This window comes from Oryx dammah, unplaced genomic scaffold (assembly GCF_014754425.2).
Source record: "Oryx dammah isolate SB20612 unplaced genomic scaffold, SCBI_Odam_1.1 HiC_scaffold_2, whole genome shotgun sequence".
Classification (NCBI taxonomy): domain Eukaryota; kingdom Metazoa; phylum Chordata; class Mammalia; order Artiodactyla; family Bovidae; genus Oryx; species Oryx dammah.
In genome coordinates this window covers 125,921,179-126,065,357 of record NW_024070186.1, presented here as the reverse complement: position 1 = coordinate 126,065,357, position 144,179 = coordinate 125,921,179, and positions in this window count along the sequence as shown.

The following is a 144,179-nucleotide window of genomic DNA, read 5'->3' as shown; positions in this document are numbered from 1 at the left end:
ACTATGTAGTTGTTAGTTGTAGTATATATATATGCCCTTTATTATATCAAGAAACTTCCATTCTAAAAGAAGTAATCAAAATAAGGTAATAATTAGTAACTCTAAATGTTGAACTGTTTTTTAAATTCTGGCATTTAGTTTCCTTGTATGCTTATGATAGGTATGCAAATATATATGATTTCTGTGTCAAGTAATTGGACAATAAAATTTTATGCAATTTTACCCAATGTTTTAATAAAATGGAGAAAGATAATGCAAAGGAAATGTTTATATGGAATTGTTAAAAGTCAAATTAAAATATATTAAGAATGGCTCAGTGGTAAAGAATCTGCCTGCTAATGTAGGAGACCCAGGTTTAATCTTTGGATCAGAGAAATTCCCTAGAGAAGGAAAGGGCAACCCACTCCAGTATTCTTGCCTGGGAAATCCCATGGGCAGAGGGGCTTGGCAGGCTATATAGTCCATGGGGTCACAGAAGAGTCAGACACAACTTAGCAACTAGACAACAACAAGATGGTATAATAAAGGAAGCAGATAATGACCACCCCTTTGAGATTTCTAAAAGAAATATAATAATGCAGTCTCAGTGCTTCAAACTACCAATTAAGGCTTCATGATACTCCAATGTCTTGAATCCTCTCCCTCCTTAAATTTTATAACTGATGAAATTCTACCTTCAATTCAAATGTCACCTCTCAGATCTAAATAACGAATTCACACTTCCATGTAGCCTTCATGCATTTTGCTCTAAATTGTAGTTTTGTTAGAGGTAGTCCTGGGAGTCTGTAGAGCAAAGTGGCTATAAGTATGCTTTTTGCAGCCTTACCATCTGAATTAAAATCCTACTCCCACAGTGTCTAAAAAAATTGTATAATCTTAGCCATGTTATTGGAACTCTCTGGGCTTCATTTTTTTATGAGACGAGATTTGAAAAACAAAAGCATCAATGCCACAGAGGGGTATGAGGATTCAATTAGTTAATGTTTTTGAACCTTTCAACCAATATCACTCACTTAAGTATTCTTACTATTAGTGTCATTGTTCATTACTATTTTTGCCTCCCACATTGGATTGCTGAGGTCCTTAAGCATAATAATTGTCTTTTAATTTTTCAGAAGCTTAGAATAATATTCACAGTTTGAACAGGTCAGTTATATATTTGTAATGTGGGACATGTATTCAGACTCAAATGTAACAAGGATGTAAATATTTTAATATAGTCAACATATTTATTTTTTTATGTTATGGCCATTGTTAGTGGTGCTTTCAGATGTTTCCTTAGAAAATGATCATTTTGAAATATATGCATTATTTATGAATGATCAGATGAGCTTCACTATGTTTAGGGAATAATTTGGAATTATTTAGTTATTACAATAATCTCTGACTTTATGTAAATATAATTATAGAAAAATTTAAGCTAGAAAGACTTTCAGTTTTACAAAGGTTTGCATATACCTTTCTAAAATATCAAATAATATTCCTAATGCTTACAGGCTTTGTAGATATATTTAATGGGTCTACTATCTCACACAGAAACTTGATATTCCTGCTGTGCATTCACACCTTTGAATGTGATTTAATGCTTCAGCAGGTTTTTAATGTTTTTAAATGATTTTCAAAATTTGGCAAGACCCACTTGTCCATCTGTAGAGTGATTCCTATGTGCACATGTGCACTGTTCATGTGTGGGCCATAATGGGCACACAAATATTCAACCTAATTAGAATACTCAGGATCTTTGAAATTAGAAAGAGACCCTAGGAAATCATCAGCTAAAGTCATATGAGATTGAGAAAATCTGGTGTTAGTTCGAACTGTTTCTGTTTTTGCTGCTACATATATCACCCTAAGTAAGTTAACCTGCAACTGCTGATACCATCATCACATTAGGGTGATTGGAAAGCTTTGTGCTGATATCTAGTCTCCACCCTCAGAAATTCTAATTTCATTGTTCTAAGAAAGAACTCAAGCAGGAGTAGTGATTGATTCTAAATTGTACTCTAGGTTAAGACTGTTGGTATTGATGAATGATACTAATTCAGCTTCCAAGCCCAGTTCCTACCTCTCTAGAACACCTTATTTGTAAAATGTCTTATAAAGATACCAAACCCTAATCCCTAGACACTGATAGCATGAGGAGATACTGCTTTCATGATTATGTTACATTGCACAGTTGACCTTTTAAAAAAGCAGAGTATCTGGTAGGCTTGAGCTAATCACTAGGGCTCTTAAAAGCAGAGAACTACCTACACCTGTTGGCAGAAGGAAAGGTTAAATACAGTCAAGGTACAAGAATGATTCACTAAGCTGTTGTTTGGCTTTAAAGATGGAGGAGGTTCTATGAAAAAGAACTGGGACAGATAGCATTTAGAAGCTAACCGCACATCATGTTAAAAGCAACTAAGATATAGAGACCTCAGTAAACCCCAAAGAACTGGATCTTACCAATAACTGGAATAAGTTTGCAAGCAAGTTCTCTGGATACTCCAGAAAAGAATCCAGCCTGGTTGAGACCCTGCTTTTGGTCTTATGAGATTCTAAGTAGAAAACGCTCAAGCCCACCTGGATTTCTGACATACAAACTGAGTTACTAAACGGGTGTTACTTTAAGCCGCTAATTTAGTGGTAATTTGTTACTCAGTAATAGAACATTATTATACACCTTAATTTTTTTTAAACCTGATCCCCAGGCCTCTTGTGTTTGTTTTTGTATATTAATACTTCAGCTGAGATGTTCATATTGGATTTCAAAAATATATCTTTTCTCAGTTATTCTTTTTCTAGACATGCATGGATATTTTAAGCAAGTATCTTCAAAAAGGGTTGGCTCAAAATCTACTTTCTGAATTCAGTGTGTATGATGACCTGTTTCTTCTGACTGATTTTGTCTAAAACTTCACTCCCAAAGCATGGCTAATTCCTTCACTTAACTCTCAATCTGTTGTTGTGCTGTTGGTTTGTTCCTAAGTCACATCCAACTCTTGTGATCCCATAGACTACAGCCTGCCAGGCTCCACTGTCCATGGGATTTGCCAGGCAACATTGGAATGGGTTGTCATTTCCTTCTCCAAGGGAGCTCCCAACACAGGGATCAAATCTGTGTCTCCTACATTGGCAGGCAGGTTCTCTACCACTGAACCACAAGGAAAACCCCACTCTTAATTACCAGTTAAATTGTTTAAAAAACTATTTAATGTGAATATTAGTTTTAAAAATTATTTGCATCACCCACTTTCAACAATAGATATAATTCTACTTTTATTTTAAGTAATTCCATTACCATTTCCTCAATGATTGGCCTGTATTATTTCACTGACTTCTTTAAAAATATGTTTTTGAAAACAGAGTAATTTATGGCTGAATTAGATTATTTTCTTATCTCTCTCTCTCTTTCCCCAGGACTCTTAGAGATATTTAAATGATGTCTAAATATATTCTAAATTTCCCTCCTGTATTTTTTTGGTGCTGGGTTTCAATTAACAAAATCATGGTGACGATGCACCACTCCAACCCAATAAGCTTAGTTTAGGCTTCTACACTGTTAAATGTACCCTTAAGTGCTGGTGATGGACAGGGAGGCCTGGCGTGCTGCGATTCATGGGGTCGCAAAGAGTCGGACATGACTGAGCGACTGAACTGAACTAAGTGCTGAAACTTGTTCTGTTTTATTGCTTATTTGGATTACAACTTGCCAAATCTTTGTGGTTGGATAAGGTTTGAAAGTCATGGAAGCAGTGGTGATTCAAAAGTGAAAGCTATTTCTTTTCTTCTGTGGTGGTGATAGAAACCAAAGTAAAAATTGAATTCTAAATTGACTTCTGAGAAACTTTCAGATAGTAGCAATTCTCCACCAGCTGATTCTATTCCTTCCTAGCACTTAAGAGCACCTGAGGCTATAGTTCAGTACTCTATAGGCAAAACTGATAAGGTTTATAAAATTATTTTGACAGGATTTATAAAAGTATACATTAGAAGTTAATGTAAATGGAATAAAACTATGTACTGTCTTTTGTTTCTCTTTCATTAACAAAATTATTTTAAAATTCTTCCAAGTTGCAGCATTTATTATGATTCATGAGTTTCAGTTCATTTCAGTCACTCACCCCCTGGACTACAACATGTGAGGCCTCCTGTTCCCTCACCAACTTGAGTTTACTCAAACTCATGTCCATTGAGTCAGTGATGCCATCCAACCATCTCATCCTCTGTCGTCCCCTTCTCTCTCTGCTTTCAATCTTTCCCAGTATCAGGGTCTTTTCAAATGACTCACTTCTTCGCAAAAGGTGGCCAAAGTATTTGAGCTTCAGCATCAGTCCTTCCAATGAATAATTGGGACGGATTTCCTTTGGGACTGGTTTGATCTCCTTGCAGTCCGAGGGACTCTCAAGAGTCTTCTTCAACAACACAGTTCAAAAGCATCAATTCTTCGGTGTTCAGCTTTCTTTATAGTCCAACTCTTACATTCATATATGACTACTGGAAAAACAGTCTTTTACTGATTCCATTGTTTCCTCATTTATTTGCCATGAAGTGATGGGACTAGATGCCATGATCTTCGTTTTCTGAATGTTGAGCTTTAAGCGAACTTTTTAACTCTCTTCTTTAATTTTCATTAAGAGGCTCTTTAGTGCTTCACTTTCTGTGCTAAGTGTGGTGTCAATATACAATGTACAATGTCACAAACGTCCATCCATAGTTCTTCAGTCACTCTATCAGATATAATCTCTTGAATCTATTTGTCACTTCCACTGTATGTAATCTGCATATCTGAGGTTACTGATATTTCTCCCAGCAATCTTCATTCCAGCTTGTGCTTCAGACAGTCCAGCATTTCTCATGATGTACTACTCTGCATATAAGTTAAATAAGCAGGGTGTCGAAAAACAGCCTTAATGTATTTCTTTCCAATTTGGAACCAGTCTGTTGTTCAATGTACAGTTCTAACTGTTGCTTCCTGACCTGCATATAGGTTTCTCACTAGGCAGGTCAGGTGGTCCAGTATTCCCATCTCTTTAAGAATTTTCCACAATTTGTTGTGATATACATAGTCAAAGGCTTTGGTGTAGTCAAAAAAGCAGAAGTAGTTGTTTTTCTGGAACACTTGCTTTTTCAATGATTCAACAGATGTTGGCAATTTGATCTCTGGTTCCTCTGCCTTTTCTAAATCCAGTTTGAACATCTGGAGGTTCACAGTTCACACACTGTTGAAGCCTGGCTTGGAGAATTTTGAGCATTACTTTACTAGCATTCGAAATGAGTGCAATTGTGTGGTAGTTTGAGCATTCTTTGGCATTGCCTTTCTTTAGGATTGAAATGAAAACTGACCTTTTCCAGTTCTGTGGCCACTGCTGAGTTTTCCAAATTTGCTGAAATATTGAGTGCAGCACTTTCACAGCATCATCTTTTAGGATTTGAAATAACTCAACTGGAATGCCATCACCTCCACTAGTGTTATTTGTAGTGATGTTCCTAAGACCCACTTGACTTCACATTTCAGTATATCTGGCTCTAGGAAAGTGATCACACTATTGTGGTGATCTGGATCATGAAGATCTTTTTTGTACAGTTCTTCTGTGTATTCTTGCCACCTCTTCTTAATATCGTCTGCTTCTGTTAGGTCCATAACTTTCTGTTCTTTATTGTGCCCATCTTTGAATGAAATATTCCCTTGGTATCTCTAATTTTCTGGAAGAGATCTCAAGTTTTTCCCATTCTATTGTTTTCCTCTATTTCTTTGCACTAATCACTGAGGAAGTCTTTCTTATCTCTTCTTGCTATTCTTTGGAACTCTGCATTTAAAAGTTTATCTTTCGTTTTCTTCTCTGCCTTTTGCTTCTCTTTTTTAAGCAGCTATTTGAAATGCCTTCTTAGGCAGCCATTTTTCCTTTTTGCATTATTTTTCCTTGGGGATAGTCTTAATCTCTGTCTCCTGTGCAATGTCACAACCTCCATCCATAGTTCTTCATACACTCTATCAGATCTAATCCCTTCAATCCATTTGTCACTTCCACTGTACAATCGTAAGGGGTTTGATTTAGGTCATACCTTAATGGTCTAATGGTTTTTCCTACTTTCTTCAATTTAAGTCTGAATTTGGCAATAAGGAGTTCATGATCTGAGCCACAATCAGCTCCTGATCTTGTTTTTGCTGACTGTATAGAGTTTCTCCACTTTGACTGTAAAGGATATAATTAATCTGATTTCGGTATTGACCATCTGGTGATATCCACTTGTAGAGTCTTCTCTTGTGTTGTTGGAATTACAGTCCCCTATAATGAAACAGATATCTTTTTGAGTGTTAGTTCTAAAAGGTCTTGTAGGTCTTCATAGAACCATGCAACGTCAGCTTCTTCATCATTATTGGTCAGGGCATAGAGTTGCATTACTGTGATATTGAGTGGTTTGCATTGGAAATGAATGGAGATCATTCTGTCATTTTTGAGATTGAATCCAAGTAGTGCATTTCAGACTCTCTTGTTGACTACGATGCCTACTCCATTTCCTCTAAGGGATTCTTGCCCACAGCAGTAGGCATCATCTGAGTTAAATTCACCCATTCCAGTCCATTTTAGTTTGCTGATTCTGAAAATGTTGATGTTCACTCTTGCCATCTCCTATTTGACCACTTGCAATTTGCCTTGAATCATGGACCTAACATTCCAGGTTCCTATGCAATATTGCTCTATACAGTATCAGACTTCCATCACCAGTCAAATATCCACAACTGGGTGGTGGTGTTGCTTTGGCTCCATCTCTTCATTCTTTCTGGAGTTGTTTCTCCAGTGGTCTCCAGTAGCATATTGGGCACCTACCAACCTGGGGAGTTCATCTTTCAGTGTTCTATCTTTTTGCCCTTTCATACTGTTTCATGGCATTCTCAAGGCAAGAATAGTGACATGGTTTGGCATTCTCTCCTCCAGTGGACCACTTTTTGTCAGAACTCTCCATGATGACCCTTTTGTCCTATGTGGCATGGCTCATAGTTTCATTGAGTTAGACAAGGCTGTGGTCTATGTGGTCATGACTTTATTTTTGAGAAATAGCACATTCTATTGGTTCACCACATTTTGTTTATTCATTTACTTGATGAAAGACATTTTTGTGTGTGTGTGCTTATTTTTCATATTTTATGAAGGCACTGCTATGAACATTCATGTTCAAGACTTTGTATAGACATATGCCTTCATTTTCAGTTAATAATATCTAGGAGTGGAGGTTTTGAATCATGTGATAGGTAAGTATTTAACTTTTAAGACACTACTAAACATTTTTGGAAATTTGTTGCATCATTTTACATTTTTGCCACTCTTCACTATAATTCCAGTTTCTCCATGTTATGCCTGATAGTGGGTATAATCTTAAATTTTTGACATTCTATAATGTGTAGCAGTATCACATTATAAATTATATTTTTCATTTCTCTATTGGTATTGAGCATCTTTCCACCTACTTCAGTGTGCCAATCTTCTGTAGTAAAATGACTGGTATACCATTTTGACCATTTTTTTTTAATAGTGCCTTTCTCTTACATTCAAAGTACATTTTAATATTTTGAATAGAAGATCTTCAGATATATACTTTCCAAATATTTTCTCTCAGTGTGTGGTTTACCTTTATGTAGTCTTATCAGTGTCTTTTACATAGCAGAAGGCTTTAATTTGAGGTCCAGTTCAATAATTGGTTCATTTGTGAATAATGCTTTTAAGGGCAGAATTTTAAAAAATTGTGTCAATACTATTTTGAGTTAATTTTTTTGTTAAGTATAGATACAAGTTTTCTTCTCTTCATATGGTTGTCCAAACTATCAGGCAATTTGTTGAAGATTGACATTTCTTTTCTGAATTGCCTTTGCACCTCTCTCAGATATCAGTTTCCCATATGTTTGGGACAATTTCTGGACACTTAATTCTGTTTCATTGTTCTGTTTGCTTATCTTTATACCATACTCGGTGAACTACTGTAGCTTTATAATAGATCTTTAATTCAGGTAGTTAGGACTCCAAAATAGTCATCCTCTCTTAAAGTTTTTTAAGCTATGCTTGATCACTTGAATTTTCTTATTAATTTTATAATAACTGTCAATTTCTTTAAATATATGCTGACTTGGATTTTAAATAGAATTGCATTAAATCTAATCACAATTTGGGGAGATTTAAATATTGTAAAAATATTGAGTGTTTTGTCAGTTCTTTAAAATTTTGTATGTAGATGTATGTCATCATCAAAAAATGTTTCAATTCAGTCGCTCAGTCATATCCGACTCTTTGCAACCCCAAGAATCGCAGCATGCCAGGCCTCCTTGTCCATCACCAACTCCAGGAGTTCACCCAAACTCATGCACATTGAGTCGGTGATGCCATACAGCCATCTCATCCTCTGTCGTCCCTTTCTCCTCCTGCCCCCAATCCCTCCCAGTATCAGGGTCTTTTCCAATGAGTCAACTCTTCACATAAGGTGGTCAAAGTGTTGGAGTTTCAGATTTAGCATCAGTCCTTCCAATGAACACCCAGGACTGATCTCTTTTAGAATGGACTGGTTGGATCTCCTTGTAGTCCAAGGGATTCTCAGGAGTCTTCTCCAACACCACAGTTCAAAAGCATCGATTCTTTGTCACTCAGCTTTCTTCACAGTCCAACTCTCACATCCATACATGACCACTGGAAAAACCATAGCCTTGATCCAAGCTCTATACATTTTATTTCCTTTTATGGCCTTATTATAATAGTAAGGAGTTCAACTATGATATTGAAAAGGAGTGGTAAGAGGTGACATCCTCACCTTGTACATGGTTTTAGTGGATATGACACAGTTTTTCACCTTTATGTGTAATGTTAACTGCAGAGTTTTCTTACTCTTTAACAAGTTGCAAAAGTTCCTCTCTATTTCTAGTTTTCTAAGAGTTTTTATTATAAATAGTTGTTGGACTTCTTAAAATCAGTTTTTTGCATCTGTTGATATATTACTGTGTACTTTCTTTTTCAGTCTGTTGTTATACTGTATTATATTAATCTTAGATTTTTTTAAACTCTTGTATAAATGGGATAAATCCCGTTTGGTCATGGTGTCTGAATACTTTAGTGCTTTCTTGGATGCAATTTGCTAATTTATTTATAAAAATCACTTCTCTGAAATTTTCTTGTACTGTCTATATGGTTTTGGTATCATGATAATGATAAATTAATTGGAAATTATCTTTTAGATTCTGGATAAGTTTTTGTAGCATTTTTATAATTTTCTTTAAACATTTGTATATTTGGAATTTTATATATGAGAGTGACTTTATCTGCATACTCAAATGGTTTTGTACCAATTTTTGACTATTCAGGACAATTGTTCTTGAATAATTGTTGTCAATTTGTTTCTTTCAAGACACTTGTACATTTAATCTGTCAGTTTATTGGCATGAGTTTATGTATAATATGCCTTTACTATCCTTTTAATATCTATATATGTCTCAGTGATATAACTTGCTTTATTCCTTACAGTTTGGTGTATCTTTTATTTTCCCCTTTAATATTCTGTGGATATATGAGTTTTATTGATATGTTCAACAAAATAGGTCTTGATTTAAAAAAAAAATACTCTGTGCTCTATGTCACTGATTTTTGACTCTGATACTTTCTTTCTTATAATTTCTTTAAATTTGTCCTATTTATTCAAATTCTCAGAGTAGAATTCATTGATTGGAAGCCTTTATTCTTTTCATAGTTATTTTGTGTTACACATATTTTATATATAATGTTCTAAAGGCATGTCCTATTGTGGTATCCTTAATTTCATGGTTTTCCTTTTCTTTTCTTTTTTTTAAGTTTTCTACTTTGACTCATGTGCAATTTTGAATTACATTACTTAGTTTCCAAATATATGGTCAAATTCAAGAAAAAGTATGTCTGTTATTGATGTCTAATATCATTGTGCCAAGAACATTCTTTATTAGTTGAATGCCTTAAATTTAATATAACTTCTTTTTAGTAAAGAATATTGTGCTTTTTTCAAAGAATCTGTATTGTGGTGTTGCTGAATATAGTGTTCTATTAATGTCATTTAGGTCAGTTTAATAATGTTATTCAACACTCTCTTCTATAATCTCATTGATTTACTACACTCTGCTTCTTTAGTTAACTAAGAGAAGGCTACTGAAATATTCAACTGTAGTGTGAATTTGTCTATTTCTCCTTGTCAGTTTATTAATTTTGCTTCATGTATTTTGAAAATATACTTAGGTAGATAAATATTTAGGATTATTTGCACTATGTTAGTTGTATTATAAATAATTTGATCCCTCTATCCTTATTAAATGACTTTCATTATTTGTGGTATTATTCTTTTCTCAGAAATTGATTATGTTATTAATAGATGTTCTAGCTTTCTTTTGATTAATAAATTTCTTTTACCATTCTTTTTTTCAACTTATTTGTGTGTTTGCTTGGATAGTGTATAGTTGTATATTCCTTTCTGAAAGAAACAAATCTGGCATTCTCTGGCATTTGATTGGAGATTTAGACTGTTATATTGAATGTGATTAGATTTTATTGTTTCACTTTGTCTTTGTTATATCATTTTATCTTTGTTTTCTATCAGGCATCTTTTTCTAATACCTGTTTTCTGCCTAATTTAGTATTATTTATGCAAAGTTAATGTAAAATTAGTAACATCTTATTCTGTTTATTGATTTCCCTGGTGGCTCAGATGGTAAAGCATCTGCCTACCCTGCAGGAGACCTGGGTTTGATTCCTGGGTCAGGAAGATATCCTAGAGAAGGAAATGGCAACCCACTCCAGTACTCTTGCCTGGAAAATCCCATGGACAGAGGAGCCTGGTTGGCTACAGTCCATGGAGTCGTAAAGAGTTGGACACAACTGAGCGACTTCACTTCACTTCACTTCATTCTGTTTATTAGCTATTTGCTTATTTTAATGATTGTTTTATGGCTTGTAGTATATAGTGTATAGCAGTAACTTACCTTAGTTTTCATTCATAGTGTATTATTTCATGCTATAGGTTGTGTGACAATAGTGTATTTGCATTAGTATACTTTTATCAGTTAATTTTTGAGCTATTGTTGTCATCCACTTAAAGTTTATTTTATAGGCTTAGAGTACATTATTATTTTCATTCAAGCTATCAATAATATTTAATGAAATTTAAAACATTTTAAACTGTTTAATTATTATTGCCTATTTTCTTCCTTCTTTTGTATTAATCTAGATTATTTTGTTATGAAATTTTTCAAGACTAAAAGACTTCCTACATATTATAGTATACATCTTCTTATGCTCATATGTATATGCATATGTATATATACCTGACTTATACATATTCATATTAGCCTTTGTGTGCATAAAATCTATTTTCTTAACCCAAGTTGGAAAGATCTTTTTGCTACATATAGAATACTAGATAGGCTTTTGTTTTCTTTCAGTATTTAATTTTTCAGTTTTTTTTCTTACATTTTTTTTTCAATGAGAAATATACCTTTCCTATATTTCTTCCTTGGCAAACAATATCTGTTTTTTGTTTGTTTGTTTGTTTGTTTTGAGCAATATGATTAACATATGTTGTATAGTTTTTTCTTGATTGTAGGATTTGAATACATTGAAATTTCAGTTAGTTCAGTTCAGTTGCTCAGTTGTATCCGACTCTTTGTGATCCCATGGACTGCAGCATGCCAGGCCTCCCTGACTATCAACAACACCTGCAGATTACTCAAACTCATGTCCTTTGAGTCGGTGATGCCATCCAGCAATCTCATCATCTGTCTCCTCCTGCCTTCAATCTTTCCCAGCATCAGAGTCTTTTCAAATAAGTCAGTTCTTCGCATCAGGTAGTCAAAATATTGGAGCTTCAGCATCTGCATCAGTCCTTGCAATGAATATTCAGGGTTGACTACATTTAGGATGGACTGATTTGATCTCCTTGCATACCAAGGGACTCTCAAGAGTCTTCTCCACCTCTACAGTTCAAAAGCATCAATTTTGGTGCTCAGTTTTTTTTAAAGTCCAACTCTCTTATCCATACATGACTACTGGAAAAACCATAGCCTTGACTTGATGGACCTTTGTTGGCAAAGTAATATCTTTGATTTTTAATATGCTGTCTAGGTTGGTGATAACATTTCTTCCAAGGAGCAAGCGTCTTTTAATTTCATGGCTGCAATCACCATCTGCAGTGACTTTGGAGCCCAAGAAAATACAGCCTGTCACTGTTTCCATTGTTTTCCTCTCTATTTGCCATGAAGTGATGGGACTGGATGGCATAATCTTAGTTTTCTGAATTTTGAACTTTAAGCCAACTTTTCACTCTCCTCTTTCATTTTCAACAAAAAGCTGTTTAGTTCTTCTTCACTTTCTGCCCTTAGGGTGGGATCATCTACATATCTGAGGTTATTGATATTTCTCCCAGCAATCTTGATTCCAGCTTGTGCATCGTCCAGCCTCACATTTTGCACGATGAACTCTGCATATAAGTTATTTTTAAGCAGGGTGACAATAAACAGCTTGACATACTCCTTTCCCTATTTGAAACCAGTTTGTTGTTCCATGTTCAGTTCTAACTGTTGCTTCCTGACCGGCATACAAATTTCTCAAGAGAAAGGTCAGGAGGTATTGTATTACATCTCTTCAAGAATTTCTCACTTTTTTTTTTTTTTTTTTGTGATCCACATAATCAAAGGGTTTGGCATAGTCAATAAAGCAGAAGTAGATGTTTTGCTGGAACTCTCTTGCCTCTTTGATGAACCAATGGATGATGGCAATTTTATCTCTGGTTTCTTTACCTTTTCTAAATCTGGCTTGAACATCTAAAGTTCAAGGTTAACACACTGTTGAAGCCTGGCTTGGAGAATTTTGAGCACTACTTTGCTAGCATGTAAGATGAGTGCAATTGTGTGGTAGTTTGAGCATCCTTGGCATTGGCTTTCTTTAAGATCGGAATGAAAACTGAACTTTTCCAGTCCTGTGGCCACTGCTGAGTTTTAGAAATTTGCTGGCATATTGAGAGCAGTGCTTTTACAGCATTATCTTTTAGGATTTGAAACAGCTCTGACAGAATGTGGTCCACTGTAGAAGGGAATGGCAAGCCACTTCAGTATTCCTGCCTTGATAACCCCATGAACAGTATGAAAAGGCAAAATGATAGGATACCAAAAGAGGAACTCCCAGGTCATTAGGTGCCGAATATGCTACTGGAGATCACTGGAGAAATAACTCCAGAAAGAATGAAGGGATGGAGCCAAAGCAAAAACAATACCCAGCTGTGGATGTGACTGGTGATAGAAGCAAGATCCGATGCTGTAAATAGCAATATTGCATAGGAACCTGGAATGTCAGGTCCATGAATCAAGGCAAATTGGAAGTGGTCAAACAAGGGATGGCAAGGGTGAACATCAACATTCTAGGAATCAGCGAACTAAAATGGACTGGAACGGGTGAATTTAACTCAGATGACCATTATATCTACTACTGTGGGCAGGAATCCCTCAGAAGAAATGGAGTAGCCATCATGGTCATCAAAATAGTCCAAAATACAGTACTTGGATGCAATCTCAAAAACGACAGAATGATCTTGTTCGTTTCCAAGGCAAACCAGTCAATTTCACAGTTATCCAAGTCTATGCCCCAACCAGTAACACTGAAGAAACTGAAGTTGAACGGTTTTATGAAGACCTACAAGACCTTTAGAACTAACACCCAAAAAGATGTCCTTTTCATTATAGGGGACTGGAATGCAAAAGTAGGAAGTCAAGAAACACCTGGAGTAACAGGCAAATTTGGCCTTGAAATGCGGAATGAAGCATCGCAAAGACTAATAGAGTTTTGCCAAGAAAATGCACGGGTCATAGCAAACACCCTCTTCCAACAACACAAGAGAAGATTCTACACATGGACATCACCAGATGGTCAACACCGAAATCAGATTGATTATATTCTCTGCAGGCAAAGATAGAGAAGCTCTATACAGTCAACAAAAACAAGACCAGGAGCTGACTGTGGCTCAGATCATGAACTCCTTCTTACCAAATACAGACTGAAATTGAAGAAAGTAGGGAAAACTGCTAAACCATTCAGGTATGACCTAAATCAAATCCCTTATGATTATACAGTGGAAGTGAGAAATAGATTTAAGGGCCTAGATCTGATAGATAGAGTGCCTGATGAACTATGGAATGAGGTTTGTGACATTGTACAGGAGACAGGGATCAAGACCATTCCCATGGAAAAGGAAAGCAAAATGGCTGTCTGGGGAGGCCTTACAAATAGCTGTGAAAAGAAGAGAGGTGAAAAGCAAAGGAGAAAAGGAAAGGTATAAGCATCTGAATGAAGAGTATCAAAGAATAGCAAGAAGAGATAAGAAAGCCTCCTTCAGCAATCGATGCAAAGAAATAGAGGAAAACAACAGAATGGGAAAGACTAGAGACCTCTTCAAGAAAATTAGAGATACCAAGGGAACATTTCATGCAAGGATGGGCTCGATAAAGGACAGAAATGGTCTGGACCTAACAGAAGCAGAAGATATTAAGAAGAGATGGCAAGAATACACGGAAGAACTGTACAAAAAAGATCTTCACGACCCAGATAATCATGATGATGTGATCACTAATCTAGAGTCAGACATCTTGGAATGTGAAGTCAAGTGGGCCTTAGAAAGCATCACTATGAACAAAGCTAGTGGAGGTGATGGAATTCCAGTTGAGCTATTTCAAATCCTGAGAGATGATGCTGTGAAAGTGCTGCACTCAATATGCCAGCAAGTTTGGAAAACTCAGCAGCGGCCATAGAACTGGAAAAGGTCAGTTTCATTTCAATTCCAAAGAAAGGCAATGCCAAAGAATGCTCAAACTACCACATAATTGCACTCATCTCACATGCTAGTAAAGTAATGCTCAAAATTCTCCAAGCCAGGCTTCAGCAATACGTGATCCATGAACTCCCTGATGTTCAAGCTGGTTTTAGAAAAGGCAGAGGAATGAGAGATCAAATTGCCAACATCCGTTGGATCATGGAAAAAGCAAGAGAGTTCCAGAAAAACATCTATTTCTGCTTTATTGACTATGCCAAAGCCTTTGACTGTGTGGATCACAATAAACTGTGGAAAATTCTGAAAGAGATGGGAATACCAGACCACCTGACCTGCCTCATGAGAAATCTGTATGCAGGTCAGGAAACAACAGTTAGAACTGGACATGGAACAACAGACTGGTTCCAAATAGGAGAAGGAGTCTGTCAAGGCTGTAGATTGTCACCCTGCTTATTTAACTTATATGCAGAGTACATCATGAGAAATGCTGGACTGGAAGAAACACAAGCTGGAATCAAGATTGCTGGGAGAAATATCAATAACCTCAGATATTCAGATGACACCACCCTTATGGCAGAAAGTGAAGAGGAACTAAAAAGCCTCTTGATGAAAGTGAAAGAGGAGAGTGAAAAAGTTGGCTTAAAGCTCAACATTCAGAAAACAAAGATCATGGCATCCGGTCCCATCACTTGATGGGAAATAGATAGAGAATCAGTAGAAACAGTGTCAGACTTTATTTTTGGGCTCCAAAATCACTGCAGATGGTGACTGCAGCCATGAAATTAAAAGATGCTTACTCCTTGAAAGAAAAGTTATGGCCAACCTGGATAGTATACTCAAAAGCAGAGACATTACTTTGCCAACCAAGTTCCGTCTAGTCAAGGCTATGGTTTTTCCTGTGGTCATGTATGGATGTGAGAGCTGGACTGTGAAGAAGGCTGAGTGCCGAAGAATTGATGCTTTTGAACCATGGTGTTGGAGAAGACTCTTGAGAGTTCCTTGGACTGCAAGGGTATCCAACCAGTCCATTCTGAAGGAGATCAACTGTGGGATTTCTTTGGAAGGAATGATGCTAAAGCTGAAACTCCAGTACTTTGTCCACCTCATGGGAAGAGTTGACTCATTGGAAAAGACTCTGCTGCTGGGAGGGATTGCAGGCAGGAGGAGAAGGGGATGACCGAGGATGAGATGGCTGGATGGCATCAGGGACTCGATGGACGTGAGTTTGAGTGAACTCTAGGAGTTGGTGATGGACAGGGAGGCCTGGCATGCTGCGATTCATGGGGTCGCAAAGAGTCGGATACAACTGAGCGACTGAACTGAACTGGAATTCCATCACTACCACTAGCTTTGTTCATATGATGCTTCCTAAGGCCCGCTTGACTACATTCCAGGATGCCTGGATCTATTTAAGTGATCACACCATCTTGATTATCTGGGTCATGAAGATCTTTTTTGTATAGTTCTTCTATGTATTCCTGCCACCTCTTCTTAATATCTCTGTTTCTGTAAGGTCCATACCATTTCTGACCTTTATTGTGCCCATCTTTGCATGTAATTTTACTTTGTTATCTCTAGTTTATTGAAGAGATCTCTAGTCTTTCCCATTCTATTGTTTTCCTCTATTTCTCTGCACTGATCATTGAGGAAGGCTTTCTTGTCTCTCCCTGATATTCTGTGGAACTCTGCATTCAAATGGGTGTATCTTTCATTTTCTGTGCTGCCTTTCACTTGTCTTCTTTTCACAGCTATTCATCAGGCCTCCTCAGACAGGCATTTTGTTTTTTTGCATTTCTTTTTCTTGGGAATATGTTTAATCTCTGCTTCATGTACAATGTCACAAACCTCCGTCCACAGTTCTTCAGGTACCCTGTCTACCAAATCTAATCCTTTGAATCTATTTGTCAGTACAGAGAACCATTTGATATCAGAGTAATCCAAGTCTATGACTTGAACAATAATGCTAAAGAAGCTGAAGTTGCATGGTTCTATGAGGACCTACAAGACCTTCTATAACTTACACCCAAAAAAGATGTCCTTTTCATTATAGGGGACTGGAATGCAAAAGTAGAAAGTCAAAAGATACCTGCAGTAGCAAGCAAATTTGGCCTTAGGGTACAGAATGAACAAATACCCTCTTCCAAAAACACAAGAGTAGACTCAATACATGGACATCACCAGATGGTCAATATTGAAATCAGATCGATTATGCTCTTTGCAACCAAAGATGTAGAAGCCCTATACAGTCAGCAAAAAACAAGACTGTGAGCTGCCTATGGCTCAGATCATGAACTTCTCATTGCCAAATTCAGAATTAAATTCAAGTAAATAGGGAAAACCCCTAGATCATTCAGGTATGACCTAAATCAAATCCCTTATGATTATACAGTGGATGTGAGAAATAGATTCAAGGGAGTAGATCTGATATACATTGAAATTTAGAATGTACTAAATTCACAATGATCTATTTTTTCTTTTCTTTCTCTCTCTCTCTTTTTTTTTTTTTTTTTTTTTTTGTCCTTTTTACTTCCACCTCTCTTCTCCTTTATTTCTCCTTCAAGGATCCCAGTTATACATACCACTTTAATGGTCTCACATCTCTCTGGTGCTTTGTATATGTAGCTCAGCCTATAAAGTGTCTGCCTGCAATGCAGGAGACCTGGGTTCAATCCCTAGGTGGGGAAGATCCCCTGGAGAAGGAAATGGCAATCTACAGTCCATGGGGTCACAAGAATCAGACATGACTTAGCAACTAAACCACCATGTCTCTGTTTTGATGGGAAAAATATTTCTATGTCTTCGTTTATTCATTTTTTTCAATGATTTATTCTAATTATCTCCTTCAGAGTATTCTTTCTGAAAATTCTTTTATCTTTTTCAATTTTGAATGTTCATCTAAGTGATATATCTCTTTATTGTGTTTTGTATTTTTATGCTCCATGGTATATCTGTTAAAGTATTATTAAACTGCAAAGAGCATGACTTTGCCTTGTTAGACTGGGAAGATCCCCAGAAGGAAGGCATGGCAATCCGTTCCAGTATTCTTGCCTGGAGAATCCCCGTGGATAGCAGAGACTGACAGGCTACCGTCCATGGAGTAGGAAAGAGCTGGACATAACTGAGCAACTAAGCACAGCAACAGCACATAGAAACGTACTATTTCACTAGGCAGGTCATTGTAATGATGGAAAATTCTTCAAAATAGGCAGAAATGTGACTATATGACTGTAACTTCTATCCACTAGTCATAGATCTGAAATGTGTTTCAGTGAAGTCCAATCCATTTCTAAATAAATGTTGTAATAGTCAAAATATCAACACTGAAGTTAATGATTTAAAAGATATTTAAGGGATAATTGAGGAAAACAATATAAACTGTATTATTTGTATTTTTTTTGTATTAGAAAATGTTTCTCCTTTTTTAGAGATGCATGGTAAACTCCTTAGTGGTAAAATGTCATAACGTGGGCTACTTTCTTTAAAATAATCAATAAAATAAAGATAAATGTGTTTCTTTATCAGAAAATCTTTTAGCTATACTGTTGGACAGAAATCTTTTATTTTCCCTTTTTAAGACTGATAAAAACTTTTTGCCCAAAATATTAAGCTAATGGAGCCACATTTTAACAGTTTAGCATTTGAAAGACACGTGCTACAGTTTACTCAAAATAGCAGTTTCTTGTCAGCGACTGTCACATGCAAAATATTTTTTGAATTGTGCACCTATTAGCATGAAGACAAAATGTTCTGCTTTTCATACATACACCAATTAAAAGAAATGGACAGATGGCATTTTTAAAATGAATTTTAATCCATTTTCCACATATGTAATTTCCATGCATTACAAAGTATTCTTGCTGTTCAGGCTTCATTTTACCCTGAAGGTAGATTTTCTGTTATAAAGTTTATTTTTGAGTTTAAGTGCAAATGAGCCTATGTTTGGCTAAACAATCAATCTAGACATTGATGCCTGATGAAATAATGTACTTTTTAAATGTTTCCTTGTAAATTTCCTCCACTATCACCTTTTATCTAGTCTTTGTTTCCTCTGCTAAGTGAACCTTTCCTACATTATGTTTTATCTATAAAGTCTTTTAATTTCAATTGTTGCCTATTACTTATGTAAAGTATATTGCTTAATTCCTTTCAAATGTGTTACTGTTTGGCTATCACAGTTGGGATAATACTCATTATAATTCTTACAATTAAAGTTATCATTTCTCTGTTTCTGTTTGTCTCTTTGTTTTTATACATCTACTAACTTTCAATTTAACCGGGATCATCAGAAAAAAATTAAGGTGTTTAGCAAGGTGCAATTGTTAAGTCTAGACATTGAGGATTAAGAAAATCTGTTATTTTTTTATGTTTAAATTTTCTCAAAATATTAAAAAGTAATTGTCATTACTTTTCCAATTTTTAACATGAATCATATTTTCTGCTCATTTATTACCACATATATCTATTTATTTTCATTGTTATTGCTATTTTGAAGGCAATAATTTTCCATAATAACTCCTAAGACTTTATTGATAAAACAAAGAACTGAATCATAATCATTTTTAAGAAGTCATTTTCTTTATTATGTATTGTTAAATTTTGTTTAATTCCCTTTTAAGTTATATATCTGAAAAGCATTCTCTATTTTTAAGCAGGTTATAGCAAAGTTTAGACATTAAAAATACAATAATAAATCAAAAACAAAACTAGTATAATAAAAAAAAAACAGCAATGAAAGCAGGATAATTCACAGATGAAATTCTTGCTTGTTTTCATTTGTTCAATGCTCAGAGATATGCACATGATACCTTTCATATACATTGTTTGATGTCCCTGTGCTACAAGAATATTTACTTTTATATTTGGACATCTACATTGGTACATCCTTTCTAAAAAGAAATTTAGCAATACAGATGAGGCATCCAAAAATTTTTATTCTATGACACAGTACTTCTCCCATTTATAGGAATCATTCCTATGAGGAGAAAATAAGAAATGAATGAATATCTATACCACTTTCAATAGTATTATTTATACTACTTTTGATAAAACCAATCATATATGATGGATTATTGTACACTCATTAAAGTATTAGTAGTATTTAAAAAACTAATTATGTTTATGACTTATATACTATAATATAAACCAGCACAGACACATTGCAAGTTTGTATATCAAAATACTACCACACAAGAGAACTGTGAAGATGCTTTATGTACTCCTTAGTTAACATCTTATTAAAGATGTTTTAACACCATTATCTTGCTAGCATTGGTCTTTCAAAGGGCTAAATTATAAAAATATTATTTTAATGGGCTAAGAGACTAAAGATTTAATATATACAACTAAATCTTGCATATTCATATTACAATTATATTTTATTGAGATTTATTTGCTTAATTTTGTACAGATAAAAATTGTTCCATCTATGAATATACCAATTTCAAATTTTATAGATAAAAACATTGATGTTTCTCTACATGTGTGTGTCTAAGGGGTGATTTGCCATATTTGAAGATGTCATTTTTATATTGTAAAAACCATCTGGGAAGATTATGTTTTTCCTTCCTATATGTTTTCCTGTCCTTTAAGAAAATTGCCAATTTTTATTTAAGATCATATTTTCAATGGACTTAAAATCCTTGCCATGGAAAATTACTTTCTTTCACATATTGATTTATTAGAGTACCCCTGCATTGCTAACAAGTTACCAAATAAATTTTCCATCTTCCTATAATCATAATAATTTTAAAATCTTATTTTTTAAAGTTAAGGTGCCCTTAAACCCTGAGTACCTTTTTAGCTTTAAATAGATATGTACATTGAAAAACAACATATTTTTGTATAAATACATATCCCCTGGAGAAGGAAATGGCAACCCACTCCAGTATTCTTGCCTGGAGAATCCCATGGATGGAGGAGCCTGGTGGGCTACAGTCCATGGTGTCGCAAAGAGTTGGAAACAACTGAATGACTTAACTAACTATATACATATATGTGCATGTAATTAATATTAATATAGACTCATAGTAATGGGTCAAACCAATATTTTCTTAAAAGCACAAAACTGCTAGCTATACAAAGCCAAGATAGATAACATTTGTATGTTTATCACTCTAAAAAATAGAATTTAATTCATTTTCTATTTCCTGGGTGAGTCTATGTTATTCAACCTCATAGAAAAACTATCATGTGTTCTTTAAGGGTGAAATGTCTATCTCAATTCAATAAAATCTGTTTTACTATAACATTGAAAATAACATTGAAATGCAAAATAAAATCATTGCCCTTTCCATGGAACTGTTTTCTGAAAGTGTTTCCCTTAGACATTTTTAGTACAAAATTATAATAGATGCTGCTTTTATTATTTATTAAATATATGTTAACACTATATGACTATTTTATTATATATCAATATATTATAATTTCTAAATATTTATTATGTGCTAGGCACCCAACTCAGCACTGTTTTTTTAATTATTATTTTTAATTTTAATTTTTACTTTATTTTGCTTTACAATACTGTATTGGTTTTGCCATACATTGACATGAATCCACCACGGGTGTACATGAGTTCCCAATCCTTAACCCCCCTCCCACCTCCCATCCCATATCATCTCTCTGGATCATCCTCGTGCACCAGCCCCAAGCATCCTGTATCCTGTATTGAACATAGACTGGCGATTTGTTTCTTACCTGATAGTATACATGTTTAAATGCCATTCTCCCAAATCATCCCACCCTCTCTCTCTCCCACAGAGTCTAAATGTCCATTCTATATATCTGTGTCTCTTTTGCTGTCTCGCATAGAGGATTACCATTACCATCTTTCTAAATTCCATATATATGTGTTAGTATACTGTATTGGTGTTTCTCTTTCTGGCTTACTTCACTCTGTATAATAGGCTCCAGTTTCATGAACCTCATTAGAACTGATTCAAATGTATTCTTTTTAGTGGCTAATACTCCATTGTGTATATGTACCACGGCTTTCTTATCCATTCATCTGCTGATGGACATCTAGGTTGTTTCCATGTCCTGGCTTTTATAAACAGTCAGCACTGTTTTTTAACTGACTGAATAGTATATCATCATTTTGAAGTTTCAACTGAGACACCAGGACATAGAAGGTAATTACTAGCATAATAGCATTTTAATATTAGCTTATTAAAGGGACTGAGATATTTGTCAAACTAAAATTGTACAAAAGTAAATGATCTTACCACACTGTTTTTTCTCATCTCACACTTTTTAAATATTTAGACTTTTAATTTTCATAAGAGGCTAAATTTCACTGAAACCATATATACACATTTCTTAGCAAAAAAAAAAAAAATGTATGGCAGAAATTCTTCACCCTCATCTCATCTCAAGCCTAGGGAAGAGTCTTCAATAATACCACTCAATGAGTGCGACATTGCTTCCTGCATCTTGGGCTAACAGGCTGATGTTAGATATGCTTAATAAATCTGTATACATGTGGCAGAATTGCTTCTTTGAGATAAAATCTTTGGTGTGGCATGTTCTCTAAGAGCTTGTTTAGATAAAACCCATTAGTATTTTACATGTACCATATGCAGGCCATGTGTGTGAAAGAGATCTGGTCTGGGATTGTTCCATATTCCCTCCAAGTAATCCTCTTGGAGGGGAGATGAAACCCAGAAGAGATGTAGTTCTTTTGGAATTCCAAGTATGAAAGAGCTCTGTGTGGCCATTCTCCCAAATTAGTCGGATAGCTTGTGAGAGACCACTAGTGATGATAGGGAAGGATTCATGATGGTAACTCACACACACAAAGAATTCATCTTTAGCCATCCATCAATCATAAGAAATATTAATACCATTTCACAATATTGCTATTTAAGTACAGACTTTGTTGCCACCAATGATTCCATTTTGTTTTGCCTTTTTTTTTTTTTTTTTGGTTGGCGGGGGAGGATGTCTCCAAAATCACTGCAGATGGTGACTGCAGCCATGAAATTAAAAGACACTTGCTCCTTCGAAGAAAAGCTATGACCAACCTAGATAGCAAATTAAAAAGCAGAGACATTACTTTGCCAACAAAGTCTGTCTAGTCAAAGCTATGCTTTTTTCAGTAGTCATATATGAATGTGAGTTAGACTATAAAGAAGGTTGAGTGCTGAAGAACTGACACTTTTGAACTGTGGTGTTGGAGAAGACTCTTGAAAGTCCTTTGGACTGCAAAGAGATCCAACCAGTCAATTCTAAAAGAAATCAGTCCTGAATATTCATTGGAAGGACTGATGTTGAAGCTGAAACTCCAATACTTTGGCCACCTGATGTGAAGAACTGACTCATTTGAAAAGACCCTGATGCTGGGCAAGATTGAAGGCAGAAGGAGAATGGGGTGACAGAGCATGAGATGGTTGGATCACGTCACCGACTCCATGGACATGATTTTGAGTAAGCTCCAGGAGTTAGTGATGGACAGGAAAGCCTGGTGTGCTGCAGTCCATGGGTTGCAAAGAGTCAGACACAACTGAGCAATTGAACTGAACTGATGATTCTGTTTTGTTTTTATAGATCATGCTTAGGAGTTCAGTTGTGTGTTACTCTTTGCCAACCTGTGGACTGTAGCCCACCAGGCTCCTCTGTCCATGGGTATTCTCCACACAAGAATACTGGAGTGGATTGCCATGCTCTCCTCCAATTTATAGATTATAGGTCTAAATGTAAAAAGTCCTACACAGTTTATAGAAATTATTGAGGTATAACTTTCTGATTTCTTAGTTAGGCAATGCTTTTATAAACAGGAAAATGTATTTACTATTCATAAAAGAAAATTAGATCTTTTTTTAATTTTTTATTTTTACTTTATTTTACTTTAGAATACTGTATTGGTTTTGCAATACATTCACATGTATCCACCACGGGTGTACATGAGTTCCCAATCCTGAACCCCCCTCCCAACTCCCACCCCATATCATCTCTCTGGAGAAACTACTAAAAGAGTGAAAGAGCAAATCATATAATAAGAGAAAATGTTTGTAAAAATATGTATGGAAACAGATTTATATTCAGAATATACAAAAAGACTTCTTCAAATTAGTAAGAAAGAGATAGAGTACCCATCTTAAAATGAGCAAAATTTTTCTGCCCATTTTTGATTAGATGTGTTGTTGTTGTACAAGCTATTTGTATATTTTGAAAACTTTAGCCTTATCAGTCACATCCTTCACAAACGTTTTCTCCCATTTTGTCAGTTGTCTCCCTCTTTATGATTTCCTTTGGTATGAAAAAGCTTTTAAGTTTGATTAGATCTCATTTGTAGGGTTTTTGTTGTTTTTTGGGTTTTGGTATGTGTTTGATTGTTGTGTTGTTTTTGTCATTTGCCTTTATTTCTATTGCCATGGGAGACTTACCTTAGAAAGTATTAGTATGATTTATGTCAGGGGATGTTTTGCCTATGATCTGTTGTAGGAGTTCTATGGTGGCATGTTTTATGTTTGTCTTTAAGCCACTTTGAATTTATTTTTGTGTATGGCATGAGGATGTGTTCTCATTTTATTGATTAACATGCAGCTACCCAAATTTCCCAGCATTACTTGCTAAAGAGATTTTTTTTTCCCATTGTATATTCTTTCCTTTTTTGTTAAAGATCAGTTGCCCATAGGATATGGGTTTATTTCTGAATTCTCTATTCTATTCTATTGATCCATATGTCTGTTTTCATGCCAGTACCACACTGTTTTGTTTACTGTATCTGGGTAGTGTTATCTGATGTCTAGGAGGGTTATGCCTCCTGCTTTGTTCTTTTTCCTCAGGATTGCTTTAGCACTTCTAGATTTCTCATCAGTTCAGTTCAGTCATTCAGTCGTGTCTGACTCTTTGAAACCCCATGGACTGCAGCATGTCAGGCCTCCAGGTCCATCACCAACTCCCAGAGCCTACCCAAACTCATGTCCATTGAGTCGGTGATGCCATCCAACCATCTCATTCTCTTTTGTCCCCTTCTCCTCCTGCCCTCAATCTTTCCCAGCATCAGGGTCTTTTTAAATGAGTCAGCTCTTCACATCAGGTGGCCTTATGGTTCTATATAAATTTCAGGATTATGTGTTCTAGTTCTATGAAAATTGTCAAGGCCAATTTGATAAAGATCATATTAAATCTGTAGATTGCTTTGGGAAATATGACCATTTTAATCATATTAATTCTTCCATACCAAGAACATGGGGTATCTTTCCATTTTTTGAATAATCTTTAAGTACTTTTATTGCTGTTTTATAGTTCTCACCATATAAATCTTTCATCTCCTTGATCAGGTTTATTCTTAAGCATTTTATTTTGGGGGTGCAATTTTAAAAGTTTTTTTTTAAACATTTTCTTTTTTATATTCCATGGTTAGTGTAAAGAAATGTGATAGATTTCTCTGTTAATGCTATATTCTGCTATCAGGCTGAATTTGTTTAACAGTTTTTGTGTGGAGTCCATAGATTTCTATATATGTGATCTGCATATGACAATTTTACCTCTTTCTTTCCAATTTGGATACTTATATTTTTATTGTCTGATTGCTGTGGTGAGAACTTCCAATACCATGTTAAATAGAAGAGGTAAGAGTGGACATCTTTATTCTGTTTCAGATTTTAGCAGGAAGATTTTCAGCTTTTTATCATTGAATATTATCTTGGTTGTGGTTTCATCATAAATAGCTTTTATTTTGCTGTAGATGTGTTCCCTCTATACCTACTTTGGTAAGACTTTTTTTTTTTTATCACAAATGGATGTTGAATTTTATCAAATACTTTTTCTGCATCAGTTGAGATGATGATGTGGTTTCTGTTGTTTCTTCTTTTGATGTGGTGTATCACATTGTTTTGTGTCTACTGAATCATCCTTGTAACCCTGGGATGAACCTAACTTGATCATGGTTTATGATCCTTTTTATGTTTTAGATTCAATTTGCAAATATTTCATTGAGGATTTTTGTATCTATATTCATCTAATACATTGGCCAGTTATTTTCTTTGTTTTTTTTTGGGGGGGGGCGGGGGGATAGTGTTTTTATTTGGTTTTGTTATCAGGCTGATGGTGGCAGCATAGAATGACTTTGGGAGTGTTCCCTCCTAGTCAGTCTTTTGTAAGAGTTTAAGAAGGATCAGTGTAAATTCTTTGTATGTTTCATAGAATTCTCCAGTGAATATTGGCAGGTCATTATGCTTCAGAAATTTATTCAATTGTCTTGTTCAGACTTTCAAGGTTAACTTTCAAAGAAAAACATGTTAAATCATTTCAGATATTATACTTTCTAATATAATATAAGAAAGTATAGAGGATCAGACTCTATAGATTCTTAAACATTTAGACCCACAATACTAATATTGTATTTTATCATGTGGGGTAGTGATGGTTTTTTGTAATGTTTGTAAACAAATCAATATATGTTCTATTCATATGTAAACAATACATTAAAGGGTATATTGGAAAAGCAGTCAGTCTAAAATATTTAGGAACAATGACAATATAGAAGAAAATAACTAATTTGATTGTGCAGAAATTACTTGGTGAATAATCCCATATACCAATCAGAATTAAAGTTTAAAACTGATATGGTGATAACAAGAATAATAGGAGTGATAATCATAATACTGAATGCCTATTTCTTATTTCTGAAATGTTTTAAATGAACAATGCTCTAAGCTGGCTACCAGACAGATCCCCCAAGGCAGCAGTAATACTTAATTTTCCTCTGTCCAAATTACCCTCAAGAATGAACTCTTAACTACTAGGATAAGTCTGTCTCCTATGGGCTTACTTATATGTAGCTTATATCATCTGTAACCTAACAAATACATACTTAAAAATTAAAAGCTAATAAAGGTATATATTTAAGAAAAACTATTAAGACAAGAAATCTAGTTAGTTCTTCCTCTATCAACTAAGTAAATGATAGGCTCAATAAAAAAAACAGAGTTAAAGAAAATATTTGCATTATAAGAACTGGCTGGTTTCATGTTCTTTATAGCTTATGATGTAGAGCAAGAGATAAAATATATGTAATTGTTTTAAAAGCTAGTTTGTCAATAAAACATTTGAGATACAGTGTAGGGTATATGTTACAAAATCAAATTCTGTGCAGTTCAGTCAAGTGGTTCAGTTCAGTTCAGTTCAGTTCAGCCGCTCAGTCGTGTCTGACTCTTTGCGACCCCATGAATCGCAGCACACCAGGCCTGCCTGTCCATCAACAACACCTGGAGTTCACTCAGACTCACGTCCATCAAGTCAGTATGCCATCCAGCCATCTCATCTTCTGTCGTCCCCTTCTCCTCCTGCCCTCAATCTTTTCCAGCCTCAGGGTCTTTTCAAATGAGTCAGCTCTTTGCATCACGTGGACAAAGTATTGGAGTTTCAGCTTCAACATCAGTCCTTCCAATGAACACCCAGGACTGATCTCCTTTAGGGTGGACTGTTTGGATCTTGTTGCAGTCCAAGGGACTCTCAAGAGTCTTCTCCAACACCACAGTTCAAAAGCATCAATTCTTCAGTGCTCAGCTTTCTTTATAGTCCAACTCTCTCATCCATACATGACCACTGGAAAAACCATAGTCTTGACTAGATGGACCTTTGTTGAAAAAGTGATGTCTCTGCTTTTTTAATATACTGTCTACATGACTAATAAATATAGTTAGAATGAAACATTACTCTTTGATGGGCACAACAGACATGGAACAAGGCTAAAGTGCACTACATGACTCAATATTGAGTTTTTGTTGCCGTTTTTCTGCTCCACCTCTTTGAGAGGAAAACACACACACACACAAATTCTTTTTCTAAAAATGTTTCTGTATTTAAAGTTTTGCTTAAAATAGTCTAATAGTCTTAAGATAATCTTTGGTGCATGAACTAAAGTTGTTGCAGAGTCACTAAGTTGTGTCTGACCCTTTGCAACCCCATGAACTGTAGCATCCAAGGCTTCCCTATCTTTCATTATCTCCCTGAGTTTGCTTAAACTCATGTCCATTGAGTTAGTAATGTCATCCAAATATCTCATCCTCTGCTTCCCTCCTCCTTTTGCCTTCAATCTTTCCCAGCCTAAGGGGCTCTTCTAAGGAGTCAGCTCTTCACATCAGGTGGCCAAAGTATTGGAGCTTCAGCTTCAGCATCAGTCCTTGCAATGAATATTCATGGTTGATTGCCTTTAGGATTGAGTGGCTTTATTTTCTTCCTGTCCAAGGGACACTCAAGAATCTTCTCCAGCACCACAATTCAGAAGTATTGATTCTTCAGTGCTCAGCCTTCTTTATGGTCCAACTCTCACATCCTTACATGACTACTAGAAAAAAAGAATAGCTTTGATTTGATGGAACTTTGTTGGCAAAGTTCATTGCCTTTTTAGTATGCTGTCTAGGTTTGTCATAGCTTTTCTTCCAGAGAGCAAGTGTCTTTTAATTTCATGATTGTAGTTACCATCTTCAATGATTTCAGAGCCCAAGAAAAAAAATCTGTCAGTATTTCCCCATTTTACCCATTTTTTTCTACTTTTACCCCATCTATTTCTACTTTATCCTCATCTATTTCCCCGTCTATCCCTATGGGATCAGATGCCATGGTCTTAGTGTTTTCAGTTCAGTCCAGTTACTCAGTCATGTCCGAATCTTTATCACCTCATGTACTGCACTCCCTGTCCATCACCAACTCCTGGAGTTTACACAAATTCAAGTCCATTGAGTCATTGTTGCCATCCAACCATCTTATCCTCTGTCATCCCCTTCTCCTACCTTCAATCTTTCCCAACATCAGGGTCTTTTCCAATGAGTCAGCTCTTTTCATCAGTGGCCAAAGTATTGGAATTTCAGTATCAACATCAGTCCTACCAATTAACACCCAGAACTGATCTCCTTTAGGATGGACTGGTTGGATCTCTTTGCAGTCCAAGGGACTCTCAAGAGTCTTCTCCAACACCACAGCTTAAAAGCATCAATTCTTCAGCTTTCAGTTTTCTTTATAGTCCAACTTTCAAATCCATACATGACCACTGGAAAAACTATAGCCTTGACTAAATGGACCTTTGTTGACAAAGTAATGTCTCTGCTTTTCAATATGCTGTCTAAGTTGGTCATAACTTTCCTTCCAAGGAGTAAGCGTCTTTGAATTTCATGTCTGCAATCATCAGCAGTGACTTTGGAGCCCCCCCAAATAAAGTTGGCCACTGTTTCCACTGTTTTCCTATTTGCCATGAAGTGATGGGACCTGATGCCATGATCTTAGTTTTCTGAATGTTGAGCTTTAAGCCAACTTTTTCACTCTCCTCTTTCACTTTCATCAATAGGCTCTTTAGTTCTTCTTCACTTTCTGCCATAAAGGTGTTGTCATCTGCATATCCGAGGTTATTGATATTTCTCCCAGCAATCTTGATTCCAGCTTGTGCTTCCTCCAGCCCAGCATTTCTCATGATGTACTCTGCATATAAAGTTAAATAAGCAGGGTAACAATATACTAAGCATGGGCGGCTGTGACCAGTGCACTAAGTGTGGCCAAGAGGAGCTACCCCACGTCCGAGGTCAGGGGCAGTGGCGGAGAGTGCCAGGCTGTGACAGCACAAGAATGGCCGAGAGGAGCTACCCTGAGTCTGAGGTCAGGACCGGCGGCCAGGAGGAGCAACCACACTTCCAAGGAGCGGTGGCTGCATGGGTGCAGGAGGGCCTAGAGGAGCTATCCCACTTTTAAGGTCAGGAAAGGCAACGGTGAGGAGATATCCCTCACCCAAGGTAAGGAACAGCAGCTGCGCTTTGCTGGAGCAGCCTTGAAGAGATAACCCACACCCAAAGTAAGAGAAACCCAAGTAAGATGGTAGGTGTTGCAAGAGGGCATCAGAAGGCAGACACACTGAAACCATACTCACTGAAAACTAGTCAATCTAATCACACTAGGACCACAGCCTTGTCTAACTCAATGAAACTATGCCATGCCCGTGGGGCAACCCAAGATGGGTGGGTCATGGTGGAGAGTCTGGCAGAATGTGGTCCACTGGAGAAAGGAATGGCAAACCACATCAGTATTTTTGCCTTGAGAACACCATGAACAGTATGAAAAGACAAAATGATAGGATACTAAAAGAGGAACTCCTCTGGTCAGTAGGTGCCCAACACACCACTGGAGATCAGTGGAGAAATAACTCCAGAAAGAATGAAGGGATAGAGCCAAAGCAAAAACAATACCCAGCTGTGGATGTGACTGGTGATAGAAGCAAGGTCTGATGCTGTAAAGAGCAATATTGCATAGGAACCTGGAATGTCAGGTCCATGAATCAAGGCAAATTGGAAGTGGTCAAACAAGAGATGGCAAGAGTGAACGTTGACATTCTAGGAATCAGCAAACTAAAATGGGCTGCAATGGGTGAATTTAACTAAGATGACCATTATATCTACTACTGTGGGCAGAAGTAGATATACTTCTTCCTTCAGAAGAAATGGAGTAGCCATAATGGTCAACAAAAGAGTCCGAAATGCAGTACCTGGATGCAAACTCAAAAACGACAGAATGATCTCTGTTCGTTTCAAGGCAAACCATTCAATCTCACAGTAATCCAAGTCTATGCCCCAACTAGTAATGCTGAAGAAGCTGAAGTTGAACAGTTCTATGAAGACCTACAAGACCTTTTAGAACTAACACCCAAAAAAGATGTCCTTTTCATTATAGGGGACTGGAATGCAAAAGTAGGAAGTCAAGAAACACCTGGAGTAACAGGCAAATTAGGCCTTGGAATGCGGAATGAAGCAGGGCAAAGACTAATAGAGTTTTGTCAAGAAAAGGCATGGGTCATAGCAAACACCCTCTTCCAACAACACAAGAGAAGACTCTACACATGGACATCATGAGGTGGTCAACACTGAAATCAGATTGATGATATTCTTTGCACCCAAATACGGAGAAGCTCTATACAGTCAACAAAAACAAGACCAGGAGCTGACTGTGGCTCAGATCATGAATTCCTTCTTACCAAATTCAGACTGGAATTGAAGAAAGTAGGGAAAACCACTAGACCATTCAGGTATGACCTAAATCAAATCCCTTATGATTATACAGTGAAAGTGAGAAATAGATTTAAGGGCCTAGATCTGATAGATAGAGTGCCTGGTGAACTATGGACAGAGGTACCTGACATTGACAGGGGACAGGGATCAAGACCATCCCCATGGAAAAGGAAAGCAAAATGGCTGTCTGGGGAGGCCTTACAAATAGCTGTGAAAAGAAGAGAGGCGAAAAGCAAAGGAGAAAAGGAAAGATATAAGCATCTGAATGCAGAGTTCCAAAGAATAGCAAGAAGAGATAAGAAAGCCTCCTTCAGCAATCAATGCAAAGAAATAGAGGAAAAGAACAGAATGGGAAAGACTAGAGATCTCTTCAAGGAAATTAGAGATACCAAGAGAACATTTCAGTCAAAGATGGGCTCGATAAAGGACAGAAATAGTCTGGACCTAACAAAACAAAAAGATATTAAGAAGAGGTGGCAAGAATACATGGAAGAACTGTACAAAGAAGATCTTCATGACCCAGATAATCACAATGGTGTGATCACTCATCTAGGGCCAGACATCCTGGAATGTGAAGTCAAGTGGGCCTTAGAAAGCATCACTATGAACAAAGCTAGTGGAGATGATGGAATTCCAGTTGAGCTATTTCAAATCCTGAGAGATGATGCTGTGAAAGTGCTGCACTCAATATGCCAGCAAATTTGGAAAACTCAGCAGTGGCCACAGGACTGGAAAAGGTCAGTTTTCATTCCAATCCTAAAGAAAGGCAATGCCAAAGAATGCTCAAACTACCGCACAATTGCACTGATCTTACATGCTAGTAAGTTCAGTCCAGTTCAGTCGCTCAGTGGTGTCCGACTCTTTGTGACCCCATGAATCGCAGCATGCCAGGCCTCCCTATCCATCACCAACTCCGGGAGTTCACTCAGACTCACGTGCATTGAGTCAGTGATGACATCCAGCCATCTCATCCTCGGTCATCCCCTTCTCCTCCTGCCCCCAATCCCTCCCAGCATCAGAGTCTTTTCCAATGAGTCAACTCTTCGCATGAGGTGGCCAAAGTACTGGAGCTTCAGCTTTAGCATCATTCCTTCCAAAGAAATCCCACGGTTGATCTCCTTCAGAATGGACTGGTTGGATCTCCTTGCAGTCCAAGGGACTCTCAAGAGTCCTCTCCAACACCACAGTTCAAAAGCATCAATTCTTCAGCTCTCAGCTTTCTTCACAGTCCAATTCTCACATCCATACATGACTACTGGAAAAAACATAGCCTTGACTAGATGGATCTTAGTCAGCAAAGTAATGTCTCTGCTTTTGAATATGCTATCTAGGTTGTTCATAACTTTTCTTCCAAGGAGTAAGCGTCTTTTAATTTCATGGCTGCAGTCAGCATCTGCAGTGATATTAGAGCCCCCAAAAATAAAGTCTGATACTGTTTCCACTGTTTCCCCATCTATTTCCCATGAAATGATGGGACCAGATACCATGATCTTCGTTTTCTAAATGTTGAGCTTTAAGCCAACTTTTTCACTCTCCTCTTCCACTTTCATCAAGAGGCTTTTTAGTTCCTCTTCATTTTCTGCCATAACGGTGGTGTCATCTGCATATCTGAGGTTACTGACATTTCCTCGGGCAATCTTGATTCCAGCTTGTGTTTCTTCCAGCCCAGATTTCTCATGATGTACTCTGCATATAAGTTAAATAAGCAGGGTGACAATGTACAGCCTTCACATACTCTTTTTCTTATTTGGAACCAGTCTGTTGTTCCATATCCAGTTGTATCTGTTGCTTCGACATGCTAGTAAAGTAATGCTTAAAATTCTCCAAGCCAGGCTTCAGCAATACGTGATCCATGAACTTCCTGATGTTCAAGCTGGTTTTAGAAAAGGCAGAGGAACCAGAGATCAAATTGCCAACATCCACTGGATCATGGAAAAAGCAAGAGAGTTTCAGAAAAACATCTATTTCTGCTTGAGTGACTATGCCAAAGCCTTTGACTGTGTGGATCACTATAAACTGTGGAAAATTCTGAGACAGATGGGAATACCAGACCACCTGACCTGCCTCTTGAGAAATCTGTATGCAGGTCAGGAAGCAAGAGCTAGAACTGGACATGGAACAACAGACTGGTTCCAAATAGGAAAAGGAGTATGTCAAGGCTGTAGATTGTCACTCTGCTTATTTAATTTATATGCAGAATACATCATGAGAAATGCTGGACTGGAAGAAACACAAGCTGGAATCAAGACTGCTGGGAGAAATATCAATAACCTCAGATATGCAGATGACATCACCCTTATGGCAGAAAGTGAAGAGGAGCTAAAAAGCTTCTTGATGAATGTGAAAGTGGAGAGTGAAAAAGTTGACTTAAAGCTCGACATTCAGAAAACAAAGATCATGGCATCCGATCCCATCACTTCATGGGAAATAGTTGGGGAAACAGTGGAAACAGTATCAGACTTTATTTTTTTGGGCTCCAAAGTCACTGCAGATGGTGACTGCAGCCATGAAAGTAAAAGACGCTTACTCCTTAGAAGAAAAGTTATGAACAACCTAGACAGCGTATTCAAAAGCAGAGACATTACTTTGCCGACTAAGGTCCGTCTAGTCAAGGCTATGGTTTTTCCAGTTGTCATGTATGGATATGAGAAGTGGACTGTGAAGAAGGCTGAGCAATGAAGAATTGATGCTTTTGAACTGTGGTGTTGGAGAAGACTCTTGAAAGTCCCTTGGACTGCAAGGAGTTCCAACCAGTCCATTCTGAAGGAGATCAGCCCTGGGATTCCTTTGGAAGGAATGATGCTAAAGCTGAAGCTCCAATACTTTGGCCACCTCATGTGAAGAGTTGACTCATCAGAAAGACTTTGATGCTGGGAGGGATTGGAGGCAGGAGGAGAAGGGGACAACAGAGGATTAGATGGCTGGATGGCATCACTGACTCGATGGACGCGAGTCTGAGTGAACTCCAGGAATTGGTGATGGACAGGGAGTCCTGGCGTGTTGCAGTTCATGGGGTCTCAAGGAGTCAGACACAACTGAGCGACTGAACTGAACTGACAATATATAACCTTGACATACTAATTTTCCTATTGGGAACCAGTCTGTTGTTCCATGTGCAGTTTTCACGCTTGCTTCCTGACCTGCGTACAGGTTTCTCAAGAGGCAAGTCAGGTGGTCTGGTATTACCATCTCTTTTAGAATTTTCCATAGTTTATTGTGATCCACACTTTCTTAACATCATAGATTTTATTAAAGGTATAGCAGTTCCTGAAACCAATCAGCTTAGTGAAAACTGCAGAATGACTGCAAATGGTAATAAAAATAAACCTGAAATACCAAATTTTAAAAATAATGCACAGTTAATATAGTATATCAAAATCATATTTACACAGTTTTACATTATTAAGACATTTTTTAAATTGAAATAATGTTTATATAGTATCAATGTTTTACACATAAATGTATTATGCCTGTACAGTTTTATTGGTGTTGTGTAACTAGAAGTTATTTCTTAAAGTCAGAACATTAAGTGACACTAGATAAGAATAACATCATGCCAGAAATGAAATATCAGTGTCCACTTAGATAAGTGGGGTAAACATAAGTTTGAAGTATATAATATATTAAAATTAGTATGTTAGTGTTGTTTCCTTATTTCAAATAGGAAGAGAAAACAACTTCTTGACAAAAGAATATTCTGCAGGTATCCAACATTACTGAACACTAAATAGTTATGTACAATAACACATTAGTCTCATACAAATGAATATCACCAAGAACTAGAAAAATCTTTTCCAGTTTAATTACTTTTCCTGCTACATCATGTATATTAATTTTTAAGTACATTTTATTTTTAACTATGCATATTCAAACTATTTATATTATCACCTATCATTAATTCATGGAATCCAAATCAGTTGGGGATTTATCCTAGTCCTGTGATTTTGGTTCAGTATAACTTTTAATGAAATAACTCATCTCATCAAATTATTCAAATTTATCCAGAGATTGATAGCAGGGTGAAAATAAATCTAAATACATTTTCAATAAGATTAAATAATTGCTCATTCATAATGAGGTTTATGATGGCTTGTAGGAAAGTTTTGACTATAAAGTTCAGTTTCCATTTAAACCAGAAAAATAATCTTTATTCTCTTCATTTAATAATTTAAAAATATACTTGAAGTTTGGGCTTAGCAGATGCATATGATTGCACATAGAATGAATAAACAACAATGTCATACTATATAGCATGGGAGCAGTATACAATATCCTGTGAGAAACTATAATGGAAAAGAATATAAGGAAGAATATATTATATGTATAATTAGACCATTTTGCTAAATAACAGAAATTAACACATTAGAATTAACTACACTTCAATAAAATAAATGTTTAAAAAATAAGAATAAAGAAGAAAAATATCTGTATCTGCCTGTCTTACTCATGCTATCTCAAAATAATTATCTACTAGCTAGTATAACCTTTAAATTTCAATGTTTTGAAGGCAAATATGCTTTTGGAACCAAGACAAAATACTAAAAATAGATTTACTGTGTCACACTAATTTTTTAATTAAAGCATTTTATGAAACTGAAAGTTGCTCACTTGTGTCGGACTCAATGCGACCTCATGAACTATACAGTTCATGGAATTCTCCATGCCTGAATACTGGAGTGGGTAGCCTTTCCCTTCTCCAGGGCATCTTACCAACCCAAGAATCAAATCAGGGTCTCCTGCATTGCAGGCAGATTCTTTACCAGCTGAGTTACCAGGGATTCTTATTTTTGTTATATCACCAATTCTAAGGTCAATGGACATTGTTGATACATTTTTTCTCTGTTGACAAATGAAAATAGATGACAGCAGTTCTGAAAATTTCCTTCTTCCTTTATTTCTTTCATTTCATCACTTTTAACTTTTCCATAGGCATCAGTATATCTATGATGACATTCAGCTTGCCTCCTGGAGGCAGGTATATTTCTAACATTTGTCAAGTCATCCAGAAGGGATATCTGTAATGTCCCTTTTGTCTGAGAGTTTAGTCAGAAGGGTTGGAAGCATAGTCACTGAAGATATTAAAAAACAGCCATGGGTGATGTGATAAGCAGGAAGTTTAGAGGTGTTGATGTGTGCTGAATACTGTAGGCTCTCGAAAGATTTTGGAATTCCTATCTAAAAGGAGGTGGAGACTTAATGATTATTAAGCTGTTTTAAATGTAAGAATATTATGAAAAGAAAAGAATTTTTAAAACAGTAAACTTCATCTGTATGAAGAACTGATTTTGTGTTGAATTGATCAAAAAAGAAAATGAGAAAACTAGTTAAATCCAACTAGTAGAACATTAGTACATTCTAGATCAAAATAGAGAGGTCACTTGGAATAAGCTGGTGACACTAAAGATGGGTTACTTCTCTCAAGCCCAGGAACAGAAATTATATGATGGCAGAGTCTTCATTTATATTAAAATTTCTGGAAAATATATTTTTTTCTATTAAGATTACAGTTATCTATCATCCCAAAGCCTCAATCAAAGGACACCTGAATGTGTTGTAGGGGAGAAAGGAGTCGAAGAAGAAGGCATAAAGGACTGGTGAGAAGAGGTAAGTGGGATAAAAATGATGGACCACTGAAATTGATTTGGTTCCCTCCAGACTCAGGAAACCACTTGCTTCTAGCATGATGGATGTGTTTGACAGGGTATGCCTTCATGCATTTAGAAATCAATGAACTAGTGAATAGGTGGGAAAGTTCTGGTTCCATTAGGTTTAATTCACTTTGAAGCAGGGAGTCACTTACCTTCTGGAGAGTACAAGAATCATTAGACCCTCCAGGAAGAATAGTTAAAAGCTTGGCATTGGATTTGAAGCCCAGTTATGAGTTTAGCACAGGGCTTTTTGTGCATTGATGGAACGATAGTGAAAATTGCTTAGTCATGTCCTACTCTTTGAAATCCTATGGACTATACAGTCCATGGAATTCTCTGGGCCAGAATACTGGAGTGGGTAGCCTAACCATTCTCCAGCAGATCTTCCTGACCCTGGAATCGAACTAGGGTCTCCTGCATTGCAGGCAGATCCTTTACCAACTGAGTTATAGTTCAGTTCAGTCGCTCAGTCTTGTCCAACTCTTTGAGACCCCATGAATTGCAGCATGCCGGGCTTCCCTGTCCATCACCAACTCCCGGAGTTCACTCAAACTTATGTCCATCCAGTCCGTGATGCCATCCACCCATCTCATCCTGGGTCGTCCCCTTCTCCTCCTTCCCCCAATCCCTCCCAGCATCAGGGTCTTTTCCAATGAATCAATTCTTCACATGAGGTGGCCAAATTATTGGAGTTTCAGCATCAGCATCAGTCATTCCAATGAACAGCTAAGACTGATCTCCCTTAGGATGGACTGGTTGGACCTCCTTGCAGTTCAAGGGACTGTCAAGAGTCTTCTCCAGCACCACAGTTCAAAAGCATCAATTCTTACGTGGTCAGCTTTCTTCACAGTCCAACTCTCACATCCATACATGACCACTGGAAAAACCATAGCCTTGACTAGACGGACCTTAGTTGGCAAAGTAATGTCTCTGCTTTTTAATATGCTGTCTAGGTTTATAATAACTTTCCTTCCAAGGAGTAAGCATCTTTGAATTTCATGGCTGCAATCACCATTGGCAGTGATTTTGAAATCCAAAATAAATAAATAAATAAATAAATAAAGTCTGACCCTGTTTCCACTGTTTCCCCATCTATTTCTCATGAAGTGATGGGACCAGATGCCATGATCTTCGTTTTCTGAATGTTGAGCTTTAAGCCAACTTTTTCACTCTCCTCTTTCACTTTCATCAAGAGGCTTTTTAGTTCCTCTTCACTTTCTGCCATAAGGGTGGTGTCATCTGCATATCTGAGGTTATTGATATTTCTCCCAGCAATCTTGATTCCAGCTTGTGTTTCTTCCAGTCCAGCATTTCTCATGATGTACTCTGCATATAAGTTAAATAAGCAGGGTGACAATCTAGAGCCTTGACGTACTCCTTTTCCTATTTGGAACCAGACTGTTGTTCCATGTCCAGTTGTAACCTTTACTTCCTAATCTGCATATAGGTTTCTCAAAAAGCAGTTCAGGTGGTCTGGTATTCTCAGATAACTGAGTCATCAAGGAAGCCTTTTTTTATTGATGGAATGGGAGTTCATACTAGCAACTAGAGGGAAAAACTAGCCAGAAGGCAAAGCTACCATATCATGTGTTACCCCAAAACACTAAAAATTAAGTAACACTATAAAATTCATTTTGTTAATAATCTCAAATAATATTTTGATGTTAAGAATATTATTTAGAATTTAGTTAGCTTTCAAAAACTAATATTCTATTTATTAAATTTACAAATCCAAGAACTAGTTCTTTCTTAAGCTTTTAAGTTCTCCATAAGAAAATTATATTTCTAAGTCTAATAAAATTTTACCACCTATTTTAATGGGTCTTTAAAATAGTGTTTAGTCCCATTTTCAAACCTATTTAATTAAATACCTTCAAAAGTTTAAACAGCATTCATAACTTTAATATATTCAATTTCTTTTTAAGTATTCCAATTGTCTAATTAAAAAATAAAACCTTTCTGAATACTTAAATAACATATAAATTTCGTATGGTAAACTAAACTATCAGTTCAGTTCAGTCGCTCCGTTGTGTCCGACTCTTTGCGACCCCATGAATTGCAGCATGCCAGGCCTCCCTGTCCATCACCAACTCCCGGAGTTCACTCAGACTCATGTCCATCAAGTCAGTGATGCCATCCAGCCATCTCATCCTCGGTCGTCCCCTTCTCCTCCAGCCAATCCCTCCCAGCATCAGAGTCTTTTCCAATAAGTCAACTCTTCTCATGAAGTGGCCAGAGTACTGAAGTTTCAGCTTTAGCATCGTTCCTTTCAAAGAAATCCCAGGGATGATCTCCTTCAGAATGGACTGGTTGGATCTGCTTGCAGGCCAAGGGACTCTCAAGAGTCTTCTCCAACACCACAGTTCAAAAACATCAATTCTTAGGTGGTCAGCTTTCTTCACAGTCCAACTCTCACATCCATACCTGACCGCAGGAAAAACAATAGCCTTGACTAGATGGACCTTAGTCGGCAAAGTAATGTCTCTGCTTTTGAGTATACTATCTAGGTTGGTCATAACTGTTCTTCTAAGGAGTAAGCGTCTTTTACTTTCATGGCTGCAGTCACCATCTGCAGTGATTTTGGAGCCCCCCAAAATAAAGTCTGACACTGTTTCTACTGTTTCCCCATCTATTTCCCATCGAGTGATGGGACCAGATGCCATGATCTTCATTTTCTGAATGTTGAGCTTTAAGCCAATTTTTTTCACTCTACTCTTTCACTTTCATCAAGAAGCTTTTTAGTTCCTCTTCACTTTCTGCCATAAGGGTGATGTCATCTGCATATCTGAGGTTATTGATATTTCTCCCAGCAATCTTGATTCCAGCTTGTGCTTCTTCCAGTCCAGCATTTCTCATGATGTACTCTGCATAGAAGTTAAATAAGCAGGGTGACAATCTACAGCCTTGACATACTCCTTTTCCTATTTGGAACCAGTCTGTTGTTCCATGTCCAGTTCTAACTATTGCTTCCTGACCTGCATACAGATATCTCAAGAGGCAGGTCAGGTGGTCTGGTATTCCCATCTCTTTCAGAATTTTCCACAGTTTATTGGGATCGACACAGTCAAAGGCTTTGGCATAGTCAATCAAGCAGAAATAGATGTTTTTCTGGAACTCTCTTGCTTTTTCCATGATCCAGCGGATGTTGGCAATTTGATGTCTGGTTCCTCTGCCTTTTCTAAAACCAGCTTGAACATCAGGGAGTTCACGGTCCAAGTATTGCTGAAGTCGGGCTTGGAGAATTTTGAGCATTACTTTACTAGCATGTGAGACGAGTGCAATTGTGCGGTAGTTTGAGCATTCTTTGGCATTGCCTTTCTTTGGAATTGAAATGAAAACTGACCTTTTCTAGTCCTGTGGCCAATGCTGAGTTTTCCAAACTTGCTGGCATATTGAGTGCAGCACTTTCACAGTATCATCTTTCAGGATTTGAAACAGCTCAAATGGAATTCCATCATCTCCACTAGCTTTGTTCATAGTGATGCTTTCTAAGGCCCACTTGACTTCACATTCCAAGATGTCTGGCTCTAGATTAGTGATCACATCATCATGATTATCTGGGTTGTGAAGATCTGTTTTGTACAGTTCTTCCGTGTATTTTTGCCATCTCTTCTTAATATCTTCTGCTTCTGTTAGGTCCAGACCATTTCTGTCCTTTATCGAGCCCATCTTTGCCTGAAATGTTCCCTTGGTATCTCTAATTCTTGAAGATGTCTCTAGTCTTTCCCATTCTGTTGATTTCCTCTATTTCTTAGCATTGATCGCTGAAGAAGGCTTTCTTATCTCTTCTTGCTATTCTTTGAAACTCTTCATTCAGATACTTATATCTTTCCTTTTCTCCTTTGCTTTTACCTCTCTTCACAGCTATTTGTAAGGCCTCCCCAGACAGCCATTTTGCTTTTTGCATTTCTTTTCCATGGGGATGTTCTTGATCCCTGTCTCCTGTACAATGTCAGGAACCTCTGTCCATAGTTCATCAGACACTCTATCTATCAGATCTAGGCCCTTAAATCTATTTCTCACTTCCACTGTATAATCATAAGGGATTTGATTTAGGTCATACCTGAATGGTCTAGCGGTTTTCCCTACTTTCTTCAATTTAAGTCTGAATTTGGCAATAAGGAGTTCATGATCTGAGCCACAGTCAGCTCCTGGTCTTGTTTTTGTTGACTGTATAGAGCTTCTCCTTCTTTGCCTTCAAGGAATATCATCAATCTGATTTCAGTGTTAACCATCTGGTGATGTCCATGTATAGAGTCTTCTCTTGTGTTGTTGGAAGAGGATGTTTGCTATGAACCGTGCCTTTTCTTGGCAAAACTCTATTAGTCTTTGCCCTGCTTCATTCTGCATTCCAAGGCCAAATTTGCCTGTTACTCCAGGTGTTTCTTGACTTCCTACTTTTGCATTCCAGTCCCCTATAATGAAAAGGACATCTTTTTTGGGTGTTAATTCTAAAAGATCTTGTAGGTCTTCATAAAACCGTTCAACTTCAGTTTCTTCAGCGTTACTGGTGGGGCATAGACTTGGATAACTGCGATATTGAATGGTTTGCCTTGGAGATGAACAGAGATCATTCTGTCTTTTTTGAGATTGCATCCAGGTACTGCATTTCGGACTCTTTTGTTGACCATGATAGCTACTCCATTTCTTCTGAGGGATTCCTGCCTGCAGTAATAGTAACACTTAATTGTATTTAAATAATCTGTTTATACTTCCTTTATTGTTTTGTCATTTTACCTTTAATGGTCTTATGAATGTTAAGATTATATGCAATTGGATTCTGTATGCTTTCCAAATCTTTGTCTAGCTTGAGGTTACAATTCCTATGGTCATCCTTCTGAGAAAAAACACACCTGTTTAGAATCTATGCTACCTAATAGGCAGCACTTTGCTATCCAAAGCCTGTTTGCTACTAAGGGATGCTACTCTATCAATAGGCTTTCTGCGGTACTACCATAAAGACCAGATGATTAAAGCTACAGGCTGCAGATTTCCAAATTTTCAGTACCTGTTCCTGTCCTGGTCAAAGAAGCAATTGGCAAAACTCTTTACTCAGAAATATATTACTCAATGTTCAAACTGTCTAGGCCTTACTACTTAGAACTCTGGTGGTAAAGAATCTGCCTTGCAATGCAGGAGACCTGGGTTCAATCACTGGGCAATATAGATCCCCTAGAGAAGGGAATGGCAACCCACTCCAGTATTCTTGCCTGGAGAATTCCATGGACAGAGGAGCCTGGTAGGCTATAGTCCATGGGCTTGCAAATAATCTGACACGACTAAGTAACTATCACTTCAGTTCACTTTTTTTTAGAAAGTAGTGCTGTCAGAAGAGCCAATAGTTTTGAGATAAACATTTCTAGTTAGGAGAAAGTTTTAGCCAAGGCTATACAGAATCAGCATTCCTAGGTTCAAATCCTGAAGCTACATGTATCAGTTCTATAATGGAAGATATTCTATAATGAACTAGTGCATCTGTGGCTTATTCATTACCTCATTCTACTTCATTTTTCACATCTTTAAAAGAGAATGTAATAGTGTCTCCTGAATAAAATATGATGAGGATAATTTAGATGACTACAAGTTAGAATTACCTAGCATGATGTTTTAAAACAGTCATGGCTTTCAGACCCCATTCCACAACAACTAAATCAGTACCTCTAAAGGTTGGGGGTCTAGATAATGATAAAAAAAAAAGATGTAAAAATAGTAACTGGTAAATACTTACAATTTTTTAAATTTTATTACTTGTGTATTCCTTGTTCTTGTTCAGTTGCTCAGGGATGTCCTACTCTTTGTGAACCCAGGAACTGCCACATGCCAGGCTTCCTTGTCCTTCACCATCTCCTGGAGTTTGCTTCAACTCATGTTGATTGAGTCGATGCTACCATCCAACCATCTCACTCTCTGTTCCCCCTTTCTCCTCCTGCCCTCAATCCTTCCAAGCATCAGGGTCTTTTGTAATGAGTTAGCACTTCACATCAGGTGGTGAAAATATTGGGGCTGGAGCCACTATTTTCACTCTCCTCTTTCACCTTCATCAAGAGGGTCTTTAGTTCCTGTTCATTTTCTGCCATTAGGAAGATATCATCTGCATATTTGAGGTTATTGATATTTCTCTCAGCAATCTTTATTTCAGCTTGTGCTTCATCCAACCAAGTATTCAGCATGATGCACTTTGCATACAAATTAAATAAGCAGGGTAACAATATACAGCCACGAAGTACTCCTTTTCCAATTTTGAACCAGCCTGATGTTCCAAGTCTGGTTCTAACTGTTGCTTTTTGAACCACATATAGGTTGCTCAGGAGGCAGGTAAGGTGGTCTGGTATTCTCATCTCTTTAAGAATTTTCCACAGTTTGCTGTTATCCACACAGTCAAAGGCTTTAATATACTCAATGAAACAGAATTAGATTTTTGATCCAGTGGATGCTGGCAATTTGACCTCTGGTTCCTTTGCTTTTTTAAAATCCAACTTGCACATCAGGAAGTCCTCAATTCATGTACTATTGAAGCCTACCTTGAAGAATTTTGAGCATTACCTTGCTAGCATGTGAGATGAGTGCAACTGTGTGGTAGTTTTAACATTCTTTGGCATTTCCCTTCTTTGAGATTGGAACCAAAACTGACCCTTTCCAGTCCTGTGTCCACTGCTGAGTTTTCCAAACTTGATGGCATATTGAGTGCAGAACTTTAACAGCTTCATCTTTTAGGACTTAAAATAGCTCTGCTGGAATTCTGTCACATCCACTAGCTTTGTTCATAGTCATGTGTCCTCTGGCCCACTTGACTTCACACTCCAAGATGTCTGGCCGTAGGTGGCTGAATCATGGTTATTTGGGTTATGAAGATCTTTTTTGTATAGTTATTCTGTGTATTCTTGCCATCTCTTCTTAATACCTTCTGCTTCTGTTAGGTCCATACCATTTATGTCCTTTATTGTGTCCATCTTTGCATGAAATGTTGCCTTAGTATCTCTAATTTTCTTGAGGCGATCTCTAATCTTTCTCATTGTATGATTTTCCTCTATTTCTTTGCATTCATCACTTAGGAAGACTTTCTTGTCTCTTCTTGCTATTCTTTGGAATTCTGCATTAAGATGGATATATCTTTCCTTTTCTCCTTTGGCTTTCACTTCTCTTTTCAGTTATTTGTAAGGCCTCCTCAGACCGTTGTTTTGCCTTTTTGCATGTCTTCTTCTGAAAATGGTTTTGATCACTGCCTCCTGTACAATGTTACCAACCTCGGACCATCATTCTTCAGGCAGTCTATGTACCAAATCTAATCCCTTTAATTTTTGCCACTTCCATTGTATGATCTAAGGGATTTGATCTAGTCATACCTGAATTGCTTAGTGGTGTTCCCTACTTTCTTCAATTTAAGTTGAATTTTGCAATAAGTTCATGATCTGCCACAGTCAGTTCTCAGTCTTGTTTTATCTGATTGTATAGAGTGTCTCCATCTTTGGCTGCAAATAACATAACCAACTGATTTTGATATTGACCATCTAGTGATGTCCATGTGTAGAGTCATCTCTTGTATTGTTGGAGGAGTGTGTCTGAACAGAGATTCTAAACTAGTTAAATTCTGAGAACCTTGGATTAAGAAATTTGAGAGGAAACTCTGCCTCCCAGTGCTAAAATATTGTCCCATTTCCCCATGCCCTCATCCCCATACAGACATTTAGTACTTCCTTCCAGGTTGTTACCATTTCTCAGTGTGAGGGAGAGGCTTCTGTCTGGGCTGTGAGGTGCTATCTGTTAATCAGATTATGATACTATGTTGCACTTGTATGGATCTGCCATCCCCTTATCTTCCCCAATGGATAAATAACACTAACTTTTATTCATTAAAACAAGTTTCTTTCACTAGTCTACAAATTTTAGTACCTTAATAGAAAATCACTATGTGCTAAATTGTTGCAATAATCCACACCTTTGGGTGGTCCTAACCCACATTTATTCTTGGTCTGGCCACTTGTCTGGGTTTTGATCCATAAAACTGCAGCAAACTGATGGGAACAAAGACTTATAAGTGCTTAATTTTGAGATTTTCCCTCTCCCTGAAACCCTGTAATCATAAGCATAAGAACAAGCCCAGATTAACTTGCAGAAGTATAAGCGCATGTATCCCTATTAGCCATTAGATGGAGAGAGACCATTGACTCTCAGTTGTCTGCAAACACATGAATGAGACCTGTAGGATGAGCTAGCTAAATCTAGTTAAACTTGCAAGTTCACAGAATCATGATTAAAATTAATAGTTGCAATTTTTAAGTCACTAACTTTGGAGTTATTTTGTTATATGGTTAGTGATAGCAGATTCAAAATGATGTGCTGCATTGTTCTTATTACCTGTGATGTAGATATTACCTGCTGATTGGGTATTACTCCTTAACTTAGCTGTGCAAAGTAAGATGCTCCCCATCTGCTTCTTTCTGTCCCATCCCAAATAGGTAAAGAGCAGCTGAGATTCTTTCCTAGTCATTAAAAATTAGAAAGTAAAACCATAGTATCCTTAGCAACATCTTATCCCTAGACCAAGAATCCCATATTAGAGATCCACTGCCTTTTGGATTAAGTAGCACATGAATATGAGATTTTTTCCAGTTTGAGCTTTGGACTCAAACTACTGCTTGACCCTACCATCTTATATATGAATTGGCAAACTTTGTCTGTACAGGGATAGATAATTAATAAATAGTTTAGAACTTTTGGATCTATGCAGTATCTGTCATAACTATTCAGCTCTACCATTATAGCATAAATGCTTCCATAGACAATATGCAATAATAGAACATGGCTATGTTCCAATATGGGAGAAGGCAATGGCAACCCACTCCAGTACTCTTGCCTGGAAAATCCCATGGACGGAGGAGCCTGGTAGGCTGCAGTCCATGAGGTCGCGAAGAGTCGACACGACTGAGCGACTTCACTTTCATTTCTCACTTTCATGCATTGGAGAAGGAACTGGCAACCCACTCCAGTGTTCTTGCCTGGAGAATCCCAAGGATGGGGGAGCCTAGTGGGCTGCCGTCCATGGGGTCACACAGAGTTGGATACAACTGAAGCAACTTAGCAGCAGCAGCAGCATGTTCCAATAGAATTTTGCTTCCCAAAACATGTAGTTGGCCACTTTTACTCCATAAGCCAAAATCTTCCAAACTATATTTCCATATCTGCCTAACAGCCTTTTTTAAAATTTCAACAAACATTACTCCCAGAGTGAGGTGAGCATGTGGGTCTTAGGCTTCTGACATAAGATACTTGCTACTCAGTCCTAGCATAGGTAGGTCCAGTAGTATTTGATTGATATTCTCCTAAAGCTGTTCTAGCAACTCTATTCTAGTACCCATAATAAAGATTTCCATGTTCATTTACAGAGTAGAGCATCCTCAGGCTATTTGAGAATATACTATTTCCTCAGTGTTTTTACTCTGCTCAAGGGCCAGGAAATTATCAATCCCAGATAAATATCTTTCCCTACATTTTGCTTAATGAAGCTTCTCAATAATGTGCACTATAAGGCTTGAAAGCCTACCTACATTTTTTTTTTCTGATCATTTAATTCCTGTAACATGGCTCTTTGTTGTTTAATCCCAATTATCTTCCTCTTCCTTTATTAGACACTGCCTGTGAATGTTTTGCATGTATATTTAGCAGAATTGTCCAGCCTGGGCTGCGTTGCTTATCCTGTTATTTATCCCAGAATATAAAAGAATGTTGCAAAGTAAGTGGGACTGAAACTTGTCTGTGTCTTTCCTTCCATTCCATCTATTTCTTATTAGACTTGCTTTCTTTTAAAACAAACAGTTAAACTTTCTTTAGAAATTCCACAGGAGTGCAGACAATTATGCACAACATTTGTCCTAGCTCACAAGGGTAAGGGCAATATTATCTCCATCAGGAAAGGACACTTCCAGTCTTCTGAAGAACCTTCTCGAATGTTTTACCATACCAATATCTCCAACACTATCACCTGATAAAAGCATTCTGTACTATGATTGCTGGTTTTGGATTTAATTCTATGCTCTGTATCTTTTCTGCTAAGCTTGTGTGACATAGTAGAGCAACATTGGCTCATTTTCATTCAAGCCTGGTCAATCTCCCTGTGGGATAGGATTACACTGTACATGTATAACTTGGTTCTTGTGCCCTGCATCATCTTGAGAGTATACAAGGGCATAGGAGCAAAGTCATCCCCCATAAATTCCACTTCTAACTTGTAGCTGAAAATGCACATAACTGATGATGAATGCATGATACAGAATCTTTGCTTTATCCGTTAGGATAATTTTAGTTTTTAGTGACTTTGGATGTTTGTCCTAGATATGTCTATAGTCTAGACTTCTTCTCTGTTTTCTTGCCTTCTGCCTTCTTTTGACTTTGCAGCTCCATCTGCTAGCATTCTGCATGTTTCTATCAGGCTTTCTATGTGACCATATCTTGAAACTCTGCACCAGGTGTACTTTTGAAGATATTAGTAGGAAGACAATTTTCCAATTCTTATAGTCTTCTAAGACATAGCATTTAAGTTCTTTTAGGCACTTCAGAGTAGGATGCTGTAAAAATGACATTAGTATTGATAATCATCTTATGTTATAGAAACATATATTCCTATATCCAATTTTATCTCTAGTTCTTCATAGTAAACAAAATAAAGGTGGAATGAATAGCAAACACTGAATCCTAAAATGTTTTTATAATTATAATTTATTTTCTATTTTTTCTTCTGATTATTTCTCAGAGAAAATCGGTAGGAATTTCTAGAGCTTAATAAAATAGATTTCTATTGATTGCAGATTCTTTTCTTGTGTGTGTAAGAAGTTCAAATAGACTATGCTTTAATGAAATGCTAAACTCTTGACCTAATTGCTTTTGATATTTCTAAAGTAAATGTTGAACTGTCTAAGATTCTTTGAGTTATCAATCTGAATCAGACCTTGTAATACAGCCACCACTGTAGGCTATGTTTGCACCAAATGAACTGAGCTGTCATATCTGCAGCTAAATAAGACTTCAAGAAAATTCATCCAATTATTTTTATTAATGCCTTAACTATTTTTTTCCTTGCTCAGTGATCCACATCTACCAAGTGTAAATTGCCCAGGAGTACTTAAGTAAAGACAATCTGACCAAATATTAAAATATGTTTGCTCTCAGATAAAATATCTTCAAAATAAGTAGTGGAAAACAAGATAAAAGCAAAACAAAACTGAAACAAGACTTTTGACTTATTGCAGCAGTGTTAATTGAAATATAATAAAATGCCAGTAATAAGTATCTGAATCTGTATTGGCCTACCACACTACCATTTATGTATTACCACCAAGACAAATATAAAATAATACATCATCTTAAGATAATTAAATAATTTCCAGTCTCTGATTATATATACAATGTGTTTTATAAAGGTTTCTTTGGCCTGACTTGCTTTCCCCCTTTTCTACTGTTAAAACAAAGAATAACACTATTTAGGTTTAAGAAAAGATTTATTTTTCTGTAAGACATTACACTTCTATGTTTTTACACTGTTCATGAGTGAAAGAAATTTTTGTGGTGACATGAGCAAAATGCATTCACAATTAACTTGTCTTATAAAGTTTCAACCATTCTCAGTCCCACAATATAAATGTTTTTTCCTGTTGAATAAATGACATGAATTACTTATATGCTTTTTTCAGAAATGTGATCACAGGGTTACAAAAATCTTTAGTACAGCAAACACACTGGTACTCCATCTTATAACACTTACAGAAATGATGACATTTCATCAGTTAATTAAAATTTTTAAAAACTTTTGGAACACATTTTTTAAAAACTTGGAAAACAATTTAAAATATGAACAAATATCTTAAATGACACAACATACCCCCTGGACTTAATAGATATCTGCAGGATATTAAAACCAAAGTCAGCAGAATACATATTTTTTTCAAATCTATAGGACATTCTCTAGGATAAAGCACATGCCAGGCCATAAAGCCAGCATCAACAAATTTAAAAAAATTAGAAACTATATCAAACATTTTTTGAAACAACTATATGAAACCAGAAACCAACTACAGAAAGAAATGGGAAAATAACAAGCAGGTAGAGAATAAACAACATGCTACTAAAAAACCAGTGGGTCAATGCAAAAATCAAAGAGGAAATCAGAAAACACCTCAAGACAAATGAAAATCAACATACAGTACTCCAAAAATCTAAGATACAGCAAAAGTAGTTCTAGGAGAGAAATTTTACAGTGACACTGACCTTCCTCAAGAAGCAAGAAAAACTTAAGTAAACAATCTAACATACTACCTAAGAGAAGTAGAAAAAAGACCAAAGTGCAAAGTGAGCAGAAGACAGGGAATAATTAAGATCAGAGAAGAAATAAATAAAAGAGAGATCAACAAAAACAATAGAAAAGATCAATTAAACCAAGAACTAGTTTTCAAAATAGGTAAAATTCATCTTACCCAGTCCCATCAAGAAAGGAAAGATCCAAAAAGCAAAAGAAGAGGTGAAAGAAGGGAAATAACAACCGATAGCACATAGGTATTTAAAAAAAAAAATCATAAGAGAATACTATGATCAGCTATGTCAACAAATCAGACAGCTTAGGAGAAATAAATTTCTAAAAATATATAACCTGCTGAGATGAATCAAGAAGGAACACAATTTTAAAAGACTAATCACTCGTAGTAAAATTGAATTTGAAATAAATGAAGAAAATGCTCACTCAGCAAACAAAAATTCAGTTCTTAACAGCTTCACACAGGAATTCTACCAAACATATAAATAAGAGCTAATATATATCCTTCTCAAACTATTCCAAAAAACTTGAGGATGAAACACTCCTAAAATCATTCTGCAAGGCCATTACCCTGATACTCAGACCAGACAAAGATACTACAATAATGAAAATTATAGACCTATATATTTGAATATAGATGCAAAAATTTTCAGCAAAGTATTAGGAAACTGAATACAACAATACATATAAAAGACTATACACCATAAGGTCATAAGAATGGTTCAACACTTACAAATCAATCAATGTGATACATCACATTAACAAAATGAAGGCTAAAAATCAGATGATCATCTCAATAGACACACAAAAATTGACAAAATTCAACATTCATTCATGATAAAAACTCTCAATAAAGAGAGTATAGAGGGAATATATTTCAATATAATGGGTCACTTATGACAGATTTACAGCTAACATTTTACTCAAAAAGCTGATAACCTTTCCTTTAAAATTAGGAACGAGACAAGCATGCTTACTCTTGCCAGTTCTATTTAACTTAGTAATGGAAGTCCTAGCCACAGCAATCAGAAAAGAAAAAAAATAAAAGGCATCCAAATTGGAAGGCAAAAAGTAAAACTGGATATTTTACATAGAAAAGCCTAAATTCTCTACTGAAAAACCATTAGAACTAATAACTGAGTTCAGCAAAGTTTCAGGATACAAAATTAATTAAGAAATCTATTGATTTTCAGTACACCAATAATGAACTATCACAAAGAGAAAGTTTAAAAATCCCACTTAAAATCACATCTAAAGAATAAAATACCTAAAAAGAAATTTAACCAAGGAGATGCAAAACCTATACTCTGAAAATAGGAAAAAGTTCTTAATCTCATCAACAGTGATAAGGGCCATTTTAATATTTTATATATTTAAGATAATATAAGTAAACAAGGTTTTAGTTCAATTTTTCAGCAAAAATTATATTTATGTATCATTTAATATTTTATAATGTCAGCTTTTATGGAATAGTTCTTGTACTATGATTTTCTTGAACATTTCCTGCTTTCAGATGGAATGTAAGTTTAGAAAAGGAAATGATAACCATATCATGAAGAGTTTGGATTTAGAAATGGCCTCAATTCCAAGACATTGGTTTAAAATTATGGTCCTTGTGTACATACAGGTCTACTATTATATTCTTGTTTATTTTGTGTTGTCTAAAATGATTTTACCCTTGAAATATACTAATGGAGTTTGGATAATCTGGGGGTGATCATATTTTTTAACCCAACAGAAACAGAATTTAGGTGTGATGCTTTTATCAGCATTCATAATCATGTCGGTTTTTGATGGTAGTTTAATTTTGACTAGTTACTAAGGACATAGTAAAGACTATTTCCTCAAATAAATATCTGAGGAAAAAATGATGTAATTGTGAGTGATCAAAGTAACAAGGTGTATCTTATTTTATTGCAAATGTCCCAAGAATCTCTCTTTTTTACTATTTAATTTCAGGAACTGGTCAACTTCCTAAAAATTTCATTCACTGACAAACTGAGATTTTTTTTCCCTATAATTTCCCTAATGTTTTTCTAAAATTAAACAAATACACATCACTTTGAGAATTTTACTGTTAGTATTTTGGAAATTTAAAATGTTTTCTCTTGTAGTTACTCCATCAATTCTCCCCTCTATAATCTACTTTTTTTTTTTCTATATGTGGGGAATGAGAAAGAAAAAAAAGTTATTAAAAATATACTTTACTGGTGAATTTTTCCATGGTGGCTGGCATAGATTAAGATCTATATTACTTTGAATCTTTTAAGAAGTAGATACCAAGACAGGCTTAGGTGTGCAAGGTAAGTATTAGAAACAGTAGGGTGGACTCCAGGTCAGATTTTAAGAGCCATTAAATTATGATTCAGATTTGACTCTATATGAAAGAGAGGAAAGGAGGAGGAAATGAAGAAAGGAGGAGGTGCTGATACTTAACCTACAGTGTAGGTATTTGCTCTATGAGCAAAATCATTAGAGAGTCTTCAAATCAAAGCTGCCCATCAGCAAAATTCCATATCCTAGGAATGGGCCTGCCTTAGTATCTCTTCTGTGCTCAATCATTGACTAAGAGTTGGCCACAGGAAGTATGGCTTTTGTGTAAACACAGTGATAGTTATTAAAGTGCATTAGCTAAGGTCATCAGTCAGTTGCACATCCTGAACATAAAAACAAGATACATGCATTTTTATAACTTTCATAAGATACTAGCAGTTCAAGTTCAGCAAATTTATTGTGTGAAGAGGACTGGGGCACTTGTGAAAAAATTGCCAATAGATTTGGGAGAGAGATAGTAGTGAAAGGGAGGCAGCATTAGAAAAGACTGTCTAAATGTTTTATTTCCTTATCTTCTCCTATTTATATACTTACTTTAATATAGCAGTTTTCTTTGTAGATCTTGAGGTGCCAGTAGCAACAGGCATAAGTTAACATTTTCAGACCCTGCCTTACAGGAACACAGGGAGAAAAATGAATACCTCCACATTATAGTTGTAAGGAAGCTCTAATGTCTTTTTACTTTTACTAGCTCTAATATCTCTTCTAGACAAGGACCTCAAAATTCACTGTACTAGGTTTCATATAATGTGCAAATTCTTCTTATTTTTATCAGTAAATTTTAACAAATTCTTTTAGGATATAATTATTTTTACCTCTCATTTCCAGAAAACTACTAAGCAAAATATATTCTAATATTTGCTAAATCAATAAAAATGAGGATTTAAAAAAATTCTTGGCATAAAAATTTATACCTGGAGAACTTCCAGTAACATTGATAGTTTGACTCCTCCCACATATAAACTTTAAAAAGATAAAATCAAGGAGTCAAAAGAAAAATAGTTATCAGAGAGCTTATTCTTAAAGTACTGCAACTCAAGGGAGGAGAATTTTAAGTCTGTGGTTCTCTGGCCTGAGTGCTTTCCCCAACACCCAAGGCTGTTAAAAAAATAAGCAGAGAAAACGTCATTTTTATCAACTGAAGATACCAATAAACAGAGGTTAGTGCCAAACGAATAACTGAGAAGTGAAAGGACAAATTGTGGCAGCTAGAGAATGGTAAAAAGAGTAAGATCCAAAATTGATGTGTAAATTTGACCATATTCCTGGCAGGAGGGACAGCAAATTTTAGCCAAAAGAAAATGAGGACCGTGCTTTTTATTTTTTTTTAATTTATATTTTTACTTTATTTTGCTTTACAATACTGTATTGGTTTTGCCATACATTGACATGAATATACAGTTGCATGGGGTAAAATCTGGGTTTTGTTGCTTCCTCTTATATTTCAAATGAGTGCAGTTCCCAATTGTGCAACAGCCGGGCAATTGTCAGTAGAAACCCTACTGGTTGGAGATGTTCAGAAGACAGATCCTGAGGGTGGTATATCAACTGAGAATCAAGAGTAACTTCCCAAAGCCAAGGAAACCACAGAAAACACAAAACAGAGCCTAGAACCACAACAATGCATATCTAATGTCCAGTTTTCAATAAAAAAAAAAGCTTGTATTTTTCTCCTGTTTAAAGGGTCTTTCACAGAGCAAAACCTTTTTCTTTGATTTTGACAAAGCCTAAGTTATCAAATTTTTCTTTTATTAATTATGTTTTTGGTTTGTATATAAGAATTCTTAGCTTAGTCCTAGAAAAGGGAAATATTCTCCTATAATTTTTATCAAAGTTTGAGTTTTACATTTTATTTAATTACATGATTGTCTCCATCTGTTTGAGCTGCTGTATCAGAAATGCCATAATGTGGGTGGTTTATAAACAACAGAAATTATTTCTCACAGTCCTGGAGTCTGGAAATCCAAGATCAGGAACCAGCAATGTCTAGCTTTGGTGAAGGTTTTTCTAGGTTACAGACTACTGATTTTCCCTTATATCCTCACATGGCAGAAAGCAGAGGGCCAAAAGTTTTCTCATGACTCTTATTAAGGCACTAATCACATTCCTTAGAGATCTGAGCTTGTGACCTCATCTAATCCAACTGTCTCCCAAGTGTACTACTTCCTAATACTATCACATTCAGGGGTAAGGTTTTAAAACATGAATTTTGGAGGGACAAAAGAATTCAGTTCATAACAGTGATCTATTTTGTATATGTGTGAGACTTTGGTTTAGGTTTATTGTTTTGAAGACTTCTAGTTTCTCCAGCAACATTTGTTAAGATGTTATCTTCCCTCCCTTGAGTTAATTTTGCACATTTATCAAGTCAATTTTAAGTGGAAAGTGATGTCAACAAGAAGGTAGGATAGGAAGACCCAGACCTCACTTCTCCACACTGAATTAATAATATATGATCCAGAAAGCAATTATAAGAATTATAGAAAACTTTAAGAAATAAAAATGCCCCAGTCAAGCTCAAAGCCAAGAACATCCACAATTAAGTGGACAAATGAAGGTGATCCATTTCACCCACACTGGCACAGCTCAAAGCAATCAGGAGAAAGTATCCAGCTTGTGGCTTCTCCCTTGGGAAACATTGTATAGAATATATATCACACATTCCAGCTTATTTGGGAGTCACCAGAAGGATTGGGTTCTGTCTTTCCCAGCTCAGAGCACTGACAGGGAATTGGCATATTTTAAATGCCTGGGGGATGCAGAGAACAAAAAATGTACCGGGGTGACTTTTCACAGCCCAGCCCAGAGACCTTGCTAGTTAGAGCAAGAGATGCCAAGCATGTGGAGGAAAGGAAAAAAAAAAAAAAAAACTGGCAAATTTCTCTAATTGGGAAACTACAAACAAGCCCAGAAAATATACAACTGAATAAAATGGTTGAGAAGCTATCAGAATCTCAAGATGAGATGGTTGGTAAAGTTGTTTGTTTATATGAAGACAGCCTGTAAATCTTGGAGGAGGTGTTTTTTTTTTTTTTTTTCCAAATGCACAAATCAACACAAATATAACAAGGCACAGAAGAAAACAGGAAATCATAGCCCACGCAAAACAACAATCTGTAAAAACTAGACCTAAAAAATGTAGCATCTATGAGTTATGTGATAGAGAATTCCAAAAATATTCATGTTGAAGATTCTCAGTGTGGCACTCAGTTCAGTTCAGTCATTCAGTTGTGTCTGACTCTTTGCAACCCCACAGACTGCAGTATGCCAGGCTTCCCTGTACATCACCAACTCCTGGAGCTTACTCAAACTTATGTCCATTTAGTTGGTGATGCCATCCAGCCATCTAATCCTCTGTCAGGCCCTTCTCTTTCCACCTTCAATCTTTCCCAGCATCAGGGTCTTTTCAAATGAGTCAGCTCTTCACATCAAGTGGCCAAAATATTGTAGTTTCAGCTTCGACATCAGTCCTTCCAATGAATATTCAGGACTGATCTCCTTTAGGAGGGACTGGTTGGATCTCCTTGCTGTCCAAGGGACTCTCAAGAGTCTCCTCCAACACCACAGTTCAGAAGCATCAATTCTTTGGCACTCAGCTTTCTTTACATTTCAACTCTCACATCCATACATGACTACTGGAAAAACCATAGCGTTGACTAGACAGACATTTGTTGGCAAAGTAATCCCTCTGCTTTTTAATATGCTGTCTAGGTTGGTCATAACTTTTCTTCCAAGAAGCAAGTGTCTTTTAATTTCAGGGCTGCAGTCACCACCTGCAGTGAATTTGGATCCCCCAAAACTAGTCTGTCACTGTTTCCATTGTTTCATCATCTATTTCCCATGAATTGATGGGACCAGATGCCATGATCATTAGTTTTCTGAATGTTGAGTTGTAAGCCAACTTTTTCACTCTCTTCTGTCACCTTTATCAAGAGGCCAGAGAACAGAAACAAACTCTGAATAAAACCTAAAAATTTCAGATAAAATCTGAAAAATTAGGCATGAACATAATGAAAACATCCACAAAGAAACTGAAACTATAAAAAGAACCAAAGAGAATTCTGGAGCTGAAAAAATACAATAACAGTATTGAAAAACTCACTGGAGCCTTGCCACAGCAGAATAATCAAGCAGAAGGAAAATAAAAGTGATCTCAAAGATAGGTAATTTGAAATTATAGGATTGGAAGGCCTAAAAGAATAATAGTGAAGAAACCCAAAAGGTCTTGTAGAACCTTATTATAAAGATTAATATAAGCATTATGAAAATTCAATATGAAAAAAAGGAGAGAAACAGAGACTAAAAGAAAATTTGAAGAAATATTGGTCAAAGATAACCCAAAACTCAGAGAGGAAGTAGACATACATACTCAAGAACATTAAGGGATCCCAGCCAGTATAAACTTAAAGAAGCCCACATTGAGACACATTGTAATGAAACTGTCAAAAAATCAAAAGCAAAGAGAAAATCTTGAAAGCAGAGAGAAAAAACTTGTCACACAGAAGGGAATTCTCATAAGATTATCTGCAAATTTCTTATCAAAAATAGTACAAAGCAAGGAGTGAGATTATATATTCAAAGTGCTTTTAACTTTTAAATTATATACCTCAATTAACGGTCTTGTTGCAGCTTCTCCTTTATCTTTGGGTGTGGGGTATCTGTTTTGGTGTGTTCCAACTGTGATTTCAGTGCTCTCACAGAAGGAGATGGGCATACGTCCTTCTACTGTGCCATCTTGAACCTATCTTCTGTACAATGGAATCTTACTCAGCCATAAAAGGAACAGAATAGTGAGATTTGCAGGAATATGAGTGCACCTAGAGATTGTTAAACTGAATGAAGTAAGTCAGAGAAAGACAAACATATATTGTTTATATGTGGAATCTTAAGAAAGGGTAATGATGCCATGATCTTAGTTTTCTGAATGTCTGAATGTTTAAGCCAGCATTTCCACTCTCTTCTTTCACTTTCATCAAGAGGTTCTTTAGTTCCTCTTCACTTTCTGCCATAAGGGTGGTGTCATCTGCATATCTGAGGTTATTGATATTTCTCCCGGCAGTCTTGATTCCACCTTGTGCTTCTTCCAGCCCAGCATTTCTCATGATGTACTCTGCATATAAGTTAAATAAGCAGGGTGACAATATACAGCCTTGATACACTATTTTTCCTATTTGGAACCAGTCTGTTGTTCCATGTCCAGTTCTAACTGTTGCTTCCTGACCTGCATATAGGTTTCTCAAGAGGCAGGTCAGGTGGTCTGGTATTCCCATCTCTCTCAGAATTTTCCACAGTTTATTGTGATCCACATAGTCAAAGGCTTTGGCATAATCAAGCAGAAATAGATGTTTTTCTGGAACTCTCTTGCTTTTTTGATGATCCGGCGGATGTTGGCAATTTGATCTCTGGTTCCTCTACCTTTCCTAAAACCAGCTTGAACATCTGGAAGTTCATGGTTCATGTATTGCTGAAGCCTGGCTTGTTATATAGTATTGGAAGTCCTAATTAGACCAATTAGGAAAAAAAAAAAGAAATGAAAGACATCTAAACTGGAAAGAAATAAATTGTTCTCTATCCAAAGATGACATGATCTTAAAAAACCCTAAAGATTCCACTCAAAACTGGTCGAACAAATAAGCAAATTCAGTGAAGTTGTGTGATATATAATCAATACACATAAATCAGTTCTGCTTCTATACACTAACAATAATCTAAAACATGATTAATAAAACAACCCCCATTACAATCATATCAAAAAGAAGAAAATACTTAGGACTAAACCTCGGATGATTTCTTGATTATTAACACCAAAAACACAGCCAGTGAAAGAAAAAGTAGACAAATGTGGGAGTACATCAATCTTAAAAAACTTCTGTGCAATAAAGGAAATAATCAACAGAGTGAAGAAGCAACCAATGAAATGGGAGAAAATATTTGCAAATCATACTTTGAGTTTTAAATCCACAGTATATAAAGAACTCCTACCATTAAACAAGGACAACAAAAGGCTCAATTAAAAAATGAACAAAGAGCTGTTATAGAAAATTTTCTGGAGGTATATAACTGACCAACAAGCATATGAAAAGTTGCTCAACCTCACTAGTCATCAGGGAAATGCAAATCAGGGCCATAATGAAATACTGTCTCATTGCTAAGATCTCCTGTATAGGTCCTTTGACTTGAGTCAGCAGACTTTGTTGTGGTTTTTTTGAGTTTGTGCTTATTGACTTTTATCGGTTCCTGGCTTTTTCAGTAAGCTTTCTGTAATAAATGAAACAAACAAAAATGAAGAGAATACAAAAAGACATGTTTTTCTTTGTGTTTTAAAGTTGCTGCTTATTCTATATTTATTCGTTTTCTACTTTTCAGTCATGTGTGTGTGTATGGTGTAACAGAGTTTTAGGTTGTACTTTATGTGAGGAACAGGAAAATTTTGGTATATCCTGTATTTTCAGAAGTGGAAGTCCATTCAAATATCATTATATAGTACTTTGTTGGATGCTACTTGCCAAAGTAACTCTTGAGGCTTTCTCTTTTATCTTAGTCATTTTTCTGTCCCAAGTCCCTAGTACCTTTCTTTCATAAAGTACAATAACTGTTAATTTTCTTTAATGAATTTCTAATATGGGTTTTTGTCTTTGTTCCATATCGACTAACTGTGATTTTAAGTAAATAGTTTCTTTTTCTTGTTCTCAGGTTTTTCTATTTATAGACTCCAACTCTAAACAACTATTAAAAACTGTATATTAATTCCACATACATCACGTTATGATAGTTAACTCCATTTCCCAATAATTTATTTGCCCTAAATTCTAAACCTTTTATGAGTTTGTGCTGTTACTGTTTTTTTTAATAAAATGCTCTGTATATATACTCTTTGTTAATGATGAGTTTCTTAAACCCCTACTTTGAAATTAGTGATGCTTAAATATGTGATTCTTTTATGGTTTCTGCAATGGAAAATAAGTTCTTAAGATTTTACTCTTTTATTGTTAACATTATTACCACAGATTCCTTCTCATTTATTTTGAGAGCATCAAAAAATGCTCCTTGAGGTCTTCACTATGTATTTAATGAATAGATATCTGCTTTTTAAACTTTTTTGGTGTAATTTTTTTAACATTATTCCCCAAAGGAATATTGGCTTATATTACTCTTGGCCTGCATTTATGAACAGTAATTACATGAACTTCTCCCTAGAATATGTTTTATTGTTTGCACCTATTCATTTTGATTTCACTTCATCTGCTCTTTAGATATCTGGACAGCTTAATTAACCATCTTCACCCTTGACATTCGAACAGAATACTGCCCATTATTCATATTATTCCTTGTTATCAAAATACCAGGGTCTTGAATGTTTAATAACAACTGTCAAGAATGTTGAATAAGTCTATCAGGTGCAACTAATTTTCTTATTGTTATAACTAAGACCTTTAACCTCTAAACCATTTTACTTACTTGGATTACTTTCTATTGTGATCTTAAATAGCAGTATCTTAAATATAAAAGTATTTTATCCAAAAGCACTGAGAAATACATTAACACCTTTTAAAATTACATTTTTATTAAAATCAGAGTCAATAATGTTACAGTAGATTATGTGAAATATTTTAAAATATCTTGTATCATCTACTTCAAAGAAACTGTGATTGTAAGTCAAACACTGATTCTATAAGTCTCCCAAATATGAGTCATATCTTAAAACTACAAATTCCACCCTTGCTTTACAAGTGGATTACATTCAGGGGAAGGACCTTATACAAGTAAGTTATAATCAATCAAATATATAATATTACATATTATTTCTACAGAATGTCATGAACCCATATATTTAGCTACATGATTTTTAGTTTTACCTATAAGTCAGAGCCAATCTGGCCATATTTCCTGGCCAAAAATTTATGTTAGCATAGGAGAAAAAATACTGAGAAACAATGCATCCATCTCTATTTTAACTCTATTATCAATACCTGTATTCATAATTTAAGTATCCAGTAATAATGAATGAAAATTAAAATTTTAAAATTGTTAACAGTTTTTTAACCAGTTTAGTATAGATGTTATACTCAGTTATGAACCATGTTATCTTCTTACAATGGAGAAGATTGTTGGAATATGAAGGTTAACAGTGAGGAGGATGTAAGGCAGGGTGGATTCACTCCATTAATATAATTACTTAGTTTTTTTTTTTTCCTGCCAACAATAACTGTTATAAAAACAAATCCTTAAAACTGTATACTACAGATGTATTTGCTGAGATAATATTGTTATCAGAGTTGTCCACTAAAAATTGTCAATTGAAATTATAACTTAGCAGTAGAGGACTAATTATCAATTTTGAGAGTAACTTTTCTCCCATTTTTACTTTTGTGAAACTTGAAATGCTATCTTGTTACTTCTAGGAATATTTTAAGATTAAAATAAAATGTCTATGTTTGCATTTATCCCCCAGTCATTAAAAAAAAAAAAAAAGATGCAATACCAAAACATATCTGCTTGTGTGCTTATTCTCTAGATCACTTCAGTCGTGTCCTACTCTTTGCAAACTCATGGACTGTAGCTCAAAGATATCTGCTGCTGCTGCTAAGTCGCTTCAGTCGTGTCCGACTCTGTGCGACCCCATAGAGGGCAGCCCACCAGGCTCCGCCGTCCCTGGGATTCTCCAGGCAAGGTGGGTTGCCATTTCTTTCTCCAATGCATGAAAGTGAAAAGCGAAAGTGAAGTCGCTCAGTCCTATCCTGTGGGGCCCTAGGAGGGAAACCTTAAAAGGAAAGGGGGTAGATTTAATGGTTGGAAATCAAGATGGCGTCCAGTGGAAGAGATAGGGGCGTGGCCTATGTTAAAGTTTTTGATTGGCTCTCTTGACTTCCGTACACATGGACAGTACATGATTACCATAGACTCCTGTTAAGCTCATGATAACTTTACCTAATATGCATATTTTAATTTGACCTTTAACGTGATTGGTGTAACTATGGCATTGACCTTTAACGTGATTGGTGAAACTATGGCATATTCTAATTTGACCTTTAACGTGATTGGTGCAACTATGGGAGGTCTCTCCCGAACAAGTTGCTTGACTATATAAACCAAGAGTTTGTGGCAATAAAGTGGAACCGCTCAGATGGAACCCCTGTCGCATCTGATTGTCTCTTGCTTGCCGAGACACCTCACCTCTCCTCCGGACTTCTCAGCTTTGCTGAGGGAAGTTCCACTGCCTCTCTCTTTCTGCGGAGCACTCCCCGCAGAAACTTGCTCCCAACGTGGGGCCGCGAAACGGACGGACGGACGGAGGTGGTGTCACCGTGCAGCTCTGAAAAAAGGAGCAACGAAGGACCCTAGGCTGGTCACAGTGCAGAGCTCCCCTTTAGAGGAGTATCACCCGAGGTAATCCGGATTTCAAGGTGGGCCCCCCTCTGCTTTGAGGAAGCAGCGAAAAACTCTCCTGACTTCTTTTCTTTCTTTTCTGATCTGTCCTTAATTCTTTTTTCTGGAGTTTCAGTGAACAGGCGAACGGTTGTGGAGGCAATTGCTAAGTCCTGGCTAGGGCCACTCTCTGGCGGACTTTGAAGTCCCTGCAACAAGTGAGCCTCAGTAACTAGAGCCCGACCGGGTGAAACTCCCCTTTAATCTTTCATAACTGAGGATGTGGCCTAGAAGCTCCCTGTGGGCATGGGTCAGGCACTTAAAGGCCATTAGGGCGTCTGCCACTTGAAGACTCCCGTGACAGGATAAGGGGGTCATGGAACGGGCTAGAAACCTCTAGGGTGCCCGCCCCCAGCAAGAAAATTTCCGTGCAATGACGCAGGCACATAAACAGTTTCAAAAGCATACCACAAGCCCAACTTTCTGGCCACCACCACTACCGGTAGGATTTTTGGTGGTTGTCCTCAGTGACTTTTCTTTCTATTCTCTCAGCAGCATGGGAAATAATATTGGGAAATCTGATGAGCCCGCACTCAGGACACTGAGATATATGCTCATAAGCAGGGGACTTGAGATTTCTGATGCTCAGGCCATTAAGGTATGGGGAGACATTGTACAGTTAGCCCCCTGGGTTGCTTCGGCTAATCTATTCTCTTGGGACACTTGGGATCGAGTACAAACCCTTGCTAGGCAGCAAGAGGTTCAACACGGTGAGGAGCCCCCCTTAGGGTTCTGTTTGACCATTTGGGCCTTCAAGCTCTGTTTTTCACGGAGCGAGGAGCGTGTCACTGATATGGGTACACCCAATTCAAAATCAGAAAAACAATGGGAAAAGTTAGATAAGGAATGAGTCATGTCAGACCAAAATATAGCAAAAGAGACTGTAGGGGATAAAGACTCTAGAGCGAATAGTGGGCCATGGGAGCCTTTGGGGGATAATAAAGGGGCAGAGGAGAATAGAGACCCCTCTGATGCCTGGAGACCGGGAGCCCAGGGGAGAGACCTGTGCCTCTCCCTGCCTCCCCCATTTGAGGAAGTTTCAGGAGCACCTTGGCTGGGAAAGACAATGAGGTCACCTTGGAGGGGGAGAGCCTATCCCAAGGACCCTTGGGGATCCTCGCTGCCCTTTATTGGTCCGACTCAAGCTTTCCATATAAACGTTAACCCAGGAGGGAATAGGCCGGCAGCCTGGTACCCCTGGGAGGCCAATGATTTAAAAGAGCTCAAAAAGGCAGTGGCAGAGGGTGGCCCAAACTCCCCTTGGGCGGAAACTATTCTCCAGGGCCTGGCTCATCAACCTTGTACGACAAAAGACTGGAAGATGCTATATAAGGCAGTGCTTCCCAGCAACACCTATATCAAATGGTGTGCCTTTTTCAAGGAAGAGTGTCATACTCAGGCAGAAAGAAATCAAGCTGCCAACCCTGCTATCCCAGTGACTTTTGAAATGTTGTCAGGGATGGCAGATCAATGGAGTACAGGACCTCAACAGGCCACCATTCCTGCTCCTTATACAGATCAGGTACGGTCCATATGCCTAGCTGCCTGGAAAAAGCTTGCAGAGGGCCCCAGTGAGCCCCCTATATCGGGCATCACTCAAAAAAATAATGAAGACCTCTCCACCTTCATAGATTGGGTGGAAAAGAGTATTCAGAGAAAATTTCCTCCATGGCCCCTGAGAGATCAATTTGTTAGGCTATTAGCCTGGGATGGGATGAACTCAGACCATAAGTTGGCTTGCGCAGGACAGAAAGACTGCTCTATGGAGCGATGCATTGTAGCCACCAAAGACGTGGGGACACAGAGCCATCAGACCCGCTCTATTTCAACTGCCCTTCAGGCTCAGACTGAAGCTCTTACCGAGGCAATGACCAAGGCCCTCTCCACTATGATGGCCTCTGGGAGGACCGTATCTAAGGGACCCCTAGTCCCCCCAAAATTGGGTCGATGCTTTGGCTGCGGACAAGAGGGACACTTTAAGAAGGAGTGCCCTCAAGGCGGGGGAAGACCTACTGGTCGAAGACCCCCCACTATTCCATGCCCGCGATGTAGGAAGGGATATCACTGGAGGACAGAGTGCAAATCTAAGTTTGATAACGACAGCAAGCCTTTAAACTAGATGAGGGGCAACCCCCAGCCCCGTCACCCAAAGGGGAACCTCATTTCTTACCAGATCATATTGAAAAGTTCCTTCAAAAACCCTTCCCTGGATGTGGCTCACTCCAACTCCCTATAAGGCTAGTGGGGATCACTAAGGCCAAAGAGCCCCCCAGAGCCAATTGGGCCATGCCTATTGTGCCTGGATTAAGGCCTAAAATGGATATTACCATAGGAGGAAAGAGATTTCGATGTCTGATTGACACAGGAGCTGATCAGACCGTCCTCAGGGCAGAGGAGGTCACACCTAGTTGAAAATTGGTCCCTGGGCCTCAATTATTGGGCATTGGAGGGAACACTCGATCTAAGGAGACTGCTGAGTGGGTCCCCTGGAAAGATGTTGATGGTTCTACAGGAGAGGTCCGGCCCCTGATAGCTTCTGGATTGAATACAAATCTGCTTGGCCAGGATATTTGGGACAAGCGGATGTATATATTACCACTAATTATAAGGGCCTTTATGATGACCTCGATGAGGAAAAATATCAACAACATTATAAAAATTCTCCCATACCAAACTGTAGGGGAGATTCTGGATTTGATAAACTTCACAAGGGAGAGCCTTTAACCCGATGGAAGGTGCCCCCCCAATCCTAAGGGTCACTGCCCCCCAGGTCCCTCCTATACAATGGAAACCCGGGCCCCCAATATGGGTGGAGCAGTGGCCTCTTCCATCCACGAAGTTACAAGCCCTTAGAGAAATCATTTCTGAACAACTAAATTTGGGACATATCTGCCCTTCCACTAGCCCTTGGAATACCCCGATATTTGTAATTAAAAAATCCTCAGGAAAATGGAGGATGTTACAAGATCTTAGAAAGATCAATGAGAGAATGATCATCCAAGGGACACCCCTAAGGGAGTTACCCTGGATACCAGCTATTCCTAGTAATCTATGTCTTATGGTAATAGATATTAAAGACTGTTTCTTTTCTATACCTCTACAATCCCAAGATTGTGAAAAGTTTGCTTTTTCGGTACCCTCCACTAACTTTGAGGGGCCTGATGAGGGTTTTGAATGGACAGTTTTACCACAAGGAGTGGCAAACAGCCCTGCCTATTGTCAAAATTATGTAAAAGATCTTCTCCAGCCAGTTAGAGGTCTGACATATATTAAATTGTATGTTTATATAGATGATATCATCTTGGGTGCCCCTACTGCTGAACAGCTGACAGAAGCATATAAAATTTTATGAAAGTGTCTATCAAAAGGGAGGCTCCATATATCCTCTGACAAAGTCCAGGTTGTCCCTCAGCTGTCCCTAGAAGGTGTGAGCCCCCTAAAACCCCAGCTATACATCCAAGATTCTTACTCCCTGACCGGCCTACAATGGGTCTTGGGAGAACTCAATTGGCTACGACCCTGGATCCCTGTTTCAACAGGTCAACTCTTGCCCCTCTTTGATCTATTAAAAGATAAACAGCCCAATGATGAGATAACACTTCTACCTTCCCACAAAAAGATCTTTCAAGACATTCAAAGGGCCCTCAATGGGGCCCAGCTTACCAGGTATACTCCTGAAGAGAGTCTACAATTGTGGGTCCTGCCTAGTCCGTCCTTACTTATGGCAGCCTTGGTCCAAGGGGGGAAACCTCTACAATGGGTTCATATCTCCTTGGGGGGAACTCCCGAAGTCTATACCTGTATAGACCAAATGGCTGACTTAATACAGAAGGGAAGAGATATCACAGTCCGATGCTATGCACATGAACCTGATAAGATTGTTATCCCACACAGACTATCAGATTTTGAATGGATTCAAAGAAACAATGGGAGAATAGCTTTAGCCCTGGAGGGGTACCTAGGCATCTTTGACTGTCATTATGGGCCACACAAATGGGTTACTTCTTTTGGTCGCTTAGATTGGAGGGCACCCCAACTATTTCTCTTTAAGCCTATACCAGATGCCCTCAATGTTTTTTCTGATGGAGAAAAGAATGGTGCAGCAGTCGTCGTGTTCCAGCCACCACAGCTATCACAACAGCCAGATGAGTATATACGAAAATACTTTGGGCCTTGTGACGGGTCCGCACAGTTTAAAGAATTATTTGCTGTTGTCATGGTGCTCACAAAAGTCCCTGAACCCATGAATCTGTTTTCTGACAGTCTTTATGTAGTAAACTTGCTTCCAGGATTGCTAAATTCTCACATACGGCTAGATAACAATCCTATTACTCCCCTTATGATACCAGCCCGTACCCTGTTACTTGAACGGGTTAACCCCATTTATGTACACCATCTTAGGGATCATCAAAATTTATCTGGACTGCTTTCAATGGGAAATTCCCTGGCCAATAGAGTGGCCTCCCTTACAATCCAAGCTTATAACTTACAAGATGCCTATGATCTTCACGACCTTACTCATATAAATTGGAGAGGGCTACATAAAAGGTTCCCACACATCCTTATTAGAGAATTAAAGAAAATTATACATACTTGTAAATCCTGTCTTCCTTATTTACAAGTACTGCCTTTACAGCCCCCAGGAGTAAACCCTCGAGGGCTAAAACCCAATGTGCTGTGGCAAACTGATGTGACCCATTATTCTCCTTTTGGAAAACTTAGGTATGTTTTTGTGTCTATTGACACTTACTCTCATGCCTGTTGGGCTACTGACCACACAGGAGAAAAAGAAAAACATGCTCAAAGCCATTTTTTACAATGTTTTGCGATGTTGGGCCTTCCCCATCAAATAAAAACAGATAATGGTCCTTGCTTCATCAGCCAGAGCTTACATAAATTCTTCCAACAATGGCACATTCGTCATAACACCGGAATCCCACATAACCCTCAGGGACAAGTCATAATTGAGCGCCACCATCAAAATTTAAAGGCTCAATTACAAAAACAAAAAGGGGGAATAAGCCTCACCAGCAACTTGGAATGGCACTTTTTACTCTAAATATTTTAAATTTTTCAAAAAATGAACTGATACCATGTTTTCAAAAACATTGGTCTAACCAAGAAATAAAACCTGAAATACAAGTGAGATGGAAAGACCCCATCACTGGCCAGTGGAAGTTGCCCGATCAAGTCCTTACAATGGGAAGAGGATTCAGATGCATATTCCCCATTGGGGACCCCAGCCCTATATGGGTGCCAGCAAGAAATCTTAAATTTACACCACAAGAGAGAAGTCAAATCTCAAAATGTGACACAGATTAAAGAGACACTCACATATTGAGCCCAAGAACAAAAATTTCTTGAGGTGATCTTTTCTTTCCTTTCAGATCACCGATGCGGCAACCCTAGTGGACTACTCCTGGCAATTGTCGGATTACTGACCTTCGTCATTGCCACGGCTGTGCAACAGTTTTTAGAATCTTTAAAGTCTGGGTTTAATGACACACAAGGCCATCAACCATGAGGGTACAACAGTGTCAGCATCCGTGCTGAGAGTTCAACAAGCTAAGACCATCGAGGTTATAAACAACATATCCACTGTCTCTGCTCAAGGACTTCAAACCAGCTCGAACACCTGAGATTCACCATAACGGGACTCCAACAACAGCTTGATCTCCACACCAGAGCGATCGAGACGTTGAGTGTCTTGGCGCGCATAGACTGCTATGTGAGATACCCCAGCTTTTGTCTGACAGCTTTTCCAGTGTTAAATGAGACTATAACAGGTGAAAAAGGGAGCAACGGATCTATGCAACTGGGTACAAAGTCCATTTACCTGGTTTAAAAATGCCTTCTATTTGCTTGTTTTTGTTATTCTGTTTGTTATAATGTTAAAGGTAAAAAATCTCACAGCCCTCAATAGGCGCTTACAGTAAAAAATAGTTATGCTTGCCCAGGTCATGGAAAAGGAGCCCCACGTTAGGCACCCACAAAACCCCTGGATTAATTTGCCCTTCAAGAGATTAACCGAGACAGATAAATAGAGTTCTAGATGCCCATCATCTAGAGAGATTCCGCCTAGCCCCCAAGAGGTGGCTGGATAGCCAATGATGGGTAAGACCCTCAGAGGAGGGCAACCTAAGACAGGCACAGCCGCGAGAGGGGCTGGCGAGGCTGGAGGTTGGCCACCTACAGCTCTACGCCTTGCTCTACAAAACATCAATACAAATGTCTCGAGGGTTTAAATAAAATAAAAAAGGGGGAGATGTGGGGCCCTACGTGGGAAACCTTAAAAGGAAAGGGGCTAGCTTTAACGGTTGGAAATCAAGATGGCATCTGGTGGAAGAGATAGGGGCGTGTCTATGTTACAGTTTTTGATTGGCTCTCTTGACTTCTGTACTCGAGGACAGTATGTGATTACCATAGATTCCTGTTAAGCTCATGACGACTTTACCTAATATGCATATTCTAATTTGACCTTTAACGTGATTGGTGTAACTATGGCATATTCTAATTTGACCTTTAACATGATTGGTGCAACTATGGGAGGTCTCTCCCAGAACAACCTTGCTTGCCTATATAAACCAAGAGTTTGTGGCAATAAAGCAGAACCACTCAGACTGAACCCCTGTCGCGTATGATTGTTTCTTGCTCGCTGAGGGGCTGGGTTGGCGGACAGCTGGCTCACCTCTCCTCGGGACCCCTCGGCTTTGCTGAGGGAAGTTCCACTGCCTGTCTCTTTCTGTGGAGCGCACCCCCTGCAGTATCTGACTCTTAGCAACCCGATAGACTGCAGCCTACCAGGCTCCTCCCTCCATGGGATTTCCCAAGCAAGAGTACTGGAGTGGGATGCCATTTCCTTATCTAGATGCAACTAAATATCAAAATGCTGCTTATGTGGAAACCAATATGTGACAAAAGGCATTAACAGTTCTCTTCATATATTCCCTGGAGATACTACTTATCATAAAAATCATGTTTTAAACAATTAAACTCATTTGAAATAGAATTTTTCACTTTGTCCCAGTTAACACATCAAAGAGTATTTTTTAAGTGTTTATACAAATGATATTCTTCATTTTCATTCCCTTAGCAGCAGATATTTCAAGATTGTATTTCGTCAACCAACATGAGAAAAGGAAAATGCATCTTTTTTCATTATAGTAACAGTCATAATGTTACATATTTATTGTTTAAGTATGGACTATATAAACACTTTTGGCTATTCTCAAGCCTCATATGAAGTTTGTTACTACTGTTACTACAGTAACTAAAGTTATATAGCTGCTTTATAAATTCTGACTCTTATCCATCTGAAAGCAGAGTTCCAAAGAACATAAGGAGAGATAAGAAAGCCTTCCTAAGTGAAAATGCAAAGAAATAGAGGAAAACAATACAATGGGAAATATTAGAGACCTCTTCAAGAAAGTTAGAGATCAAGGGAACATTTCATGTAAAGATGGGCACAATAAAGGACAGAAATGGTATGAACCTAAGAGAACCAGAAGATATTAAGAAAGGTGACAGGAATACACAGAACTATACTAAAAAAAGCTTAATGACCTGGATAACCCCAATGATCACTCACCAAGAGACAGACATCCTGAAATGCAAAGCCATGTGGGCCTTAGGAATCATCACTATGAACAAAGTTAGGAGAGGTGATCCAATTCCAGCTGAGCTATTTCAAATCCTAAAAGATGATCCTGTTATAGTGCTGCACTCAATATGCCAGCAAATTTGGAAAATTCAGCAGTGGCCACAGAACTGGGAAAGGTCAGTGTTCATTCCAATCTCAAAGAAAGACAATGTCAAGGAATGTTTAAACCACTGCACAATTGCACTCATTTCACATGCTAGTGAGGTCATGCTCAAAATCCTTCAAGCTACGCTTCAACAGTACATGAACCAAGAACTTCCAAATGAACAATTGGGTTTAGAAAAGGCAGAGGAAGCAGACACCAAATTGCCAACATCTGTTGGATCATAAAACAAGGTGATTCCAGAAAAACATCTAGTTCGGTTTCGTTGAGTACACTGAAGCCTTTGTGTGGACTACCAGAGCAACTTAACTGCCTCCTGAGAAACCTATATACAGATAAAGATGCTATAGTTATTACAAGACGTGGAACAACAGACTAGTTCCAAATTGGGAAAGAAGTATGTCAAGGCTGTATACGGTCACTCTGCTGATTTAACTTATATAAAGAGTACATCATGCAACATGCCATGCTGAATGAAGCACACACTGGAATAAAGATTGCCGGGAGAAATATCAATAACCTCAGATAGGCAGATACCACCCCTCTTATGGCAGAAAGTGAAGAGGAACTAAAGAGCCTCATGATGAAGAAGAAAGAGGTGAGTGAAAAAGCTGGCTTAAAACTCAACATTCAGAAAACTAAGTTCATGGCATCTGGTCCCATCACTTCATGGCACACAGATGGGGAAACAATGGAAACAGTGACAGACTTTATTTTCTGGGGCTCTAAAATCACTGCAGATGGTGACTTCAGCCATGAAATTAAAAGATCCCTGCTCTTTGGAAGAAAAGCTATGAGAAACCTGGACAGCATATTAAAAAGCAGAGACATTACTTTGCCAACAAAGGTCCATCTAGTCAAAGCTATGGTTTTTCCAGTAGTAATGTATGAACGTGAGAATTGGACCATAAAGAAAGGTGAGCACCAAAGAACTGATGCTTTTGAACTGTAGCGTTGGAGAAGACTGTTGTGGATCACTTGGACAGCAAGGAGAGCAAATGAGTCATCCTAAAGGAAAGCAATCTTGAATATTCATTGGAAGGACTGATGCTGAAATTGAAGCTCCAATACGTTGGACACCTTATATGAACATTTGATTCATTGGAAATGACCCTGCTGCTGGGAAAGATTGAAGACAGGTGAAGAAGGGGATGACAGAGAACAAGATGGTTGGATACATCACTGACTCAATGAACCTGAGTGTGCAAACTCTGGGAGATGGTGAAGGACATAGAAGCCTGATGTGCTGCTGTCCATGGTGTTGCAAAGGACTGGACACGACTGAGCAACTGAACAACAACAGTAGTGTATAAATAGTTTCATAAATGCTTGTGTAAAATATATAACCTTTGAAAATTAGTATTTCTGGTGTATTTTTCTAGTTAGCAATGACCTTATACTGCTATTGTAATGTGGTAATTCTATTGGAAAATAATTGTCTGCATATCTATCTTATAGATAACTGAGATTTGGAAATGTAAAATGACCATCACATAGGAAATATTGAATAAGAGGAATACTCTGCTTAATTTCTTACTTTAATTCTCTTTCCTCCAAATCTGCACCCACATTCTACTATGTACATGTATGCACTTTGAATTCAGATCTCAGCATAATTCTGAATATTTCATTTTTTAAAACCTCTAAACATAGGAATAAGTGAATAAGGTACCAAATATTTCACTTTATGACCTCTAGCTAATACCATGTTATCAGATGTCTGAAAGTACTGTTTTTAAAATTCTAAATGTGCCATGCCATGACTATATTATTTTAGAAATATTTTGGCAAACAAGCCATTTTCTTACAGTGCATATGTTTTTCTAAAAATGTGTCTTTCTTATGCTTAATACATTCAGATATATAGATACCGGTAAAGATGGAATTTGAGATTGATTTATATACTGAGAAATGCTTAGATATTTCTTGAAATAAGGTGTCCAGAATTTTCCCTAAGTTTTTTGGAAGGCTTTTTCCCCCCCTGTAACTATTTCAATTTACCAATGCTCCCTACTGAGAGAGTAATTTTCCCAATTGTTCGTCATACCCTCTGATCATAGAAACAAGACCCTTGCTGTTCAAGTCTAATCTTTGAACAGTGGGGAAAAATAAGTTAACCGTAATTGATTTGTGGTCATCAGCTAGAGCCTTTCAAGCAGAAAAATCAACTGAAATTGCTAGTAACTTTGAGGATTGCCATATCTGTTTTTCTAGTAACCCCATCAAACCCTAAGTTCTAAATCTATTATCTCTCAAGAGTTCACTCTGCCAATTTGAATGGCCTAGTCCTCTTGTCAGTCAGATTTTCATACTAAGTAATTAGTCATCAGTTTAAGTAAAAGAAGGATCATTCCCTTTTTTCTAGATTCATAAAAGTGTGCTATCAAGCAGGCTTCAAAATTTCCTAATTGACATCCTAATTCATCCCCATTGATACTTCTTAAGTAACTAGAGTAAGATTTACATTGACTTTTACCTCTAAGGAGATGACAAATTCGGAGGCATTTAAATGGCATTTTTAACAAAATTCTGATTTATAGGTAATATGGTTAGTTCAGTATTTTACTACTTATATTTTGAATTTTCATACAAATTTAAAACAATTTTGTGGACATGTTAAATTTAATCTTTTATTGATGAAAAAATAAGGCTCCAGTGAATTAAAACAAGTATCCAAAGTTACAATGCTAATAAGTGACTGACACTGAGACAGAATCCAAACCTTAAGACAATGAATTTCCTACCTTTTTTAGTGTTCCATGTTGCCTTCTTGATTTATATGGACAAAGTGGGTTTTAAACTCAGTTTTGATTATCCACATGAATTAGGATATCCCTGAAGGGAATCTTTTGTTTTAAGTAAAATAAAACTCAATAAGAGGGTCATTGATTCATTATTAAGAAAAATTTGTCCCAATTTTGTTGTAAGGTCTAGAATGGCACAGACTTGTGAAAATACTTTACATCAAAATAATAGAAACTTAGCACCAAAAAAGAAAGACAAAGGCAAAGTTTTAAAATTCTAATAGATCATTGTGGAAGCATACAAGGTTAAACTTCCAAAGTTTTGGAAACCTAAAACTCTGTGTAGTTGTAGAATTTTCAAACAAATACAACTCACATAATAAATCTAAGTAGATTAATAAATAATACTTCTCAATAATAGTCCTGATTTGTGTATTATTTTCATTGTGGTTTCTGTTCAATTCAGTCAATCAGTTGTGTCTGACTCGTTGTAAGCCCATGGACTGCAGCATGCCAGTCATCCCTGTTCATCATCAAAACATGGAGCTTACTCAAACTCATGTCTATCTAGTTGGTGATGCCATCCAACCATCTCATCCTCTGTTATCCCCTTCTCATTCTGCCTTTAATTTTTCCCAGCATCAGGGTCTTTTCAAGTGAGTCAGTTCTTCACATAAGGTTGCCAAAGTATTGGAGTTTCAGCATCACCATCAGTCTTTCTGATGAATATTCAGGACCGATTTCCTTTGGGATGGACTGGTTGGATCTCCTTGCAGTCCAAGGGACTCTCAAGAGTCTTCTCCAACACCACAGTTCAAAAGCATCAATTATTCAGTGCTCAATTTTCTTTATAGTCCAACTCTCACATCCATACATGACTACTGGAAAAATCATGGCTTTGACTAGATGGACATTTGTTGGCAAATTAATATCTCTGCTTTTTAATATGCTGTCTAGGTTGGTCATAACTTTTCTTCCAAGGAGCAAGTGTCTTTTAATTTCATGGCTGCAGTCACAATCTACAGTGATTTTGGAGCCCCTCAAAAATAGTCTGTGACTGTTTCCACTGTTTCCCCAGCTATTTGCCATGAAGTGATGGGACCAGATGCCATACTGTTAGTTTTCTGAATGTTGAGTTGTTGCCAACTTTTTAACTCTCCTCTTTCACTTTCATCAAGAGGCTCTTTAGTTCTTCTTCACTTTCTGCCATAAGGGTGGTATCATCTGCAAGTCTGAGGTTGTTGTTATTTCTCCTGGCAAACTTATTTCCAGATTGTGCTTCATCCAGCCTGGCATTTCATCTGATGTACTCTGCATATAAGTTAAATAAGCACGGTGACAATATACAGCCTTGATGTACTCCTTTCCCAATTTGGAAACAGTCTGTTGTTCCATGTCCAGTTCTTACTGTTGTTCTTGACCTGCATACAGATATCTCAGGTGGCAGGTCAGGTGGTCTGGTCTTCCCATCTCTTTAAAAATTTTCCACAGTTTGCTGTGATTCACACAGTCAAATGCTTTGGTGTAATCAATAAAGCAGAAGTACAGGTTTTTCTGGAATTCTTGCTTTTTTGATGGTCCAGTGGATGTTGGCAATTTTATCTCTGCTTCCTCTGCCTTTTCTAAAACAAGCTTGAACATCTGTAAGTTCCCAGTTCACATACTGTTGAAGCCTGGATTGGAGAATTTTGAGGATTACTTTGCTGTTGTGTGAGATGAGCACAATTGTGTGTTAGTTTTAGCATTCTTTGGCATTGCCTTTCTTAGGGACTGTAATGAAAACTGACTTTTCCAGTCCTGTGGCCACTGCTGAGTTTTCCAAATTTGATGGCATATTGAGTGCAGCACTTTCACAGCATCTTCTTTTAGGATTTGAAATAACTCAACTGGAATTCCATCACATCCACTAGTTTTGTTCATATTGATGCTTTCTAAGGGCCACTTGACTTTGCATCCCAGGATATCCAGTCTAGGTGAGTGATCACACCATCATGGTGATCTGGGTCATGAAGATATTTATTGTATAGATCTTCTGTATTCTTGCCACCTCTTCTTGATATTGTCTGCTTCTGTTAGGTCCATGTGATATCTGTCCTTTATTGTGCCCATCTTTGCATGAAATATTTCCTTGGTGTCTCTAATTTTCTTGAAGAGATCTCTAGCCTTTCTCATTCTATGGATTTCCTCTATCTCTCTGCACTGATCACTGAAGAAATCTTTCATATCTCTCCTTTCTAATCTTTGGAACTCTGCATTCAGATGGGTATATCTTTCCTTTTCTTCTTTGCCTTTCACTTCTCTTCTTTTCTCAGCTATTTGTAAATCCTCATTAGACAACCATTTTGCTGTTTTGAATTTCTTTTTCTTGGGGGTGGTCTTGATCACTGCCTCCTGTACAATGTCATGAACCTCTGTCCATAGTTCTGAAAGCACTCTATCTATCGATCTAATCCCTTGAATCTATTTGTCACTTCCACTGTATAATCATAAGGGATTAGATTTTGGTCATACCTGAATGATCTAGTGATTTTCCCTACTTTCTTCAATATAAGTCTGAATTTAGCAATAAGGAGTTCATGATCTGAGCCACAGTCAGCTCTCAGTTTTGTATTTGCTGACTGTATGGAGCTTCTCTATCTGGCTGCAAATAATATAATCAATCTGATATCTGTATATAATCAATCTGGTGATGTCCATGCATAGAGTCTTCTCTTGTGTGTTGGAAGAGGGTGTTTGTTATGACCAGTGCATTCTCTTGGCCAATCTCTGTTAACCTTTGCCCTGCTTAATTCTGTACACCAAGGCCAAATTTTCCTGTTACTCAAGGTACTCTTGACTTCCTACTTTTGCATTCCAGTCCCCTATAATGAAAAGGACATCTGTTTTTCAGTGTTAGTTCTAGAAGGTCCTGTATGCCTTCATAGAACTATTCAGCTTCAGCTTCTTCAGCATTACTGGTTGGGGCACAGCCTTGGATTACTGTGATTTTGAATGGTTTGCCTTGGAAAGGAAGAGAGAAAGTTCTGTCATTTTTGAGACTGTATCCAAGTATTGCATTTTGGACTCTTTTTTACTATGATGGCTACTCCATTTCTTCTAAGGGATTCTCACTCACAGTAGTAGATATAATGGTCATATGAGTTAAATTCACCCATTCCAGTCCATTTTAGTTTGCTGATTCCTAAAATGTCAGTGTTCACTCTTGCTATCTCCTGTTTCACCACTTCTAATTTTCCTTGGTTCATGGACCTAACATTCCAGGTTCCTATGCAATATCACTCTTTACAACATCAGTTTTTACTTCCATCACCAATCACATCCATAGCTTGGTGTTGTTTTTGCTTTGGCTCTGTCTCTTCATTATTTCTGGAATTATTTCTCCATTCTTGTCCAGTAGCATATTGGGTACCTGCTGACCAGGGGAGGCCACCTTTTAGTGTCCTATCTCTTTGCCTTTTTATACTGTTCATGGGTTACTCAAGGCAAGAATACTGAAGTGGTTTGCCATTCCCTTTTCCAGTGGACCATATTTTGTTAGAACTCTCCTCTATGACCCGTCGGTTTGGGTGGCCCTAAGTGACATGGCTCAGAGTTTCATTGAGTTAAACAAGGCTGTGGTCCATGTGATCAGTTTGATTAGTTTTCTGTGACTGTGGTTTTCATTCTGTTTGTCCTCTGATGGAGAAGGATAAGAGGCTTATTGAACTTCCTGATCTGATTGGAGAGACTGAAGACTGTGGGGTAAACTGGGTTTTGTTCTGATGGGTGGGGCTATGCTCATTAAGTCTTTAATCTAATTTTCTGTTGATGGGTGGAGCTGTGTTCCCTCTCTGTTGTTTGACCTGAAGCCAAACTATGGTGGAGGCAATGCAGATAATGGACACCTCCTTCAAAATGTCCTATGCATGCTACACTGTGACCCCAACACTGTTGTTATTGTATTTGCACTGAAATATGTATTTTCATTGTTAATTTCTTTAAATCCTTCGAATGTAGGTAGAATAAAAGTAGATTATTGAGACTAAAGTTGTTAGAAAATTCCCAATGCCTGGTCCAAATCTCAACAACTCCAGGACTTAAAAATAGGCATGCACATAAGGGATTCTTAGTAATGCTTTTGGAAAGATGAAGGAAAGAAGTGAAATTAGGAATGGCAGTACACAAAAGAGAAGAAAAGAAAAAGTATAACACTCTCTAATGTTCATTTTCTATTTCTTCATAATAAATTACCACATTTAGCAGTTTAAAATAAATGCAATTATTCTTTCACAATCCCAGGTAAGTAATCTGGCACCTCTTAGTTGATTCATTGATCAGGGTCTCATGAGAGTGCAATCAAGAGGTTGGCTAAACTGTATTCTCATTAGGATGCTTGATTTTGGAAGGATCCCCTGGCAAACTTATTGAGATTATTGGCAGAATTAAATTCTTCACTGACTTTCTTTTTTTTTTTTTTTAATTAATTAATTTATTTATTTTTAATTTTTACTTTACAATTCTGTATTGGTTTTGGCATAGATTGACATGAATCCACCACAGGTGTACATGCGTTCCCAAACATGAACCCCCCTCCCACCCCCCTCCCCGCAACATCTCTCTGGGTCATCCCCACGCGTCAGCCCCAAGCGTGTCATATCCTGCATCAGACATAGACTGACTTTCAACCAGAAACCATCCTTATATCTTACAGGGTTCCAACAGTTCCTTACCATGTTGTCCACTTACACCATTAAATTCACAAATTCTCATTTCTAGATGAAAATGAAACCTAATTGATACATTTTTGCAGCTTCTTGAGATCTAAGCAAATTACCCACCGTAGCCATGACCAGAATCCTGATTCACAGATATTTTCAGCAAGTAAGTAATCACTGTTTATTAAACTGAGATTTGAGAGATGGAGAAGAGTCATATCAGGTATGGTGTTGTAGACCATGATAAAGAGTTTGTATTTTATTCTAGGTGTTGTTCGTAGTCCAAGCTGAAGAGGCCTCTTGCCCTTTCCTTGTTATTTCAAAAGGTCCCTTCTGTCTCTCCCAGTTGTGCTACTCACTAAACATTGAGAAATACATACATTTGATCAAAGGTGGGCCTTATCCTGGGTACTCTTCTTGATCTACCCATTACATGCTTCAGGTACCCAAGACTCCAGAATTTTCTGTCTATGTAGTTGGCCTCAGAGGTCTACTCAGGTCCATTCTTCAGAAGGTGTACCCTGTAGAGTGTGTGCTTACCTCAATCTCAATGAGTGGCCAAAATAATACCCCTTGGATATGGAGTATGGACAGAGCTTAGATGTAAGAGATGGAAGGTCCAAATTCAGGCATAGGATATACTTTGGGATCTGAAACAAAGTAAGAGTGTGGGGGAAAAGTGGGAGAGAATTTGGGTCAGAGTCCTATGAGACCACTTTCAGAATGCTGAATCCACAAGCTTCAAAATCAAAACTTACAATGACATATTATCAAGCCAGGCAGATAATATAGTTTATTTAACATGTTATTTAACTTTAAAATATTAACTTATATTAAATTATATTAAAATATTAATATAACTTTAAAATATTCAGGCAAATTTTGACACATGGTATCTTTGCTACCACTTATAATCTTGCCGTGGACTGTGTCCTATCACTGTTCATGTTGGTTCTGGTAGAAATCATGACCAGGGAATAAGAGTATCTGATTATTTTCAAGATCACACTGGCAGCAATGTGAAGAATGGTCTTTAGTAATTTATAAGTAGTAGTAGGGTTATCCACCTCCAGAGACTATTGTGGCTTCCCTGGTGGCTCAGCTGGTAAAAAATCCACCTGCAATGTGGGAGACCTGGGTTCCATCTCTGGATTGGGAAGATTCCATGGAGGAGGGCATGGCAACCCACTTCATTATTCTTGCCTGGAAAATCCCATGGACAGAGGCAGACTACAGTGCATAGGGTTGCAAAGAGTCAGACATGGCTGAGCAACTAAGCACAGCAGAGGCTACTGTAGCAGTTCAAGAGAGAGATAGTGGTGGCTTGAGTTAGGGAGGTAATGGTTAAGCTGATGAGAAGGGGACACCTTTGTTGTTGCTTTGCATGTAGAGATAATCAAACTTTTTTGATAGATTGAATAGGGACAGTTAGGAAAAGTGAACTGTAAAACAAAACAATTTGTGACCTGAACAGTTTGTTGAATGGTCATCAGTTTAATCTCATCTGCTATCCTGTTGAAGTTTTGATTAAGTCAAAATTTGTGAGGTAGCCAGGAGAAAGGGACATTACTGTCATCTAAATTTTTACAAATCCAACCATTTTATCTCTACACATGGCTTTCTCAAAGTGGAAATGTATGTCACATGTCCTAATGCCCTTGATTGATTCATTTGAAAATTTGTCTCTTGTGTACATTTATTTGAGATATGCACAGTCTTTTTTCATCAAATGCCAAAAACCAGGGAGAAGCATTTATTTTTCAGGGATTTCCTTTTTCACCCATTTGAATTAAATTGGTTTAAAGATATGCAAGTAGATTTATATCAAATCTTTGAGTATTTGATACTGTCTGAAGAAATGCAAAACCCACAATAAGAAATGTCAAGCTTGTCAAAAAACATGACTTTTCAGGGATAGAAAAGCAGCATTTTTACAACAGTATTCACATCTGCAGAAAACTGACTGCCCTAACCATTAAATCAATTTGACACATTTCTTAATTCACTATATTTTAGGTAAGAGGGAAAAATTTGTACAAAGGCTAAAATAATATGAAAAGATTTTCACCAATTAATGGTACATTCTGTACTATATAATTGTTTTGTTTATATAAATTTATAGTCAATCCATTCTTATCTTGAAAATATAATACTAAAAAACAAGTTTTACTTTCTGTTTTGTAATACACTTAATTTTAATTTAATTTGAATCTTTTATAAGTTATAAGTATATCAAGTATATAGAAGGGTATTATAACAGTAATTGAGAGGTGTAAAACTATTTAAAGATGTTTCAAGATTTCTGGATGATCTATCTGCTACAATAAATATGCATGTAATAATATCATCTCACCTTTCATGGGTTGGAATTAGGTAGATGGCAGTATAACCCAATAAGTCAGAGAGAACAGGCTTTAGAACTGTCAAGAAAATATGAAAATCAATTTGGAATATGATATTGAATCTTCTTTTGGCCATATAGTAAATGTATGTAGGGGAAAGACAAAAACATGCATATGGGTTCCAGTGAGATACTCTCCATTGGCCATTAAAAAAAAAAAAAAAGCAGTTATTATAATATAATTTATTTAATTGTGGCCTTCTTTTGAATATTTTACTGCTGGAAGTGACAGGAGTGAGTAGAGAAATGTAGGGAACACTAACCACTAAAAACTTGATATTTAAAAAAATATAGTCCACAAGGAAAGCCTCACTGAAAATTCAGATTGAGGATCAAGAGAAGCATTATAGAAACATCAGAAGGGATATATGTTTTCTTTAATAAAGTGGATGTGGCTGAAAGTATTAAAATTTAATGAATAATGAGTAACTTAAAAGTTGAAAAAATAATTTGTTGGGTGATCTGCATTTGAACAGCTAAATAATGTCAATATGAATAGTTTCAGAGAGGTAGTTGAGCAACTCTAGGTCATATTAGTTTGAAATGTGAACAAGTGGTTGAGAAAGGAGGACATCAAATGGAGGCCAATATGTTAGATGCTTAGCAATAAATCCCAGTAAAGAGGTGGAACAATACAAGCTCTCAGCCCTTATCTTTTTTTTTTTTTCTTGAAATGCAAATTGCTTGAATCCCATTGTGCTCCTAATTGACTGAATAATTAGCTAAATAATCTTATTTGCACACTCACAACATGGTCATGATAATATAACCTGAAAGGATGTTGATTTTTGTTTATAAAGTAGAAAAAATGATGCATATATAGGTAAAATACCTCCTCAACCTATGAACAATAACTTATGTTGGGAAAAGACACTTACTCCTTGGAAGAAAATTTATGACCAACCTAGATAGCATATTCAAAAGCAGAGACATTACTTTGCCAACAAAGGTCTGTCTAGTCAAGGCTATGGTTTTTCCAGTGGTCATGTATGGATGTGAGAGTTGGACTGTGAAGAAGGCTGAGTGCCAAAGAATTGATGCTTTTGAACTGTGGTGTTGGAGAAGACTCTTGAGAGTCCCTTGGACTGCAAGGAGATCCAACCAGTCCATTCTGAAGGAGATCAACCCTGGGATTACTTTGGAAGGAATGATGCTAAAGTTGAAACTCCAGTACTTTGTCCACCTCATGTGAAGAGTTGACTCATTGGAAAAGACTTTGATGCTGGGAGGGATTGGGGGCAGGAGGAGAAGGGGACGACAGGGGATGAGATGGCTGGATGGCATCACTGACTCAATGGACATGAGTCTGAGTGAACTCCAGGAGTTGGTGATGGACAGGGAGGCCTGGCATGCTGCGATTCATGGGGTCGCAAAGAGTAGGACACAACTGAGTGACTGAACTGAACTGAACTGAATCAATTTGACATTTATTATTGTAAATTGGTACTCAACAAAAAAACCTTTAAGACAGAATAGGTACCACCATTTTTCCATGAAATTAATTTTTCACTAAAAAAAAATAAAAATAATTAAGCAAGATCAGTGGAATAGATACCTCATTAAATAAATCACTAACTCCACTGATCTTGTAGGATAATTTTTATTTTCTTTTATTCTTGTGATTTAAACCCTTAATACACTATTAATAAAGTGTATGGAAAAATCAATAGTTTTTATTTAGCATATGTTTGAATAAAGATTCTTTGTCTCTTTATGTTTTACAGATATTCTTTTATTTCTTTGTAGCAATTCTTAATTTTTTTAAAGTAACATGAAAAGTGTAATACTTTACAATGATAGATAATTCCTCAAAATAGTGGAATATATATATATAATCAAATAATTTATATTATGGTTTACATTGAATTTCAACCCTAATTGCTCTAATATATTATATTAGAATATCATGGAAAAATAAATTTGAGATAAATTTAAATAAACTTATCTAAATATACTGATGATATTACACATTATTTTCTTTCCCAGCAAGCATTTTGCACTTGTAGGTATGGCTTTCTTACTGAATTATGCTCATAAGGTTTTTATCTCTCCATCTAAGGGAATGTAAATGTAGATTTTAATACTAATTGCTTCCTTGTAATCAAGAAGCTGTTATCTAGGGATGTATTTTTCAATCCTCAGGCTGCATTGGATGGGAATACAGCTCTAAGGTAATGTGCTAAAAGAGTAAGCCAGTGTAATCCAGCATGCAACTGTCTCCCAAAAGAATTCCGAAGCACAATCAGGATTTTCTCACATAGCCATCTTAAAATAAAAGAATATATAATATGGACTTTTACTCTTTTAATTTGGCAGAAATGCTCTTAAGTAATTATAATAATATTGAATTTTATATGTAATTTTTTATAAATATACTAAATTAACTAATTTAACTTCTGCTTAATAAAGAATATAACAGGGGTGGTTTACATGCTGAAGCTTTGCTTTCTAAAGAAAGGTCAGCACCAAACTGCAGTAATTTAATTTGATTCTGCTTCTTTCTGCCATTAAAATTCAAGTTATAAATTGTAGCATTGATACATTACTTATAGCAAGATTCATTATTGATAGATGGGTGGATGGATGGATAGATAGATATTTCCAAAAATATTCTCAAGCTATGACAGTTTAAATGGATGGCCACAACTTTATTGGAAATATGAAATCAAAAGTGTAGTTGAACCTAGTAGTTGCATAAGTTAATATATATTTGTATAATGCCAATTTTTTAATAGAATAAAATCTGGATTTCTAGCCAAAATTGAGTCAAGTCTATGCTCAGAATATAATTCTAACAAAGAATACAGTTAACTCAAATAATGAAAATTTAGTCATATTGTTTATACTTGAATTTATTAGTACATGTCTACTGCTGCGCTTCTATAACAATTATGTTGGTGCAAAAGTAATTACGATTCTGGACCCAGAATTTAAATCATTATAACTAGGCTCAGACACATATTTATTAATCCAAATAGGAATTATTACAATCAACACAATTTTGCAAATGAGAAAAAAATTGTTTATTCCTATAGCAATAAAAATATGAGATAAAATATATTTGTATAATGCCAATTTTTTAATAGAATAAAATCTGGATTTCTAGCCAAAATTGAGTTAAGTCTATGCTCAGAATATAATTCTAACAAAGAATACAGTTAACTCAAATAACACAAATTTAGTCATATTGTCTGTACTTGAATTTATTAATACATGTCTACTGCTGCACTTCTATAACAATTATGTTGCAGTAAAAGTAACTATGGTTCTGGACCCTGAATTTTAAATCATTATAACTAGGCTCAAACACATATTTATTGATCAAAATAGAAATCATTACAATCAACACAATTTTGCAAATGATAAATAAATTTGTTTATTCCTATAGCAATAAAAATCCATGCTTTAGCATTTGACTAACTCTTAGAAAGCATTTTCTGCATCTGGCTGGTTCTGGAATCATTTTCTCACCAAAAAGTCATCGAGATGCTTGAAGAAATGGTAGTCAGTTGGTGAGAAGTCAGATGAATATGGCAGTTGAGGCAAAACTTTGTAGCCCAATTCGTTCAACTTTTGTAGCATTGATTTTGTGATATATGGTCTAGTCTCGTTACAGAGAAAAATCAGGCCCTTTCTGTTGACCAATGCCAGCTTCAGGTGTTGCAGTTTTCAGCGTATTTCATCAATTTGCTGCACATAATCTCAGATGTATTGGTTTTGCTGGATTCAAAAAATTGTAGTGGATTAGACAGGCAGCAGACCACCAAAAGGTGACCATGATTTTTTTTTTTTTTTCTTTTTTGGTGCAAGTGTGGCTTTGGGAAGTGCTTTGGAGCTTCTTGGTCCAACCACTGAGTTGGTTGTCATATAAAATCCACTTTTCATTGCACGTCACAATCCAATTGAGAAATGGTTTGCTGTTGTTGTGAAGAATAAGAGAAGATGATACTTCAAAAGGATGACTTTTTTGGTTTGCAGTCTGGTCACGATGCACCCACTTACTGAGCTTTTTCACCTTTGCAATTTGCTTCAAATGCCAGATGACCATAGAAAGGTCGATGCTGAGTTATTGGGCAACTTCTCATGTAGTTGTAAGAGAATCAGCTTTGATGATCCTCTTTGTTGGTCGTTGTCAACCTCCAATGGCCAGCCACTGCATTTTTCATCTTCAAAGTTTTAGTCTCCTCTGCAAAACTTCTTGAACCACCACTGCACTTTATGTTCATTAGCAGTTCCTGGGGCAGATGTGTTTTTGATGATACAAGTTGTCTCCATTGCTTTTTGACCCATTTTGAACTAGACTAAGAAAATAACTTGAAACTGCTTACTTCATTTCCATAGTCTAAAATACATATAAATGAACAGCAAGTAATAATTTATTAGCAAAAAACATAAAGCAAGAAATACACATTAAAATTATGTCTAACATAATCAACATTTTTTTAAGAATGCATTTCAATGTAAAATGGCAAAATTCAACAATGCAAAACTGAAATTATTTTTGCACCAACCTAGTATAATGACTTCAGTCAATAATTGCATGCCACATTTTGAGTTTTATTAAAGTTAAGCAATTAAGATCAAAGTGTATTATTACATTCTAATCACCTTTAATATGGTTGTTCTCATAAAAATATAAAGCTGTCATTTGATACTGATTTTTCTAAGGTTTTGTTTAATCATTTTTAGATGTGTTTTTCATCTGTTTGTAAGAATAGCAAGAAGAGATAATAAAGCCTTCTTTAGCGATCAATGCAAAGAAATAGAGGAAAAGAACAGAATGGGAAACACTAGAGATCTCTTCAAGAAAATTAGAGATACCAAGGGAACATTTCATGCAAAGATGGGCTCGATAAAGGACAGAAATGGTCTGGACCTAACAGAAGCAGAAGATATTAAGAAGAGGTGGCAAGAATACACACAAGAACTGTACAAAAAAGATCTTCATGACCCGGATAATCACGATGGTGTGATCACTCATCTAGAGCCAGACATCCTGGAATGTGAGGTCAAGTGGGACTTAGAAAGCATCACTATGAACAAACCTAGTGGAGGTGATGGAATTCCAGTTGAGCTATTTCAAATCCTGGAAGATGATGCTGTGAAAGTGCTGCACTCAATATGCCAGCAAATTTGGAAAACTCAGCAGTGGCCAGAGGACTGGAAAAGGTCAGTTTTCCTTCCAGTCCCAAAGAAAGGCAATGCCAAATAATGCGCAAACTCCCACACAATTGCACTCCTCTCACACGCTAGCAAAGTAATGCTCAAAATTCTCCAAGCCAGGCTTCAGCAATATGTGAACTGTGAACTTCTATATGTTCAAGCTGGTTTTAGAAAAGCCAGAGGAACGAGACATCAAATTGCCAACATCTGCTGGATCATGGAAAAAGCAAGACAGTTCCAGAAAAACATCTACCTCTGCTTTATTTACTATTCCAAAGCCTTTGATTGTGTGGATCACAATAAACTGTGGAAAATTCTGAGAGAGATGGGAATACCAGACCACCTGATCTGTCTCGTGAGAAATTTCTATGCAGGCCAGGAAGCAACAGTTAGAATTGGACATGGAACAACAGACTGGTTCCAAATAGGAAAAGGAGTACGTCAAGGCTGTATATTGTCACCTTGCTTATTTAACTTCTATGCAGAGTGCATCATGAGAAACGCTGGACTGAAAGAAACACAAGCTGGAATCAAGATGCCGGGAGAAATATCAATAACCTCAGATATGCAGATGACACCACCCTTATGGCAGAAAGTGAAGAGGAACTAAAAAGCCTCTTGAGGAAAGTGAAAGAGGAGAGTGAAAAAGTTGGCTTAAAGCTCAACATTCAGAAATCAAAGATCATGGCATCCGGTCCCATCTCTTCATGGGAAATAGATGGGGAAACAGTGGAAACAGTGTCAGATTTTATTTTTGGGGGCTCCAAAATCACTGCAGATGGTGACTGCAGCCATAAAATTAAAAGACACTTACTCCTTGGAAGAAAAGTTATGACCAACCTAGATAGCATATTCAAAAGCAGAGACATTACTTTGTCAAAAAAGGTACATCTAGTCAAGGCTATGGTTTTTCCAGTGGTCATGTATGGATGTGAGAGTTGGACTGTGAAGAAGACTGAGCGCCGAAGAATTGATGTTTTTGATCTGTGGTGTTCGAGAAGACTCTTGAGAGTCCCTTGGACTGCAAGGAGACCCAACCAGTCCATTCTGAAGGAGATCAACCCTGGGATTTCTTTGGAAGGAATGATGCTAAAGCTGAAACTCCAGTACTTTTGCCACCTCATTCGCAGAGCTGAATCATTGGAAAAGACTTTGATGCTGGGAGGGATTGGAGGCAGGAGAAGAAGGAGACAACAGAGGATAAGATGGCTGGATGGCATCACTGACTCGATGGACGTGAGCCTGAGTGAACTCTGGGAGTTGGTGATGGACAGGGAGGCCTGGCGTGCTGCGATTCATGGGGTCGCAAAGAGTCGGACACGACTGAGCAACTGAACTAACTAACTAAGAATAATATAAAGCTCTATAGATACATAGGTTAATTTACATAAACTTTCCCTTTGTTAATATATTCCACAAGTTTTCAGTTCTTCTATGACAACTGTTTAGTCTTAATTGAATAAAGAGACATTTATGCAAATTGTTTTAAAATGCATTATATTTATAGATAAAATGCTCATTTCAATAATGTGGGGATCAGAGAAACAAAAAAGTAGAATGGCAGATACAATGAAAATTATTATTAACTGCTTCCAGAAAAATAATTTCAAAATACTACAACATAATCTTTAGGACTGCCAAGAAAAGTGTGCCAATATTTCAGTTCAGTTCAGTTCAGTTGCCCAGTCGTGTCCGATTCTTTGTGATCCCATGGACTACAACACACTAGGCCTCCCTGTCCATCACCAACTCCCAGAGTTTACCCAAACTCCTGTTCATTGAGTTGGTGATGCCATCCAACCATCTCATCCTCAATCGTTCCCTTCTCCTCTGGCCCTCAATCTTTCCCAGCATCAGATGCTTTTCCAGTGAATCAGTTTTTCCCATCAGGTGGCCAAAATATTGGAGTTTCAGCTTCAGCATCAATCCTTCCAATGAATATTCAGGACTGATATCCTTTAGGATATACTGATTGGATCTTGTAGTTCAAGGGACTGTCAAGAGTCTTCTCCAACACCACAGTTCAAAAACGTCAATTCTTCAGCGCTCAGCTTTGCTTATATTCCAACTGTCACATCCATACATGACTACTGGAAAAACCATAGCTTTGACTAGATGGACCTTTGTTGGCAACGTAATGTCTCTGCTTTTTAATATTCTGTCTAGGTTGTTTCCTTTCAAGGAGTAAGCGTCTTTTAATTTCATGGCTGCAGTCACCATCTGCAGTGATTCTGGAACCCCAAAAAATGAAGTCAACCACTGTTTCCCCATCTATTTGCCATGAAGTGATGGGACCGGATGCCATGATCTTAGTTTTCTGAATGTTGAGCTTTAAGCCAACTTTTTCACTCTCCTCTTTCACTTTTATCAAAAGGCTCTTTAGTTCTATTTCACTTTCTGCCATAATTCAATGAAGCATAAATTTTAAACATGAGACACTTTAAACTTAAAAAAATTATTTTAATTTGGCCCCTGTTTCAAGATTAAATTCTACTCAGATTCAAAAGTAGAGTGTTAAATTTATAGAAGACAAACTATTAAAAAATGTTCTAGTAGGTGACAGATTGTACTACCTTTCAAAACAACTAGTCTCCATGCTGCCAAAAGTGATATATGAAAGCTTGATAATGAGAGAGTTGGATCATATAAGATGTTACAAAAATTAATTTTGCGGCTATCTATCAAGTGTTAAGCCAAGACATACATATATGTAGACTAATAAATCACCTGTTAAAATTTATTTTATATATATCTTCTCCATATTTTATTGTTATTGCTCTATTCCTTTCTCATAAAATGCATTCTTTTCAATACATTTTCCCTAACATCACTTATATTATTTCTTGGAAACATCAGTTTCAATAATTTCATTATGACAATAGTGAAGTGAAATTGCTCAGTTGTGTCCTACTCTTTGCGACCCCCCATGGAGTGTAGCCTATGAGTTCTCCATCCATGGGATTTTCCAGGCAAGAATACTGGAGTGGGTTGCCATTTCCTTCTCCAAGGGATCTTCCCGACCCAGGGATTGAACCCAGGTCTCCCTCAATGCAAGCAGATGCTTTACTCTCTGAGCCACCAGGGAAGCCCCTGACAATAATTTATATTAAAACCCTTTAAGATAGTGTGACACTATGTATGTAAAATTAAATTTTTAATTAAAATTAAAATTACTTAAAATTATGCCCTAGTGCAGTTACCTTCTCATCAAGAATTCATATTTTAACATCAGAGGATTCCATCTAGCATTTTAAAAAGGACAGAGGTTGAACACTAGTACTATAAGCACTTCAGCTTCCTTTAGTTCCTATCAAAGAGACGATGGTTAATCAGTTTTGTGAATGTCTATAATGTGTGAGTATTGATGAATTAGAACTAATGACCTATTGATTATTATAATTATTTTTAGAATAGGTACACTTTGAAATTGGATATTCATAGCTTGTGCATTGACCAGAATGTTTTAGAATGTCTGAATTTTCATAAATATGAAATAAGAATCTAACCAAGACTGTACCGCATACCTTTATTGAAAGTGAAAGTGGCTCAGTTGTGTCTGACTCTGTGACCTCAGGGACTATACAGTCCTTGGAATTCTCTAGGCCAGATACTGGAGTGGGTAGCCTCTCCCTTCTCCAGCAGATCTTCCTCACCCAGGAATCAGACTCAGGTCTCCCACTTTGCAGGTGGATTCCTTACCAGTTGAGCCACAAAGGAATATCACTGGACTGGGGCCTTATCCTGCAGATCTTCCTGACCCAGGCATTGGACTGGGATCTCCTGTATTGCAGGTGGATTCTTTACCAACTGAGCTATTAGACAATCCCATTTATTATCAGGGAAGACCTTTATTAATGGTATCTAAATCTTACTTCCTAGATGAACTTGACAGCTGTCTGTCCTTTAGTTTGAAAGATTTCTTGTGAGTCGGTGTTATCTATAATTAATAATCTCCTCCCTCTTACCTATCAGTACATTTTCCTTGAGTGCATCTTTAATGCAGAGAGTGATTGGAGCTCCTAAAGAAAAGAACAAAAAACTAAAACTTAATTGTATTTGCAGAAAATGTTATACAATGTGCTTTGTACCTTCCTTTGGAAAAGAGTATTTATTTAAATAAATGCTGTCATAAGTTGGCAGTTAATTTGACTCAATAGTGTTCTGTTGGATGGAAAGAAAAATTTGTAAGTGATAAACTTACATATCTAGCTGAGAATATTTCCAAGCAAATTGTTGAAAGGTGGAGCCCTTTTCCCCGGGCTACTTACAGTGAAACATCAGAGTCCGTTCAGTCACCCACTCATGTCTAACTCTTTGTGACCCCACCAACTGTAGCACGCCTGGCTTCCCTGTCTATTATCAACTCCTGTAGCTTGCTCAGACTCATCTCCATTGAGTCAGTGATGCCATCCAACCATCTCATCCTCTGTCATGCCCTTGTCCTCCTGCCTTTAATCTTTCCCAGCATCAGGGATTAGGCAATGGATATGGTGGAGTAGAAGGACGTGCAGACATCTTCTCCTGCAAGAACTCCAAAATTAAAACTTGCTGCTGAACAACCATCTACAAGAGAATGTTGTGTCCAAGGGAAAAGGAAAAACCCCAGAAAGATGGTAGGAGGAACAAAATTGCATTAAAATCAAACCCCATACCTGCCAGAGATGCTCAGATGACTCAAACAAAACCTTGTGTGCACCAGAAGACCCCACAGAGACTGCGCCAGACATGCCCTTGAATGTTTGAGTGTCTCCTGAGGAGTTACAGGTCATCAGGGGCCTGCCACAGGGGAAAGGGCTCTGTGTGCAGCAGACCTAGTATGGCATAAGCCCTCTTAGAGGATGTCGCCATTAACCCTGCCATAAAGCCACCAAAACTTACACAGGACTGGGGAAACAGACTCTCAGAGGGCACAAACAAAACCTTGTGTGTACCAGGACCCAGGAGAAAGGAGCAGTGACCCCACAAGGGACTGACCCAGACTTTCCTGTGAGTGTTCAGGAGTCTCCTGCAGAGATATGGGTCAATGGTGGCCAGCTGCAAGGTTGGGGGCACTGAGTGTGGCAGAGTGTGCATAGGACCTTTTGAAAGAGGTTGACATTATCTTCATTACCTCCCGCATAGTTTGGTCTCAGGTCAAAAACAGGGAGGGAACGTAGCCCCACCCATCAACAGAAAATTGGATTAAAGATTTACTGAGCATGGCCCCGCCCATCAGAACAAGACCCAATTTGCCCTCAGTCAGTCTTTCCAATCAGGAAGCTTCAGTAAGCCTCTATCCTTCTCCATCAGAAAGTGAAAGTGAAAGTGAAGTCGCTCAGTCATGTCCAACTCTTTGTGACCCCATGGACTGTACCCTACCAGGCTCCTCTGTCCATGGGATTTTCCAAGCAATAGTACTGGAGTGGATTGCCATTTCCTTCTCCAGGGGATCTTCCCAAACCAGGGATTGAACCCTGGTCTCCCGCATTGTAGACAGACACTTTACCATCTGAGCCACCAGGGAAGTCTGTCCATCAGAGGGCAGACAGAATGAAAACCACAATCACAGAAAACTAATCAAACTGATCATATGGACCACAGCTTTGTCTAACTCAATGAAACTCTGAGTCATGTCATGTAGTGCTAACCAAGGCAGACAGGTCATGGTGGAGAGTTCTAACAAAGTTTGGTCCACTGGAGAAGGGAATAGCAAACCACTTGAGTATTCTTGCCTTGAGAACCCCATGAACAGTATGAAAAGACAGAGATAGGAGACACTGAAAGATGAACTACCCAGGTTTGTAGATGCCTAATATGCTACTGAAGAAGAGTGGAGAAATAACTCCAGAAAGAATGAAGAGATGGAGCCAAAGCAAAAACAACACCCTTTTGTGGATGGAAGGTAAAGTCCGATGCTGTAAAGGACAATGTTACATAGGAATCTGGAATGTTAGGTCCATGAATGAAGGTAACTAGAAGTGATCAAACAGGAGATGGCAAGAGTGAACATCGACATTCTAGGAATCAGTGAACTAAAGTGTACTGGAAAGGGCGAATTTAATTCAGATGACCATTATATTGACTACTGTGGGAAAAAATCCTTTAGAAGAAATGGAGTAGCCTTCATAGTCAACAAAAAAGTCCAAAATGCAATTCTTGGGTGTAATATCAAAAATGGCAGAATGATCTCCATCTGTTTCCAAAGCAAACCAATCAATATCAGAGTAATCCAAGTCTATGCCCCAACCAGTAATGCTGAAGAAGCTGAAGTTGAATGGTTCTATGAAGACCTACAAAACCTCTTAGAATTAACACCCAAAAAAGATGTCCTTTTCATTATATGGGAATGGAATGTAAAAGTAGGAAGTGAAGAAATACCTAGAGTAACAGGCAAATTTGGCCTTGGAGTACAAAATGAAGCAGGATAACCCCAGAGGATACAGATAAATTGAAGAAGAAACTATTAAGCAAAAAGGAAGTAGAACAGAATTATTTGGAAATCCTTAACCTATGCATATTCAATAAATGAATGAATATATTTTGGGAGAGGATGCCAAGGGTGTGACTGGATGAATTTGCTAGAGATTTGGTATATGATTTGTGAATCTAATCAATCATCTTAGCAGCAATGCTTCTAGCTTTAACTGAAGGAAAACAAGGTGGAACAAAATAGAAGAAAGACCTTGAATTTCTGGCACTCTATAGACAGAAAATGAATTAATGTGGTTGTCAGTCATGAACATGTGTCATCCTTAAAAAAAAAAAAAAAAGGAAAGAGTGACCCCAAAGTTAATTCAGAAATAAGAGTGAAGAAAGGTTATCACTGCAAAAAGAATCAGGCCTGGGGATTGGCCTGAAAGACTAGGCCATCTCCCTCTAAGTTCAAGTGATCTTAATTCACTGATTCCCATGCTTTTGGACCTAAGAACAGAGCAGCAACCTAAAAAAAGATTAGTTTCAAGCCTTACAATCAAACAAAATGTGCCTGTTAGATTTTAAACTTGCTTTGGGCCCATGACCCCATTCTTTCTTCTGATTTCTCTCTTTTGGGATCACAATGCTTATCCTATGCCTGTCTCACCTTTGCATTTTCAAAGCAAACAACTTGTCTGATTTCATAGGTTCACAGCTGAAATGAAATTTAGCCTCAAGATGATTCATGACTTATGTCTCATTCATACCTGATTTAGGTGCTATTTAGATGAGATTTCAGACTTAGAGCTGATTTAGAATGGGTTAAAACTTTGGGAAATGTTGGGATGAGGTGAATGCAGTTTGCACATTAAAAGGGCATAAGTATTAGGGGGCAAGAAAACATAGAGCTATGGGTTGAATAGTGTCTTGTCCTCAAATTTATATAACAAGCCCTGCTTATTTAACTTATATGCAGAGTATATCATGAGAAATACTGGGCTGGATGAAGCAGAACCTGGAATCAAGATTGCTGGGAGAAATAACAATATCCTCAGATATGCAGATGACACCACCCTTATGGCAGAAAGTGAAGAAGAACTAAAGAGCCTCTTGATGAAAGTGAAAGAGGAGAGTGAAAAAGTTGGCTTAAAGCTCAACATTCAGAAAATGAAGAGCATGGTATCCAGTCCCACCACTTCATGGCAGATAGATGGGGAAACAGTGGAAACAGTGGCTGACTTTAATTTTATGGGCTCCAAAATCACTGCAGATGGTGATTGCAGCATGAAAATAAAAGACGCTTACTCCTTGGAAGAAAAGTTATTGCCAACCTAGATAGCACATTCAAAAACAGAGACATTACTTTGTCAACAAAGGTCAGTCTAGTCAAGACTATGATTTTTCCAGTGGTCATGTATGGATTTGAGAGTTGGATTATAAAGAAAGCTGAGCACCGAAGAATTGATGCTTTTGACCTGTGGTGTTGGAGAAGACTCTTGAGAGTCCCTCAAACTGGAGATCCAACCAGTCCATCCTAAAGGAGATCAGTCCTGGATGTTCATTGGAAGGACTGATGTTGAAGCTGAAGCTCCAATACTTTGGCCACCTGATGTGAAGAGCTGACTCATTTGAAAAGACCCTGATGCTGGGAAAGATTGAGAGCAGGAGGAAAAGGGTACGACAGAGGGTGAGATGGTTGGATGGCATCACCGACTCAATGGACATGGGGTTGGGTGTACTCCAGGAGTTGGTGATGGACAGGGAGGCCTAGTGTGCTGCGGTTTACGGGGTCGAAAAGTCGGACACAACTGAGTGACTGAACTGAGCTGAACTGAATCCCCAATACCTTGGAATGTGACATTATGTATGTGTCATTGCAAATTGTATTATGATGAGATCATTAGTGTAGACCTTAGTCCAATATGATATCCTTGTAAAAGAGGAAGTTTGGATACAGATGCTGACATGCATAGTGGGAAGATGGTATGAAGATAAAGAATTCATTCTATCAGGAGGAGAGAGGCTAAAGAATTCTTTCTATAAGCTGAGGAAAGAGGCTTAAAGCAGGTCTTTCCCTCACAACTTTCAGAATAAACCAACTCTTGGTTAACAGCTTGACTTTGGACTTCCAACCTCCATATTTATGAGGTAATTAATTACTATTGTTTTACACCATCTAATTTTGGCAAATAATAAGACTAAGAAACATCTCTATTTTTAATCATACAATTTTTTTATTTTGAAGAATTTGAGATAATTAAAATAGCTTAAAATTCAATTCTTTACTTATTTTTTAGGATAATTAGAATTAGGAAGAAACTATTACAAAGATTCTAACACACTAACATATTTTATGCTCATGCCTTCCAATCTGAGTCCATATGTCACTGAGTATTTATAGAATGTCTACTTTTTCAGTTAACATATCATTTCTGCAAATTATTTAGACTTAAAATTAAGTAAATTTATTATAACCATGTTTTAAAGAAAATATACATTCTACACATTTTATTTCTCTCTCTCAAATATCATCTACTCTTCCAAAATATAGGTTTTTAAAAAATATATTACAGTAAAATATATACAGTAAAAAATTATATATTTTATTAAAATTCTGACAAATATATTTATGCATTTTTCATTATTGTCTAATGTCAAATTACCAGAAATGAGTTAAAATATAACCATTTTTATGGATGCATATTTTCATATTGCTTTCTAAAGATTTACACTCTTTAGTCCTGATACTAACAATATGACAGCTTTTTCATCAGTTTTGAAAATACATATCCTTTTTAAGTCTTTATTTAAAAGCTTTCAAATGTTTTTATTTCTCTAGTTAGCATATAATTGACTACTAAGACTCAGGGACATTACGATGCAGAAAATATGTAGATCAATAGCACTTACTAATATTTCATGGTCAGGCTGACAACTATAAAATGATCATCATTAAGAGAAATTTAATTTTGAATAGCACTATCCCACTGAAAGTGCTTCCCAGGTGGTTTAGTGGTAAAGAATCCTCCCGTCAATGGAGGAAATGCAGGAGGCAAGGATTCAATCCCTGGATCAGGAAGAGCCCCTGGAGGAGGAAATGGCAACCAACTCCAGTATTCTTGCCTGAAAAATTCCATGGACAGAGGAGCCTGGCAGGTGGCAGTCCATAGCGTTTCAAAAGAGTTGGACATGACTGAACACACCCTTTAACCCACTGAAAAAAATGTATGTCATTGTGGCAGTAATAAAGTTGAATATGTTACACTTAAGTCACAGGAATACGTGCTGACTATCTCTGATGAAGGTAAAGAAAAATATCACTGAAAAAAAGAAGTGTGTGTAAGAGAATGAATTGCCTAGTGGTTAGTATAAAGTCAGGAATCTGAGTTTATCAGCTATTTTAAGGAAGGCTTGCAAACGAAAAAATTAGATTGTGAATCACAGGAAAAATATTTGCAGCAGCCAGTGTTTGAAATGAGACATGATGTTTTTGACATCTTCAAATTTTTACAGGTATCTGAGTTTATTTTATAATGTTGAATTGCAATTTTTAACATGGCCTTTTGGAATGTTAATCTAAACATAAATTTAAGTTTAGTTTTCTCTCCCTCTGATTCACAGTCTATAATGTCTATTTTTCTCTTTATGTTACCTTTACATAATCTGTTCCTCTCAATGTTCCATTCTAATTTACAAAATTCAGAATATTTCCTGAACATTGTCTAAAAATATTTTGTGGAAAGGCAATTTCTATTGAAGCCTTGTGAAATAAAGCAATATATTGTATTATATTATATAGCATATCGTATTATTGTATATCAAAGAGAGGAGAATATTAACTGGTTATCTGGCCATCATGGTTGGAATGGCCTAAATTCTCATATTTTAGGATTAGAGCTTCCAAGGTGTGTGTTATGAGAGAAAAAGTGGAGTTTATATCACTTTCTATTGCTCATCTCCCACCACATTCTGTTGATCAAATCATTATACATTTCATTGAGCTTTGAGAGGAAAGAACATCGTCTCTTAATGAATGTTGTCCCAATGTTTAAATGTTTCTCTTGGTATTTAAAAATTTTATGTATTTAATACATTCAAAAATGGAAACCAATTAGAGTACAAAGTCTTTGTAAATTTTTTTAACATGGAGTTTATTTTTAAAGCAATTTTACAATTACAGCAATCAACATTGAGCATAATAAAGTACAGAGATTTCACATATACCCCTCACCTCCATACATGCAGAGCATCCTGCATTATAGATATCCCCACCAGCGTGGTATATTTACTATAATTGGTGAATCTACTTTGACATGACTATCACTCAAAGTGTATAGTTTTCATTAGGCTTCACTCTAGGTGTTGCACATTCTATGGTTTTGGACAAATATATAATGACATGTGTCCACTGTTATAGTACCATACAGAAAAATTGCACTGTCCAAAAAATGCTCTGTGTTCTGCCTATTCATTTCTCCCTCTCCCATAACATCTGGAAACCACTGATATTTTTATTGTCTAGGTGGTTTTGCCTTTTCCGAAATGGATAATTGGAATCCTACAATGTGTAATCTTTTCAGATCGGCTTCTTTCACTTACCAATATGCCTTTAAAATTTCTCTGGGTTTTTTACATTATTTGATAGCTCGTTTATTTTTAGTGTGGGTAATAGAACACTGTTTGAATGTACCACAGTTTATTTATCCATTCACCTGTTGAAGAACATCTTGGTTGCTTCTGTATTTTAGCAATAATGCATAAAATTTCTGTAGACATCTGTATACAAGTTTTTATATGGAGGTACAAAGGAAGTTCCCAACTTTTGGAAAAATACCAAGGAGCAAGATTGCTGAATTATACATTAAGAGCATTTTAACTTTGTAAGAAACCTCCAGATAGTCTTCTGAAGAGGCTGTTCCATTTTGCATTCCCACTGTAAATGAGAGGAAGTTCCTGTTACACCACATTCTCACTAACATTTAACATCAGTGTTCTGGATTTTGGTCATTCTAATAGGTGTGTAGTAGTATTGTATAGTTTTTTCATTTCTCCGATGACAAATAATGTGAAGTATCTTTTCATAAACTTATTTCCCATCTATGTATATTATTTGATGTGGTGACTGTTAAATATTTGGGGCCATTTTTGAAAAATTTTGTTATTTTCTTATTTGGAGTTTAAAGAGTTATTTGTATATATTGGATGACAATCTTTGATCACAGAAGTAAAAATTTTGTATATATTAAATAGTTTCTCTTAGTCTGACTTGTCTTCTCATTCTCTTAACAATATCTTTTATGGAATAAAAAATAATATTAATGAAGTCTAGCTTATCAATTATATCTTTCATGGATTTTGTCTTTGGTGTTATATCTAAAAGTCATCACCATACTCAAAGCTATCTAGGTTTTCTTCTACGTTATCTCCTGGGAGTTTTACAGCTATTCATTTTACATTTAGCTTGTGATACAATTTATTAATTTTTTTAGAAGGGTATAAGTTTTGCATTGAGATTCATGTTTTTGCGCTAGGGTATATAGTTTTTCCAGCATCGTTTGTTGAAAAGACTATCTCTTCTCCATTTTATTGCCTTTATTCCTTTGTAAAAGGGCACTTGATTATATTTATGAGAATCTATTTCTGAGCTCTCAATTTTGTTCCATTGATATATCTATTATTTCTCTAATACCACACTGTCTTGATTACTATAGCTTTACAGTATGTCTTAAAGTCAGAAAATGTCTGTTATCTAATTTTGTCCTTCTCATTAATATTTTGTCTTTGTAACTTCTGAAGACCTTGATTTGTGTATATGTGTGTCTATCTGTCTGTCTGTCTGAAAAAGAACAAACATCTTTTATGCCCATACTCATGTAAGAATGTCCATCAGAGCAAAATTTGCAACAGTTTCAAAATGCAACTATATGAGAATAGAAAATAAAATGTGGCATATTCTCACAAAATAATGCAACACAGCAAATATAATGAATGAGTCATTACAAACAACTACGCAAAGCAATCTCTCTACAAAATATTATGCAAGACAAGCAAATGACCAAAGAGTACACAAAGAATAACTCCATTCTTGTAAGATAAGAGAGGTGAAACTCAACTAGATTGTTAAGTAACACACATAAAATTGTAAAACATAAAGCAGGGATAGGTATAATAAGCATGTCTATGTTGATTGGGCTTTCCTATATTGTCAGCAACTCCAAATTGCCTACATTTGAGAAGGTAAGAGAGGTAGGATTTGGTGTTTAAGAATTTTATCTTTACTGACTAATAGAGCTGGGTACACTGCCTCAGTTACTTTGGGCTTCATATTACATAAAAGTAGAACCATGGTGGGTAGCGTAACAGATGATGCTGTACTTTATGTATGTATATATATATTGTGTGGACTTTCCAGTGGTTCAGTGGTAAAGAATCCACCTGCAATTCAGGAGATACAGAATTGTGAGTTAGATCCCTAGGTCAGGAAGTTCCCCTGGAGGAAGGCATGGCAACCCACTCAAGTATTGTTGCATGAAAAATCCTATGGACAGAGGAGCCTGGTGGGCTACAGTCCATGGGCTTACAAACAGTTGGACATGACTGAAGCAACTGAACACTGCATGGCATAAGTATTGTGTGGATGGAATTTATATCTTATTGTTGTCAAGAGTATGTGTTTAGGTATGTTTATTTCAGAATTTACTTAATTAAGGAAATGCCTTTCCCTTTAGTTCTCTTCCATCTTCTCCCTTCAAAATCATATTTTTAATCCTCCATGTATTAAAATCTTTTCTGGGATCCCATATGAGCCCTATTTAATTTGTGCCAAATCACAGACTAATTGATACTTTTTTTCTTAATTCTAGTCTCTTGTGTTTCAATTCTTACAATATTTTTCAAAAATAAATTTGATTCCCTTCCTTGTGCATACATGTCACACATTTCCTACTATTTATTTCATAATTTCGAGAGAATATATGAAAGGATGATTTAATTGAAGGCTACTGAAATTTATAGACATGAACAATACAAATATGTAACATCTACCCTGTTTAAAAGCTTAAAACATTTCTTGTTCTTTTATATTTTTAAGATCTAGGGAAATCTCCCTATAAACGTTAATACTTTGAACTTGTAAGTAGAACTGGTTCACTTTACCTCCATATTTTAAATTAATTTGTATTGCTTAATGACCCATAGTAAATGAAAATCATTATTATCTTTAAGTTACTGTAATGAAGTCTCCTTTGTAGACTTGTTGAAGAAGTTGAAATCTTACTATGATGCATTTATAGAAGGGAATATATTAGATATCTAGTAAATATGCCTGGAGTTAATATACAAATACATAAATTTAAAAATTAACATCTGGGAAGAAAATATTTAAATGTTTGCTATGAAAAATGAAAAAAATTAACATCCATGATCAATTCAATTTCACATATGTTTATCACAGGCTTACATATTTTGGTAATAGCTATAGGTAATAGCCTATAATAACTGTTATAGACATTCATCATGAAATTGATTTATCATAAGTAGCATTTTACAGAATAAAACAACTGAGAGTAGGAAAGTATAGTATTAGAATGCATTCCACATAGTAATAATGACAAGAAGTTTTGGAAACTTTTGAGTTTTTCTACATCTCTCTTTCTAGTTCTCTTCCATGTCTTTTAAATATAAAAAAATATATATATATATTTAAAAGTATTGAATAAATTGTTCATAGTATTGGGAAGTATTATAAGAAAGTTTAACTTTTATACCGAACACTTAATATTATTTCTAAATTGGCATTTAATAAATTACCTAAAGTGATATCCCTGTATAGGAATTTAGGCTATCAAGGTACTACATTTTTATAAGCTATATTTTTTTCCATAATTGTCATGAAAAATAACTATTGGTGTACTTTCTCCAGGCCTACTCTGTCTGCATTTAAAGTGAAAATTTAACAAATTGTAGTCAATGAGGGATTTGACAAAGCGCAATAACTGGAAATTGCCAATAATCTACTTCTAATTTGTATTAGAAAAGAAAAATGAACTGAGTCATTGAATGTATTTCAAAAGGAACTGCAGCTGGTATGTATTGTGGCTAACCAGCTTTCAGGCACCGAATCATACAAAGGTTAATAATACACTTTAAGAAGATGAAGATCTTTATAAATTTGATAGGAAGATTTTCAAATACCATTAGTAATGTAGCATGTTGTTCAGACAATTTATCACATTTTGAATCCAAAATAAATTCCTATTATGCAATGATTTCAAGGAAGAAAAGGATAATTCCATTTGCCTGAGCTTTTATATAACTCTATATCAAACAGTACTGAAGCACTCTTGCAATTATTACAAAAAAATAAAATGCCTTATTTTCACATATTTTTATAGAAAAACACCATATAAATTAGAAAAATTATGGCTATGGCAAAACATAGAGGAAATATTTAGTAATTGTTCCTTGAACAATATGTTACTTAGAAGTAATTGATTTGTTCAAATTACAGGTTCAAGAAGCAAGTTTTTTCAGTGTAATGTGTTATTTATGACAAATAATATTTTGTATGACATTTCTTCTTACTAAATAAATGATCTTGGAATCCTACTTTAAATTTCAATAAAGCCATTATCAAATCCCAAAACACAAACTAAAACCAAACAAATTTACATGCAATATTTTCTGCCCCACTCAATTACACTGATATTTTCTCAGGATGAAATTTTTTTCTGTAATATTTTACATTAAAATAGAAACGTCAGAAGTGAAAAAAAGAGAAATGGGAGGCTGCTGATGTGTGTATACATTCTATATTCTTTGCATATAAAATTCTAAAATATGATATATTTATATTTTGAATTTCAATCATAGACTCAGTACAGTGATTTAAATGAAATTATTAAACCTATTCAAGAAAATCCCTTTTATATACTAGTAACACAATTTTTGCTGGAGAATAGAGAGAAAGATCCCATTCTAACAACACAACCCAATCATGTTCTCAGGGCTTAGTATAGTGACTTGAGTGAAGGAGGTGCTTAATAAACAATGTTTTGATGAGTGAATGTATTTAAAATGTAAACTTTGAAACTAGCTCCACAACTTACTAGCCAAAATACTTAGAACAAGATATTTACATTTTTCCAATTGTACTATCAGTTCAGTTCAATCCCTCAGTCGTGTCCGACTCCTCATTCATAAAATAAAAACAATAGGAGTACCAACTTACAGGGTTTTTAGGAAAGTTAAATAAGACCACACAATTGTGTAAGTCTAAAAGTACCATTCTCATGTAAATGATGTTCCCAGGAGTTTTAAAATATGATGGTCTAAGACCAATTGATTTTTACATATAGTACTTAAAACAGCGACTGTCACATAGCAAGCTTTCAATTATTAAGTTATTATGGCACTTCATACTTAAAGACATGTTGTGATGCTTGGCTTGCTTATGCATATAATTAACTATCACACTGTTGATTCTATTTGTGTAACTTCAGAATAACTGTTTACCACCTTAATAAAAGTTTTATTAAGGTTTTCAGAATTGGAATAGATCTTAATGGTATCATAACGTTCAGTTCAGTTCAGTTCACTTCAATTGCTCAGTTGTGTTTGATTCTTTGTGACCCCATAAATAGCAGCACACCAGGCCTCCCTGTCCATCACCAACTCCCGGAGTTCACTCAAACTCATGTCCATCAAGTCAGTGATGCCATCTAGCCATCTCATCCCCTGTCATCCCCTTCTCTTCGTGCCCCTAATCCCTTCCAGCATCAGAGTCTTTTCCAATGAGTTAACTCTTCTCATGAGGTGGCCGAAGTATTGGAGTTTCAGCTTCAACATCAGTCCTTCCAATGAACACCCAGGACTGATTTCGTTTAGAATGGACTGGTTGGATCTCCTTGCAGTCCAAGGGACTCTCAACAGTCTTCTCCAGCACAACAGTTCAAAAGCATCAATTCTTCAATGCTCAGCTTTCTTCACAGTCCAACTCTCACATCCATACATGACCACTGGAAAAACCATAGCCTTGACTAGACGGACCTTTGTTGGCAAAGTAATTTCTCTGCTTTTCAATATGCTATCTAGGTTGGTCATAACTTTTCTTCCAAGGAGTAAGTGTCTTTTAATTTCATGGCTGCAGTCACCATCCACAGTGATTCTGGAGCCCCCAAAATAAAGTCTGACACTGTTTCCACTATTTCTTCATCTATTTCCCATGAAGTGATGGGACTGGATACCATGATCTTAGTTTTCTGAATGTTGAGCTTTAAGCCAACTTTTTCACTCTCCTCTTTCATGTTCCTCAAGAGGATTTTAGTTCCTCTTCACTTTCTGCCATGATGGTGGTGTCATCTGCATATCTGAGGCTATTGTTACTTCCATACAAAATAAGGATCTACTTGAATCCTAGCATGCCTAAAAAATCTCCATCACCTTAAATTAGAGTAATCAAGGGAAGTTACTAGAAACAATGTTGACATGAACTTTAAAGGTGGAAGAAGAGGAATAGGAAGCAGAAATAATAAATGTCTCATTTTATTTAAGTTCATTTTAATCAAGATTTATTAAGTTGGTTAGGCAACTTCAACTTATATGTGTGTTTCTGCAGTAAAATAAAAATATTAATGTTGGTGGTAAAATATATTATTGCCACTATTAAAGCTGATGGTGTCTGATTACAGGTAAAGACATTCCAGTTTCCCTTAAACAGCTTGGGTTTATACCTATTTCCAAGTATAAATTATCAATAGCATTCCCTTTCATTCTCACAAGTATCAAAGCCTGGATGATAAATTATATGGCTACCTGAAGCATAAAGGGATTTTCACATGTTGTATAGCCACTTGACTAAGAAGAGGTTTGCTTGCAAATAACAAACTCAACTTGAATTAACTTAGGAAAATAAATTTTCTTGGCTCTTTTTAAAACCATGGAAAAGTAAAGAGTACAACTGGTTTCAAGGACTAGTCCATTTTTTACTATTTTTAAATTTGTACTCCAAGTGTAAGCTGAAATTTCATTGCCAGTTTTGTTTTTAACTTTTATCAGAAATCTTACAAATCATAATTATAACATTATTTGACTCAGTGTTTAAGTGTACTCACATATTATAAAAAGCAGTTTGATAGTTTAATTCATTAAATGATATGACATCTAGACTTGGTTATCTTGAAAGTAAAAGCTATGCAAGTAACACAGTAATCATTCACATACAAACGTTTACCCAATTGTTGATTTAGGATGGCAATTTCTCTCTCTCTTCTTGTGTATGTAAATGAATATATATATATGTACATACACACATTTTATATATATATATACACACACATATGTATACACATATATATACATACACACACACACACACACACATATATATATATATATATATATATGTGACTGTCTAAACACACCAAATAATGAGAAAATTTTGCCAAATACTATTACAAAACTAGTCTCAACAAGTATGAAGCACTGAAATACATAGTGGAATTAAACCAGAAACAATCACAACAGAAAAATCCAATTATAATTTGAAAATCCTCTTATATTTTAAAATTAGTGAAAATATATATTATTTCAATATAGTGAAAATGAGTATATTACCCAAAGCAATTTACAAATTCACTGCAATCCCTATCAAGATACCGGCAATATTTTTCACAGAACTAGAACAAATAATTTCAAGATTTGTATGGAAATACAAAAAACCACGAATAGCCAAAGCAATCTTGAGAAAGAAGAATGGAACTGGAGGAATCAACTTGCCTGACTTCAGGCTCTACTACAAAGCCACAGTCATCAAGACAGTATGTTATTGGCACAAATACAGAAATATAGATCAATGGAACAAAATAGAAAGCCCAGAGATAAATCCACACACATATGGACACCTTATCTTTGACAAAGGAGGCAAGAATATACAATGGAGTAAAGACAATCTCTTTAACAAGTGGTGCTGGGAAAACTGGTCAACCACTTGTAAAAGAATGAAACTAGATCACTTTCTAACACCGCACACAAAGATAAACTCAAAATGGATTAAAGATCTAAATGTAAGACCAGAAACTATAAAACTCCTAGAGGAGAACATAGGCAAAACACTCTCTGACATAAACCACAGCAGGATCCTCTATGATCAACCTCCCAGAATTCTGGAAATAAAAGCAAAAATAAACAAATGGGACCTAATTAAAATTAAAAGCTTCTGCACAACAAAGGAAAATATAAGCAAAGTGAAAAGACAGCCTTCCGAATGGGAGAAAATAATAGCAAATGAAGCAACTGACAAACAACTAATCTCAAAAATATACAAGCAACTCCTGCAGCTCAATTCCAGAAAAATAAATGACCCAATCAAAAAATGGGCCAAAGAACTAAATAGACATTTCTCCAAAGAAGACATACGGATGGCCAACAAACACATGAAAAGATGCTCAACATCACTCATTATTAGAGAAATGCAAATCAAAACCACAATGAGGTACCACTTCACACCAGTCAGAATGTCTGCGATCCAAAAATCTGCAAGCAATAAATGCTGGAGAGGGCGTGGAGAGAAGGGAACCCTCCTACACTGTTGGTGGGAATGCAAACTAGTACAGCCACTATGGAGAACAGTGTGGAGATTCCTTAAAAAATTGCAAATAGAACTGCCTTATGACCCAGCAACCCCACTGCTGGGCATACACACGGAGGAAACCAGAATTGAAAGAGACACATGTACCCCAATGTTCATCGCAGCACTGTTTATAATAGCCAGGACATGGAAACAACCTAGATGTCCATCAGCAGATGAATGGATAAGAAAGCAGTGGTACATATACACAATGGAGTATTACTCAGCCATTAAAAAGAATACATTTGAATCAGTTCTGATGAGATGGATGAAACTGGAGCCGATTATACAGAGTGAAGTAAGCCAGAAAGAAAAACACCAATACAGTATACTAACACATATATATGGAATTTAGAAAGATGGCAATGATGACCCTGTATGCAGGACAGCAAAAAAGACACAGATGTGTACAGTGGACTTTTGGACTCAGTGGGAGAGGGAGAGGGTCAGATGATTTGGGAGAATGGCATTGAAACATGTATAATATCATGTAAGAATTGAATTGCCAGTCTATGTCCAATGCAGGATATGGCACGCTTGGGGCTGGTACGCGGGGATGACCCAGAGAGATGTTGTGGGGAGGGGGGTGGGAGGGGGGTTCATGTTTGGGAATGCATGTACAACCATGGTGGATTCATGTCAATGTATGGCAAAACCTTTACAGAATTGTAAAATAAAAAATAATAATAATAATAATAAATTAAATTAAATTAAATAACAAGTACATAAATAGCTTGACAGTGAAGAATAATAAATCTCAATGAAAATTAGAAAATATTCTGCACAAAATTTTAATGAAAAATTATGTAGCAAACATGTAGAATTCTGCTTCTAGTACAAAAAAACTAATATTGTATCTATTCTAATAATGGAAAACCCCACATAGCCTACAACATCATAACTACTTCTAAATCCTCAGAGAGTTAAGGTCACTATGCACCTAAAATGACTGAATTCAAAGGAATGTTCAACACCTCTGAGGAAAGACAAAACATACAGACTGTTCCTATTTTGACAGAGCATGAGAGGAAGAGAGAGTTAATAAAAATGGATAGAGTAGCAGATATATATCAAGGCTGTATATTGTCCCTCTGATTCTTTAACTTATATGTAAAGTACATCATGTAAAATGCCAGGTTGGATGACTCACAGGCTGGAACACAGGAGAAATATAAACCTCCTCAGAGATGCAGAGGATACTACTTTATGTCAGAAAGAGAAGAGGAACTAAAGAGCCTCTTAATGAGGGTGAAAGAAGAAAGTGAAAAAGCTGGCTTAAAACTTAACACACACAAAAAACTAAGATCATGGCATCTGGTCCCATCACTTCACAGCAAATAGATTGGGAAACAAGAGAAACAGTGACAGAATTTATTTTCTTTGGCTCCAAAATCACTACAGATGGTGACTACAGCCATGAAATTAAAACACTCTTGTTTCTTGGAAGAAAAGCTATGACAAACCTAGACAGGATGTTAAAAGCAAAGACATCACTTTGTTGACTAATATATCCTTATAGTCAAAGCTATGTGCTTTTTAGTAGTCATGTATGGATGTGAGAGACTATAAAGAAAGGTGAGCAGTGAAGAATTGATGTTTTTAAACTATGGTGTTGGAGAAGACTCTTGAGAGTCCCTTGGACTGTAAGGAGATGAAACCAGTCTATCCTAAATGAAATCAGTCCTAAATATTAATTGGAAGGACTGATGATGAAACAAACTCCAATACTTCAGCCACCTTATCCGAAGAACTGACTCATTGGAAAAGACCTTGATGCTGGGAAAGATTGAAGGTGGGAGGAAAAGGGGATGACAGAGTATGAGATGGTTGGATGGCATCACTGACTTGATGGACATGAGTTTGAATAAGCTCCAGGAGTTGGTGATGGACAGGGAAGCCTAGCGTGCTGCAGTCCATGGGGTTACAACTCAGTCGGACACAACTGAGCAACTGAGCTGAACTGATGGGTATGAGAGTTGGACAATTAAAGAAGGCTGAACAATGAAGAACTGATGCTTTTGAACTGTGGTGCTGGAGAAGACGCTTGAGAGTCCCTTCAACTGCAAAAGGAACAAATTAGTGAAACCTAAAGGTAATCAGAATGTGGTCCACTGAGAAGGGAATGGCAAACCACTTCATTTTTCTTGCCTTGAGAACTCAATGAACAGTATGAAAAGGCAAAACGATAGGATACTGAAAGAGGAACTCCTCAAGTTAGTAGGTGCCCAATATCCTACTAGAGATCAGTGGAGAAATAATTCCAGAAAGAATAAAGGGATGGAGCCAAAGCAAAAACAATACCCAGTTATGAATGTGACTGATGATAGAAGCGAGGTCCAATGCTGTAAAGAGCAATATTGCATAGGAACCTGGAATGTCAGGTCCGTGAATCAAGGCAAATTGGAAGTGGTCAAACAGGAGATGGCAAGAATGAACGTTGACATTCTAGGAATCAGCGAACTAAAATGGACTGCAATGGGTGAATTTAACTAAGATGACCATTACATCCACTACTGCGGGCAGGAAGGAATCCCTTAGAAGAAATGGAGTAGCCATCATGGTCAACAAAAGAGTCCAAAATGCAGTACTTGGATGCAATCTCAAAAACGACAGAATGATCTCTGTTCAATTCCAAGGCAAACCATCACAGTAATACAGGTCTATACCCCAAACAGTAACACTGAAGAAGCTGAAGGTGAATGGTTCCATGAAGACCTGCAAGACCTTTTAGAACTAACACCCCCAAAAGATGTTCTTTTCATTATAGGGGACTGGAATGCAAAAGTAGGAAGTCAAGAAACACCTGGAGTAACAAACAAATTTGGCCTTGGAATACGGAATGAAGCAGGGCAAAGACTAATAGAGTTTTGCCAAGAAAAGGCATGGGTCATAGCAAACACCCTCTTCCAACAACACAAGAGAAGATGATACACATGGACATCACCAGATGGTCAACACCAAAATCAGATTGATTATATTCTTTGCAGCCAAATACGGAGAAGCTCTATACAGTCAACAAAAACAAGACCAGGAGCTGATTGTGGCTCAGATCATCAACTCTTTATTGCCAAACTCAGACTTAAATTGAAGAAAGTAGGGAAAACCACTAGACCATTCATGTATGACCTAAATCAAATCCTTTATGATTATACAGTGGAAGAGAGAAATAGATTTAAGGGACTAGATCTGATAGAGTGCCTGATGAACTATGGAATGAGGTTCGTGACATTGTACAGGAGACAGGGATCAAGACCATCCCCATGGAAAAGAAATTCAAAAAAGCAAAATGGCTGTCTGTGAAAAGAGAAGTGAAAAGCAAAGGAGAAAAGGAAAGATATAAGCATCTGAATGTGGAGTTCCAAAGAATAGCAAGAAGAGATAAGAAAGCCTTCCTCAGTGATCAAAGCAAAGAAATAGAGGAAAACAACAGAATGGAAAAGACTAGAGATCTCTTCAAGAAAATTAGAGATACCACAGGAATATTTCATGCAAAAGTGGGCTCAATAAAGGATAGAAATGGTATGGACCTGACAGAAGCAGAAAATATTAAGAGGTGGCAAGAATACATAGAAGAACTATACAAAAATGATCTTCACGACCCGGATAATCAAGATGGTGTGATCACTCACCTAGAGCCAGACATCCTGGAATGTGAAGTCAAGTGGACCTTTAGTGAGCTATTACAGTTCCTGAAAGATGATGCAGTGCAAGTGCAGCACTCCATATGCCAGCAAATTTGGAAAACTCAGCAGTGGCCACAGGACTGGAAAAGGTCAGTTTTCATTCCAATCCTAAAGAAAGGCAATCCCAAAGAATGCTCAAACTACTGCACAATTGCATGCATCTCACACGCTAGAAAAGTAATGCTCAAAATTCTCCAGGCCAGGCTTAAATAATATGTGAACCATGAAATTCCAGATGTTCAAACTGGTTTTAGAAAAGGCAGAGGAACCAGAGATCAAATTGCCAACATCCACTGGATCATGGAAAAAGCAAGAGTGTTCCAGAAAAACGTCTATTTCAGCTTTATTGACTATGCCAAAGCCTTTGACTGTGTGGATCATAATAAACTGTGGAAAATTCTGAAAGAGATGGGAATACCAGACCACCTGACCTGCCTCTTGAGAAGCCTATATGCAGGTCAGGAAGCAACAGTTAGAATTGGACATGGAACAACAGAATAGTTCCAAATAGGAAAAGGATTACCTCAAGGCTGTATATTGTCACCCTGCTTATTTAACTCCTATGCATAGTAAATCATGAGAAACGCTGGGCTGGAAGAAGCACAAGCTGGAATCAAGATTGCTGGGAGAAATATCAATAACCTCAGATATGCAGATGATACCACCCTTATGGAAGAAAGTGAAGAGGAACTAAAAAGCCTCTTGGTGAAAGTGAAAGTGGAGAGTGAAAAATTTGGCTTAGAGCTCAACATTCAGAAAACGAATATAATGGTGTCTGGTCCCATCACTTCATGGCAAATAGATGGGGAAACTTTATTTTGGGGGGCTCAAAGTCACTGCATATGGTTACTGCAGCCATGAAATCAAAAGATGCTTACTCCTTGGAAGAAAAATTATGACCAATCTAGATAGCATATTGAAAAGCAGAGACATTACTTTGCCAGCAAAGGTCTGTCTAGTTAAGGCTGTGGTTTTTCCAGTAGTCATGTATGTATGTGAGAGTTGGACTGTGAAGAAAGGTGAGTCTGGAAGAATTGATGCTTTTGAACTGTGGTGTTGGAGAAGAATCTTGAGAGTCCCTTGGACTGCAAGGAGATCCAACCACTCCATTCTGAAGGAGATCAGTTCTGGGATTTCTTTGGAAGGAATGATGCTAAAGCTGAAACTCCAGTACTTTGGCCACCTCATGTGAAGAGTTGACTCATTGGAAAAGACTGATGCTGGGAGGGATTGGGGGCAGGAGGAGAAGGGGAAAACAGAAGATGAGATGGGTGGATGGCATCACTGACTCGATGGACGTGAGTCTGAGTGAACTCCGAGTGTTGGTGGTGGTCAGGGATGCCTGGCATGCTGCAGTTCATGGGGTCGCAGAGAGTCGGACACAACTGAGCGACTGAACTGAAAGGTAATCAGTCCTGAATATTCATTGGAAGGACTGACGCTTAAGCTGAAACTCCAATACCTTGGCCACCTGACGCGAAGAGCTGACTCATAGGAAAAGACCCTGATGCTTGTAAAGATTGAGGGCAAGAGGAAAAGTGGTGACAGAGGATGTGATAGTTGGATGGCATCACTGACTCAATCTACATGAGTTTGAGCAATTTCCAGGTGATCATGAAGGACAGGGAAGCCAGGCATGCTGCACTCTATGAGGTCACAAAGAATTGGACTGGATTTATCTACTGAACAAGAACAATAGCTTAAAGACTTTTAATCACATTCTGTTATATATTAGTTTAAATGAATTTCAATGCATATTATTAATCTAAGGCTTATTTTAAAGTATGAAATATGAGAACTGAAAGGAAATGTTGAGAAAAAGAAAACATGATAATTTTAACAGTAGATATTAAATAAAATGGAAAATTTAACAATCAATATAATAATTCTGGCCCAAGATTTGATGCTAATCAAAAGCTTGGAAAAAAGAAGCAGAAATGAAGCTCGTAAACTTGTACCTTAAATACAGGCAACTGTGTCAGTAGTTTCCTATCTTTCATAAATGAGGGTTGGCTAATTCATCCTGGCACTCTCTGCCACTGATTCTTGACATGAAACTCCAATTATTCCTACTGTATTGCATATTCCCAGTCATTTGATCAAAATTGGCATAAAAGATAAAGTCCATTAGCATTGCCTCTCCTAATTTTAAAAATATAGTGATTTAACTAAATAAATATTCTAAATGAAAACTAAAGACCTCTGGGAAATTAATTATTCAAGGAAAATATAATTCTTTCCCTTCACATTTTGCACAGGAGTAAATATCACCATTGTTAAAATGGCTAAACTTACCAATTTTTAGCATATGAAAGATATCTGTTGGTGACTAACTGAAATTTGTTTAAAAACCTCAAAATATACATTTTCAGGAAGAATTAATTAAAAAAAAAAAACTTTTTTATCCAAATATTTGTAGTGCACATCTGTATTCAAAAAATTATTTAAAAATTGTAGTACACATATTGAAGTAATATATCTATAAAATAATAAAAATGATAAATGGCTATTGACCTAAAACAGGGCAAGTTATATGAGAGAAATAGGCAAAAAAGACAAAATGTAAATTATTAGAGTATAAAAAATTATATTTTACTAAAAATCCTGGAAATATATTGAAAATTATACAATCACATTTGTAATAATCAAGGCTATAAAAATAATATGAATTTTCTGAAACAGTTTATTATGAGATTCATGAACTATAAAACTCTGTATTTTTGCACTCATTTTATGAGAACATTGTAAAAATTTATATTTATTCAAATATTAAAAAGTGTATAGCATATCTTGTATATCTATATATGAAATATCTTTAAAACATGAACACACACATGTAGTGACTGACAAATATGGGAAACTAAAATTGAGAAAAAGAACATTTCCAGTTTCTTAAAAAAGTCCACAATTACTTATTTAGAACACTTGAGTCCAGTTATACTCCAGAATTAAACATTTTTCACTTTTTAAAGACAATGTAATATATAAACTGGATATACTGTAACACTCTCATTGGGGCCTATAGCAGCACACTAATAAAAAAAATCAATATGATATTTACCACAAGGACTATAGACTAAAGACTATAATCCTCTCATCATTCCCATCAGGTTTGGCTGCCAAATAAGATTGCAACAAACTTAATAAAACACTTTTGTGAATTAGGGATTTTGGATCTGCCCTTTGAGCAAACTGAGTAAAGGAATCTGTTCTCTTCCAACTGACCCTCTACATGCCACAGGCCTTTCTCTTCAGTGTTGGAAAATTTATTAGTTGTCTTGGCATCCCATTTGAACAAGAGACAGATTATAACTTTACAACATCAGAAGTACCATCATTAATCATTTCATGCACTAGAGGCTTTGTATTCATAAGGCTTTATAGTGTTATAGGAGGTAAAATGTGTAAGGTCCTTTGGTTTAGAAAAAAAAAAAATACTGTGTTAAAAATTTATGTTGTTCTTGTTCAACAGCTGTCTCTTCAAACCTTGTTTGAGAATTGCAAGCCAAATAGACTTAATTGATGTTAGTAACTACTCTTCTTAAAAATCAAGCAATTATTATGTTAGATATTTCCATCTAAGATCTATTCTGCCTCTATGAAATGTCTTTAATTCTAACAGTGTTATTACACAGGAGATACTTAAATGTTTGTGTTGTTGAAAGAAAAATACATTTTACCTATATAGTCTTTTTAGTGAATATTTTAGCATAATAAAAATATCTGATTCATGTTTTATTTACAGGCTCATTTCAGTTCAGTTCAGTTACTCATTCATGTCTGACACTTTGCTACCTCATGGGCTGCAGCACGCCAGTCTCCCTGTCCATCACCAACTCCCTGGGTTTAATCAAACTCATGTACATTGAGTCAGTGATGCCATCCAACAATCTCATCCTCTGTTGTCCCCTTCTACTCCTGCCTTCAATCTTTCCCAGCATCAGTGTCTTTTCCAATGAGTCAGGTGGCCAAAGTACTAGAGTTTCAGCTTCAACATCAGTCTTTCCAATGAACATTCAGGACTGATTCCTTTAGGATGGACTGGTTTGATCTCCTTGCAGTCCAAGGGACTCACAAGAGTCTTCTCCAATACCACAGTTCAAAAGCATCAATTCTTTGGTGCTCACCTTTCTTTATAGTCCAACTCTCACCTCCATACATGACTATTGGAGATATCATAGACTTGACTGACAGACATTTGTTAGCAAAGTAATGTCTCTGCTTTTTAACATGCTGTCTAGTTTGGTCATAACTTTTCTTCCAAGGAGTAAGCGTCTTTTAATTTCATGGCTGCAGTCACTATCTGCAGTGTTATTGGAACTCAAGAAAATAAAGTCTGCCATTGTTTCCACTGTTTCTCCATCTGTTTGCCATGAAGTAATGGGACCAGATGCCATGATCTTGGTTTTCTGAATGTTGAAATTTAAGCCAACTTTTCACTCTCCTCTTTCACTTTCATCAAGTGGCTCTTTGGCTCCTCTCACATCTGCCATAAGGGTGGTGTCATCTGCATATCTGACGTTATTGATATTTCTCCCAGCAATCTTAATTCCAGCTTGTGCTTCCTCCAGCCCAGTGTTTCTCATGATGTACTCTGCATAGAAGTTAAATAAGCAGGGTGACAATATACAGCCTTGACGTACTCCTTTTCCTATTTGGACCAGTCTGTTGTTCCCTGTCCAGATATAACTGTTGCTTCCTGACCTGCATACAGATTTCTCAAGAGGCACGTCAGGTGGTGTGGTATTCCCATCTGTTTCAGAATCTTCTAGAGTTTATTGTAATCCACACAGTCAAAGGCTTTGGCATAGTCAATAAAGCAGAAATAAATGCTTTTCTGAAACACTCTTGCATTTTTGATGACCCAAAGGATGTTAGCAATTTGATCTCTGGTTCCTCTGCCCTTTCTAAAACTAGCTTGAACATCTGGAAGTTCACAGTTCACATATTATTTAAGCCTGGCCTGGAGAATTTTGAGCACTACTTTGCTAGTGTGTGAGATGCGTGCAATTGTGCAGTAGTTTGATTATTCTTTGGCATTGCCTTTCTTTAGGATTGGAATGAAAACTGAACTTTTCCAGTCCTGCAGCCAATGCTGAGTTTTCCAAATTTGCTGGCATATTTTGTGCAGCACTTTCACAGCATCATCTTTTAGGATTTGAAATAACTCAACTGCAATTCCATCACCTCCACTAGCTTTGTTCATAGTGCTGCTTCCTAAGGCCCACTTGACTTCACATTCCAGCATGTCTGGCTCTAGGTGAGTGGATTATCTGGGTTATGATGATTTTTTTTGTATAGTTCTTCTATGTATTCTTGTCACCTCTTCTTAATATCTTCTGCTTCTGTTAGGTCCATACCATTTCTGTCCTTTATTGAGCCCATCGTTGCATGAAATATTCCCTTGGTATCTCTAATTTTCTGGAAGAGATCTCTAATCTTTCTCATTCTATTGTTTTCATCTATTTCTTTTTATTGATCACTGAGGTGGGCTTTCTTATCTCTCCTTGCTATTCTTTGGAACTCTGCATTCAAATGGGTATACCTCTCCTTTTGTCCTTTGCTTTTGGCTTCCCTTCTTTTCACAGCTATTTGTAAGGCCTCCTCAGAGAGCTATTTTTGTTTTTTGCATTTCTTTTTCTTAGGTATGATCTTGCTCCCTGTCTCCTGTACAATGTTATGAACCTCTGTCAATAGTTCATCATGCACTCTGTCTATATTAAATCTATTTCTCACTTCCACTGTTAATCGTAAGGGATTTGATTTAGGTCATATGTGAATGATTTAGTTGTTTTCCCTACTTTATTCAATTTAAGTCTGAATTTGGCAATAAGAAGTTCATGATCTGAGCCACAGTCAGCTCCCAGTCTTGTTTTTGCTGACTATATAGAGCTTCTCCATCCTTGGCTGCAAAGAATATAATCAATCTGATTTTGTTGTTGACCATCTGTTGATGTCCATGCATAGAGTATTCTCTGGTGTTGTTGGAAGATGGTGTTTTCTATGACCAGTGCATTCTCTTGGTAGAACTCTATTAGCCTTTGCCCTGCCTCATTCTGTACTCCAAGGCCAATTTTGCCTGTTACTCCAGGTGTTTCTTGGCTTCCTACTTTTGTATTCCAGTCCCCTATAATGAAAAGAACATCTGTTTTCAGTGTTAGTCCTAGAAGGTCATGTAGTTCTTCATGGAACCATTCAACTTCAGTTTCTTCAGTATTAATGTTGGGGGGATAAACTTGGATTATCATGATATTGAATGGTTTGCATTGGAAATGAACAGAGATCATTCTGTCGTTTTTGAGACTGCATCCAAGTACTGCATTTCGCCTCTTTTGTTGACTATGAGGTCTACTCCATTTCTTCTAAGGAATTCTTGCCCACAGTAGTAGATATAATGATCATCTGAGTTAAATTCACCCATTGCAGTCCATTTTAGTTCGCTGATTCCTAAAATGTCGACCTTCACTCTTGCCATCTCCTGTTTGATCACTTCCAATTTGCCTTGATTCGTGGACCTAACATTTCAGGTTCCTATGCAATAATGCTCTTTACAGCATTGGGCCTTGCTTCCATCACGTCACATTCACAACTGGGTGTTGTTTTTGCTTTGGCTCCATCTTTTCATTCTGTCTGGGGTTATTTCTCTACTGATCTCCAGTAGCATATTGGGCACCTACTGACCTAGGTAGTTCATCTTTCAGTGTCCTATCTTCTTGCCTTTTCATACTGTTCATGGGGTTCTCAAGGCAAGAATACTGAAGTGGTTTGTCATTCCCTTCTCTAGTGGACCACATTTTTTCAGAACTTTCCACCATGACCTGCCCATCTTGGGTCGCCCTACACAGCACTCTCATAGTTTGATTCAGTTAGACAAGGCTGTGGTCCATATGATTAGATTGGTTAGTTTTCTGTGATGGTGGTTTTCAGTCTCTCTGCCCTCTGATGGAGAAGGATAAGAGGCTTATGAAAGCTTCCTGATGGGATAGACTGACTGAGGGGGATACTGGGTCTTGTTCTCATGGGCAGGGCCATGCTCAGTAAATCTTTAATCCAATTTTCTGTTGATGGGTGGAGCTGTGTTCCCTCCCTGCCTTTTACCTGGGGCCAAACTATGGTGGAGGTAATGAAGATAATGGTAATATCCCTCAAAAGATTCCAGGCATGTACTGCCACAATCCATGCCCCCAACCCTGTAGCAGGCCACCACCAACCCATGCCTTCACCAGAGACACCCGAACACCCAAAGGCAAGTCTCCTGTGTGGTCACTGTTCCTTTCTGGTGAACAAGTTTCTCTTGTGTCCTCCAAGAGTCTATTTCCCAATCCTATGTAAGTTCTGGCAGCTCTATAGTGGGTAAATGGTGACCTCCTCCAAGAGGACTTATGCCATACCCTCACCAGAGATCCTGTCGCTGCGGCAGAAAACCGCTGAGACATACCTCCACAGGAGATGCTCAAACATAGTTCTGTCTCAGTCTCTGTGGGGTCCCTGGGTCCTGGTGTGCACAAGGTTTGTTTGAGCCCTCTGAGCACCTCTGGCAGGAACAGGGTTTGATTCTAAATGTGAATTCACCCCTCCTACCATCTTACTGGGGCTTCTCCTTTGCCCCTGGACATGGGGTATCTCCTCACAGTTGCTCCAGTGCCTACCATCTTACTGGAGTTTTTTGACCTTGAACGTGGGGTATCTCTTCACGGCTGCTCCAGCGATACAAAGGTGCTGCTCCTGACCTTGGTCATGGGGTAGCTCCTCACAGCCGCTGCTCCTGACTTTGTGCATGGGGTATCTCCTCTCAGCTTTTAAATACAATTTTAATACAATTAAAATTAATTTATAAAATATCATATAAAAACAGACTCATGCCATTTAGTGTACTGATAATTTTACATATATTATTCAGGTAACCATAACAAATTCCTGAATGTAGTAGTTGCCTTTAATATTCTTGCCTTACATGTGAAGAAAAATGAAGGCTTCAATAGGTGAAACAGATCGCATAAAATCACAAAGATAACACAAGAAAGAAGTAAGCTTTTGACTCTAGAAACTGGTACTGTTAACGACTATAATATTACAACTGTTCTTAAAAATTATGCTTTAAGAATTTTCCTCCTACTGGAGACAAAATGAGGGCATATGCCTGACATTCACCATAAGGGATTTGACTCAGATAAAGTAAAACTTTCAAACAGAGAGTATTGCCAAGAGAATCCCTGCAGCCACATTTTCTGGCTTGTCATCAGAAGACCTAGGTAGCAGACAGACAGAAAGGGTGTCCTTTTAAGATTTTATATACCCTGGCAAATAACCATTAAGCAAAACAAGTAACTCATTGGAACAGAGGACAATTATGCAGGATTTTACTAGGAATTTGGAGAAGGAAATGGCAACCCACTTCAGTATTCTAGGCTGGAGAAGTCCATGGACAGAGGAGCCTGGGGGCTACAGTCCATGTGGTCACAAAGAGTCAGATATGATCAAGTGACTAACACACTTACTAGGAATGCATCTTAATAACTTTTGCTCAGATTTTTCCCCCCCTAGTAGTCTCTAGTGCTGCTGCTCTGGTTTCTATAACTAGAGTTTTTTTGTTTTTTTTTTTTTTTTCATTTTTTGATGTCTGGATTACTTTAAAATAATATAATTTCCTAACTCTTTTCCATTAGAAAATCTTAAATCCTTTTTGTAAAAAGATGCTATTTTACATTGAAAATTAAATACATTGAACTATCTTGGTCAGTTGTTTTCAAAGATAGTGATAAATTCTTATACAAATAGAATAGCAAGTATTATGTATGGCAAATAAATGGAGTGATCAGATTATGTTAGAACATAATAAAAAATGTTATGTTGATTTTGTTATACAACCTATCCCTATGCCATAGCATAGAATGTCTCATTCTATCTATAGCAATTCAAATTGCAGAAAGATTTTTTGAGAAAAGATTTACAAAACTCATGCCTTAAAGGTGGACATATGTATTCATTTTACATGGTATTAAAAATGTATATAACCAACCAATCAAACATCCTAGAGTCACTCAGATTATCTGGTTGTTATAAAGTGTGGCTCCAATTAACTTATGCAATAGGGAAATACACTAAAGATGATGATGATGGTGGTGGTGGTGATGATGATGATGATGATGGTCAGAGAGTGTCTCAGAACCAAATGAAAGGTCAAACCTAGAATTGGACATGGGAAGAACTTGGCCACAACATAGTCTGTATAAATTGAATTGATGCTGCCTCTAGAGTGAGTAGACGCTAACCACTTTTATTCTGTCCCTGCTTCATTGCATTTAAGACTGAAGTGAAAAAGTAAAACACAAACACACACACATACAGATGCAGAAACAGAATACAGAAGAGAGGATGGAAAGAGAGAGAAAAGGAAGGAGAGAAAGGAATGTATAAATAAATTGGCCTGAAAACTGTTATTGTGAGAAATCATTCTGAGCAATATATATACATTTTCATTTCAATACATCATTTATTCAAGAACTCATAACTGCAAAGTATTAAATGTCTAGAAAAAACACATGTATTGAGATTTGACTCAAATATATTTTAAATCTGATTTTCAAGCTAGATTAATTATTGCTCACCAGAATTCTTTTCCCAATGATCCCACAAGAGCTGCCATTCATCATGTCATTTACCCTAGATCATAGGTCCAATGAATGATACAATGTATCATAATCACCCTCCTCCTAACTCCTTAAAATCAACCTGTTTGCTCAAAAAACTTTGGTCCATCGATTGTCTAAGTTCATCAGTTCTATCTAATGGCTGAAAAAAGTGCATTAGAGTACCTAGGGTGATTTTCCTAAGGGGCTATAAGGATGGCCTACTTACACATTTTCCTCTTTTCAATCTGGAAAATAATATACCTTGAATTGAGAGCAGCTTTTATGACTAAAATATTCAAATTGAAGACGTGTCTGTCTACAGTAGGGAAATTTTCTAAGAGAACTGGCTCATTGGTATTCTAATTGCAAGCCAGTTAAATGACCCATCTCTAATAATTACCACTAGAACTTGGACTAATGTAATTCAGACCTAGGGAAGCTGCCTTTGATGAAGTCTACATTTCAGTGTGCTAATTTTTCAAGAGTATTTTTTGTAAAAAGAAATTATTGTTGAGAAAGATGACGTTTTAAAAAGTTATGTGAGTGGCTTTGTGAGCTTTTATCTCTCTTGTTAAAGATATTGGTATTCTAAACATGCTAAGTGAAACAACTGTGAATTCAGCTAAGTTCATAATGAATTTGATAGTTTATATATGAGTTTTACTTAATATTGGATATACTTGATGACATGCATAAGACTTTTTTTTATGCATAAGACTTTTTAATTGAAATGTATAATATTATACAATTGTATATATATATATAATATTATACAATTGAAATGTTGATGTATAATATATAAATATGTAATATAGTGTTTTACAGTTTTTAAAGATTATGCTCCACGTATAGTTTTTATAAAATATTGGCTGTATTCCATGTATTGTTCAATTTATCTCTGTAGCTTATTTTATCCATAATAGTTTGTAACTCTTAAACTCTTATACCTATATTTCCTCTTCTTCCCTCTCTCCATGGTAACCACTAGTTTATTCTCTAGATGTGTGAATCTGCTTCATTTTTGTTATATTCACTAGTTTGTTATGCTTTTTTAGATTCCACATATAAGTAATATATATTTTATCTCTGACTTAAATCTCTTTGCATAATTCCCTCAAAATCCATCAGTGCTTCTGCAAATGACAAAATTTCATTCTTTTTTGTGGATGAGTAGTATTCCATTATATACATATATATGTATACACACACACACACATATATGTGTATGTATCCCATTCACCTGTTATAAGACATTAAGGTTGTTTATCTTAGCAATTATAAATGATGCTGCTATGAACATTTTGTATCTTTTTTCAGATTAGTGTTTTTGATTTTTTTTCAGAGATACAACTAGGAGTGGACTTGCTGGTTCACATCATAATTCTATTTTTAGTTTAGTTTTTTTTTTTCCCCCCCTCTTTAGAAAGCTTCCTATTTTCCACAGTGGCTGCACAAATTTACATTACCACCTGTAGTGTATGAGGGTTCCCTTTTCTTCTCTTCCTTGACAACATTTGGTATTTGTATACTTTTTGATGATAGCCATTCTTATAGGTTTGAAGTAGGATCTCATTAGGGCTTTGATTTACATTTCCCTGATGATTAGTGATGTTGAGCAACTTTACAGGTGCCAGTTATATAAAGCCTTTATTAAGTAAGGTATGTGGATGAATCATACTTTCTCTAATTCTGAGTTTGAGTTTATATTAGGTGTACATATTTGAGATATTGTTGTTTAGTCATTAAATGATACACAATTCTTTTCAACCCTGTGGACTGTAGCCTACCAGGCTCCTCTGTCCGTGGAATTCTCCAGGCAAGAATACTGGACTGGGTGATTTCCTTCTTCAGGGGATCTTTCTGATTCAAACATTGAACCCAGGTCTCCTGCACTACAGGCAGATCCTTTACCACCTGAGCCACCAGGAAGCTCGTATTTGAGATAGTTCAAGGTCAAATTATGAACTATGTGGTTTTGTTTCTATAGAGTGGCAATATTACCAGACAGAAAAATTGTGAATTATTTGCATCATCTTATAAAATATGTTTTCCATTCAAGGAAATGACAAGCCCAGATGGCTAGGCAAGCTTTAAATTCACTGAAACTGAACCTTATATATCATTGGTTCAGATTGCAAAATCCATATCCCAAAATTTTCACAGGGTTTAAGTATATGTAGTATAGAGAGGTGGACACAAAATTCACTTAGATCATTTCAATAATATACTCTCTATTGACCTTTAATCTCCTGAATTCTATTACTTCATTTTTTGTTATTATTTCTATCAAACTACCAATGTTTGATTTTATTTTCCTCCCAAATGGATTGAAAAGATTGAGTTTCATAGATCAATCAGGAGATTTTTTTTTATTTTTGATGATACTATGTAGATATACATAATATATAGAGATCTTACATTTTTTAAATTTTGTCTTTTTTTTTTTCCAGTCCAAAAACTCCAGGCAGTCACAATAATTTGTTTGATATTTTTTGTTCCTAGGCTATCAAACGTTATGAATAATTACTACAACAGCAATGCCTACAGCTCCAATATACACAATTTGCTCTTTAATCCCAGTGTAATCCTAAACATTAGAAATTCAACTCCAAATCACATTTCACACAAATTTATGAAATACTTTTAACTCCTTTAGTCCCTGAACGTGTGCGCATCTATTCTCCATCCCCCATCCCATTGATATATATGAGCTGTTTCTTTATAAGGATGTCACTTCCAATTATTTATGCTCTCCATTTCTTCACTTTCATCCACTCAGAACATTGTGAATATTTTTTCTGCATTTTTACTTTCCCATTCTCTAATGGTGAAATAGACAGCAGATCATGATTGTGCTTTTAATAGACAAGTGTTATACAATTGGTGAATTTGTAAATTTGGAGGCCATTTCATTCATCAGTACTTGGATGCAATCTCAAAAACAACAGAATGATCGTTGTTCATTTCCAGGGCAAACTATTCAATATCACAGTAGTCCAGGTCTATGCCCTGACTGGTAACGCTGAAGATGCTGAAGTTGAATGGTTATATGAAGACCTACAAGACCTTCTAGAACTAACACTCCCAAAAGATGTCCTCTTCATTATAGAGGAATGGAATGCAAAAGTAGGAAGTCAAGAAACACCTGGGGTAACAGGCAAATTCAGCCTTGGAAAACACAATGAAGCAGGACAAACTCTAATAGAGTTTTGCCAAGAAAATGCACTGGTCATAGCAAATACCCTTTTCTAAAAACATAAGAGAAGACTCTATGCATGGACATAACCAGCAGGACAATACCAAAATCAGATTGATTATATTCTTTGCAGCCAAAAAAGAAGAAGCTCTATACAGTCAGCAAAAACAAGACTGAGAGCTGACTGTGGCTCAGATCATGAACTCCTTATTGCCAAATTTAGACTTAAAAATAAAGTAGGGGAAACCACTAGACCATTCACATATGACCTGAATCAAATCCCTTATGATTATACAGTAGAAGTGAGAAATAGATTAAAACAATTAGATCCGATAGACAGAGTGCCTGAAGAAGTATGGATGGAAGTTTGTGACATTACACAGGAGACAGGGATCAAGATCATACCCAAGAAAAAGAAATGCAAAAAAGCAAAATGGCTGTTGGAGGGGGTCTTACAATAACTGAGAAAAGAAGAGACGTGAAAACCAAAGGAGAAAAGGAAAGATACACACATTTGAATGCAGAGTTCCAAAGAATAGCAAGGAGAGATAAGAAAGCCTTCCTCATTGATCATTTTCCAAGAAGTAGAGGAAAAAAATAGAATGGGAAAGACTAGAGATTCTTCAAGAAATTTAAAGATAGCAAGGGAACATTTCATGCAAAGATGGGCACAATAAAGGAGAGAAATGGTATGGGCCTAATAGAAACAGTGGATATTAAGAAAAGGTGGCAAGAATATAGAGAATTATACCAAAAAAAGGTCTTCACAACCCAGATAATCACAATGGTATGATCACTCACCTAGAGCCAGACATCCTGCCATGTGAAGTCAAGTGGGCCTTAGGAAGCATCACTACAAACAAAGCTAGTGGAGGTGATGGAATTCCAGTTGAGATATTTCAAATCCTAAAAGATGATGCTGTGAAAGTGCTACACTCAATATGCCAGCACATTTGGAAAACTCAGCAATGGCCACAGGACTGGAAAAGGTCAGTTTTCCTTCCAATCCCAAAGAAAGGCAATGCCAAAGAATGCTCAAACTACTGCACATTTGTACTCATCTCACATGCTACTAAAGGACTGCTCAAAATTCTCCAAGCCAGGCTTCAACAGTACATGAACTGAACTTCCAGATATCAAAACTGGTCTTAGAAAAGGTGGAGGAACTAGAGATCAAATTGCCAACATCCATTGGATCATCACAAAAGCAAAAGAGTTCTAGACAAACATCTAAGTTTGCTTTATTGACAACACCAACTCCTTTGACTGTGTGGACCACAACAAACTGTGGGAAATTCTTAAAGTGATGGAAATACCAGACCACTTGACCTGCTTCTTGAGAAACCTATATGCAAGTCAGGAAGCAACAGTTAGAATTGCACATGGAATAACAGACTGGTTCCAAATAAGAAAAGGAGTACGTCAAGACTATATATTGTCACCCTGCTTATTTAACTTATATGCAGAGTACATCATGAGAAACACTGGGCTGGAGGAAGCACAAGCTGGAATCAATATTGCCAGGAGAAATATCAATAACCTCAGATATGCAGATGACACCATCCTTACGGCAGAAAGTGAAGAGGAACTAAAAAGCCTCTTGATGAAAGTGAAAGAGGAAAGTTAAAAAGTTGGCTTAAAGCTCAACATTCAGAAAACGAAGATCATGGCATCTGGTCCCATAACTTCATGGGAAATAGATGGGGAAACAGTGGAAACAGTGTCAGACTTTATTTGGGGGGCTCCAAAATCACTGCAGATGGTGATTGCAGCCATGAAATTAAAAGATGCTTACTCCTTGGAAGGAAAGTTATGACCAACTTGGATAGCATATTATAAAGCAGAGATATTACCAACAAAGCTCCATCTAGTCAAGGCTTTGGTTTTTCCAGTGGTCATGTATGGATTTGAGAGTTGGACTATAAAGAAAGCTGAGCACCAAAGAACTGATGCTTTTGAACTGTGGTGTTGGAGAAGACTCTTGAGAGTCCCTTGGACTGCAAGGAGATCCAACCAGTCCACCCTAAAGGAGACCAGTCCTGGGTGTTCATTGGAAGGACTGCTGGTGGAGCTGAAACTCCAATACTTTGACCACCTCATGCAAAGAATTAACTCATTGAAAAGACCCTGATGCTGGGAGAAATTGGGGGCAGGACGAGAAGGGGATGACAGGAAATGAGATGGCTGAATGTCATCACCAACTCTATGCACATGAGAAACTCCAGGAGTTGGTGATGGACAGGGAGGCCTGGCATGCTGCGATTCATGGGGTCACAAACAGTCGGACATGACTGAGCAACTGAACTGAACTGAGTGTGTTTTACATCTTAGTTATTCTGTTCTTCAGCTTTCAGTCTCTCGTTCCTCCTTTTCCTTGTTAAAATTCTCACCATGTTCTTCTATTCTTTTCCCAAGTTCAGTTAGTATTTTTAATATTGTTTTGAACTCTTTATCAGATAAATAATGTATCTATTTTTATAGGCATTTTCAGGATTTTATCTCTTATTCACTTATTTGAGACATATACCTCTGTTATCTCTTGTTGTTTCACTTTATCTGTCTCCATGAAAGCAGGTGAAACATATCTATCCTAGTCTTGTGAGAATGTCCTTGGAGGGGATCATCCTATGTAGTCAGTGTATGCCCAGTGATTTTGGTCAGAAAGCTGGAGCTGAAGTGAACGTGACTCATTTCTTCCCCTGGGACATGTTGGCATACACTATCATCAGTCAGAGATAGACCGGAGGTAGAGGACCTAAAGCCAGAGCTGGTTGTGATTCAAGACTCTTCCTATACTCAGTGTCAGTCACCACCCTACAGGGTATGAGTTCAGAGCCCAAGATACTGAAGCAGAAGCTCTTAGGTTTCAGTCTAAGCTGGGTTTGTTCTCTTTAAGTTTAGTACATGTACTCTGCTTTTCAACAGCAGACTTTACCCTAGTAGAAGGCAGAGCTGTATCAAGAAGTGCTGGAGCAGGATCCTCTACATGCTGGGGTGTGTTCTGGGTTGGTTCATCAAGACATTCAGAGCCACAGGCAGTTTTCAAACTGCTGTTTCTGTGCACACTGATGCTGTTTTCCTTTACCTTGTTCAGAGGCAGGATTGGGTTCAAGCCAACTCGATTCCCTTTAAGGATGCACACTCTCCTTGAGTACAGCACTTCTTCCCTAGTGGAGGAAAGTGCCAAAGTAAAGGACCTAAACACCCAATGCAAGCTGGGTGCTTTCTAAGACTGTCATGGGAAAATGGCCAGGAACCTCTGCAGTTTTCAATATGCTTCCTCCATGCTACAACTGGAAGGAAGTAAGAGTGTGTATGCACTCTTAACAAATAGAGTCTTGGTTTCTTACAGCCCTTTGGTAAGTCCCATTGATTTTCAAATTCACTCAGGATACTCATCTTCTTGGTGTCAGACCTCTGGGATACCCAATGTGTGATTCAACCCCTCAATCTTCAAAGAAGATCTTTACATCCATGATATCCCCTTCTTCATTTGTGTCCCCTGCTAGTGCCAGAGGTCGTGACCATATTGTTCTTCCTTTCCTACCTGACTCCATGTGGATCTTTCTTTACAGTCTTCGTTGTAGAAAAGCCTTTATACCAGTCTCCAAGTTGCCAACAAAGGTCCATCTAGTCAAAGTTATTGTTTTTCCAATAGTCATGTATGGATGTGGAAGTTGGACTATAAAGAAAGCTGAGCTTGGAATAATTGATGCTTTTGAACTGTGGTGTTGGAAAAGACTCTTGAGAGTCACTTGGACTGCAAGGAGATCCAACCAGTCCTCCATCCTAAAAGAAATAAGTCCTGAATATTCATTGGAAGGACTGATGCTGAAGCTGAAACTCCAATACTTTGGCCACCTGATGAGAAGAATTGACTCATTTGCAAAGACTCTGATACTGGGAAAGATTAAAGGTGGGAGGAGAAGGGGATGGCAGAATATGAGGTGGTTGGATGGCATCACCTACTCGATGGATGTGAGTTTGAGTAACCTCTGGGAGCTGATGTGGACAGAGAAGCCTGGCATGCTGCAGTCCATGGGGTCACAAAAGAGTCAGACACAGCTGAGTGACTGAACTGAACTGAAATTGTTTTTAGCTGGAGTTGTCTTTATTAGAGATGTATTTTGATGTGTTTATGGGGGGAAGTGAGCTCAGTGTCCTTATACTCCACCATATTCATCTCTCCTCTACAAAATATCCACTTCAAATGCTGGGTCTCAGATATGTTGAGCATTCAGTTCAGTTCAGTCAGTTGTGTCCAACTCTTTGCAACCTCATGGACAGTAGCATGCCAGACTTCCCTGTCAGGAATGATAAGACATACATGCTAACATTAATTAAAAGAAAGCTGGAGTTGCAATATTAATTTCAGTCAAAGCTAACTTCAGAAGAAGGAAAATTATGAGGGATGAAAAAAATTCAGTAATGATAAAAAGTATCAGTTTTCTAACATAATCGTCTTAACTAGATATGCATTACTAACAGCAGAGCACAATAATACATGAGACAAAAATTAATAGAACTGAAATAAAAAAATAGACAAATTGACAGTTATTCCTGAATACTTCAGCACCCTTCACTTAATGCAAAATAAATAAGAGGTAGAGAGTAAAAAGGAAGATATAAAATTGGATTTATTCATAGATGACAACATTGAATATCTGAAAAGCAGAATCTACAAAAATATTCCTGAAACTAATAAATGACATAGCAGTGTAGCAGAATGTAAATTTTTTTAAAAAATTGAGTTTGTTTTCAATACATCAATAATGAGCAATTAAAATTAGAAATTAATAAAAATACCATTTATAATAATACCAAAATTGTTAGGTATAAATCTAAGAAAATATGTATAGAATCTATGTAGAAAGCAATGAAACACTGATGATAGAAATAAAACATCAATTTAAAGGTAGAACTAGTCCATGTTTATGAATAGGAAGATTTAAAATTGTCGAGCTGTCATGTTTTTCCAGCTTTGTTTATAAATTCAATTAAATCTCAAACAAAACCTCAGGAAGTTACTTTAATGGCTACTGACAACCTGATTCTAAAGTTTACAAGGAGGATAAAAAATATCAGAATAGCCAACACAATATTGAAGAATAAGAAAGTTGGTTTGAAACACCTGATTTTTTTACTTAAAAGGAAGCTGTATTAATTAAGTAAGATAGATTGATATTAGGAAAAAACATAGACACATTCTATTCTGAATGCAACAGAATAGATAGTCCAGAATAGATTCATGCAAATATAGTCAACTGATAATTTGGGCAAAAATAAAAAGATAAATCACTTGTGAAATAACAGTCTTTTAAATAAATAGTGTTAGAACAATGATATATCCATATTAAAAAAAAAAGTCTGGACACAGACCTCACCCTTTTTAAAAACTCAACTCAAAATGAATCATAGACCTAAATATAAATTACAAACAGATAAAGAATCCAGAAGAAAACATAACAATAACTACATGATCTTGGTTTTGATGATGATATATCAGATATATAACTTAGAAAAATAATTGAAAATTGGACTTTATTAAAGTTAGAAACTTCCATTGTGCACAAGACACTCTGAAGAGAATGAAATAATAGGAGAGAACCTTGGAGAAAATATCTGTAAAATTCCTATCTAATAAAGGAATTATATATCTTCCCTGGTGGCTCAGAGGGTAAAGTGTCTGCCTGCAATGCGGGAGACCCAGGTTCAATCCCTGAGTCAGGAAGATCCCCTGGAGAAGGAAATAGCAACCCACTGCAGTATTCTTGCCTGGAAAATCCCATGGACAGAGGAGCCTGGTAGGCTACAGTCCATGGGGTCGCAAAGAGTCGGACAAAACTGAGCAACTTCCCTAAAGGAATTATATACAAAATATATAAAGAGTTTTTAAAACTCATCTCTATAAATGTATCTAAAATGAATTATTTTAACAGACACCTCACTAAAGGAGATGTACAAATGACAAGCACATAAAGTGGTGCTTAGTATAATGTCATTAGGCAAATGCCAGTATGTACCTATTAGAATAACTACAATCCAAATTAAAAGATGCTTACTCCTTGGAAGGAAAGTTAGACAACTTTCCAGGACAGCATGTTAAAAAGCAGAGACATTACTTTGTCAACAAGTTCTGTCTAGTCAAGGCTATGGTTTTTCCAGTAGTCACGTATGGATGTAAGAGTTGGACTATAAAGAAAGCTGAGTGCTGAAGAATTGATACTTTTGAACTGTGGTGTTGGAGAAGACTCTTGAGAGTCCCTTGGACTGCAAGGAGATCCAACCAGTCCATCCTAAAGGAGATAAGTCCTGAGTGTTTACTGGAAGGACTGATGTTGAAGCTGAAACTCCAATACTTTGGCCACCTGATGCAAAGAGCTGACTCATTTGAAAAGACCCTGACGCTGGGAAAGATTGAAGGCAGGAGGAGAAGGGGACGACAGAGGATGAGAGGGTTGGATGTCATCACCAACTCAATGGACATGAGATTGGGTCGACTCTGGGAGTTGATGATGAACAGGGAGGCCTGGCATGCTGCAGTTCATGGGGTCGCGAAGAGTGGGACACAACTGAGCAACTGAACTGAACTGAAATCTGACAATACTGAACATTTTTAAGAAACTCTCATTCATTGCTGGTGGGATAAAACATAGTTCTCTTATTTTCAAAGACAATTTTTCAGTTTTTATAAATGAAAACTTAGGTTTTACTATAAGATTCAGCAATCACAATTCTAAGTGTTTACCCAACTTATTAAAAAATGTCTTTGCATAAAAGTATGCATATAATTATTCACAGTAGCTTATTCATAATTGCCCCAAATTGGAAACAATTAAAATTTCCTTCAATAGGTGAAGGAAATATGTGAATAAACTCTGGAACATTTAGAGAATATAATATTGTAAAGTGATAAAAAAATGAGTTATTAAACCACAAAAATGCATGGATGAATCAGAAGTGCATATTTCTAAGTAAGAGGAGATTGTGAAATATCTACATACTCTGTGATTCCCAGCACATACTATTCTGGAAAACACATTTAAAGTTATCAGGTCAATGGTTGTCAGGTGTAGGTGTGTACATATAGTGGAGATTAGGATTGTAGAAGGCAAGGGGATGGAGTAGGTGAAGTACAGGGCATTTTATAAGAGCAGTGGAATTGTTTTTTTAAATACTGTTATGGTGAATACAAAATGTAGATTTGTCAAAATTCATTGAACTTTACAGCACAAAGAATACTCATTCATAAATGAAAAATTTTAAAAATCATTTATGAGGTCAGAGGATCCAGAAATGGAATTTAGGATGTGACAAATGATTTAAATGTATTAAAATTATATGAAACTTTCTTGTGTGTAACCCTAGGTGCTCTTCACTTCACTTTGTATGCATTGCTCTCTGTTTTCCACTATTATCCTTACTTTATGGTACTAAGTTCTCATTTTTTGGACATGTTTCTATTTGTAAACATTTTTACTCTGATTTGCAATATGGGTCATTGTGAGTTTTATTGATTTAACTAGTTTCCCTAAGACTTTCAGACATTAATTAGTTATGATAAATTTAATACCTTTATAAGCAGATATAGTTTTGGCATTTCCATCATAATATGAAGTAATTTGTAGTTCAAGTGAACAAATCAGTTCAGAAAGAAAAAAATCTTGGCTCAAACTTAAATAATGAATTTTCAAATTTAAAAATTTTCAAAAATTTAGAGAATGTTCATGTTCACGTTATGAAACTGCCGAAGTGTTACATATGGCAAGGTCCACAGGATAGAACCAGAATCATTCTGTTTATTCCCAATGCTGAGAACAATAACTATAAACATAATTTATTTTAAATAATAAATGGATAAATTTCTAATATTTAAATTCCAGATATTGCTCACTTATATAAAACCAGGTTAATAATTTTAAAATGATAATTTTCTTTGAAACATATAAATGTATACCTGCAGGTTTATAGATCTTCAAATGTCAAATATGATTATTTTGAAAGCATAATTTGAGTTTATATTCATGTCTTTATTTAAACATAAAAGTCAACCAGACTTTCAAAAGGCAAAAAAAGAAAAAAGAAACTCAAACCAGCAGAATCATTTCATTAATTAAATAGATTTTCCATCAAAGCAGTAGTTCTCTGTTCTGATTAAGGAGCAAGTATTTTCAACGTTCAAATTAATGTTTATTATATTACCAATGTCCATTTTATGAACAATATTTAATAGTGAGTCTTTTAAATCAAGAAGTAAAATGAGGTATTCTCCTGGTTTTGCTCAGGACAATATTTCCCAAGCATCTGTCTTAAATCAACTTTAGAAATTTTGGTTCTCCAGGTTCTCAAAAATGTTGAATGACTGTTTTTGGCTACCTAAACAAAAAGCCAAAAAAAGAAAAAAACTAGGCACAATATACTGTCTTCAATTTAGTAGTTTGATCTATACAAACTTACATATTCTTTCATATAATTTCCTGTGTGTCATTGCCAAAAAAACTGTTTTGTTGATTTGTTTTGTTTTTGGTGATTTCAATTTATTGCAAACCAGATGTAGCCTTGAAGTTTTAAGTCCAACTGTTCCAAGACTTTATTATCTGGGCATGCAGCCACTACAATGCAGAGTTCTTAAGTAAGAAAGTTCTACAGAAATATTGACTAGCTTTCCACACCCACAAACACATCCACAGTGTTCTATCTGATAGTGTTGAAAGGTAGTCCTCCTTTTTTTTTTTTCTCTTTGGTACACTATTTTCAATTTTCTGACTTCCATTATTCAGATTCTACCGAATTAAGCTATTTCTTCTGTCAAATTTAAGGGTGTTATTTATTTATTTAATTCACTGGGAACAGAGACTTTTGGATATAAAAATAGAATGGGATCATCAAATATTTAGCCACTTTTTTGTAAGCAGGTAATTTATCAATGTAAACGGAAATTGCTCACTGGAGATTTTATAAAATATCTGGGGATATGCAATGGTTAAAAGAGCAAATAAGACATAATAATATTTGTCATACAATGTTTGCTTGATACTAGGAATAGCACTACTTATCATTCTATGTGCTTTCTAAATATTAATTCCCAAAAACCTACATAAACTTTTGATGTGTCTATGTTTCTGTTATTTTGAAGATAGGAAAATTGAGCACAGTGTAACTAGTTGCTGTTTTCTAGTCGCTTAGTGGTCCAACTCATTGCCTTAAGCACACCAGGCTTCCTTGTCCATCACTAACTCCCAGAGCTTGCTCAAATTCATGTCCAGTGAGTTGGTGATGCTATCTAACCATCTCATCCTTTGTCACTCCCTTCTTTTGCCTTCAATCTTTCCCAGTATCAGGGCTTTTTCCAAAGAGGCAGCTCTGCCAGTCAGATGGCCAAAGTATTGGAGTATCAGCTTCAGCACCAGTCCTTCCAATAAGTATTCAGGGTTGATTTCCTTTCTGATTTGATCTTCTTGACATTCAAGGTACTCTCAAGAGTCTTTTCCAGCACCACAATTTGAAGGCTTTAATTCTTCAGCTCTCAGCCTTCTTTATGGTCCAACTCTCACATCTGTACATGACTACTGGAAAAACTATAGCTTTGACTATACAAACCTTTGTTGGCAAAGTGATTTATTTGTTTTTTTTTGTTTTTTTTTTTTTACTACTCTGTCTAGTTTTGTCATAGCTTTCCTTCCAAAGAGCATACATCTTTTAATTTCAAGGTTGCAGTCACCATCCATAGTGATTTTGGTATAACTTACTTTGTATCAAACTGATAGTAATTCACAGATCAAAGCTTTAAATCTAGATAATGCTTCTCCAGAGATGATGCTCTAACCACTACATTGTATTGTTCTTCCACAATGAACAAGCCATTAACTGACTTTGCAAAAACAAACAAACAAACAAAAAATATGCAGCTGCTGTTCATTTATAGTGAACTCAAAAACGCTGTCATGAAAATATTCAATATAAAATGCTACTCAACATAACTCATATGAAGAAACCAGCCAATATTTATGGATTTTGAAGATGTAATTTTACTGAGTATAGTTAATAAGTAAAAATTTTTAAGGATTTGGGGAGAAGGGAATAAAAATTTGGGATTAAAGTTATGACTTGGCACCAAAACCATGTACAAATCAATTTATGACCTTGACAAAATTAAAACTTCTTTGATCATCACTTTGTTCTTAGGGATAAACCCATTAAAATCAAATAAAAAGGCATTAAACCCAGCTGTCAAGATTATTTGCATGCTTCTAAATATGAGCAGAGGAATTATTGTAATAAATGTAACCCTTTTTATAATGATCCACACTGTAACTAAAATGTCATCTGATTCTTATGTAAAAAATACATGTATACATAGTTCCATGCAAATTAGATAGTAAGCCTAGTTTTTCAAATATTAAAAAAATTAATTCAAATTTGATTAGAGAGGGAACAAAAATTTAGGAAACTGGACAATTTTTCATTGTTAAAATGATACAAGCTTAATTATATTCTTATTTTCATTAATGGCTGGTGGGTTTCAGTTTGGACATTAACTTTAGATATCACTTTAGCATTTATTCTGGAACAGGTAAATTTCCTAGATCAGGCCTAAAATGTTTATCAGCTTCAGTTTAAAATTACAGGTATCATTTGTTTAAACACTGCTTGTGCTGATTTTTTCATTAATTTATTTTCCATTCACACTATGAATAATTAAACACTATGGATCTTCTCTAAATTTGGACATATGTAAATCTTGAAAACTTCAATAGTTTTCAAATAAGTGTATCTCCTCTGGGGACCAGTAATATTCCCAAAGAATTATTTAAAATAAAAGTAGTTTCTGAAGGCAAAGGCACCATGTGTATTTACAATGAACTTCCCATTTAATTATAATGTGACTCACTATAAAATATGATATTAACATGTCAAGTCAATTTCTTGCTTTTCTCTTCTCAGGCTATTTAGCACAACAAATTTCACACTAATCAGCTTGAGTATTTAATGTCAAAGATAGGAATTTGGCATTGCTGCATATCTTATGAAACATATATAAGTGTATATGTATTTATGGTAAATGTGTTAATTCATTTAAGTTGAAAATAATGTTTAAACATAATTTGGTATTTGCTGTAATTGAGTTAAAAGGAAAATAGGATATTCATACTATTAAAGTATGCCAATAAATAGACAATATAAGACATAATTCACAGGAAAACTAGAAAGGAGATTTAAATACCAAAATCTCAAAAATGTTACTTTCATGTGTTATGATGATTAATGACTATTACCTATTCTTTTTGCATATGGTATTTTATTTTCTCTACAATGCGACTACAATATCATTTAATTTGATACACGTTAAAAACTTGTGAGCTATATTTCAATTATGTAAAGCTAATTAATAACATAAAGTATGGATTTTTAAAATTCACAGAATAATATTTGAGGCTGTTTCTTCATCTGACAGGCTAAAACTCTACTATTAGACCCCTCCACCTGCAGGGCAAAATGTGACTGTCTAACAAAAATTGACAGACTCTATTGGGAGTGCATACTTGTTTGAGGGAGGGGAGACATGGATCTCTACGTGAAACTTCCACATCCTTGGCTTTTAACTTGTGACCATGGATAGTACACACATCTCACACAACTTCAAATGAGGGCACATGTCAAAAGCTCACAGTTTTTCTGGCTTGGGGAATGGCAGGGGCCTGGCATGACCCTTAAGAGAGTAGGGAAAATACTTTAAGAGAAAAAAAAAAGTGAAGGTCCACAAACTGTGTTCACCCACACCTCTATCTAACCCTGTAGTCGTGTATTTTTCCAACAGACCCAAGCAGTCCCAACTAAGGGTAAAATTTATGCTTAACAGAGAAAAGAGTACACTGTTAAACCAGGTGCACAAAATAACATGTTGAAAGAATATTCACTGAATAAAATATAACAATAATAAATATCTGCAACTAAAAAGAAGAAATGATGTTTATGCAAAATATCTAATATAAAATCCAAAACTGCTCAAGATACAAAGAGTCAAGAGTACAGAACATATACCAAGATAAAGTGAGGAGCAATCAAGACTGGCCATGTGAAGAATCAGCCATTAAAACTAAGAGATTCAAGTGGTTGTTAGAACTGTATTCAGTTAATTAAACAAATATATATATATCATATATTTTTAATGTATGAGATTTCAGAAAAAAGAAGAAACTTTCAAGAAAGAAACAATGAAAAGAATTGAACAGATTCTTGAGCTGGAAATTGAAATCTTTGAAAAATATATTCCCTGGATGGACTTAGTGAAGCACGCATGACAAAGGAAAATGTAAACTGAACATGTATTAACAGACATAATCTAAGGTGAAGAATATAGATAGAAACAGTGAAAATATTAGCAGAGTATCAGGTGATATCAGAAGATCAGGCATATTTATAACTGGGAAAACAAAGGGGAAGACAGCAAGAATGGGGAAAAATTGGAAAACAAAAGTAGTCATAATTTCTCTAATTTTGTTGACAGAAAGTTACAAACACAAGATTAACACCAAGCAGAATAAATGCAAATACGTTTCAGGCTGAGATACAATATATGTAAACTATTGAAGGCCAAAAATATATAATAAAGCCTGGAAGAAGCAAGAGAAAAATCAATATTACATACAGGGCAACAATGATCCAGTTAATGGCTAACATATTAAAAAAGAAAACATAGAGCCAGAGAGAGTGGAAAAACAACTTCAAAAAACAAAAATGAACAAGAAAAACATCCAGAAAAAATGTGTTTCATGAATGAAGGTGAAATAGATAAAAGAAAAGTAAGAGAATTAATCAGGAGCAGACCTCCACTATAGGTAAGGTAAGGAAATTCTTCACAGTTGTATGTAATGACATGAAAACTCATATCTTTGGAAAAGAATGAAAAACATCAGAAATGATAAATATCTGAATTAGTACAAAAATACATATTTTTGCCTTTTCCCCATTGACTTATGTTTTAACTATACTTATTTAAGAGGAATAATTATAATATTGAGTATTATACAATTTATATTGTGTATAGATCTACCATAAATAATTCTAACATTGGATGAGATGTGAAAAATGACAAGTAACATTAGAATATATTTTGAACTAAATATGTCAAGATATTTAAGAAGTAGACAAATCCATGCATAGGTGAAAATATACAGCTATGAAAGCTTTTACTAGAAACAAAGGTTTCTATACACGTCCAACATAATAATTTAACATAAAAATGACATTAAAAAAGAAACAGATTGGAGAAAAATGCAAAGTTGGGATAGAAATAAATGAAATAAAATATCAATAGAAAATAAAATAACACCAAAAACTCGTTATTTATGAAAAAATAATAAAAATACATATAAATCTTTTTAGACTTGCAAGATAAAAGGAAAGACACAAATTGCCATAATCAGAAATGGCATAGAGGACATCACTACAGACTTCTCAGAAAATAATTTAAAGATATTTGTGAAGTATTTTATGCCAATGAATTTGACAACTTTGATGAATTAGAAGTTGAAGAAAAAAATCAAGATTTACTTATCCTCTCCCTGGAGGGAGGGAAATAAAACAATTGTATATCATACAAACAATTATATTTAAAATTAAAAGCATTTCTACAAAGAAAACTCTAGGCCTGTATGTCTTAATTATTTCTGTCAGAAACATCTTAGGAAAAATAATATTATTTCACAATTTTTTAGAAAATAGTGAAGTCTCTTATGCTAATTGAAAATCAGACAGTCATCATAGGAATATAAACTATACACTAATATTTCATGTTAATATGGAGGCAAAATTGAATCTAGCAGTGTATAATAATGATAATACATCATTATAAATTGGGAGTTTATCTCAGGAATTCAAGATATAGTAACATTTTTAAATTGTAAGTGTGATGTATCATCTAATTACAGTAGTATTCAACTTTATGATGGTTTAGGCTGCACAGAGAATGTATTGTTGGGTTTTAGTATTTTGGACAGCTTATGTACATCTAATCTTGATTCAAACTAGTTATTTATAGTCATCAGTCTCTACACACTGGTAAATGAAACAAATGTTTTAACTTATGAGTTCATGCATAATAATAACTTCATCTTAAATTTTTTTTAAAAAATGACAATTTAAGGCAAATATTTTGCAAATAGAAATGATTCCAATGAGTAAAAAGTATAATACTGAAATTCAGAATATCCATAATAAACATAAATATATCAAAAGTTCTTATTTCCATATAAGATATATGTCAGATTAACTAAATCTTTGAATTTATTTTGTAAAATAATAGTCTAATGTGCATGTCAGGATGAATGATTAGACCTGGTAGATTTTTCTATTACACTTACTTGGATCCCACTAGCTGAATTGCATGTTTACCAAGAGTTGGTTTTATTTTCAAATCTATTATTCCTGATGCAGTTCCTATTAAAAATTATACAAATAAATATGTGACAATGTATATAGAAATCACATAGAATCCTTTGAAATGACAAAAATTCATATAGATTTTCTAGATATTACAGAATGCTTAAAATGTGAAAAATAGTTTTTAAGAAGCTATTTAATGAGGAGTGAGATATGAAAACAACTTTAAGTGATATTTGAGTATTAAAAATGTAAAATATAATTGCATTCAAAGACTCATACATTTCTGTTTTTTCCTACATGTAGACATGTCTTTATGTTAAGTGTAGGCGAAAACAACAAAATCAATATATAAATAGAACATCCAAATATTTAAAAATGTATCCTTTACTAACATTGGAAAAGTCACTAATTTAAAATTTTAAGGTGAAATTAGGTAATTAAAGTATGCATATGCCATTTTGGACTGCAAGAAGATCCAACTAGTCCTTTGTGAAGGAGATCAGCCTTGGGATTTCTTTGGAAGGAATAATGCTAAAGCTGAAACTCCAGTACTTTGGCCACCTCATGCGAAGAGTTGACTCATTGGAAAAGACTCTGATGCTGGGAGGGATTGGGGCCAGGAGGAGAAGGGGATGACAGAGGATGAGATGGCTAGATGGCATCACTGACTCGATGGACGTGAGTCTGAGTGAACTCCGGGAGTTGGTGATGGACAGGGAAGCCTGGCGTGCTGCAATTCATGGGGTCACAGAGTCGGACATGACTGAGCGACTGAACTGAACTGAACTGAACTGATGCCACTTTTCATGATTATTTACTTTGATTCATAGCAAATCATGTCAGACTAGGGCCTCTAACATGTTTAGTTTGGACAATTGATTCAAACATAAAGTATTCTTATGTACAATCACTGCTAACTACTTGTTGCATTCCTTGAGAAGACTATAATACAAATTATTTTGCAGAGGCAATAGCTTTAGATAAGATTAATTGGAAATGTGTGTACCTCCTCTGTTGTGTCTGACCCTTTGTGACCCTGTGTATTGCAGCCTGCCAGGATTTTCCTGACCAGGGAATTGAACCCATGTCTCCAGCATCTCTTGCATTGGTAGGCTGCTTCTTTACCACTGAGCCACTTGGGAAGCCCAATTTGGAAATGGATATTTACAAAATGTATTTGCACAGTTTACTTAAATATGTGAGTTCAGAAGAGAGCTAATGGTTTTAAAAATTTTAATTAATATGATTTTATGAATAATAAAATTAAATATTTTTTGTTTTTTTTAAAATTAACATGTTTTTATAAAATAAATATAAAATTAAAATAATAAAATAAAATTCATAATCTTTTAATGAATACGTGTTTTTCATAGTAAATATTTAATTCTTATAAGTTTCAAAGAATAAAATGATCATAAAGTTATTTGATTGCCTTGTTCAGTAACTAAAAGTTATGCCTGACTCTTTGAGACCCCATGGACCACAGCACACCAGGCTTCCCTGTCATTCACTACCTCCTGGAGTTGGATCACACTCATGTCCATTGATTAGGTGAGGCCATCTAACTACCTCATTCTCTGTTGCTCTCTTTTCCTCCAGCCCTCAATCTTTCCATGCATAAGGGTCTTCTACAAGGAGTCAGCTCTGCATTAGGTGACCAAAGTATTGGAGCTTCAGCTTCAGTATCAGTCCTTCCAATGAATATTCAGGGTTAATCTCCTTTAGAATTGACTGATTTGATCTGATTGTCCAAGGTATTCTCAAGAGTCTTCAGAGAACAATTTAAAAGCATCAATTGTTCGGTGCTCAGCCTTCTTTAATGGCCCAACTCTCACATCTATACACGATTACTGGAAAAACCAGCTTTGACTATATGGACCTTTGTTGGCAAAGTGAAATCCAAGGAGGAAATGTCTTTAATTTCATGGCTTCAGCCACCATCTATAGCCTAAGAAAATAAAATATCTCTGCTTCTACTTCTCATTTTTATTTCCCATGAAGTGATAGGACTAGATACCATGATTTTAGTTTTTTGAATGTTGGATTTTAAGGCAGGTTTTTCACTTCTCCTCTTTTACCCTCAAAAGGCCTTTTATTTCCTCTTCACTTTCTGCCATTATAGAGTTATCATCTGCATATCTGAGGTTATTGATATTTCTCTTGGAAATCTTGATTCCAGCTGTGAGTCATCTACCCCAGCATTATGATGTACTCTGCAGATAAGTTAAATAAGCATGGTGACAATATACAGCCTTAACATATTTCTTCCCCAGTTTTGAAGCAGTCCAGTGTTCCAGGTCCAGTTCTACATGTTGCTTCTTGACTTGCATGCAGGTTTCTTAGGTGACAGGTAAAGTGGTCTGGTATTCCCATCTCTTGAAGTTTTCCAAAGTTTGTTGTGATCTACACAGTCAAAGGCTTATCATAATCAATGAAGCAGAGGTAGATGCTTTTTTTTTTTTTTTTCTTTCTGGAATTCCCTTGCTTTCTCTATGATCCAACGAATGTTGGCAATTTGATCTCTTCTACCTCTGCCTTATCTAAATCCAACTTGAACACATAGAAGCTCTCAGTCCATATACTACTGAAGGATAACTTGAAGGATTTTGAGCATTACCTTGCTGGTATGCAAAATGAGCACAATTGTCCAGTAGTTAGAACATTCTTTGGCACTGCATTTATTTTGAATTGGAATGAAAACTGACCTTTTCCAGTCCTGTGGCCATTGCTGAGTTTTTCATATTTGCTGGCATATTGAGATTAGTACTTTTAACAGCATCATCTTTCAGGACTTTAAATAGCTCCGCTGAAATCCTATCACCTCCACTAGCTTTGTTTGTGGTAATGCTTCCTAAGGCCCACTTGACTTCATACTCCAGGATATCTGGCTCTGGACAAATGACCACACCACCATGGTTATCTGGGTCTTTAAGATATTTTGTACAATTATTCTGGGTATTCTTGCCACCTTTTCTTAATTTCTGCCTCTGTTAGGTCCTTACAGTTTCTATCCTTATCTGCCCATCCATGTCAGAAATGTTCCCTTGACAGCTCCAATTTCCTTGAAGAGATCTCGTTTTCCCATTCTATTGTTTTCCTTTATTTCTTCACATTGTTCACTTGCTAGTCTCTGGAACTCTGCATTCAATTGGATATATCCTTCTCTTTGTCCTTTGCTTTTCACTTCTTTCCTCAACTATTTGTAAAGCCTCCTCAGACAACCACCTTGCTTTCTTGCATTTGCTTTTCTTGAGGATGGTTTTGGTCACTGCTTTTGGTACAATATTATAAACCTCTGTCCATAGCTCTACAAGCACTCTGTCTACCAGCTGTAATCTCTTGAATCTATTGGTCCCCTCCACTGTGTAATCATAAGGGATTTGATTTAGGTAATACCTGAATGGTTTAGTAGTTTTCCTTACTTTCTTTAATCTAAGCCCAAATTTTGCAATAAGCAGCTCATGATCTGAGCCACAGTCAACTCCAGGTCTTGTTTTAGCTGACTGTATAGAATTTCTCCATCTTTGACTACAAATAATATAATCAATCTGATTTCTGGTGATGTCCATGCATAAAGTCCTCTCCTCTGTTGGAAAATTGTGTTTGCTATGACCAGTCTTGACAAAATTCTGTTAGCCTTTGTTGTGCTTCAATTTGTACTCCAAGGCCAAATTTGCCTGTTACGCCAGGTATCTTTTGATTTACTTCTTTTGCATTCCAATCCCCTATGAAGAAAAGGACTTTTTTTTTTTTTTTTAATGGTGTTTGTTATAGAAGGTCTTGAGTGGCTCTTCATAGAACCGTTCAACTTTGTTTTCTTCAGGATTGGTGGTTGGGGCATAGACTTCAGTTACTGTGATGCAAATGGTTAAGTTTGGAAATTAACCAAACTCATTTTGTTGTTTTTAAGATTGCTCCCACGTACTGCATTTCAGACTCTTTGATTGACTATGAGGGCTACTCCATTTCTTCTCTTTCCCACAGTAGTAGGTATAATGGTCATCTGAATTAAATTATCCTATTCCCATCCATTTTAGTTCCTAAGATGTCATTCTTCACTCTTGTCATATGCTGCTTGACCATGTCCAATTTATCTTGATTCATGGACCAAACATTTCAGGTTCCTCTCCAATATTGTTCTTTACAGCATCAGGCTTCACTTTCACCACCAGACACATCCACAATTGAGTGTCATTTCTGCTTTGACCCAGCTGTTTCATTCTTTCTGAACCTGTTAATAATTCCCTTCTGCTCTTCCCCAGTAGCATATTGGACACCTCCTGACCTGGGGACTCATCTTCTGGTGTCCTATCTTTTTGCCTTTTCAAACAGTTCATGTGTTCTCACTGCAAAAACACTGGAGTGGTTTGCGATTCCCTCTTCCAGTGGACCTCATTTCATCAGAACTCTCCACTATGACCTGTCGGATTGCCCTGCATGGCATGGCTCATGGCTTCACTGAATTACAAAGCATCTTTACCACCACCACAAGGCTGTGATCCATGAAGGGACTGATTGCATTAAACTCCCACAAAATTATGTTCCTTGGGAATTAGATACTATTTTTTGTCATAAGTCAGTAAACGTATTGAGAAGGTGTAGGTTTTCTGCAACATTTGTATCACAGGCAATTTTTTAAATTATTGCAACCACAGTTACAGAGCTTCCAAAGGAGGAAAGAAAATCCTATGAATTAAAAAAAATCTTTATTTCCCCCATATATTAATATTTAAATACAAAAAGAATCATTTTTCAAAGATATTGAAGTTATTCCAGTGGGTATTGAAATAATAGTTGGGTCATCTTTACTAATTCAAATAATTTTCACTGAGCTCTAAAGAGGTAAGTCTCAGAGCTCTATATTTGTCATGTGCTATGAAAGGATTTCCTTTGTATTAGTATTTATTCAGATGGAATTATGAGAGTGAATACATATTTGGGTAGCAATTCTTATCTCTTTAATTATAGGCCATAAATCTTGGCTTATTTTTTATAATTTCTGGCATAGGTTAGCATATTTGATAAAAATAAGTGACAGATAAATCAATCTTAGAGCTTATTTTTAGGTAACACAGAGACATATAGAACTAGACATTTTGAAATGAATTAATACATGTAATCATCACAGGTATATGTGGTGATTACATGTATTACAGCATATACCTTCATATACCTTTACAAAAAGAAATTTACTCCCAGTTTAAAGAGGAGGAAATCAAATCACAAATAAGGCTCAGTAAGTTGTGTCAGTTCAGTTCAGTCACTTAGTAGTGTCTAGCTCTTTGTGACCCCACGGACTGCAGTACTCCAGGCTCCCCTGTCCATCACCAACTCCCATAGCCTACTCAAACTCATGTCCATTGACTTGGTGATGCCATCCAACTATCTCATCTTCTGTCGTCCTCTTCTGATCCTGTCTTCAATGATTCCCAGCATCAGGGTTTTTTTCAAATGAATCAGTTCTTAGCATCAAGTGGCCAAAGTATTGGAGTTTCAGTTTCAACGTCAATCCTTCCAATGAATATTCAGAACTGATTTCCTTTAAGATTGACTGGTTGGATCTCCTTGCAGTCCAAGGAACTCTCAAGAGTCTTCACCAATACCACAGTTCAAAAGCATCAATTCTTCGGTGTTCAGCTTTCTTTAGTCCAACTGTCACATCCATACATGACTACTGGAAAAACCATAGCCTTGACTAGATGGACCTTTGTTGGCAAAGTAATGTCTCTGCTTTTTAATATGCTGTCTAGGTTGGTCATAACTTTTCTTCCAAGGAGCAAGTGTCTTTTAATTTCATGACTGCAGTCACCATCTGCAGTGATTTTGGAGCACCCCCCCAAAATAAAGTCTGTCACTCTTTCCATTGTTTCCCCATCTATTTGCCATGAAGTCATGGGACCAGATGCCATGATCTTAGTTTTCTGTAAGTTGAGTTTTAAGCCAACTACTCTAGTGCCACAGAAAGAAGATAAGATGAAATTAAATTTCAGATCTAGTCAGTTTGATAATAGTGCCTGCCTTTTTGAAACCACATTGAGTGGTTGCCACTGAATCTGAGTAGAAAATTAATGGCAACCTCACTTCATTTATAATTTAAAAAAGAAACCTTAATATTGTTGCTAATCACGAGTAATGTGCTGTGAAGTAAGAAATATCTAGTCATGTTGTCTAGTCACCATCAATAATCAGTTTAGGATGTTATTTCACTGGGTGTAATTTTCCTCCTGACAGGATAGATGAGGCTTCTTTCAACAATATCCTTAAACACCACAGAAATAAATAGGAAATCCAAACTCATTGTTTAAAATAATAGTGCCAGGCAAAGCATGTGCTGAAAATAACTAGTTCAGGGCTGCAAATTGCTGCAGTTAGATGAAAATAAGAGCACTACAAGTCATTTGGGGAAGATTGTAAGATTCCGTAACTAAAAATCATTTGTAAAGACGATACAAGGTTTTCATCAAGCTTCCCTGCATAAGGCCCACAGCTAGTGGCAAATTATACTGAAGAACTCGATATGTGGTATAGTCCTTTACCACATTTGCAGTATTATAAATATCCTTAGAAACTGAATAGAACTATAGTCTAAACTTTCAGGTAAACAACCTTTCTCTAAGTTGAGGTTACTTGGTTAAATAACATAATTACAAGAAGTGCAATGCTAGCCTCTCATAAATAACATATTTTAGACATTTTACTAAAGTTGACAGGGCTAAAATAGATTTACTTTCTTAGAGAAAAAATGTCTTATGGACCAAATTCAATTTACATATCAATAAATATGAGCATGAGGCATATTTATCAGTAGTATCACCCTTTAATTTTCCTCTTCAGTGTAGAATTAAAACTTATTAGAATATAAAGGTATTTATATCAGGCAGCTAAAATAAGTTCATTTGTTTATATTTCCAAAGCAGGTAAAAATAAAGTATCAATATCATTTTAACCAAGATGTTGAACAGCATGGGATGCTAAGCTTATGAGGAGTGCTTGCAGAAATATTCTGAAGCACAGTCTCATCTCAGCTAGTTCTCCTAACCACTTACTGAGTTTGCTTAATACATTTTCCCTCTGAGCAACATCTTCTAAGAACACACTTCTTATTTAGCAATGAATTACTATATACATAATAGGAATATTGACACATACAGTTCCATACACTAAGCAGAAAGTAACCCTTCCCTGAGAAGCATGCACCTATGGCAATAAAGATTGTATGTAAGAAATGTAATCATTTTAATAATACTGCAATTGCAATAACTAACATACTTGAGTAAACACAATAGAAAAGATGAATATTATTTTTTAAAACATTTAATCTCCAAAATATCACCATGCAGATGTAAACATTATATAATCATAAAAACATCATTGCTGATTCATATATATATATATATATATATATATATGTATCTTAGAGTTGAATGAATATACAGCTAAAGAATGAATACAAGGGTAGATGAATGAGTGGAAGTGATAGAAAAATAAGCAGAAATATGCAAAGATGCCTGGATATATACATATATATATATATAGAGAGAGAGATGAAATGGTTTTATGATTATTATGTGAATATACTGGTCATAGCAGTATGGAGATAGAAAACACCTCTTCCAACAATACAAGAGACAACTCTACACATGGACATCACCAGATGGTCAATACCAAAATCAGATTGATTATACTTTTTGCAGCCAAGTATGAAGAAGCTCTATACAGTCAACAAAAACAAGACTGGGAGCTGATTGTGGCTCAGATCATGAACTCCTTACTGCAAAATTAAGACATAAATTGAAGAAAATAAGGAAAACCAGAAGACCATTCAGGTATGACCTAAATCAAAGCCCTTATGATTATATGATATGATGGAAGTGACAAATAGATTCAAGGGATTAGATTTGATAGACTGCCTGAAGAACTATAGATGGAGGTCCATGACATTGTAAAGGAGGCAGTGATCAAGATCATCCCCAAGATAAATGAATGCAAAAAGGCAAAATGGTTATCTGAGGAAGCCTTACAAATAGCTGAGAAAAGAAGAGTAGCTAAAGGCAAAGGAAAAAAGAAAATATATAGCCATCTGAATGCAGAGTTCCAAAGAAGAGCAAAGAGAGATAAACCTTCCCTAGTGACCAATGTAAAGAAATAGAGAAAAACAATAGAATGAGAAAGACTAGACATCTCTTCAAGAAAATTAGAGCTACCAAGGGAACATTTAAGTAAAGATGGGCACAAAAAAGGATGGAAATTCAACAGAAGCAGAAGATATTAAGAAGAGGTGGCAAGAATACACAGAAGAACTATACAAAAAAGATCTTAAATGCTCAGAAAACCACTATGGTGCGATTACTCATCTAGAGCCAGGTATCCTGGACTGTGAAGTCAAGAGGGCCTTAGGAAGCATCACTGTGAGCAAAGCTAGTGGAGGTGATGGAATTCCAGTTGAGCTATTTCAAATCCTGAAAGATGATGCTGTGAAAGTGTTGCACTCAATATGCCAGCAAATTGGACAAACTCAGCAGTGACCACAGTACTGGAAAATATCAGTTGTCATTCCAATCCCAAAGAAAGGCAATGCCAAAGAATCCTCAAACTACCACATAATTGCATTCATCTCACATGCTAGCAAAGTATGCTCAAAATTCTTGAAGTGAGGCTTCAACAGTACATGAACTTTCAGATGTTCAAGATGGATTTACAAAAGGCAGAGGAACCAGAGATCAAATTTTCAATAACTGTAGCATCATTAAAAAAGCAAGGGAGTTCCAGGAAAACATATACTTCTGCTTTATTGACTACACTAAATCCTTTGGCTGTGTAGGTCACAACAAACTGTGAAAATTCTTAAGAGATGGGAATACCAGACAACTTTACCTGCTTCCTGAGAAATCTGTATGCAGGTCAAAAAAGCAACAGCTACCTCCAGTACTCTTGCCTGGAAAATCCCATGGACAGAGGAGCCTGGTAGGCTGCAGTCCATGGGGTCGCTAAGAGTCAGACACGACTGAGCAACTTCACTTTCACTTCTCACTTTCATGCATTGGAGAAGGAGATGGCAACCCACTCTAGTGTTCTTGCCTGGAGAATCCCAGGGATGGCAGAGCCTGGTGGGCTGCCATCTATGGGGTTGCATAGAGTTGGACACGACTGAAGCGACTTAGCAGCAGCAGCAGCAGAACCAGACATGAAACAATGGACTGCTTCAAAATTGGGAAAGGCTGTATATTGCCACACTGTTTATTTGACTTATATCCAGAGTACATCATGCAAAATGCAGAGCTGGTTGAAGCACAAGCTGAAATCAAGATTACCGGGGGAAATATCCTTAATCTCAGATATGCAGCTGGCCACCACCCTTATGGCAGAAAGCAAAGAGGAACTAAAGAGCCTCTTGGTGAAAGTGAAAGAGGGGAGTGAAAAAGCCCGCTTAAAACTCACAATTTAAAAAAACTAAGATCTTTTCATCCAGTCCCATTCAGTTCAGTTCAGTTCAGTTCAGTTCAGTTCAGTCGCTCAGTCGTGTCCGACTCTTTGAGACCCCATGAATTGCAGCACACCAGGCTTCCCTGTCCATCACCAACTCCCGGAGTTCACTCAGATTCATGTCCCATTTCTTCATGGCAAATAGATGGGGAAACAGTGGAAACAGTGAGAGACTATTTTCTTGGACTCCAAAATCACTGCAGATGGTGACTGCAGCCGTGAAATTAAAAGACACTTGCTCCTTGAAAGAAAAGCTATGACCAATCTAGACAGCATATTAAAATGCAGAGATATTACTTTGACGACAAAGGTCTGTGTAGTCAAAGCTGTGGTTTTTCCAGTAGCCATGTGTGGGTGTGAGAGTTGGACCAAAGAGAAAGCTGAGCATCAAAAAATTGATGCTTTTGAACTGTGGTGTTGGAGAAGGCTCTTGAAGAGTCCCTTGGAGACTCTCTGCAAGGAGATACAACCAGTCCATCCTAAAGGAAATCAGTTCTGAATATTCATTGGAAGGACATGATGAAGCTGAAGCTTCAATACTTTGGCCACTTGATGCAAAGAACTGACTGATTGGAAAAGACCATGATGCTAGGAAAGATTGAAGGCAGGAGGAGAAGGGGACAACAAAGCATGAGATAGTTGGATGGCATCACCAACTAGATGGACACGCATTTGTGAAAGTTCTGGGAGTTGCTGATGGACAGGGAATACAGACGTGCTGCAGTCTATGGGGCCGCAAAGAGTCGAACATGACTAAGTTAACTACAGTGAACTAAACTGATGTGACTATACTAGGACACATAAAATATAATCAAATATATAAAGTCAAAAAATAAAATCACATATATTTTAGGATTAAAACATTAACTATTTCCAAATTAAAATATCACCTGATAGAGTATATCTTATACTTCAATCTCCAACTGAATCTCTCTCTATTGAAAAAAAAAGCACAAAATTTTATCACCCCATGTCCTACCTGTTCTATTGCTAATATTGTTCAAATGTGGTTATTGCTTTTTTATTTTCCTTTTTTATTTATTTTTTTCTTCTTTGGAATGTATCATTTCTACTGACAAATCTGGTCTTATTCTTACCTTTTGATTTCTTTGCTTATTGTAGGGGAATCAGAAAACTCCCATTCTGCTGTTGTTTTCTTTAGGTTATTTTATCAGTAATTTTATCATCACAAGCCTTGATGTCATGTTTCTTGTGGTTATCTTGCTTGTTCTTTTACTGAGCCCTCTGGAATTTGGGGTTTACAGTTTTTATGAAATTGGGAAATTTTTTTTGTCGTTAATTAGTCACATATTTTCTTACTCCTTTTTTCTGCTGCTCCAGTATATGTACTTCTCTAGTATCACTGATACTTCTTTTCCTGATTATTGTTTTCATGTACACTTCAGTTTGTATAGTGCTTTCATTCCTTTTGCAATGCTTAACCTATGCAATTTAAATTTTTATGTCATCCACTTATCTCCACATTTTGTTCATATTTTCTCTTAAATCTTTAGGCT